Genomic DNA, 139,688 nt, shown 5'->3' with positions numbered 1-139,688 from the left:
AGAACGACCGCCGACTCGACGACTGCCTCCGCTACTGCATCGTCAGCGGCAAGAAGGCGCTCGAGTCCGCCGGGATCGCCCTCGGCTCCAAGCCCATGGAAAAGGTAGCTAGCCCCTGCCCTGGAAACACATCTCGGATTGTCGTTTAAATAAAATGCTGCAGCTTTTCTGGCAAGGAAAGCCGGGAGCTTTTGGCCAGATAAAGTGTCCTGGGGTCTCACACTCTGGATAGATCAGGACACGTTGGTTGGTTGATTGTGTGATGGTAACCGCATTTTACTTCTTTTTTTTAGAATTGAGTTGTTATCTCTGGGGATAGTGAGAGTCATTACCTTGATGGGGTACAGAGAGTTGACTAGTGGTAGGATATGGCATCTTTGCTTGACCAGAGGAGGAACACCTGCTCACTCTAGATTCGCGAGATTAACAATCTCGACGACGCAGGTAGGTTTCAAGTTGCATGAAAGCAAATGTGCCATCCTGAACCATTGATTGTAGTTGGAAGTGGATGTGGGTCTTCTAGTTGCGCTCTTTGATGCAGAACATAGGCTGAAGCTTTTCTTATGGATTGAGCGAGTGAATATTAGTATTGGTTTGCATAGTGTTAGATACTTTAATCAGGTCTTCTGGTCTTGTAGGTCCTAACAGAGAATAACTTCGTTTTGATTGTAAGGGTTGGTTGAATTAAAATGTGCTTGCGACATAGGAACTCCTGAACTCTGTGAGCATTGCTAAATTATAAAACGTGATGGCTATCAAATTTTAGCAGAGTCACTCGTGTCAGAATTTGTGCAACAGTACAAATGTATAGTGTATTCTACATTCTTGGGTTATTAGGGTGTGGGCCATGCTACAGTTTGTTTGTACTGGCTAAATCATAGATCAATTTACATTGCAGCCGTTCTGGATTAGATGCCAAAAGTCTTCAGTTAGAATGGTGTTACATCTGCTTTATCTTTTGGTGTACGCCTGATTAAAAACTTAGTGGGTGTTGGATGACAAAGATAACAAAGGGGCGTGTTGATATTCAGTCAAAACCTATTGTAATGTATTTGGAAGCTCGGCTTGTGGGGGTAATGTGCTTTGGGTTGGGTCTAACTTTCAAGTTTCTATAAATGGAAAGCCACCTACTTTATGAATCATGGCCTGCTATAATGCCTCTTCCCTCCAAACTACATTTAGGCTTAGTTGGGCTCAGGATGATATGTCTGTAACTGGTTGAATTGGACCAATGGAGCACTTAAATTAAAAGAAAGATTTGGCATAACTGTAGTAACATATGAGCATTGCAAATACCTGTTGTTTCATTTGATGATTCCCTTGCATTATTGAGACTTCTCCGAATAAACTAAATTGCCCTTTAGCACATCAAACTAATTTGGTCCGTACAGTATTGATAGTTGTTTCATTAGCTAGTTTTGGTGTTTTTACTAAACCTATAAAAGATTTGATTTGTTTTTGATACTATACTTGGCAAAGAGGAGGATTCTAATTGGTAAAACATTCTCTCTGGCAGATTGACAAGGCCCGGGCTGGTGTGCTTGTGGGCACTGGTATGGGTGGCCTCACGGTGTTTTCTGATGGTGTTCAGAATCTTATTGAGAAGGGATACAGAAAAATAACTCCTTTCTTCATCCCATATGCTATAACAAACATGGGGTCCGCCTTGCTTGGAATGGACATTGGCTTCATGGGTCCAAACTACTCCATCTCCACTGCCTGTGCTACCTCGAACTACTGTTTCTATGCTGCAGCAAACCATATTCGCAGGGGCGAAGCTGATATAATGCTTGCTGGTGGCACTGAAGCTGCAATTATTCCCATCGGTGTTGGTGGCTTTGTTGCATGTAGAGCACTGTCACAGAGGAATGATGACCCTAAAACAGCATCCAGGCCTTGGGACAAGGACCGTGATGGTTTTGTCATGGGTGAAGGAGCTGGAGTGCTGGTATGAACTACATTATCTGATATTTTTGTGCCGCTTATATACTGTAAAATAGTTTATATGACATTTATTTTGTCAAACATCTTCTGCCATGCCCTCGATGTGATAATCTAATTCCTAACTCTTTCAACTTGAACAAGGTCATGGAGAGCCTAGAGCATGCAATGAAACGGGATGCACCGATAATTGCAGAGTATTTAGGAGGTGCTGTGAATTGTGATGCTTACCATATGACTGACCCAAGATCCGATGGCCTTGGTGTTTCATCATGCATTAAGCAAAGTCTCGAAGATGCTGGTGTGGCACCAGAGGAGGTAATACAAGTTTTCTCAGACCTTAACATACACTCCTATTCATATTTGTTCTGTATATGCATAAGCTTTTCTGTATTGCTAGTGTAGCACTTTGTGATCCTTAAATAACTATCCATAGTTGATTTTACTAGTTTTGTATTAGCAGTGCCACCTTTTTAAGTCAGTTATAATTTTTGCTTATTGAGATGGTGTGTAGTTTTTTTTATAAGGAGCTGGTGCGTAGTACACTATAAATGATAATTTCTTATACATTTTGTACTTCACAATTTTAAGGTTGATAAGTTTGTTTCTGTAAGGTATAAAATTAATTCTTTTGTTGTCAGAATTATAATATTTAACAATAAACTAAGATTGTGTTTTTAAATTTGATGTACAATATTTCTGTCTCCTATGTGCTGTTTTTGAGTTTTGACTTGGCAAGTCCTCTGAAGAAGCCCTAATTAAATGGATTATTTACATTATTTGCAGGTCAACTATATCAATGCTCATGCCACATCCACCCTTGCTGGTGATCTGGCGGAGGTGAATGCCATCAAACAAGTCTTTAAGGACCCATCTGGGATCAAAATAAATGCAACCAAGGTACTTCATCTAACTATGTTTTTCTTTTCTTTTTTTTTTACCTCGGATTGATTCATCGCCCATCCTGATTTGATGTTCCATTTGCAGTCCATGATAGGACACTGCCTTGGTGCAGCAGGTGGTTTGGAAGCCATTGCTACTGTTAAAGGCATAACTACTGGATGGGTGCATCCAAGCATAAACCAATTTGTAAGTGTTGGTTTCCCATGTCCATGTGAATTTAGCTGACAAACTAGTAGAATTCACCAGGTAAATAATCACTAGAAAAACTGATCACATTCTCTCTTGATTGCAGAACCCGGAGGAAGCGGTTGAATTTGATACTGTACCTAATGTAAAAAAGCAGCATGAAGTGAATGTTGGTAAGTATCAGTTTCCACGCACATTTCTCCCAACCAACCTCTTTGTGTCTCTCCTCTCCTTATATTTGTTTGTACTGCTATGCAGGTATTTCAAATTCCTTTGGATTCGGAGGTCACAATTCGGTGGTTGTATTTGCGCCATTTAAGCCATAAGGTGTTACTTGCTTCACAAATCTTGGTCAGAACAACGAAGGTCGTTCTAGGAATTTCAGCATTAAATTATCATGCATTTTCTTTGGGGGCAGATTTGTTAGCCGGCAATGTTACAAATGAACTGAGTAATGAGGTACATTACATTTTAGATAACTCCATGTTCATTTAGATTGAGAGCGGCTGTATAACGTTGTTTGAATCATTTGTAAGTTGTACTCTTTTTTCATGTAATGGAAGCTGTACATTGGACCACCTTAGTTCAATACCATACAAATGTATTCGAGGGCAGGTTTCTTGGCAGTTTGTTATGCAGTATCGAGACTGTTTTATGCAATCACAATTCTTCTGCTACCTGAACAGTTTAACAGATCCGTAAATATCATATTCAGATGAAATGCCTATACACTTGAATAATATGTAACTCAAGACATGACGCGCGATTTGAGATGATATATGCTGTACATGCGTAAAGTCGTGAATGGTAGATCCTCAGTGTTCATGGTGTGCTGCAGATTCCATCGAGTTGAAAAATAAAAAATAAGTTTTTTTAGACGAAAGAAGAAATATATTAGACCATAGTTGATTACATCATCAGGTTACAAGCATGCTGGAATACAACCTGATCATCTAAAAGTCTTGTATAGTCTAAATTCTCAACTCCAGACCTATATGACGCTTCGTATAAAAGGCTGCACTGCACAGCCAAACACTCGGCGTGCATAGGGATGGCAATGGGTACCCGAAACCCGAGTACCCGACGGGTTTTACCCGATAAGAAGGCGGGTATGGAATGATTTTTCTACCCGTGGGTACATTATTGGACAAAATCTTATACCCATCGGGTATGGCGGGTACGGGTGCGGGTTTATACTACCCATACCCGCCTACCCGTGGGTAAGAAATACCCGCAGGAAAAACAAATGAGCCTAAGTATCTAACTCATTTTAGCCCATATGACCTATGAATTTAGCTCAAATCCAATTAAACCCTCTTAGTATATATATTGTTGAACCCTCTCTAACTCATGTTAACCCATATGAGCCATTAACTTGTTGAAATGAAGCTTGTAATGATTTATTTTTCATGTGAATGTCTAATATTTATATGTAATACTCGGGTATGATTTCGGGTGTGGGTTACCCGACGGGTAAAAATTACCCGCGCGGGTACGGGTATGGAATCATTTTCTTACCCGTATGCGGGTACGGGTAACCCGACGGGTAAAATTTAATCCTAACGGGTACGGGTATGGGTGGCCACTACCCGACGGGTATATACCCGTTGCCATCCCTAGGCGTGCACAGAAGGCTGCACAGCCAAACACTCGGCGTGCACAGGCAAACACCCGGTAACAAACTCAAGAACAAAAGCCCAACGAATGGCGGCCAACACTCCTGCAGGCGAAGTAGAGAAACTTCTTTCTTGTGTCTTTCGTCTTCTTCTTTCTGCCACTGAAGAAAAAGAAAGACTGATCTGCATATTCTCCCTAGTCCTTCATTGTGGTCAGATCTGACAACAATAAAACAGAGAAGAGACCGGAGAACATTATTCCATGATGGCGGCATCATCTCCACCTTGATGTCACCACCCGGAAACCCAAATCTCCATGTCGTTAAATCGATGAAGTTGTTGACGTCGGTGTCGTCCTCATCTTCAATAGATCCGCCATGGAGAAGACGAATCCACCCTGCCCCTTTGCCGTCACCGGAGAGGAGAAGGAGGAAATAAATCTCCAATACCAAGAGACTTGACAGGAGAGACTCTAATCCTAGAAGACTTTAACTCTAGATGACTCGATCTACTGGAGAAACTAGAAAAAAACTGGATCCCCACTTCCTTCGGCCTCCGGCGAGACACCGAAGGGGAAGGAAGAGGGGCCAAGCGGTGTTGGAGGCGGAAGACACCGGCGGCGGCGCCAGGGCTTCGAGCAAACACCCCAAATAAAAAATTAAGTTTGTGGTGTCTTGCAAACTTCCGATTTTCCGAGGCGTGGCACAAGCTACCGTGATAACTCTATCTTCGTGGGGGGGACTACTTCCAAGTGGAACTTCAAATTTTAAACTAGTAGGTACTCCCTCCGTTTTTCTTTATAAGACGCACACGTATATCGAGATTGAAACTTTGCCTCTGTTTTTCTTTATAAGACACACACGTATATCGAGATTGAAACTTTGCAATCTTTGACCAATAATTTGACTGTTCATTTTTTATTTTTATAATGTAAACTATATATGATTGGATCCGTAATAAAATATACTTTGCTATGATTATAATTTTATAACCATAAGTGATATAATATATGATAAATAAGTGCTTAAAGTGTTATTTGGAGGACCGTACCATGTTAAACTATACCTTATAAAAAAAACGGAGGGAGTAGTAGCCAAGGATTTTGAAAGCTCTTTTGTACACATGACTTTGCGAAAGGTATATACTTTATGTAGTCAAAGACACGAACTCACGGATGCTAGACGTCTTAGGCTGCCCGCAGCGTGTACGCTATCGCGCCCGCGACCTGATCCTGCAGGACGCGATAGCGTACCTAGACGCTGCATTGGGTGCGGTAAAGTCACACGCTAAACAAGCATATGGCCGAACAAGCGTGGGTGGGGGCGGCGTCGAAGGAGGAGATGGAAGCCGCCGCCGCGCACTCTTTGCCGGGGAGCTCGACGCAGGGAGGCGAGGAGCTTGAGCTCACGTAACACGGCGCGAGGGAGGACAGCCGTCGCGCGAGGCGGTCGGCGCGGCTCAGCTCGTCCCCGCCGGCCTCGCGCCCGCGGCCCCAGCTCCACCCGCTCCTTGCCATGGCCGCCGGCCAGGGACTGGAGGGAGACTGGGACCAGATCCGGCCACGCGGCGCTGCAAACTGTGCCTCGCGCGCGCCGTGGAGGTGGGCCGGCAGGCGGAGCAGGAAGGGAGTTGGCGGTGGGCGGAGCAGCCGCTGGAGACAGGGGAGGAGCGGCGCGGGTGGGGTGGAGATGGGAGAGAGAGGAAGGAGGAGAGATAGTGACTGGGGTGTGAGGGCAGAGAACAAAAAAAAATTATGACATGCGGGACCCATAGCTTGGTAGTTGATATAGAGGTAGAGTGTAGAGTATGAATGAGTGCAGGGGAATTGGATGCAGAGGAGAGAATATTGATGACTAGGACATGATATTTTTTTAGACGATGAATTTAGAGTACGACGAGTGCGGATAGCCTTAAAATATCTGATTAAAACTTTCGATCTTTGACGAGCCACTAAGTGTAGAAATACTACATCTGTGGAAGAATTATGACCCTCTTGTTCTAGTACTAGGAACTAGCCTGTTTAGAGTACTGAAATAACAATTAGTTTTTGTTAGTTTACATACTAGACACTCGATCATCTGCAAAGTAGCATCTAGTCTGTTTAGACTGAGTACGATAGACATGTCTAGTTGCATAAACACTATTGTACTATATATAGCAGTCAAAACTGCGAACAAATCATCCATTTTTCAAGTGAGATTTCAGGACTACCTTTTATATTTAGAATGCATCTTCATATCTTTGATTGTGCTTTTAGTTCCTCGAACCAATTATAAAATCATCATTCATCCGCCACAGCCAGAAATTTATAAAGAAATATACAACGACAATAAGCATATAAAATTGATAGCACATGCTCCCAATAATACATCGGTATTCATTATTAAAACTTGCACAAGCACTAGATAGTACAGCAGTTGTGCTACAATACAAAACTAGTCAAGTATCCATAAGTAATGAATTATAACCCACCAATGTATACAAGCTAGTACCATTCAAGCTCAAGTAAATGCATGCGAAGACCTAATAGAAATAAGAACAAAAACAATACAAACGGTGAAAGCTGAGTAAGAACATAAAGAGACGTATTAGGAGGGTTAGCTGCTCTAAAGCTCGATCTGGACCAAGCAGAGACGTCAACAGCATCAAGAGCGCGTGTACATGCTTGTGGCCGGGAACGGGGTGACGGGACGCATGCTCTTGCGTGAAGCTGGCCACTGGAACAGACGCGCCAGAGCATTCCCTCGCTAGCCTGGCCACCGGAGATCAGGAGCGATGGCGTATTGAGCGCTACACGCGAGATGCGGCTGCCTCTCGCTGGCGTCGCCGCGGCAGCCTCCGGTTTCCGGATGTGAACTCGCGTTTTGTGCAATCAAGTTCAAGTGTTCAACATTAACAGTGTTCGTTTGTGTCATAAATATTTGTGTTGGGGGAACGAGGCGAGGAGACGAGTCGATGCCGTTGAATTTTTGTCAAGGATGAAGCTCATATGTATCACACAGTTCGACGCTGTTGAATCTTTGACAATATTTGAATTTTAAAGAATCAAGATGAGATTCATCTTTGACGAAAAATCTCTATTGATGCACCTTTCATATGTATCGCACAGTTCAAATTTTATAAGATGCAGCTCATCTTGATACTTTAAAAATTCAATGAAGTTTGAGTTATTTTCTTCTTCAAAATTTCAAATTTTTTTAGCTTCAACTTGAAAAGTTGTGAAATTGGGTTCTTGGTACTCTCCTCTACCACTATACCAATTTTCATGACTTTTTATCCACGTTTGCTACCTCAGTTGAGTGAAAAAAGATATAAGAAAGAAAAACTATGAAAAATATAAAGTGCTTACGAAATCGCGAGAGGTAAAATAAATAGTTTCCATAGTTTGGGGGAGACTAGATACTCGGCTTTGGAGTTAAGAATGAAAATCAGATTTTTGTGATAGTTGGGGGCGGAGCACAAAATAGATGTGGCCCAGTTCATGCCGACCGTTTCCATACAAGCCCAATACTATAGCCGTCGAGCACACGGCCCACCAACAGAGCATCCGGCCCAGCAGCATCAGCTACGCGCGGCACGCGGCGACCCGAGACGCGCTCGGCGTGTTCCGCCCGGCCCCGGCCGGGCGGCCGGCTCGAGGCCGCCCATGACCGGGTCCAACTCCAAGCACAAAACCGACTCCTCCAAATGCCCCCGTCACGTCGCGCACGTAGCGTAGCCCCGCGCTGCCTCGCGCCTCCGGTCTCATCGACGCGATCGGACGCGGGCGGCGGCGAGGACCATGTCGTCGCGGGCGCCGGCAACCGTCGCCCCGCGCGGAGGCGGCGGCACGGACCACCTGCGGGCGAAGGCGGCCGAGCTGGAGCGCGACTTCGCCGGGTACAAGCGCCGGCTCGCCGAGCGGAGGGCGCAGGCCGCCGCCGAGGTCGCGGCCGGCCGCGCCGACGAGGAGGAGCGCTGCGGCCCCGGGGACGCGGCCGGGCGCGGGAGGCGGTACGACGAGTACGTGAGGAGGAGGGACGAGCGGCTGCGCCAGGACTGGCGCGCGCGCATGGAGCGCAAGGAGGCCGAGGTGCAGGCCCTCTGGGCGCGCCTCGACCGCACCGGCTCGCGCGGCCGGCGCGGCGGCGGCGGCGACGGCGGCGAGCTCGTGGCCGCCAGCCACGCCAGAGGGGTAAACTCCGGGATGCTTTTCTTCCCGGCGCTCTCGCTTCCTTCCTTGCAGTTGCAGCTGACATCGAATTGTTTTCCCATCAGAACCTACCTTGTTCTTGCATTTCTCGTGGCATTTTTTTTCACCAAATGGTCGATCTTCCTTTTTTTTTCCTTTTCATCTTTCTGGTACAGAAAGTTAGAAATGGTACGCTCTAGACAGATTTTTGCTCGACATTATTTGTTCTTGTACACCTTTTCGAAGATGCAACCAACATTTGTCACGTTTCCAAGCTTCGTCTTAATCCTTGAGCTCTAGGCATACTTTGAACTTTTGTGCCTTTCTTGTGATCCGTTATGTTTAGTTGAGCTATCGTATTACACAAGACTTTTAGGTGAGACCCGTGACATGTTACACGCCATGTACTTCTTTTTAGTTCATCTGTGACTATCCAGTGAAAACTTAAGGTGTGATTGTAAGGTAAATCTTTTGGCAAAATTTTACTTGAATTTTATCCATTTTTCAAGAACGACAAATCTTGAAAAGTTACTAGTAATGGTTTATTGTTATGCAGTAATTATCGGACTACTAGTAGCTTACAGAAGTATATTCACTTCATTCAGGATCAGGGTAATCTGCGGCAGAAGCCCTGGAACCTGGAGGTGAAAGTGAAACCGGCCGCCCCTGTCACGCCAAGATGCAGCCCGGCCACGAAGCTCTCGCGTCCGCGGACCAGCGTGCCGCCGTCACCGGCGGCGGTGGCAAGCCCGAGGCTGTCCACCCCTGACCCCAGGCGGCGTCCGCCGCACCTGCAGCGGGAGCAGCCGCAGGCGGAGCCACCCGCCACGCCACGGAAGGAGAACAGGCTGCCGCCAACGCCCACCGCGACGGCGGTGGCATCACCCGGCACGCCGAGGCCGAGGACGATGCTGTCAAGGAGCAGGAGCATGTTCAAGGACCGCGGCTGCTCGTCCGTCGACGTCAGGGAGAGCCCCAGGCCTCCGCGGTTCCAGTCCCCTCGGTCGACCTACGACAGTGACGGCAACCTCAGAGAGCCGGCAATGCCACTCCACGCCGACGCCATTGCCATGATGCGGAGGAGTACTTCCTGTTCCAGTGAGCAGCAGGTCACTGCGCTCACCGATCTCAAGAAGGCTTCTGCCATTGCTTCCGAGCAGTTTCATCCGAGGAGATCAGGCAATGGCGTCGAGCCCGCGTCGCCGCCTCCGGTGATTCGGAAGGACAAACCTGACAGCAGCGAGATTGCTCCGCCCAATGATGGAAATGCTGGCAACGAAAGCAACCACGAACATGCGGATCAATCTTCAGACAAGTTCGGGAGTGTAGAGATCACCGGCGACTCCGACACCGAGCCGAGCTACGTGTACATCAAGAAGGATAGGGACGAGCAAGCTCCGCGGCCGTGTCAGGCATCGGCTGGTCTTGGGACATGTCCAGGGTCCGAACGACCGCGGTCTGACAACAAGGACGGCGACAATGTCGACGACTCCATGGAATCAACCGGCAGCAACGACGTCTCTGGAGAAACCACGGTGACAGACGCAGACGAGGATTCCCGGAGGGAGAGCTCTGAATCTCTGTACTCAAACGTTCAGTCTTCGTTCTCCCCAAGATCAGAGCTCGACGCATCTGCCACCGATTCCCCGCTCCCCAGCGCCACCGAGCAATCGCCGGAGTCCGGCGCTTCACCACGGCCACGGAAGAACCCGGAACTGGAGGATGCCGAGAAGAGCCTACCGATCCCGATCACACCGAGGAGCAGCATTACCGTTTCCATCACCGTTCAGTCACCGATGGACGCCGTGACCGGGCTCAAGCGGTTTCTGACCTTCGGCAAGAAGAACAGCAAGGGAAGTGAGCCCGCCGCCGCCGTTGTCGAGCGCACTCCGCACTCCATGGCCCCTGCCCCTCCGCATGGTGATGGCTGCATGAGTGGAGAGTGGCCAGCAGGTGACTCTGTCAAGGATGCTGCTACGGCAGATGATCTGGACAGCAGTTATGTCATCTCTCCACACGGTAATTCTTGTGGCTTCTGTCTCCTAGTCATAGAAGCACTCTGCAGATCAGATTCAGATGCTGTTGTCTAAACAAGTGAACATCTTTAGATAGTAACTAAACAGTTTTCACGGTTAAACAAAACAGAGTACCTGAAAAATTGACACCATCAAATTTAAGAACTTCTACAGGTTTCTCAAATGTTCCATTCTAGTATCTTTTTTTTTTGCGAGTATCCATTCTAGTATCTGTTAGTAATAGGCATGCTCATCACCATTGCACAGAATGCCAGGCTATCAGTTTTTCAATACCATTTGGTGATCTTCGTTTACAAGAAACAACGAATGCATGCATTGGAATCTGATAGGACGCTCCCGTTTGTCAAAAATTTCTTATTACCAAAAGGCTTATGGATGTCATGTATGCAGTTCGGTCTTTGCAAAGCTTGGTGTCATCTTATCCTGCCAATCCTGAACTGAAGGAACCGGTTCTGCACGCCAAATCACCAAGAGGTTTAGCAAGAATTCAGCATGCATCCATTTCATTGTGCTAGCAAAAGAGTATGCACCTTGATTCATTTCACCGGCTCTCTAATTGTGCCTTCTTTGTTTTTGTGGTTGCAGTACATCGATCGTTTTTCTCATTTTCATCGTTCAAGTCCAGAGCAATTTGATTCCAGATTCGGGGATTTCATGCTGTGCATTTCACATTCCAAAACTTCTTGGATCACCTGATACGGCAATCAGTGATGTTCAGAATTTATTGGTCCTTTATATGAAGCCTGAATATTGTGCCGTGTCTAAAGTCCTATATATGAAGCCTGAATACTGTGGCACGTCTAAATTTACCTGCGTAACAGTCCTTCTAGCAAAACAACATAAGTACCTTTTTCGGTGCCAAGAGCATGACGTTTTGAACGTTGTTTCTGTCAGACTTACGTAATTTGGCCATCAGTACGGTAAAATATTCATTAAAAATACGAAAATCGTAAGCGTAGATTTATGTTTTAACGTAGATTTATAATATCACAACTATATTGTGTTTTACAGGTATGCGTAGATAGAATAGTGAGGAGATTGTGAACACAATTTTCGTGAAGTCTAGATGTTTTTTTTATCACCTTCACACTGTTTGGGAATTCGGTGGAGAAAAGCATGGAGTAGTTCATAGCATGTGAGTACAAGGAATTTGGCTTCATAAGAGCAACTCCAACAGCTTATGTATATCCTAGCCAAATATAGAGTAGAAGGACTCTGTAAAAATAGAAAGCCTCTTTAAAGGTGTGGAGTAAACCAAAATACTAGCTATTTTTTACTCTCCATATTCAAAAGTGGGTCCACGTCGGTTCCTATCCTATTTTTTCCCCGATCGATCGCATTCCCGCATCATCTCGTGACCTGGACTCCGCCTGCGCCGGCGCCGCTCGACCTGGACGCCGCCAGCGCCTCGGCACGCCGCCAACTCCTTGCGCGTGGGAGCTTGGCTGCTTCTCTGGACCTGCTGTGTGTCGCTGAACTTGTATTGGAGTCCATGATACATCTGTTTAAGCATTCAGAGTTTATTTTGCACTTTGTATGAGCTGGGAACTCGTAAATGTATTACTAGTGCTCTTGAGCTATATGTGTTGATTAATTATGCTGTATGTGGATTTGATTAATCTAAGCTCCATGAAGTTCAAGTACTGCTGGTGTTCAGTCTAGGCCTTTTATCAGTGTCTTGAGCTATATGTGTTGATTAACTGTGACAAGGCATTATTCAGATAGGTTTCTAGCAGCTTCTTGTCCATGAGCACTCCACTTCTCTCTGCAAGACAGTAAGGTCCCATTGATATCGTCGTGAACTCCTGATGCGTTGATCTGATTTGACCATATGAGCCTTGGTGTGTTGTCATTCTGATTTCTGAACCTTTGATTACTAGGTGTCATGTTTGATTCTGGCTAGTAATGATCTAAATTCTGAAGCTATGAACTTGTAATTCTCTGATTATCTGAACCTGTACTGCTATTGTGCTCTGAACTTGTCAATGTTGTGTGACAGAACCAGTGAACCTGTTTTCTGTGCTGCAGCCTTGTGCCTTGTGACTGAAAATTGTGCACTTACATATGCTCTTTGCTCTGAAATTAGTACCCTCCATCAACTCGACCAAGAATACAGTAACGGCTAGTGCAGGCATTGCCTCCTCTTGAACAGCATTTTACATGTGTATATTCATGCACAAAACATCTAATAACTCTTCCATTTTTTTTATTTTCATTAGTCGGCCAACTGCTATGACCATGAACCAGGCACAATCATGAGCAAGCAATAAACCAGGATCTCCAGCTGCCATGACCATGAACCAGGCACAATCATGAGCATAACAATAACAAATATTCATTTGAAAAGCATAACAAATCTGAATGGGATACATTCATTTCAAAAGTGTAACAAATATTCATTTCAGTAGCAACACAGTTTCAAGACCGACGAATAATAAAACTGTTTCATGACGCTGATAATAAGATAACAATGCAGTGCTTTTGTACCTCCTATCATAGAAAAAATAATATTACTTTAACAGGGAATCAGCAGCATGATATCTAACTTGCAGAGCAGAAGATAAAACAAGTAGCACAGCAGGTCAACAGCATGTGCAGAAACTTAGTCTTGCTTAAACCTCATAAAGACAACACCCTAAAACAAGGCATGCATGTGACAAAGTATGTACATACATTATATACTCACAGATCAATATATAGATAATGTGGCCCTTCAAATCATAAGTATCAATTATGTCACCCCAAACATCAGATACATATTTCTCTTGGGCAATCTTGTAAATGCTAGTCAAAACAAAAGGATTCATGCCAAAAGCTTCAGAGAAGAAATGCTAGTCAGACAAAGGTGACTGAATACTAAATGTCAGAACTGAGAGTAGCAAACTATTGACAAAACTATTGGCAAGTTAATCACAACGAATGAAGTTAAATCCAATTGGAAGCTGTTCTGTTACTATGCAATGACGGAACATTTAACTGTTACTGTGCATTTGCTGCCTATGCAATAACATTAGCTATAAGTACTATTTCTGTTACTATAAATATTACTAAACATTTAACTGTAACACTGATAGGGATTTCAACTGCAAAGTGACCCTACCACGCAGGATATTACTGAGCTACCCAGCTGCCGGCATCTGCTGCCAACTGAATGCAGGCGATTGGACTAGCTAGTAGTGTAAATTAACTTCCATCTATATATGTTTGGTGTCATCTAAGATTTGGACATGGATTACATATGCTCGTCAGCAAAAGTTATTAGCGAGTATTGACCATAGGAATCAGAGAATCAGACCGGAGCATCAACACGTGTGGAGCGCGGCACATTGTCCTCGACTGTTCCACTCCCATCTACACTGCTAGATCTGTAGTGCTCCACTCCACAATGCAATTGATTTGCTGCACGAGCAGCTTAGCTAATGGAGATGGCACCAAGTTAATAAGCTAGCAACAATCACAAATCAAAAATGTATATCACTCCGATAAGATGATAAGTAGCTGGGATGCACGACTGGGTCACTGCAACATCCAAAAATTCACAGATGTGCTTGAAACGCCAAATAAACCAGACAGAAATCCGACAGCAACAATTTGGCTAAAACCAACTTCGTACCAACAGAATTAATGCCACTCAACAGAATTAATGCCACACAGCAGGTAGAGTAACAAACCAAATTCACTAATACAAGTATAAGCTAGCAAAACTACGTCTCACGAGGACCGCGAGACAGCAAGATAAATAGAATAGCAGTATCAGCAGAGCCAGTAGGACACTTGAGCCCCCATTGCCGATTGTCTGCACCATATTTCCACCAGTTCTGTATTTCCTGCAGCACTGGACACAGCAAACTATCAGCACATAGAATTAGCATAGAAAAGGCAACAGGCATGACATTTGGTTGCAAGAATGACCCACCAGATCCAGTAACATGCTGTGCTTATCGCCTGCTTGTCTTCCCAAGAGTCCGTTTCCCAGAGAACAGATGCTTTGGTTTCAAAGTGGGAATGACACGGTCAGCCTCTCCACGGCGGGCATCCTTGTTCCTCTTCTTCGTGGCATCCTTGGCTTTCTTGATTGCCTTCTTCTTCTGCGCAGAGTCCTTGAATCCTTCACCAGGAACAACCTCCTCAGGAGCCCGTGACCTCGACCTAGATCTAGACCCCAGTCTCAGTTTCTTATTGGATTGCTGTCCGTCAACCTCCATAGCATCTGCATCAGCAGCAGCTCTGCTCAGTGACCTCTCACGCTTGCGGCCTCTGGACCGGCTGCGAGCTATTGCTGCACTGGGATTCAAACCCATGGAGGAAAGCTGCCTTCCCATCCTTTCAGTTGTGAATTTCCTATCTTTGTCAAACTTCCTAGGAACAATAGGACGGCTTTCAGCAGTTCTCTTCTTCATTCTATGCTCTTGGATAAGTAGCGCCTTCTTCTTCCTGATCTGAGACAATATCTCCTTCTGTTCATCAGTTAATTCATGGCCATCAATCTCAAAAGCATCTTGTGCAGCTTGCTCTTCCAGACGAAGCCCCTCCTCTCGTTCCAACTCTTCACACCTTTCCAGGATATCTGGATCCAGAAAATCAGCAACATTATGCCCATCCAATATCTCGGGGAGAATGTCCTCCTTCCATTCATCATTGGCCAATATATAATGCTTCTTAAGGCTGGCGGAATAGACGCCAGCACCTCCATTCTCCTGCTCAAGGTCCTTCTCAAGCTTCTTCTTTTCCTTCGCAGCAGCATTAGCCCTAGCTTCCAGAACAGCCGGAGGGATGCAAACAGGCCTCTCTTTGTTGTCACGAGGCTTTGGAACAGCAACATGGAACCTATTCAGGCAGTCAACCATCTTCTTTGATTTCATCTTCACATCCACCCTCTGCTCAAGAAGCCTCTCGCATGCAGCATTTTTAACAGCCATAACACCATCATCTGTTAATGTGCTCATCGTCAACAAAACACCCTCTTCATTTGGATCACCAGCCTGGGTTATAGTCTTCATAGCCTCTGCTTTCATCTCCATTATAAGCTTCATGTCATCCTCAGGAAGGCCTTCAAGGGGCTGCAAGTCAGTCTTGTTGCACACAATGACCAGAGGTTTATTCATGAACAGAGACTTTATACTGTGGAACAGTGCGGCTTGCTGAGCGATACTGTACCCACAAGATCCAGAAATGTCCAGAAAGAACAGAACAGCAGCCCTCAAGTGTGCCAGAGCAGTGATGCTGCACATCTCTATGATGTTCCTATCCTCAAAAGGCCTATCAAGGATACCAGGTGTGTCAATAACTTGGTAGCGCAGGTACTTGTAATCTGTATGACCAACAAACAGGGATTTTGTTGTAAAGGCATAAGGCTGGACGTCCACATCTGCCCGTGTAACCTTGTTCATGAAAGAACTCTTCCCCACGTTTGGGTAGCCACAAATCAGCACGGTACGGGTGTTTGGGTCTATGGATGGAAGCCTGGCCATGTGCTGCCTGATCTGCTCCAAGTATGCCAAACTAGGACTGATCCTCTTCACAACAGTGCACATGCGACCTAGTGCAGCCACCTTCAGATGCTTGCACCGGTACAGGGAGTCTCCATATTTGAGCAGCCTCAAGTAGTCCTTGGCTATCTTTGCAATGATGTTCCTAGCTGTGTTGATCTGACCCAAGGCAAGTTTGTAGTGATCCTTGTTGTAGAGCACATGGAGGAGATCACCATAGAAAGGGTGGATGTCATCCAGTCGAGGGAACTCATCGATAATTGTGGACAGCTTTTCATAGAAGTTCTGCTGGGTGTACCTAACCTTGCGCATATAAAACTGGCGAATGCGGGAGATAGCATAACCCTTGTGGACAACAGTCGGTGTCTGCCTCTGAGTGCGGGACAGAGTTATGTCGATGAAATCCTTCCCAGGAGGGACAACAGTGATCTTCTTGAAATTGTACTGCACCATCTTGTTGATACAAAGCTCAGCTACCTATTCCTGTAAAACACAAACACATGTGAATGCTTTACTGCATAATAACAAGGAGTAAGATAATTTCTAATATGACATAATAGAGAAACAAGCAAGCAACCATTCGTTTGAAATTATAATCACAAAACATCAATATGCATCTTCATAAGATATTAGATATTACATATTAAGTTGACAGCATGGAACCAGACAACAGAGCCAATTAGATTCTCATATAAAACTAGAACAAGTGAGCAGCTACAGGCTACAGCTTCAGAACACTCCGAGGCAATGAATTGATATGGACCACTTCAGCACCTTGCTATGACGCACAGCAACAATACAATCAGAAAGGAAAATCAAATGATACCAAGTACCAGCAAAACTTTGGCAGGGCATCACAAACCCTAACCTAGGCATTCGAGAACACCTTCAGGCTTCAGCAGTCTGCACGCAAGCTTAAATTTCGGTTTCAAGCTAAGGCAAGAAAAGCAAGATGACAGTAAGAGTCTAAGAGATCATAGGCGTCACTTGCACTACTAGAACAGTTGCCGTGGTCGTGTTTCAAACACCTAAGAATCCAGACGTGGACCTTAATCCCCGCAGGCCACATCAAATCAGCAGCTAATTGTTAGCTACAACATCCATCGTTCAAACAACTCTCGCACTAAACCAAGAATACATACCTAACCAACCGCTACGGATTACAGGGAAAGAACGATATCAGCCCGGGAAGACACCAAAAGATGTCCGATCGATAAACCACGAATAAGCACAGGCACAACCGCGCAAGCAGGGATGACAGGCGTACGAGCACAGAGCGCTGCTCACCTCGTGAGGCGGCCGGAGGATGAGACCCCGATTCGGCGGCGAGAAGAGGTCGCGCCCTCTCCGGCAGCGGTTGGTCGCTGGTGGAGGCGGCGCAGGCGTCCCCGACTCTGGCGGCGGATGGGGAGAAGAGAGAGGGTTAGGGCGGGTTTCTCTCAGGCTCTTATAGCCAGGCTAGTGATGGGCTGGGCTTTCATTGCCCCCGTCTAGATATTTCTGTTAATGGGCCGCACGGCCCATTTCTTGCGGCGGCGGCGGCGGCGGCGTGTGTGAGCTCTCCAGACTCCTCTCCTCCACGCCACGGCGAACGGCGGCTCACGCGGCCCGGCCTCACCCCACTCGTCGTCTTCCCCCTCCTCCTTCCCGCCGTCGTGGAGAGGAGGTCCCCGCGGCTGGCGCCCGTTGCTCCCAGACGGTTCGGCCCTCCAGCTTCCACGTGAGTTCACCTCGGTCTTTGGCGACGCCGAACTGAGCCCTTGCTGCTTTGCTCGCGCAGCGCGAGGTGGTTGTTGCGCTGATTTCGTTGTCTCGAGTGCTGCTCTAGGGTTCGGAGGGAGCAGAGCCGGCTGCCGGTATGTTTGGCAGGATCTCCCGGCTAGGGATGCGGCTGCTGCGCGAGGGTAGGGCCGAGACGAGAGCAGGTTCGTGCCTTCACTTTTCCTCTCGCTCCTTTCCGTACTCTATGCTATGATTATTGCTAGTCAGTGGCGTTTGGGAATTCGCGAATTTTGCCCAGCTCTGTGGTTTGGCGGAATGCTGAATTTCCAGCTGGTAGTCATGTTTCTTGAATTTTGGATTTGGAACCCTCCGGAGTTGCTGCGTGCTAATGTAGCAAAACTGAAGGCTTGGTTGCCTTCTCATTTTGTTGATTGTTGTTCCTTTTTTATGGCAGGAAACTTGCTCAGCAGTCGAGGCAGTTTGTATCAAGGTCATGTCGTCCAGCATTCGAGTCCAGTTGTAATTCCTACTGTACAATCGTCGGTAAGAACCCAAACATTGGTTGCTGGTGAAGACTTTAATTTAGATGAACATGTCCCTCCTCGCTAACGTCTGTTTTTGCAATTACTGCTGATATAACTAGCTATCCATGTACACTGTTTTGTACTTGTACAGTATATTATTTTTCAGTGATTTGGTTTTTATTCTACTTGCCTATCTGTGCATTCTCTGTTCTGATTTTTTTTTGTCAAATTATCAAATGCCTTTTGCACTGCCAGTTAGCTCTTTCTGGAGAATGGCAAGCAACTAGCTTTTCATACCTGCAGAAGTAATGCTCTGTCTCAGTGTATTTGTACTCATTGCCTGTTCAATTTTTTTTCCAGAGGAACGTCCTCTTTTCAACTGCAACAAGTGGTGATAAGGATGAAAGCAATCAGGAGAAGGAGAAGTAAGCGCATTTATCTCTTTAGTTTCATTCTTTTATGTATCTTGAAATTAGAGCACCTAGTCATGTTTATCTCTTGGAATCTAATGCTTAGTGCCTTAGTCCACACCTTTCTTTGAAATTCTTTTGTTAACATTGTCTCTCTTTTTAAAGCTCTGTTCCCTCCACATCTAGAGAGATAGCTGCCATGAAACAATTTCTTGATCCGTTTGGCTGAATGTTAATACTCAACTTTCAGCAATTATTCTGTGTAGGAGATAGTCCTCTGATGAGCAGATTTTCCTCTGAACTGCACAGAATCTCTGTAACATTTGTCAACAAGGATGGCTCAGAAAAGACGATCAGTGTGCCCATTGGAATGTCCATGTTAGAAGCTGCTCATGAAAATGACATAGAGCTTGAAGGTAAAAGTTCATATTTGGAAAATTTGCAATTTCCCTCCGGTGTGATTCCTTTTAGTGCCTGTATTGTAGTAAGTTTATGCTTGCTGTTCTTTATATATTACTTATAATTTTTAAAGGAACTAGTTATACTGAATCTCCTGGTTCTCCATCCATAATTCATTGTTTGCTCCATGATTTTACCATTTTTCATTAATACAGGAGGCATTTTAATCATTGTTGTTATGTTCTATCAATTTTTTCAGCTGTAGTTAATAACCTTGATATTTTTGGCTAATGCAGGAGCATGTGAAGGCTCACTTGCTTGTTCTACTTGCCATGTAATAGTTATGGTATGCTCTATTTATACTTATGCAAACTTAGTACAGATGTAGATATTGGCATATTGTAAGTACCACTGCTGACTATAATTTCCAACCTTATCCAGGATGTAAATGATTATAACAAGTTAGAAGACCCAACAGATGAAGAAAATGATATGCTTGACCTTGCATTTGGGCTCACAGAAACGTAAGTGAAGATCCCCTTATGGAATTTTTTTTTCTCTCGCTTTAAAATATTTTACTTCCACCTACGAGTTGTGCATGCCCAGGGAGGCATTGTCAGAATCTCTTTTATAATTGACAACCTTGGGTGTTGAATTGAGATTGAAAAAGCGACATACCTGGGGGCCTCCAAGTCGAGGGGGGAAGAAAACTGCTAGGGGTTTCAGTCTATTTCATTATAACCTTCAAAGATCTGTGCAGTCTTTATAAATAGCTGCTATCTCAGTGGTAACTAGGCCTCATACTTTTTTTTTACTCCTAGGCCTCATACCTATGTGTATGAAAAACTGAAATTAAGTGAACTTAAACTTATGTTACAAAATAGCTGATTGGGATTTACCCATACAAGTAATTCATTAATGTGCAGATATCATACTTTCTATTTTTACTGTACAGCAGCAAAATGTTGATTCCAGGTTTAATGCATGAATCACAAAAATGAAGATATCCATGCGAATTTCCCAGTATTACTGAAGGTGGATTGCACAAGTTTCATCATTCTAATCTGACTTCCGATTTTGGAACTGTTTTCAGATCGCGGCTAGGCTGCCAAGTGATCGCGAAGCCTGAACTTGATGGCATGCGGCTGGCGTTACCTGCAGCCACGAGGAACTTCGCGGTAGACGGCCATGTACCAAAACCACACTGAAGAGACTGTCTTCTACGGGTGCACGGATTCTTACATCAGTCAATTTTGTAGCCTACAATTTGTAACTTGATGATATTTTTGGACTTTCTTGTTGAGCGAGGGTTCGCTCGTTGACGAGCTCCTCGGTTACTTGATTGCAGAGACCAGTGTTTGATCTGGTCGAATAAACATCTCCGTTCTGTATGAGCGTACTGGAAAATGTGGGCACCGTATTGTTTCCCGATATTTGGTCCTGTGCAGCATTTGCTGCTGCTGTCACAGGAATAGATATGCCGTGTTAGCCAGTTGTTGACTTGTAGTGAAGTTATGGGCTCATGACCGTCGTTCAAATTTCTATTTTCTTGGGTCGACTCAAAACTTATCTAATTGAACTAATCCGGATCACGGGATGCAAATGAACTGAACTGATGACCAAGACCACCCATTACTCCCTCCGTTCCAAATTATAAGTCATTTCAAGAATCTTGGAGAGTCAATCATTTCAAAGTTTGATCAAAATTATAGAGAAAAACACAGATTTATGAACTATAAAAATATAGCTAACAAAGAATCTAATGATACTTAATTGGTATCATAAATATTATTATCTTGTTATATAATTTTGATTAATTTTGAAAAACTTTAACTCTCCAAGATTTTTAGAATGACTTATAATTTGGAACTGGATCGGAGGGAGTAGTTGCCAACTTGCATCTCGTGGCAACGGCGTACCAAAAGGCATCGGTATATGCTTGGACACGACACCGACGGAGGGCCGACCGCAGGCCAGAACACGTACTCCTCCACCGACCACGACTACTCATTTGAAACGCGCGACAGAGAGTGTCGGATTCCGGCGAGGAGTAGCAGCTAGCCGAGTCTACTAGGATCGGACAAGGTGAGCCAAGCCAAGGGAACGAACGGCGCCGCCGATGCCGGTGCGCGGCGTCCACGGAAAATCACGCAAAGATCACGGCCCCGGCGCTTTGGGTGGAATCTCTCGAGCGGGCGTGATGCCTCTCCTCGCGTTCGGACCGGCGGCGTCGATCATCGGCGCGACGGCCGGCGACGAGCTATGGAGACACCCCATGCCAGATGTCTCGTCTCCACCCTGCGCCGCTGGTCCTAGAAGACTCGAGCGGCGAGCGTGCCCAGCCGCACGCAGCCACATACTCACCCCACCGCCAAACTCCGCTGAGAAGAGGCCACCAACTCCATGTTCCTGGACGGCAGGGGCCGAGGCGGCAACCGGACCAAACCACACCCACGTCCGGCCATTTGCGACCGCGCATGAGCGTACGCCGAGATGGGCTCCGACGTCACGGCCATCCTGCGATTCCTGAGAGAGAGAGAGAGGGAGAGAGAGATCGTATTATACTTCGTGCGCATTTGAGACCACGCAATTTTAACTCTCGACGCGACGATAGCGACGCCGCCTTTGATTAACCCCACTATAGTGAAGCTGAGACGGCGACATTTATCAAGGCGCCGGCGGCGACCGACCGACCGGCCGGCCTCCCCCACCACGAGGCGGCGCCCGTATGGGCCGTACAAGAGCCGAGAGCCACACGAAGCTTGAGGCTTGAGCATGCTCGTACGCCCCGGCGGCGGTCGGCCGGCGGCCACATTCTGCATACAGGGAAGCCCGTTTTGGACACGGCTGCAGGGAGCGGCGAATGTTTGTTTGCTGCATCGTCATCTCCAACCGCACAGAGCAGAAGCAATCTGGTCCGACGACGACGTGTCGTCGATCGGCGACGTTCACGTCGTCCGACGGACCAAATTAAGCGTCCTCGTCCGTGTCACGTCATGTCCGCCGAGCACGTATTGGGGCTCTTGGGCTCCCCTCGCCGCACCTCCGTGGCGCTGGAGACCCAACCGAAACCTAGGAGCCAGGAGCGGCGAAGGCACGCGTGCCCAGATGCTACCGTGCCAATGTGGCAGCGTCGTCACGGCCCCAATGTGACAGAACCGCCAAATTAAAACTCTAAATTAAATATAATAACTGTCATTTGAACACATCAGACGCATTTGCTTAATGGTTTAATTTGACGGTCCTTTCTCAACCCACGGCCCGATCGAAACAACACCGGTAGTCCCACGTGAAGGCGGACGCAGATGGTACAAGTATGACAATTACTTGAAAATATAAAGAGGTACACGCGATAGAAACTTTAAGTTTTACAAACCGAGTTCAAATATACAAAAACTTGCATAATTTACATGAATTAAATAATTTACAACTATAACCAAAATTCAGAAGGATAAGAAAAACTATAACTACGTTAACCTCATTGGTTCAGGTTCATTACAACCGGTCAAACCGGTACACCTCACCGGTCAGACCGGTGCTCAACGGCCTACCCCAACCACCGGTCAGACCGGTCCACTGACCGATCAGACCGGTCTGAACAAAACCGAGGGTTGCACACTCTGCCCTCAAATGTGCGACCTGCCATAGCCCTATCCTAAGGATCTCTCTCCACGACCTGCCACCCCTCTGCATTGCGGCAGATGAACTTGGCATAGCAGGGGCAGAAGTCAACGTCCTGGAGTCCTGAAATAATTTGGGTAGCAACAAACCCTGAGCATCTAATACTCAGCAAGACTCACCCGACCAGTGGGTATAACTTAGCCCACATACCTAGACATGCAAGGCTTTCTGGCTGGTGGTTGATTTTGTAGAAAAAGGCGACTAAAGTAACTCCTTACTTTCATTATTTTAGCTCCAGATTCTATGTAAATCAACCATAATCTAAGCATTTGCATAACCTAACTATAGCAGACATGGTAGAGCATTAAATAATAGTGCAATGTACTCATCATCATATATATAATCATCCTGCTATCATAAAACTACGATGTGGCGCAGTTGATCAAGGTGCTCATATCCGAGAGCCACTGACGGCGAATCGATCCGATTTAACCTTGCAAAGTGAACCTAACCAACACGGCACGCGTATGCTCCGTCGGACCACACGCACCAACCATTCCCCTCCCCGCTTCGAACTACAGGAACCAGCCCAACGACATATGATCAGCCGAGCTCAACGTGAGACCACCAAAAGTAAACATATGCATCCCCATTTCTCCGCGACTACTCAACTACCCTAGGAGTTGGGTGCGGGTTCCTGTACTTTCGAAGCAAGACAGTACTCGGCTTACCGGTTTCTACTACCTCCTACTCCCGGCATGCGGTTAGTATAATTCAAACATGATCAGCAGGGCCAACAACGGTACGGTCCTTAACTGACTCAGACGGGACTAAGACAACCAGAAACCGTGTCCTGCTGCCATACCTATATATCATCATCAATTCCCGTCCGGTCTCAAATTTCCATGCATTCTATATCAATTTCAACAGCTCATGTATTGGAATATAAATATATCTCATAACTCGCGAGTAACCGGAAATTACTTGACTTCCAAATATCCTATATCTCGCGAGTGACAAGAAATCACTCGACTTCTACCGAGAACTATTAAGCATAGCATTTCTATCGTCCTATACATACTAGTATAACTCAAAGAAACCTAAGGATCATGCAACTAGGGTTCTAAACAATTTCTAAACATAATGCACAAGTAATAGAGACATATATAGGAGTCATAATTTGAAATAATAGGACATGCACCGGGGCTTGCCTTCTGGCTGCTGCTCAGTACTAGGGTGAACTGGGCCTTGGGCCGGGTGCTCACAAATCTCCTGCTGCGGCGCTTGCTCTTGCGGCTCCCGTGGCTCCGCGATCACCTCATAAACCACCCCCTCCGCTGCGGATGTTACACGTATGCATATGATATAAGCCAATATAAATATGATGTGCAACTTTAAAATAAATAACTATTGAACAAGTATACTACTAATGATTTATATTACTTCAAGCAGTTCTGATAAAAAAACCGGTGGCATCGGATTTCCAAAACCGGTGGCACTGGTTTCGGCACCGGTCAGGCTAAAATCGGTGGCACTGGATTTACCAAACCGGTGGCACCGGTTTCGGCCTGTGGCGCACAACTTGGTGCACATCGCCCAGAACGGAAGAAGGGAGGGCTTGGGAAGGTTGAGGGGGATGCTGTGATGCTTACCATATGTTTAGTTTGCACGGCAAAGGCCGGAGAATGGAGATCGACGCGTGAGGCGAATCTTCAAGCGGCCACGTTGGTGAGGAAGTGGTTTCGGCCGTGGAACGGCTCAAATGAGCTCGGGGATGGGTGGAGGACGAGGCGAGGTAGGTTTGGGTGGGAGGAATCGACGCACGGTGACCGGAGACGGCCGGACGGCGATGGGGGCGGCTCAACCTTGAGCTAGGGCACGGGAGGAGGAGGAGAATGGAGGAGAGAGAGGCACGGCGTCCAAAGAGGATAAGTGAGGCGGGGATAAGACGACGTGGCGCATCCTCGGCGCAGCTCGCCGACGGCGACGCGTGGCACGCCGAGATGCGTGCTCTGCCCCTGACCCGCGGAAAAATCGGTGGCACTGGTTTCCAAAACTGGTACAGAAAAATGCTTAACTAAGGGTTTTGGTCGTGTAAGTTTAACTAATGACTACGATTAATTTAATTCTAGGCGATTAACACCTGAGGTGTTACACCGGACCACATGCGCGGCCGGTAGTCAGGCATGTAGTCACAGGTGTGCGGGCTCAGAGCTCGCCGGACAATCGTCGGCGACCAAGAAGGGACATGTGGCGCTCCGCCGCGCGCAAGCTGCCACGGCGCCGGGAGTAGTTTACTTTAGGCGACGGAATCTTACTAATTTGAAGTACTAAATAATGTTTATTTACAAAACTTTTTACACAGATGAGTTGTAAATCGCGAGACGAATCTAATGATGCTAATTAATCCATGATTAGCGGATGGTTACTATAACATCACTGTTGCAAATTATGGATTAAGTAGTCTCATTAGATTCGTCTCGCGATTTACAGTCTATCCATGTAAAAAATTTTATAAATAGACTTCATTTAGTACTCCATACATGTATCAAAACATTCGATCTAATGTTTTTTTTCGTTTGGAACAGGGCCTTAACCGATCGGTGAGCGAGAGGAAAGGGCCCTTCTGGAAGCCTGCAAAGGTAGGTGAGACCAAGCACGTTGGAGCGCTTGAAAGCGACTCCTGCTCAGGGTTTTAAAATCCGACCGGACCGGCCTAACCGCCGCCCTCCGGTACCGGTTTACCGGACCGGTTAGGCCGGTAACCGGTGGAAACCGGTTGAATTCAAATCCAAATTCAAATAAATTCAAAAACTCCTATGCAACCGGTTCCGACCGGTTTACCGGCCGGTTTGACCGGTTTACCGGCCGGTTTTACCGGTTTACCGGTCGGTTTGACCGGTTTGAAATTCAAAAGCTCCCGTGCAACCGGTTTACCGGCCGGTTTGACCGGTTTACCGACCGGTTTTACCGGTTTACCGGCCGGTTTGACCGGTTTGATCGGTGGGCCTTCATGGGCCGGCCCATTTTTTTTCTTTTTCTTTTTTGATTTAACTTTAAATTCCCGCAAACTATACTAAATGAATGAATTTTTGAGAAAATTTGACACCATTAGATTCATCACACCTTGAAGTATTTTTATGAATTTTTTGGGAATTTTTCATTTTTTGAATTCAAATTTAAAATTTGAATTTGGGCCGGTTGGGTACCGGCCGAAACCGGAACCGGACCGGACCGGTTTGACCGGTAACCGGTCAAACCGAACCGGTTCCCACCGGTTAGGTTAACCATGCTCCTGCTGGAGCCTGTCCCCCTCGCTCGGTGGCTCGGCCATCGAAGAAGCGTCATGCTGACACGCTCCGCGCCCATCACCAGGGAGCGAGCACTTTGATCGAGCCAAGCAGGAAAAAGCCATTAAACATGAGCACTATGTGATGCCATTTCTTGATCTTAAGCTGCCAGAGAGATGAGTCCAATATAATCCGGAACTCATGAACTTTTTCTTTTAAAAAAAACTCATGCATTTTAAGGCGAATGCGGCTCGTATTTACATGTTGGTAGAACAGCTGCAGGATCTTGTTTGGTTTCTTCCCTCTTACCAAAAATGGCGAATTTATTGCTAATCTGCAGGAGTTCAGAAGCCCGGGGCGGTGGCGACGGCCAGGCCCCTCCGGCGCGGGCTCGCCGTCGGCGTCAGCCCGGCCCCCGCGACCTGGTCCCACAGCTGCACCACGCTGCCGCCGCTGAGCGCCGGCGGGCTGCGGTACCGCCCCGGCCCCAGCCCCACCTCCGCCGCCGCCGGGCTGAGGGGCAGCGATCGCAACACCTCCGCCTCCCACACGAAAGGGTCCGTCGTCGTCACCGATAATGGGGTCCGGTACGCGCCGTCGCCGTCGTCGTGCTCCTCCGCGTCATCTTCCCGGTCGTCGTCGTCGTCGTTGTCGTCGTAGCGGTCTAAGTCGCAGCACCCGATGCGGCACGCGTCGCAGTAGTACGCCGTGTACCGCTCCTTGGGCGAGGGCGCCGTCGTCGGCGCCTCGGCCGGCTCCGACCGCCGCTCTGACGCGGCGAGCGGCGCCGTAGGTGCCTCCGGTTTGAGGCACGGATCCAGCCCCAGAGGCTTCGTGGCGGCGGCGGCGACAGCGGAGGCGCGGAGGCGCCAGAGGCCCGCGGCCGCGGCGGCTGCGAGGACCGCGGCGAGGCAGGTCCATGCGGCGGCGCCGGTGGCCGCTGAGGCCTCCGGGAGCGAGTAGAGGCGGAAAGCGACGGCCTCGAGCGGGTGCTCGAGGAGGTCCATCGATCTCGCCGGCGAAGGCTTGCTCCTCCTGGCGTCGCGGACTCGCGGCTGCTGTCAACGCTGCCTTCTCTTGGGTTTGCTGAGCGGGAGTGGAGTAGGAGTAGGATGAAGAGGGAGAGTGACGAGGGGGTGTATTTAATGGCCGAGAGTAGTGGGAGGGGTCGCTGATCAGATCCTGGCCGTTGGATGCTGAGATCAAGAGGGGGATCAAGAGGGGAAGATGCTGGGCATCGGCGGCGACCCTGTGAGGGAGATGCTGAGATGGATACCGGATTTTGCAGTTTTGCTTGCCGTTTTTTGTTTTTATCTTCTTCTTTTTAATTCGGTCTTGGCTTTATAATCTCACACAAGAGAAATATGCTACATGCACCACAGGTCTTCCATGTGCTTGGAGAAAAGAAATTCTCAACGAGAAGTGTAGGAAATCTTTTTTCTTCACGGCCGTGTCTGAGCTTGTATTTCATAAAAAGGGAAGCAAGAGTTTTTTTACAAAGGAAGGGGAGCACCCCAAGACACAAGCACAAAACGATTACATGGTCGTGTTGTCGCGACCAGAAAGACTGCCTAGAGCACTTGATACCTGAAAGAGTTGTATGAACCCGGCCATGGACCAACTGGACACTTCATCGGCTATCCTAGCTAGAACATCATTAATCGTTTGAAAATTTTGTCTATAATTTTCTTCTTCTTCTTATGTGCAAATGTGCAGCTTACTCCCAATCAGATTCCAAACAGAAACGTGAAAAAACTCCCGATCAAGTTTCGAAATACCAATAGAAATGTGAAGACAGTTGGAACGCAGTGTTGAGGAAAATTTAGAAAGCTTCCAAGTCGGTTCGGATGCCGGATGCTGATGGCTTTCGGCAACCCGGCGTGTCCACTTGTGGCGAGGCGAGAGCGTGACTAGCGAGCTGAGGCCGAAACGAGGCCGGCGGCGGCGGCGGCGGCTACCGGCAAGGTGACGGGGCGGCTGGAACACGGGCACGCACGGTTGTTGCTCGGTTGCAGAGCAGGCTTCACCGCCAAGCATGAATGTGCCATGCACGGTTCTGACTGGCTGCTTGCATTGGTTGATGATGATGCTAGCGTTGTGCCATTTTTTCAGGGGGCGTCAAGGTAAAAACAGCAGCCGTAGCGGATGAATTTTTAGACGCGCCTTGTAACCGCATCCCAATCTTTTGTGTAGCGTCTCCGTCAGGGTTTTGCTGGATTCAGACTGTGGTGTTTGATTTCGTCGAGAGAGAAAGACGTCTGATTCACAAGTGCCGTTCGATGTACACACGTTTCAAAACCAACTGCTCTTTCCCCTTCCTGTGACCATAAAAAAAACAACAGCTCTTTTTTTTTTTTTTGCAATGGGGATGAATTGCATTTGCATATACAGAAATGTTGGGGTTCACTGAACTACAACACCTGAAGCTGCCCAAGACAAGCACGAACAGGCTGGTCGACCATCAAATGGGTCGAGTGAGTCTGACAGACTGAATCGCTGGACAAACAATCAGGCTCTTCATTCATCACATACAGTTCCGGTACGTTTACAGCGACGGATGCAGAGCTCAGAGGCCCTGCAGGATCTTGAGGGTCTCGCCGATGTGCTTCTCGGGCTGGAACTGGTTGTTGTAGATGTACTGGACGACGCCGTTCTTGTCCAGCACGTAGGTCTGCCGCCCCGGCAGCGTCCCGAACAGGTCCCCGGGCACGCCCCACTCCTTGCGCACCCGGTTCCCCTCGTCGCTCAGCAGCGTGAACGGCAGCCGGTACTTCTGCGCGAACGCCTTGTGCGACGCCGCGTCGTCGCCGCTGATGCCCAGCACCTCCGCGCCGGCCTTCTTGAACTTCTCGTACGAGTCGCGGAACGCGCACGCCTGCGGCCAGCAACGCCAGGCAGTAGTAGCAGGGTTTCAGAGTTTCAGAAAAGTGTCGGCTGGCATTTGCCCCAAGCTTAAGCTGACCTGTTTGGTGCATCCGGGCGTCTCGTCGGCGGGGTAGAAGTAGACCACCACCGGCTTGCCCTTGAACTTGTTCAGCGACACGGGCCTCCCGTTCTGGTCCTTGAGGGTGAAGTTGGACGGCACGCTGCCCTTGGTCACCTGCAAGCAAAAGCTTAGACACGCGTGTCTTACCAATCGCCACGAATCCACGACCATTCCCGGGCGGGCAGCCGAGCTATCAAGCCACGCGCGTACGTACCTTGCCGCAGACGATGCCCGTAGACGCGGCCGCGCGGCGCCACCGCGGGGCCGCCGCGGCGGCCGCGGGCGCCCGGACGCCGCGGAACGCGGAGGTGGAGACCGCGCCGAGGAGCGCCGCCTGCGCGCGGGGCGACGAGCCGCGCGACGGCGCCCGGGGCGCCGCCAGCAGCGAGGGATTGCAGCAGGCCGTGGCGGGCGTGAATGCCATGGCTGATGGAGCTTCAGGTGAGGCCTGTGTTGCTGCTCCCTCTGGCTATAGCTATGCCCGAGAGCCTTCTCTTCCCTTCTCCCTTCCCGTGCTGCTCGTGATGGTTGGCTGGTAGGGGATATCAGGATGAGATGGGGAGGAGGGGTTCTGCGCCGACGTGGCACGCCTTGCTGCCCTTTGCTGCCGGTGAACTTTTTGGCCTTTTGGGTTTTCCCTTCCTGTGCCATGGCATTGGCATGCAACCCTTCTTTCAAACACAAAAAATTCATACCGGTCGCCAAAAAATATAAAAGCCTGGCATAATGCATATTGGATGTAACACAATATATATTGGTAGTGTGTTTATCTGGTACTATAAATACTAATATTTTTTTAAAAAATTTTGTTAAGTTAGAATATAATTAGAGTGCATCTATTATCTTAATACAATAGTGTTAAAAGAAGCAACCACGTTCGCCGAGAGGGTCTAAAAATTTTCACATTAATCTAAAAAAGAGAAGAACCTATGCCGTTGGATTTTATGAAGATCTAACGGTCAAAACTAACTCAAAGAGTCCATATCTAATACTATCAATAAATACATAAAATTGAAATTAAAAAATAAAAATGTGAGTTGATTTCCATACGAAGTAGGAACCAAAATAGTTCAACGAAAGTATCATATGGATTATAAATATAATAAAAGGAAACATTATCCCATAACCCATAAAAGGAAACATTATCCAGTTATATATTTTTTTCTTAACGTGTTATAATGGCCTATCCATGGCTTTCAAGAGGAAATGTTCGTCCACCAGGACAAACGGAAAAAAAATAGTGTGAGCAGAGGGAGTGCCACGATCGTGATGCTTGAAGAGAGGAGGATCAAATTAATATGAAAACTAGATAGATATAGAAGGGAAAACATTATACCAAAGCAAGACAATGGTGAGATTGATCTGTTGGACCAATCTCCACGCACAAAAGGTCACCATGAACTCCAGCAAGATTGTTCGGCAGGATCAGTTGTAAATTAACTTGGCCATAATGTTAAAAGAAGCCAATGTTCATTGAAAGCGTGTAAAAATTACGATGTTAATTGGAAAAACAAAAGTATATACACCATTTGATTTTATAGAGATATAACGGTTTAGATTAGCCTATTATGTACCAAGTGCAACACTCATCTGTAAGGCTCCTTGTGATGGAACCAGCCCACTCAGGTTCAATTTGACTCGACACTAGAGCTCACATTTTCCTGGATTTATTCCCAAATTTAACCGATGTTATTCTTTTAATGATAGGCAATGTGCCCGTCAATAGCAAGATGTTTGTGGTGACTTCGTCAATATCTCAGAAATCTGCCAGCACTCAGCCTATTGAATATACTCAGGTGTAGGGTAGCGTGTGTGTATACCAAGAAATTAAGTGAATTTGTGAGGGAATCAGAAGATGATTCTGATGAAGATAAAACCAAGAGTCATAGAAGGCAAACTTCCGTAGCAAAGAAGGTCATCATTAATATGTTGAACATGGCGCCTTGAGAACATATTCCCTATGTATTTTTCAAATATTTAAAAATTGAAAACTAAATTAAGTAAAATTGAATATTCACATATAGAGTCCTACCAAATAATAAATTAGGTACATTAGCCATTAGTTTTTACATGGCTTCGGAAGTGAAATAATCAAATATGAGTGTATTTTAAATAGATGTTTGAAATAAAAATAGAAGCGACCATAATTTGTATGTAAACAAAAGTGAAAAAAATCAAGAGGCAAATTAATATTAATCACGTGGTTAGCATGTGGAGGAGCTTGTAAGGATGCAAACTTCAAATTTATGATGAAAAAAATACAGCTAAAAGAAAAAATAGTTATAGTGCTTTCAATAAATACATAAAACCATACTTCTCCACAACTAACCTTCCCTTTATTATGAAAATGAATACACATTCCACGTCATACAGTAGGATGGAGAAAAGAACAGTATCTTGGTATGGGCCACTTCAATTGAACAATGATAATGAAAATAATATAGTTTAATAAAATTATTTCCAAGTAAAATTTGGACATGTTATTATAAAAAACAATCTAGCTACCTGCGCTATTTGCGCGGGCAACCTTGCTAGTTGTACTAATTTGAAACGGGCCGAGTAAGGCATGGTGAAAAGGCCACACCAATTTCTCTAGCGGTCTACCCATTCTGTCTGCTGCTGCCTCACTCTTTCAATCCCCACCAGACCGAATCTGGCCGACTTCGCCCAAAATTGGCCCACGCACTGCCTAGAAACAGTCCTGATGAGTGACTGGCTCCTCTTGGCCACACGGATCTTTTAGCAGCCTCCCTTCATTGCAGACCCCAACTGTCATAAATCCCTTGCTCCGCTCGCCGCCTTCGACTTCGTCTCAACTCGGAAATTAATTCCACGCGCGAGCGCTAGCGAGCGTTGTGGCGCTCGATTTCTGACTGCAGCTTGCCTTCATGTGTTCACGTGGGTGGAGCCTACCAACGGTTTTTTATTTTTTTATTCCCTTTCTTTGCTAGTTCAAGCACCACGTGCATGTCCTTATGCACTCTTCTTCTCTTTCTTCATTTCCGTTCTTCTTTGCCATCTCTTTGTATACCACGGAGAGCGGTGATACTTTTTTTCTATTTTTTAAGTATTTTCCCTTTTCTTCTTTAGTATTAATTGAAAAAGTTATAAATATAACTTAGATAACTCCGTCTTGTAAGAAAAATTTTCTAACCTTTTCTTTTTTGCACAAATTTTTCATCTTTTTGTGTAAGTTATATTAACATTTTTTCAGTGTTGCATTTGCACAACTTTTCCTTCAATTTTATTTGTCATACTTTTTCCTTATAAAATTAATTATACATTTGTTTCTGTATAAGTTATGTATATAAGCTTGCTATATATATGTTGAGTATTCTTATTTTGCATAATTTTTTGTATAAATATTTTTTGGTATAACATATGTACATAGATTTTTATTTATAAACTTATAAATATAAATTATGTATACGATTTGCATAGACATGGTGGTTTGGTGGATCAGTCACATACTCACAGTGGAGCAGTAATGCTCGTTTCGTGGACTGTGCACAGAAAGCCGGAAAAGGAAACAATACTTACGCCTGGAATGACTAAAAAAAGGAAAGATTTACTGCACTGTCCGAAATCGATTGCCAGCTTCCCCGTCTCAACTCCTGCAGAAATAGGGATGAAAACCACAAATACTCGCAGTCACGCGTGCATGTGCAAGTGCGAACCAAAACGGCGCACCGCACACAGTCTCTGCAAGTGGGCCTGAGAGCTCCGGTTCAACCTTCATCCGCGAGCTCGCCACTGGCACGGGCCGTAGCTGGGCCAATCCCACACCTAATGCCATTTAGTGGAGAACATTTGCTAGCTAGGCTAGGCCACTTATGCTATAGTAGCTACAATGTGGAGAAATTGGCCCAACGTCTGGCCATGGTCCCAGTTGCCCTAGCCTTATATTCGCCATTGGCCGCCGGAGTTCGGGGAGGAGGGGGAGGGAGGGCTGCTGGGAATTCATGTGCCCTCCGAGCTTAGAAGAAGAGGGGAGGAGGGCACGGAAGCCCGGTGGTGGCGGCAAGTTGAGGGAGCGGCGCGGCGAGGCGTCGGGAGATGCCGACGGCTGGCGGTTGGTTAGACAACCGGTGGGCCAGGACTAGGGTGAGGGCGTAGGCGTGGTGGCAGCGGGCTGCGCTGGCGGACGGTGGTGGGAGCCACCGGAGACGAAGGAGGTGGCCTATGATGGTTAGCATTCTAGTCGCTTCTATGACAGGGAACAATGCCTGATGAAAACGGTCGGAAATAATAAGCGAAAGGCGTCGGCATGCACTGGTGAACGGGAGAGCAAGTCTCCGAAACCTTCATCCTTGCGATCTTGCACCGAGGGGCGAACAACATGATTTATTTATTTTGAAATTTAATCATGCTGTTACCTAATATTTCATCATCTGCTAATCAATTGTACGTTTAACATTTGCCGAACTCAGTTAAAATATCACCTCGTCTAGCTGCACTCATCCAATCCTTCGTGCAGACAAGCGCCTCCACAATGTCAGGAACTCAGGATCAAGGCGGCTGCGATATGCATCGACGACATGGCCACCAGGCACCAGCACTACACGCAGACTTGCAAGCAACCGTTGAAACGGGCAAAACATATAGCTAGACACCGCGAGATGGTGGGAGCAACCAACTGGGACTGGGTGAGCAGCTGGTCAGGTGGTCCGCCGGTGGCGTTTGGGGACACGGAGTAGAGACTGCGTTGTATGCAGGTCGCGGAGAGGAAATGGAGCCGGAGATCGTGTTAGATATCTAGGCAATTTTTCGGTATATTTTAATTCCAAAATTAAATGTATAAACTAGCAATATTTCTATGACTTTAAGGAGTAAAATAAAACATGTGAACATGTTTATACTTATCACACATATAAGCATAAACAATATAAATAACCAAAGTTTCAGGGAGTACCCTAAAGCGGGGCCGTTGCTGGAGGCATTGGCTGCGCTGTTACCAACTGGAGTAGACATCTACTCGGTTGGCCTCAGTCGAAGTAGTCGAACTAAATCGGTGCAGGAAGAAGTTCGCAGTGCAGTCCCGCGAACGGTCACCAAGATGTAGTCGACGTAGTCGTTCGGCCACCAGAATGTAGTCGACGTAGTCGTTCGGCTCGTCCACCAGGAAGTAGTCGTACAATCGGGCAAAGCCTTAGTATTTTTGAGCAGTCACGCTAAAGCGTTACCCAAAAACCTGATTGCCCGCCTATCCCGTGCAGGATCTCAAGGCGAGCAAGGTTTCGGAGGCCTACTCACGCTAATTCTGTGCGCGCAGAAATTAGCGTTGGGGAACTCAGTTGTTGCAACTGGAGAGGGAGAAGAGAGGAGCCGAGTTGCCTCAGTGCTCTGGTGCAGGATGGATGAGGGGAATGGCACTCCTTATATAGTGACTCAGGTGCTCAGGATCGTTGAACCTGGACACCATCAGAGTCATTTAGGTGATGCGGTTATGGCCATTAATTACAGATTTAATTGCACGTTTAATCGCACGATTAATTGCTGTCAACGGCAAAATAGCCATCACATCGCACCGCGCCGCGCCGCGCCGCCGGCCGCGCACGCGCACCGCCCGGCCGCGCCGCGCCGCGCCTCGGCCACGGCCACGGCCACGGCCCGGCCCGGCCCGGCCCGGCGAGGCGAGCGAGCGCGCGCGCGCGTGTGGTTCACCGTCCTCCTCTTACCGGCTTCACAAGTGGTGTACAAGAAGTCCACCTTTTAAGTCGGTTGAGATCCTCCTCAATTCCCGGTACGGAATTAAACATTGATTCCCTAGCATTAATAGTGGGCTTTAAATTCTTTTAATGCTTTAGAATAAATGGGCCAAGCCCATTACTCCAACAATCCCCACCAAGAAATTCAAGCCACACTAGAAATACCCTCATTCTCTCATTGATATACCAGTATTCGACAGAGACTGTTAAGTTGAACTTCCATTTAGGACAAAGGCTACACTTATTCACAACTGTGCAATGGACTATGCCTTGAATTGCCAGTTTTGTGCAAACAAGTTTGACCAGAGCCCTACACTGGTACTAGGCTGCAAAAACATCCCCGCGGTTTGGAGCTTATAAGTCATACTCCAGGCCCTTCATGAGTTTCTAGAGAATACCCAATTCTCATAGACCATGACCAGTGGTCAAACTCATATAGGTGTGTTCCTTTCAGATGTTCTGTAGGACAACATCTTTGTTTCAAGAAAACAACTCATTTGTTTAAAAGAAACCACCTGGCACACATTAAGGTATAGACCAACCTGCCATACAGATTAGAAGAGAAATGCACCTTATACACGGAATGAGCCCTTTTCACAAAGGTTCTCTTCTCACAGTCAGACTTTAGTTTGTTTCACCATCCTAATTCACGGGATCTCCGATCACATAGGACAGGTTTCCACTATAGAATGACTCACGTGGGTCTCAAGCCCAATTCCATAGATGCATTGTCTATCACATTTTGTGAAAGACCCTTTGTAAACTGATCTGCCAGATTTTTAGCCGTCTGAACATAGTCCAGGGCTATAACTCCGGAGTTTCTCAATTTTCTGACAGATTTCAACCGCCTTTTCACATGTCTAGATGACTTCATGTTATCCTTTGAACTATTCACCTTGACAATTACCGTTTGATTGTCACAGTTCATTAGGATTGCCGGTAACGGTTTTTCAACTATCGGCAAGTCCATAAGGAGCTCACGAAGCCACTCAGCCTCAACAGTGGCGGTATCTAATGCTGTGAGTTCTGCTTCCATAGTTGACCTCGTTAAGATGGTCTGCTTGCAAGACTTCCAGGAAACAGTTCCACCACCAAGTGTAAACACATATCCACTTGTGGCCTTTATCTCATCAGCATCAGAAATCCAATTTGAATCACTATACCCTTCTAGTACCCTTGGGTACCCGGTGTAGTGAATTCCATAGTTCATTGTCCCCTTCAGATAGCGCATTACTCTTTCAAGACCCTTCCAATGATCATCTCCCGGGTTTGAAACAAACCGGCTCAGTTTGCTTACAGCAAATGAGATGTCAGGTCTTGTAGCGCTCGCTAAATACATTAATGAACCAATGATCTGAGAATATCTCAGCTGATCTCGCATTATCCTTTTGTTCTTTCTAAGAATTAAACTGGCATCATATGGTGTTGAGACAGGTTTATAGTCGCTATAACCAAAGCGACTTAACACCTTCTCCACATAGTGAGACTGTGTAAGAATCACCCCACCATTGATCTCTTTTACCAGTTTTATATTAAGGATAACATCAGCTTCTCCCAGATCCTTCATCTCAAAATTTTGAGATAAAAACTCTTTGACTTCCTTAATCACATTAAGGCTAGTGCCAAAGATCAGTATGTCATCCACATACAAGCACAAAATCACTCCTTCAGCCCCACCATAGCGATAGTACACACATCTGTCAGCTTCGTTCACAACAAAGCCGGCAGAGGTCAAAGTTCTATCAAACTTTTCATGCCACTGCTTAGGCGCTTGCTTGAGACCATATAAAGATTTTAACAACTTACAAACCATTCCTTCTTGACCCTTTGATACAAACCCATCCGGCTGATCCATATAGATCTCCTCTTCTAACTCTCCATTGAGGAAAGCCGTCTTAACGTCCATCTGATGAACGAGAAGACCATAAGAGGCTGCCAAGGAAAGTAACACTCGAATTGTGGTCAATCGGGCAACTGGTGAATAAGTGTCAAAGAAATCTTCTCCTTCTTTTTGTGTATAACCCTTGGCCACAAGCCTAGCCTTGTACTTTTCAATAGTACCATCTGGCCTAAGCTTTTTCTTGAACACCCACTTGCATTCAACCGGTTTACATCCATAAGGACGTTCAACGACCTCCCAGGTTCCATTAGACATAATAGAATCCATCTCACTCCTTACTGCTTCCTTCCAATAGTCAGCATCAGGAGATGAATATGCCTCTTCAATGGTTCTGGGTGTATCATCTATGAGGTATACAATGAAATCATCACCAAAAGACTTTACAGTCCTTTGTCTCTTGCTCTTTCTTGGAGCATCATTGTTATCCTCCTCAGGATTTTCTACAAGTGTATGTTCATTGTGTTCTATCGGCTCGACATAGCCATCATCCTTGATGAACTCTTGCCTAGATGAACTTGTTTCATCTCTCATGGGAAAAATGTTTTCAAAAAATGTAGCATCTCTGGACTCCATTATAGTACCAACATGCATGTCAGGTACTCCAGATTTCACTATTAAAAATCTATATCCAACGCTGTGAATAGCATAACCTAGAAAGATACAATCCACAGTTTTAGGTCCAAGCTTACGTTTTTTGGTTATTGGCACACTCACTTTTGCCAAACAACCCCATGTACGTAAGTATGACAGTGTTGGCCTTTTCTTCTCCCATTCCTCGAATGGAGTTATCTCTTTATTCTTTGTAGGAACACGGTTTAGGACATGACATGCAGTCAATATAGCCTCACCCCACCATTCCTTGGAAAGTCCCGCTGTATCTAACATGGCGTTAACCAAATCCGTTAGAGTGCGGTTCTTTCTTTCGGCAACCCCATTTGACTGAGGTGAATAGGGAGGCGTCCTCTCATGAATAATACCATGTTCCTCGCAGAATAAAGTAAATAAATTTGAGAAATACTCGCCACCACGATCTGACCTAACTCTTTTGATCTTTCTCTCAAGTTGGTTTTCTACTTCAGCTTTATAGATTTTAAAGTAGTGTAAAGCTTCATCTTTTGACTTCAACAAATAGATGTAACAAAATCTAGTACTATCATCAATCAAAGTCATGAAATATTTTTTACCACCTTTTGTCAACACTCCATTCATTTCGCACAAATCGGAATGAATTAATTCTAAGGGTGCCAAGCTCCTTGCCTCCGCGGTCTTATGAGGCTTACGAGTTTGTTTTGATTCAACACATACATGACACTTAGAATTTTTGACAAAAGTGAACTTTGGAATTAAGCTCAAATTAGCTAAGCGCATCATACAACCAAAATTAACGTGACAAAGCCTCGAATGCCAAACATTTGTTTCATCAACGTTAATAACATTGTATGCAATTTTATTACAAACATCTGACAAAGAAAGACGGAACAAACCTCCGCTTTCATAACCTTTTCCAATAAAAGTACCAAACTTAGACAAGATACATTTATTGGACTCAAAGACTAATTTGAAACCATCTCTACACAGTAAAGAGCCGCTGACTAAATTCTTCTTGATGGTGGGGACATGCTGCACGTTCTTCAGCTGCACGATCTTCCCCGAAGTAAACTTCAGATTTACCGTACCAACACCAAGAACACGCGCATGTGATCCGTTCCCCATCAGCAAGGAGGAAGTCCCGCCGGTCTGGTAAGAAGAGAACAAAGAAGCATCAGCACAAACATGAATATTAGCACCAGTGTCAACCCACCACTCGGGTGAACCAAAGACTGAAAGAACAGTAGGTAATAAATTACCGTACCCCGAAGTTCCTCCAGGCTCGCTAATAACCATGTTGGCGGAGTCGTTGCCCTTGCGGTTCGGACACTTTGCAGCAAAGTGATCCGTACTAGCGCACACATAGCAAGCTCCCGTCTTCTTCTTCTTCTTAAAAGTGGTTGTCTTCTTAGTCTTTGGTTGGTTCTGCGGTGGCTTTTTCTTGTTCTTATGGGAGTTGTTCTTCTGAACAAGATTGGCACTTGAAGCACCAACAACTCCTTTCTCACGTATGTCCTTTGCTCTCGCCTTCTCCTCAACATCAAGAGTCCCTATGAGTCCATCTATTGTGAACTCCTGTCTCTTATGTTTTAGAGAAGTAGCAAAGTCCCTCCAAGAAGGTGGCAGCTTAGAGATTATACCTCCAGCCACAAACTTATTGGGTAACACACATGGGGACTCTTTGCTGCAATTTTTGAGATCTTTTGCCAGAGTATGTATTTCATGAGCCTGTTCCACTACAGAACGGTCTTCGACCATCCTGTACTCAAGGAACTGCTCCATGATATACAACTCACTCCCGGCGTCAGATACTCCATATTGAGCCACAAGAGCATCCCACAATGCTTTGCCAGTTGGCAGCCGGATATAAGAATCCACCAGGTTATCACCGAGAACACTAATGATCAAGCCTCGAAAGAGGATATCAGCCTCATCGAACGCACTCCCTTCCTCTGGAGAGAATTGTTCAGGCTTACCCTCTTCACATGGATCACTCTCGATAGTGTTAACCACAGTATAAGCCGCTCTTGCCAACGTTTGTAATTTGAACCATCAAAAGGTGATGGTTTGATTGATGCAGCAAAGCTAGATACCGAAACCCTATTAACACATTCAGGTTTTTGGATTGTTAGATATCTAGGCAATTTTCGGTATATTTTAATTCCAAAATTAAATGTATAAACTAGCAATATTTCTATGACTTTAAGGAGTAAAATAAAACATGTGAACATATTTATACTTATCACACATATAAGCATAAACAATATAAATAACCAAAGTTTCAGGGAGTACCCTAAAGCGGGGCCGTTGCCGGAGGCATTGGCTGCGCTGTTACCAACTGGAGTAGACATCTACTCGGTTGGCCTCAGTCGAAGTAGTCGAACTAAATCGGTGCAGGAAGAAGTTCGCAGTGCAGTCCCGCGAACGGTCACCAAGATGTAGTCGACGTAGTCGTTCGGCCACCAGAATATAGTCGACGTAGTCGTTCGGCTCGTCCACCAGGAAGTAGTCGTACAATCGGGCAAAGCCTTAGTATTTTTGAGCAGTCACGCTAAAGCGTTACCCAAAAACCTGATTGCCCGCCTATCCCGTGCAGGATCTCAAGGCGAGCAAGGTTTCGGAGGCCTGCTCACGCTAATTCTGTGCGCGCAGAAATTAGCGTTGGGGAACTCAGTTGTTGCAACTGGAGAGGGAGAAGAGAGGAGCCGAGTTGCCTCAGTGCTCTGGTGCAGGATGGATGAGGGGAATGGCACTCCTTATATAGTGACTCAGGTGCTCAGGATCGTTGAACCTGGACACCATCACCGCACCGCACCGCACGTCACCGCACGTCACGTCACGTCCGGCCGGCCGCGCCGCGCCGCGCCTCGCCTCGCCTCGCCTCGCCTCGGCCACGGCCCGGCGAGGCGAGCGAGCGCGCGCGCGTGTGGTTCACCGTCCTCCTCTTACCGGCTTCACAAGTGGTGTACAAGAAGTCCACCTTTTAAGTCGGTTGAGATCCTCCTCAATTCCCGGTACGGAATTAAACATTGATTCCCTAGCATTAATAGTGGGCTTTAAATTCTTTTAATGCTTTAGAATAAATGGGCCAAGCCCATTACTCCAACAGATCGATCGTCGGGTGGCGCTGCGCTAGGGGCGGGGCGAGGAGCCGAGGACTCCGGATACCGGCGGCCCAGAGCGAGCTCAGCAGAGGACCAAAGCCACGAGAGACGAGGAGAGGACAACACGGTCGGCTAATTTTTCTTTTGGTAAAATAGTCATTTTGATCTCTCAGTTTTATCTCGAGGGTCTCCCTCAATCTTTAAATTGGTCAATATACTCCTTTTTGTTTTGATACCAAATTTATCGTTTTGTTGATATTATGCTCAATAATAATATAAGATAATCGTAAAAAAAATCTTTTTTATCTTTAATTTCTTTCCCTTTTCAATTTAGTGTCACCGTTCACTCAACTCATTTTTTATGGTGGTACATAAGTATGTAAAGTACGTCTCCATAACATATGATGTAAATAAATTCTATGTTTAAAATTAAATTAAACACTTTGCGATGTCCGTCTCCTAAATGATTTTAGAAGGGGAAGGTGCCAAGAGCAAAGAGGATTTTTTTCCACAAATCTTATGCTAATCTAAAAATAAAAGTTGAGGAACTATATTTGAGAGTTAAGAGATGAATTTGATCCTGAAGGACTACTATCAGCCTGTTCGGCTGCCCCGAAGTGACTGGCGCTAGCCCCCATCAGATCAGCCAAACTGGCCCATCCGATCAGCCGTCCGTGCGTGTGCGATAGGGGGCTTCAGGCAGCAGGTTCACCAACCGTTCGGCTGGGCTGCGGCTGAGCTGATCAGCCCAGCCAATCTAGCGCAACCGAACAGGCTGTATATCTATTTTGCCTCTTCTTTTCTGTAGTGTTGTTCTCTCAAAGCTCCAACGACTGACGCGAGCGAGAGAAAAAAATTAGAAATCGAGGGATCAGTGCTCCACTGAGCCTCTCTCTAACTGGGGGCTGAGGCCCGGCCCGTTCATTGCCACAGCGCTGCACCGCCGCCCTGGCTCTGCCGGAACGAGCACTGCATCCCGTCGCCGGCGACGTCGCGGCTCGCGCCGCCGCCCACCTCGCACGTCGTCCAGGGGCAGGGCGCCTGCATCTGCCTCGTCTCGCTCACCTGCAAGCGCGTTGAGCGACAGGACCAGTTAGACAGTACAGGGCTACAGGCTTCAAAGCGTCGCTGTGCAGCTCAACGGCCAACAAGAAAAAGGCAACAGGATCTGCAGACTGCACTGCAGGACAGCAAGCAGGAGGGCAGGGGAGATGCTGCGCGGCGCTATCCTGGTTCCTGAGCAAGCAAGCAGCACGGGGGACATCACAGGACTGCAGCACCAGGAGAACGGGAAGGAAGTCCCGTGGTCCACCGCGGAGAAGACCTGTCCGGAAACTCTCCCCACTTCTCCGTAGGCCGTAGCTGGAAAGAAAAGGCCGAGCCCACTTCTCTTGCTGATCAAGTCCCCACGGCAAGCCCACATCCAAGCCAAATTCAGGCGAGGCGACGTAAAGCGCAGCAGGTTCCTTTCATGCTAGGGAAATACTCCTACTGTTGCAAGTAAAAAAAACATATACAAAGAAACCTCATTTCGTGTGGCCTACGTGGACGGCGAAAAAGGCGCATCTTGGAGGATCTTGCATCTGCAGGTCTGATGATAGTTGTGCCTCGTCGCACGCACACGACTACCTGTGGCGTTCTTGTAGCATTTGGAATAATCAAACTTGTTCGTTTTAGATTGAACTAATTAGCTCATTCCAAACACGATAAACATTGTGTTCGTTTGGTTGTGGCTGTGGCTGGTGCAGATTTGTTAGGAGAGTCAGTCCAAACGAACGAGCGAAAGTGAAAGACATGCCTCTTCAAAAAGAATTAATAACAGAGGAAAGACGTTCGATGCCCATAAATGTTGTCGGTTAAGCAGTAGGCAAAACCGTGGAATGGCTTAAGCTTACCATGAAGCAGAACCCGGACAGGCCCAGGTCGGGTTGCAGGCCGCCGCCTCGGCCGGGCCTCGGCCGCTTCGCCGCCGAGTGCGCCGCCGGCGAGCCGCCGCGCTTGCCGACGCCGCCGAGCCGTGCCGGCGGTGCTTGCGCATTGTTGTTCCTCCCAGGAGGAGGCCGCAGCGGCGGCGGCGGCGAGGAGGTGCTGGGCGGGCTCTGGGAAGAGCGGCTCGGAGGGAGGCCGCCGAAGAGCCCCGGGTCCAGGTCGTCCTGGAACATGTCCACGAACAGCTGCTGCAGCTCCTCGAAGGTCTCCTGCACGTACGGACGGAACGAGCCGGCCGGTCAGCGCACGAGGCACGGTCGGGGGTCTCGATGGCGCGAGAATATTCTGGATGCGAAGCGCAGCTCTGCTTGCTTACCGTTGGCGTGGCCTGGCTCATCATGTCGGCCATCTCTCCGAGGAAGTCGCCCATCCCCGACAGCTGCGGATCATCACAGAGCACAAAAAACCCCGTCAGCAACCGAATTTCCCTCACGGAACGAAACTGAGTTGGGTGTAGGAATTACGTTGGCGGCGTCGTCCTCGCTGTCGTAGACGCCGACGTCGTAGAGGAAGCGCTTGTTGGAGTCGGAGAGCACTGCTCGGGCGGGACATGGAACGTAAGGAATTCATTCGCTTTGTTGGCTAACCTAGCGATCAATGGACGGAGAGGAGGAGCAGGGAGAGGGGGGGGGGGGGGGGTGGATGGGAGTTGGCAATACGGGGTGGGGTGATCACCGACCGGAGTAGGCGCCCTGGATCTCCTGGAACCGCTCCTTGGCTTCCTCGACGCGCGCCGAGCTGTCGGACGCCGAGCACCGGTCCGGGTGCCATCTCTGCACGACGCAACCAGGCCAGGAGTAAATCATCACGCCCAGCGAAAGATCGTCCTCGATCTGGAGCTGCTGGCGAGCCGAGAGAGAGAGAAGACGAGGAGACGAACAGCAATACAGCATTGTCCTCTGCAATTACGGAACGAACGTACCATGGCGAGCCTCCGGTAGGCGCCCCTTAGCTCGGCGTCGGTGCACTCCCTGCTCAGCCCGAGCACGGCGTAGAGGTCGGCGCCGGGCGCGTCCTCCGGCAGGCTGCCGCCCCCGCGCCCGGCGGCCATGTCGGTGGGTCGGAGGCTGCTGCTGCTGCTGTGTTCGTGAGGCGGCCGGTCGGGGGGGGGGGGGGGGGGGGGGGGGGGGGGGGTTGCGGACGAGTGGCGTGCGGCAGGCGACGGGGGGCCCGGGCACGGGCAGAGAAGCCAACAAGCGGGGGGGAGGCGCGCGCAAGTTGCCTGGCCGGCCTGCGGTTCCACGCGACGCGCGAAGGCTCCAGAACCGGGGACCCGACGCCGACGGGTCCGCGCGGTTTTAAAGCCGAAAAGCGTGTGGTCACCGTCGCCTGCTTAGCCGAGATATTTACCAGCAGAGTACAGTAATTAATCTACTGCTGATTCTTTTTCCAAAAAAATTGATGCTGAGTATCAGAAGCATGAACAGATGATCTGAATGGTGTGGTTCAACTTCAACCGATTTTTCAGAGAGAAAAAAGCTGCGGAAGAGAGGAGCGTTGGAGAGACCCGGCTGCATCGAACGGGCGCACCACGTCGGCAGGACAGTAGGACATGGGCACACGCATTTGTGCATCGCCTAACCCAGATCATTAGGGCTAGATTAATTAATTAGCCGACATCAACAGCCGTACGAGTGGACCGGCCCTTTTTCTGGAAGCATCCTTGTTTGGGCAAGTTGTTGGCGTAATTGTGCCCTGCGGAGTGCGGACGGAGACGGCCAGGCCCCGGTCATCCTCGGGCCCCGCCGGAGCCCCACCGCTCGCCGGCCGCCGGGCCCCGCCGCGCAATGCGGCATCTGCCGAGTGCCGACGACGCACACTGTTCTGTGGGAAACAGCTTTCCTGGTCGTGGTCGACGAGGCGGCGGATGGGATGGGGACGGGGAGGCGCCGGCGCCGCGCCCGGGACCATCGCCCGGCGAGATATTTACGGGGGCCCGCCGCGGCCCCGGGCTCTGGAGAGTTCGGCTCCGCGCACGGCCCACTTGCGCCTTGTTTAGTTGTATAATTTAAAATTTTGAAAAAATCGACATTTGTATGGAGATTTAAATCTAGACGAAATAAAAAATATATTGTACGATTTGCCTGTAAATCGCGAGACGAATATAATGAATCTAATTAGACCGTAATTAGACGCTAAATTGCTACAGTAATATTACAGTAAACAACATCTAATGATGAATTAATTAGTCTCATTAGATTCGTCTCGCGATTTACGGACGAGTTTTGTAATTAATTTTTTAATTAGTCTATATTTAGTATTTAAAATACAGAAAAAAATTCAAAAATTTTACACCCTACAACTAAATAAGGCTTTGGATTCCAATTTCCATTGACTCGCACAAGCCGTCTAGAGAAAGGCCGGGTGGCATCTGTACGGCGACGTGGACGTCGTCCGGCACTCATGCCCGGGCCGCCGGCCGGCAGCGGCGCGACGAACGAGCTCAAAAGCGCATGGCCGCCGGAGGGAGGGACCGCCCCGCCCGCCGCAACGCGTCCACGCGAGCGCTCTCGCCCACGGGCACACGGCACGGCACCGCGCCGCCCGGCCGGGCCGGTGCAGGCGTGCAGCCAGGAAAGCTTTCCGTATCCGGCAAAAAAAAATCGCGGGCGCTGCACGGGAAGGATCCAGGCGGAGGCGCACTTCCGTTTCTGGTATAATCCCTCCGTTCCAAAATAAATATAATTCTAAAGTTTAAATTTTGTCCCACAAAAAATACAATTTTGACTTAGTAACCATAAAAAACAAGAGTCTCCGAAAATTTCTCATACAAAAGACAAGCCAATGTCTATTTTTTTCTTAAAAAAAGAAAAGATATTTTGATAATTTCACATCTTTCATTGATTTACATAATTAATCCTAGAATTACATTTATTTTGAGATGGAGGGAGTACATAGGATCCCCGTTTGCCTGCCATTTGTGGAGATGCTAGGAGTACTCTACCATATTGATTGCGGATGGGTGCACGTAACGACGTGGCTTTGTTTACTCGAGCCGCCCCCAGAACATTCGGCGACCCCTTTGTTTTTGTTGGGAATCCGGGGGAGCAGTGACTGACTGTGCTATACTCCGCCCAACATGGCGCGAAAAGACGAAAAGCGTTCGAGAGGGATCCTCGAGCTGGATTGTTTTTTCCCTAGGGAACGGAAGGAAGCTTTGCTCCAATTGCTCGTCTGGTTTACCGCACAAGACGGTCGATCCGATGCTCAAAAAAAAAAGACGGTGGATCCTCACGCCAGTCACAAAAGATTCGTGCGTAGTATCCGCTTTTTATTTTGAAAAAAAAGAAACGTGTGCTGGCGCGTGTTGCCCAGTACTCCCTACGTCTCAAAATAAATGTAATTCTATGGTTCAAAATTTGTCCCACAAAAAATGCAACTTTGAGCTAGCAACTACAAAAGACAGTCTCCGGAAACTTCTCATACAAAAGAGAAGCCAATGTCTAGATTTTTTCTTACAAAAGACAATGAGCAATTTGGAAATTTGCACATAACATTGTTTTATGTGTTCGATCCTAGAATTACATTTATCTTGGGACGGAGGGAGTACTCCGCTCATACAACCGTTCCAACTTTCGAGCGTGTGACTTGTGCTGCCCTGGTCGACACGTGTTCAGCTGAAGCAACGCACGGACAGAAAAAACAGGCATGCACGAAGGCCCTATTTGTTTTTCCCTACCATAGTATAGCACACAATTTTCGAGAAAAGAATCTTACATGCATGGAGCACTAAACGAAGTTTACTTGTAAAACATTTTCACGGATGGGTGTAACTTTTCACGACGAATCTAATGATAGTAATTAATCGATGATTGGCTACAGTGATGCTACAGTACCATTCTCTAATCGTGCGGTCAAAGGCCTCATTAGGTTCGTCTCGCGAAGTAGTACAGGGTTGTGGAGTTAGTTTTGTAAATTACCTTTATTTAGTACTCCTAATTATTGGTCAAAATTTTTATGCTACTTGTGCTACTCTTATCCAAACAGGGCCGAAAGATGAAACCTGCTCTTTGTTTGGTTGCATAATTCAAAATTCCAATTTTTTTCCGACACTTGTATGGAGATTTAAATTTAGACGAAATAAAAAACGCATTACACAGTTTGTCTGTAAATCGCGAGACGCCGAGACGAATCTAATGAATCTAATTATGCCGAAATTAGACTCTAAATTATTACATTAATGCTATAGTAAACAACCTCTAATGATGGATTAATTATGCTCATTAGATTCGTCTCGCGATTTACAGACGAGTTTCGTAATTCATTTTGTGATTACTCTATATTTAATACTTCAAACATAAAAAATTTTCTTTCAAAAATTTTACACCCTGCAACTACCCTGGTGTACCATTGTACCAAGCTGACGTCGGAGGAGGTTGAAGCCAGATTATGACAGGCGGCCCGCGGCGAGAGCCGCGTCAGGAGTGCGCACGCGCCTCCGCCACAGGAGTACGTGGTTGGCGCCTCCTTGCCGTCCGGCACCTCAACGCGCCATGTTTGGATCGCGTCGTGCCTGCATTCTACTACAGCCTTGTTTGCCGCCCGCGCCCAACGGCAACCATCCGCGTCAAGATTCGATCGCGGGCTGTGGAGGTGGAGCGGAGCTCGCCGTCGACGTCGGGGGGACGGGAGTAGCAGCCGCGCCGACGACGGCGGCCGCGGCGGAGGTGGCCACATGGCCGGTCCCAACACCTCGACAGATCCGCGGAGCAATGACGACGTCCCCGCCGCCGCCGCACCTGCCGATCAAGACGGGGACAGGCTTCCGCTGCTGTCGGCGGCGCCGGATCGCGCGGCGGGCGAGCGGCGCCTGCTGCCGCGGGTGATGGCGGTCACGGAGGAACGCGGGCGTGGGGACGACGCGGCGGGGTGCGTGCGCGGCGGCTCACCCGTGACGCCGGCGGGGACCCCCGGCGCGCCGGCGGACGTGCCGCGCGGGTGCTGCCCGGTGTACGTGGGCGCGGAGCGGCGGCGGTTCGTGGTGCCGACGGCGTGCCTGGGCGCGCCGGCGTTCCGGCGGCTGCTGGAGAAGGCGGAGGAGGAGTTCGGGTTCCACCACCACGGCGGCGCGCTCACCATCCCCTGCGACACCGAGGCGTTCAAGTACATCCTCCTCGTCACGGACCGCCAGGTCCTCGCACATCATCCAACGCGCGCGTTTTTTTATATATTTTTCAAAATCATTTTTTACAGAAATATATTTTCGGTTTCATAATTTACATATTTATACCCCTACCGCCCGGCTGCGGGGCGGTCGGCCCCCTACCGCCCTCCTGCCAGGCGGTAGAGACCTTAATATAAATAAATTTTATTTTTAATCGCATTTTGGCTCCTGGGGATGCTGTCGCCCGGCAGGGGGCGGCAGGCTTCCCCCATATAAAAGGCTGAGCTTCCCCCTCCTCTCTCATTTGCTTCCCACGACATCCAGAGAGGGGGAGGGAGAGAGGAGGGGTGAGAGAGGGAGTTGCAGCGGCGAAGCCCTGCCGGATTTTAGATCCGAACCGCATGTAATAAATATTTCTACACCACCAACATGTATGTATGATGAATATGTACCCAAATATATGACTTATAAGACGATGATTAATATATCTTAATTGCTACTGCATAGGAGCCACACAGGATACCTTTGAGGCGAGCTTCGAAGACTGGAGTCGGTTATTTTCTACACCTAACTAGCAGACCGATCCTACCTTCCAAACACCTGTGGCCACCAGATGTCCAGGTAGAGACGTATGGCCTCCAGACCGACACACCTACCCTACAGACCACGTCCACGCACAGCGTAAAAGAGGTCGACATGGCCTGGGTGGTTAGGAGGTGCTTCTAGTTGTTTCTGTATTTTTGTTATAGACATGTCGTCATGTTATACTTATTTCGTTCTCATGCTCACCTATTTCGTTCTTAGTTGCGTATGTGTATGAATTGATAAGTTATACTTTTTATATTCATCTACTTTACTAACGGTTTTTATTTCTATCCAAAATATTTAAAACCACATCTAATGCAGCACTGGCGCACTGACGGTCAAGATTTAAACTGCGGGAGGAGCCTGCCGCCCCCTGCCGGGCGATGGATAGGCCTATCTTTATTTACATTAAGGTCCCTACCGCCCGGCAGGAGGGCGGCAGGGGGCCGGCCGCCCCGCAGCCGGGCGGTAGGGTATAAATCTGTAAATTATGAAACCGAAAATATATTTATGTAAAAAATGATTTTGAAAAATATAAAAATAAAAAACGCTCCAACGCGCACCTCGCTGGCCCGGCCCGCTCGCGTGGAACGCCGTGAGCTGCGTGCTGGGCCGTGAAATGCTGCGGCCTGACCTCGGCCTACAGGCCTGGTTCCGCCACGGCCCATGGATTTAGTTTTTTTATTAGCTCTCTGTTTTTATGTTGCAGAAGGGAGGAACGCCAAGCAAAGAGGAGGACGAAGAGAGCGAGGCGCGTCGTCTCGATGACAAGCCCGCAGCAGACGGCGTTGCCTCCTCCATCACCATGAACCATGGGACGGTAGGAAATTGGGATTAACAAGAGGCTACTGAGACTGTAAGTTTAAGCAAGCGAGTGCTGCTTCAGCTCGTCACAGTGCCATGGCGGATGAGCTCGTCACAGGGGAGTAGTAGGCAGCTCGGTCGGAGCAGTCGTCGCAAGCTGTAACACGGGCGGCGCATCTGCTCCGCCCCCGGACGCGACGCGGCGTCCGACGCCACGGCGCGACGCTCACGAACGTTCCCTCGATCCCTGCCCCTCACTCTTAGGCCTCCTCCAGCAGTCCGAGCCAGACTGGCTCTAACGCGAGGAGAGAGAATGGAGGCACAGTGCACCAGAACAGTGCTGTGAGAGAGGGGGGTGTCTCCGCGCTAGCGTCGAATGTATAGACTGTCTCTCTGTTTTTCAACTGTGCAGCAAATAAAATAGTCCACCTGCTAGCCCTAAGCCACCTCGTTGGAGGAGGCCTTACTATACTGGTAGCTGGTACAGTGGTACTAGTGCTCGATCACCATTCACCAGCGTCCACCGCGTTGAGCTTGAGCCGGAGCGGCAGGTTGATCTCGATCCTTTTCCATCCGCCGCGGCCCCCGGTACTCTTCGCGGGCCCGCCGGACGCCGGTGCAGCCGCCGCGCGTGCCCGTGCGTGCGTGGCCACGGCCTTGCCTTTGCCAGCCGGCAGGTGACAGGTGGGCATAGCCACGTAGGGCACCGGGGTCTCGAGATGTCGGCCCTGTTTGCTTTGCTACGATGAGTAGCGCACACGATTTTCGAGAAAAAAATCTCACATACACGGAGTACTAAACGAATTTTATTTGCAAAATCTTTTCACGGATGGATGTAACTTTTCACGACGAATCTAATGACAGTAATTAATCGATGATTGGTTACAGTGCTGCTATAGTAACCATCCTCTAATCGTGCGGTCAAATGCCTCATTAGGTTCGTCTCGCGAAGTAGCGCAGGGTCGTGGAATTAATTTTGTAAATTGACTTTATTTAGTACTCTGTACTCCTAATTATTGATCAAAATTTTTGTGCTACTTCGAACCAAACAGGGCCGTCACCATCATCTGGGAGGGCCCACCTGCGGCCGGGGGCCGGGCGTACGTGGCGTGCCGGCTAACCACCGGCGACGACAGCAACGGCGGCGTCCGTCGCGCCGGTCGGCCGGCGCGCGGCGCGACTGTACCCAGGACCCGGGGCCACCAACCCTTCTCGTTCTTTGCCGAAAGGTGATCGAGGAAGTGAGCAGAAGGGAATTTCTTTTTTCTTTTTTTTGATGGCAGAGCAGAAGGGAATTTCAGTTTGGAAATTAAAGGAGGCTGCGGGCACGTATCTTGCTTGATCGGCAATAGAGCCGTTGCGTCCAACTCTTGCGTGGGTCATCTCGATGGGCCAGCCAAGCAGCAAATTCGGATTCCGAGGAATCCCACCCCGTGCTGGTAGTGCACGACGCTTCAACCAGTTGTATCCACGCCTTTGCCTGCTGATATATATCGCCGTCGTACTTGAACGCGCATCATCCATCGGAATCAATCTGCCAAGATTTATTCGCACGGATTCAAGCTTTTCTGGCGTTGTGCCCGTTTGCCACTACTATCTCCGTTCCGGTCTCGTGGGCCTAAAATTTGGGAACTAGCAATTGCAAGCAAGCAGTGTGGGGCGAAGGGCCGGGGATCATCAACGCATTGTTCCAATATGCAAGGAACCTTCACTGCCGTGTCGTCATAGCGTCACGATGTGATTGGATCATGCGCTTGGGGCCTCGCTATCTTAGTTTGCTACCTAGCTCTAAACCTGATACATATATAGATGTACAATCACTTCATATCCGACTTCAAATTTAAATTCAGTTATCTAAAACACACTGCGGAGCGCGGACTAGTCTGGACGGACTACAGCAGCAACATCTTACATCACGATCACATCCCAGGCCTGCAGAAGCAAGCACGTCAAGAAATTTGAAGGGCAGGGGCGTCGCCACCACGCACCTTTGACCTCGCCGGCTGGAAAAGGGCTACAGGATACTCGATGGCCAAGGACTCACGGCAACTCGCAGCGGCAGGCGGCGTCGAGATCGACGGAAGACAAATCGTCACGGCGTCCCTTCCCTTGTCTAGTTAATTGGCATCTTAGGTTGCTTGTTTTGGCCTTTTGGGCTTTAGGTTAATAATATTAGCATGTGTATTAGTAGTTACTGGGCCTAATTTTGGTGGCCCTCCGGAATGGGCGGCCCGGTGCTGATGCGCGCCGGCTGCACTGCCCATTCGACGGGCCCGTCCCAGGCACTCGATCGGTTGCTGTCCGACGGACGCTAGCTTACCTGCAGCCTGCATTCTTAAACTTTAAACACCCTCTCTCCCTCTCAAAAATAAAAAACACACCCCTCGCTTTCGCGAGTCGCGGGAAATTGAAGTCACAAGAATAACTTGGCGCGCCCGGCCCATTTATGTGACGACGTGCTCGTGTGCGCTCGCCGGGTCCGTCCACGGCGCGTCGGCTTGGTTTCCGGCCACATCCAGCGCAGCGCACCCCTCTCGGCCTCGGGGGGAATGGACGGCCGTGGTTGCCTCTGCCCGAGGGAGGTGACCGGCCGGGGAGGCCTCGACCGCTCGACGCCGCCGGCCGGGGTGCCCTCGCGCCACGGTCTCTGCGCACACGCATGCGCGGCGCAAGCCTATCCGCGCGCTATCTATCCACGGCCGGGGCTCATCGCGAGTCGCGGCGCGGCTACGGGCAGCACGACGACGGTATGGCTCCCATGTCGTCCCGTTGCTGTCAGTAGAAGGTAGGAGTACCAAAAATCACGGCCATCGTGTGTTAGTTCCGGGGGGACTTTATGGCCGGATTCATGCATGCGTTTTTTTTCTTTTTTTACTTATGTAAATGCTTGCAAAGCTGTGTGTATTTTTCAAATTCACTGTTGGGTCTTCTAGTAGCTATATATACTACTGTTGCAACTTGGTCAATGGTCACTGTGCTAATCCCTTGGGTATAAAAATAAAATACCTGCTGTTTTAGCTTTATCTTCAAAATACTCGTTGACCTACAACTTCTAAACAGCTTTTATATATGTGCCTCTTCTGGTTGTATCAACTAATAACAATATCATTAACTAACTTCTTTTATATGCTTATTTTAGAGAATATTAGTTGAGGCCTTGAGGGTAATTAAGTTGGTTATTTCATCGACCTGCATAATTTTTGTTCTCAGCTGTAAAACCAGGTAAGTACATGTGTTTCTCATTACCTTTTTCATATTGTTACGTTGTTTGTGTTTAAAAAAAATAAATTTACTCCTCTATCAATACATGGACAGACAGCTATGTGCCATCTTATTCTCTTTTTTTTTAAAAAAAAATAATGCCTCTACGCTACTTCAACGACTTCAACGCGGTAAGCCTCATTCAAAACATAACTCGACAAACCACAAGTCTACCGCTTGCTTGTAGTAGATGGGTTTCCTTTAAATCCTAGTAATAATTTAGGCTCAATTTCTCAGGCCTTTCTAGTTCTTTGGTTACCACATGGCTCTACTCAAAGCGCATGGTTCGCGTCGCGTGCATTATATATACGGATGTCGCATGTTCTCATATCATCTCATGCTCTATATCCGGTGCTTGTGTGGTGGACACAAACCCCATCACCTCATCATATATTGATCATGAAAGAAGGCGTAAACAATGCCGGAACATGGACCACGTTGGGAGAAAGAATAAAAGCGTGAAACATTCAAAGCGCTCCCTGGTCTCCTCCCCTAGGAATATCAGAATATGTCTTGGGTGCTATACCATCTAACAATTGCATTATTTCACATGCCAATAGTGCCTCACTGAACAAGTCCTGCGTTGAGAAACGGGATGGAGCTGACTAGATGGCTGATGATGCCAACAATTCCTTTTTCTACCTGTGATTACCGTTTCTAACCCCCGTCCATCATTGTTCATTGAGAACTTTACAATATGGGAGCCGCCGTCGCGCGTACCTTACCTATAGATGACATCTGCATGATACCCCTGCCGCCAGTGTTTCTTTTGCCACCTCCTAGGGCTAGCTAGGGATTGATCCGTTGTAACACCCCTGTGTTAATCCTAGCGCTAATCACATATTTAATCGCTAACTATGGTTAAGTAATGTCATTAGCTTCCTAATGACTGTTGTTATTACTTAAACCTCGCAGGAATTTGAGCATATTTTTCTCCCTAATTCAAGCTCCAAATCAACTTTCACCCAAAATAAAAGTTGTAGATCTTCTCTTCCTCTACAACTTCTATTTTGGCCAAATTTCAAGTTCCTATATGAAAAATTGAGGTATGGACGGTCAAATTTGGGTCAAAATTCATTTGAAGCTTCACTGTTCCTCTTCCTGTTCTCCACTGTGAACGCCCATACCGCGACCGGCGAAGCGCCGGCGACTCCACGCGTCAGCCGTAGCGGCGATCCTCGTCCTACGTGCGCGCCGCTCTTACCCATTCCCCGCGACGTCCCTATCCATTCCCCGCTCTTCTCCTACCTCGAGCTCGAGCTGAATCGAGCCCGAGCAGCCCCGCCGCGGAGCGCCCCTGCTCCGGCCACCCCTCGTCGCCCCCGCTCGATCCCTCGCGCCACGACCTCCCTTGCCTTGCCCTCCACCTCCTCTGCCCCATCCCGTGCCCATTCGAGCCAATCCCTAGCCGAATCAGCCCCTGTGCCGCCGCGGCCGCCGAAGCTCCGCCCCGCCGTCGATCCTCGTCCTCCAACCATCCTCCGCCCAAATCGAGCCCGCGGTGAGCTCGGACGCGACGCCCTCATCCTCCCCAACCCCTTTCCCTTTGGGTTCTTGCGCTACAGGCGCCAGAATGCCGTCGCGCCGCCGTTGGCCCGCCCTGCTCCCGCCGCCGCACGCCGCGAGCAGTGCTCGCGCAGCACCGGGCCGCGCCACCGCGCGCGCTGGCACCACCCGCCCGTGCTGGTGCTCGCCCTGCCCCACAGCGCCGCCGCCTGGCCCTGCGCTGGCCGGAGTGGCCGCGCCACCGCCATGCCAGCCGTCGCCCCGCCCTACGCGCCGCCGCCACCGCCGCCTCCTTGCCGGGCTGTCGCTGCTGGGTGGGCCCCACACCTCCCGACCCCCTCCTCCGGCTTGCCTCCACCCCGCGGTCTCTGTGTGCGCGCGTGGGGAGAGAGAGAAGAGAATAGGGGGTTAAGTGAAAGATTCAGGGACCCAGTTGTGAGAAAGTTTTAGATCTAAGGGCCTATATGCAATATGACCTCATTTTCCTTTATTTCTTTCTAGTTTAATTTGCTGAAACTTTGAAAATTTGTAGAAAAATGGTAAAAATGCAAACTAAATTTTATTAGTTTGCTTGAATCAAGATCTTCATAGAAAAAATACTCATGCTTGTTAAATATCAGTTTTGCCCCTACTAAAATTTTGGTTTGTGCTTAAGCTGGTTTATTTTGTATCGATTGTTCTATTGCTCTAAAAATCATGAAATTTAGGCAGTAGTTCATTCCTTGTATGTGTAATCCACCGTAAAAATTTCATGTGCTGGTGCTGTACACTGTTGAGTACATCTGTTTATGTTTAGTTTACCTTGCTAGAGCTAAAATAAATACTTTCTATCATCAATAAATATTGGAAAAATTGTGTGGCATGCTTTATCAAAATCATGTTATTTTGATAAATTCTTGTTTCTGGATGGCATCTGTAAGTTAGGTCCTTGTTTTTAATTTGTTCCTAGCTATACTCTTTTCTTTTATAGGTGTTGCTAGTTAATTCCTTCATGCATGTGAGCTCCTGTTTTAGTCATTCTAATCTTGTAGGCCCAGGTTGATGCTTGTTGTAGGTACCTTGCCTAGGGTTGCTTGATAGTAATTTCTTTTAGGTCCAGAATTTAATCCATATTGCTTTAGGGCTGTGTTTAATCATCCGAAGCAAGTTTAGTAACTGTTGTTTGGAGGAAACACTTCAGGCTAAAATAAATTGAATGAACTCTCGTATTGTAGCACCAACCCGTTTTTTGCCTTTTGAGCTTGTTTGTCGTGTTTACTCGATAAATGATTGCCCAGTCAGGTCTTTCTTGTAATTGCATTGCATCATGAGCACTAATGCATCATGTGTTGTTTTCTTTATGTTCATGCACTCACCTCGTTGCATATCATTTAGGTACGCTAGACGTACAACGTGCGGGCGTGGAGCACGTGCTGACGAAACCGAACCACAAGACGGTGTTGGCTGGACGCATCCTGAAGAAAGAAGGACCCGCTGGACCAACCGAAGACCCGGCTCAAAGTCGGAAGAGTCCAAGGCCTTGTTAGTACTAACACTAGCTTAGTGTTACTCCCAGGCAAGCCCCGGTGCATAACCTACCATTTTAAATTATGAATTATTATATAATTATAATTTGTGCATTACGTTTTTAGGAATTGTTTGGAGCCTTAGTTGCATTATCTCCAGGTTCCTTTCGTCTTATACTAGTATATATATATAGGTTGTTAGTACTGCCATGCTTAAATAGGACTCGGTAGAAGTCGAGTGATTTCCTGTCACTCGCAAGATATAGGATCACTGAGATTTTTGATGGCAAAGTTATTGGAGAAAGGATTGATGAGGAAAGAGAAATGGAGACCGGGCGGAGATGAATATGATTATGGATATGAAATGGATGAAGAGTATGCCTCCGCCTGTGTCGATTAAGGCCCGTACCGTTGTCTGGCCCTGCTGATCGAGTTTGAACAGTACTAACCGCATGCCGGGAGTAGGAGGTAGTCGAAACCGGTAAGCTCAGTACCATATGTGCACCGGTAGGCGGACTTGATACTGTCTTCACCAGTGGAGCTTGTATAAAAACTCATGGCCGACCCTTCGTTGGTATCGGTGCGGCTAGCAGTCCCGGGTCGCAGGGCAGTTTGGCTATTTGGTGTGTATATGTGTAGGGTTGCCACGTATGGTCCAACGGGGCCTATATGTGACGTGTGTGTTAGGTCCACCTTGCAAGGTTAAATCGGATCGATTCGCCGTCAGTCGCTCTCGGATATGAGCACCTTGATCGCAGCACCGCATCGTAGTAATGAAATGGAATATGAAAGATATTTGGAAATGATTATTCTGAATTAATATTCAATATTTACCATGTTTGCTTTAGCTATGCAAATCTTAGCTGATAATTTATCTATATAAAATCTTGAGCTAAAATATTGAAAGTAAGGATCTACCCTTAGATGCTTTTCTGCAAAACCAACCCAGTAGCCCAAAAGCCTTGCATATCTAGATAATGAGCTAAGTATACCCATAGTCGAGTAAGCCTTGCTGAGTATTATTATACTCAGAGTTTGTTGTTATCCTGTTTTCATGTGTTTGTTGCTGGTTAGAGCTAACCAGAATTCACACCGGTGGGCTCGATGTGACATCCTCACGTTTTCTTAGTATCGTGGTTGTTGAATCAAACTTCTTTTTAGATTCCGCTGCAGGTTGAACTCAAATAACTTTCATTCAAATTTATTTGTAAAACTCTTCATGTTAGTCTTAAATTTGAGAACTTTTGTCTGCTTGTAATTATTTGTGCTCGTCTTCGTGCGAGACTTCCAGTGTTTTTCGATCCTTAACCCGACAGACGACCGGATTACACCGTTTTAAGTGCACAGTAACTTAATTAACTATTAAAATAATAATAGTTAGCGCATTTAAGCTGGTTTAATTTGTGCAGTTCGATTACATCCGCGGCCTGCCCCGGAACGTGGCCCTGTGCACACACGTCGTTGTTGAACAGTGCGTCGTCACACTAGCACACCTGTTGCTACGCTTGGCAGGCAACTCCACGATGCCACTAGTAGGATACACCAACGCCGATCCGCCGCCGCCGCCGAATCAATGCACATGCGGCAAGCTTGACTCCGCGCCGGATAATCACAGGAAAAAGAGAACCCGGTCGAAAAGACGATGGCTGTGTTCACTTCTTCCAAATTCTTCCAAACTTTTCATCACATCGAAACATTAAATATAACAAATGATCCATGCATAGAGTACTAAATGTAGGTAAATAAAAAAACTTATTGTATAGTTTTGATATACGTTGCGAGACGAATCTTTTGAGCCTAGTTAGCCTATAATAGGACAATATTTATCACAAACAAACGAAAAGTATTACAATATACTACAATGTCCGATGTGACATTTTCTACCAGATTTTCGCGTATCTAAATACACCCAATGTTAATGTTGCTGTACTTGCACAGATGCTGATTCAGCTCTGCAAGACTGCAACTCCCGCTGACAAAAAGAAGGGAGCAGCAGCAGTGATCGGAGTCCGAACCGAGCAGACGAAAGAAAGTGTAGCGGGCCAGGGCATTTCCGTCCGAGCAGTCCGTGCCGGTTCTTGGACGTGGCGGCGACGCCGACGCCCGGATGGCTCCGAAAGACCACGTCGCCAGGGCCTGGCCTTGCCCGCCCGGCGCCACCCGCCAGGCGCTGGCCGTTGCCGAGACCCGGGAAGAAAAAAGAGCGCGCGCGGGTGGCGTGGCGCGCCGCCGCGCATCGGGAGGCGGCAGATCCCTCCCTACCCCTTTTCCGCCCCTGTCCCCCAATCATTGAGGCGCCCGGGGGGCGGGGCCTGCTCGGGCCGCCAGTCCCGCCGCTCCACGTTGCCTGCTCCTCGACCCCCCGCCTCCTCCCGCAGTCAACTCGCGCCACCTGCCGCGCCTCCGGAGCTGAGCAAACCGACCCGTTTGGCGCGCACCGCCCCGCGCCTTTTCCTCGAGATCGCGCCCCTCCCCTCGGCACCACGCCACCAGCAGAAACCGCCTCGGAGGCTCGGACCCCAACCCAACCCGTCTCCGCCCGCGGCGCGCGGACCGGTCGCCGCCGGCCGGCGCGTGCTCGCTCGCTGGCACTGCCCGTGCGCCGCGGCGGCCTCGAGCGCCAAGTCCACGCGCACGCCGGCCGCCAGGCGCCGTGGCGTGCGAACAAGCGCTACCGGCGGACAGATCCGCCCGCTTATTCGGTCATTGGCCAACCCTGCACGCCCCGTCTTGTGCGTGGCTTCACGGCTCGGAGAAAGGAACCTGGCTGGTCGCCGGAGCCGCCGCCGCCGTCGTGCCGCGCGGTGCGGACGGGAGGCAGTTGCAGCGTTGCCAGGTAGGGTTGAAAATGGGACGGGAAAATCTCGTCCCGACCGGCTCCGTTTACCATTTAAACCGACCGTAAACTGTTTCCGCGAAAAAAATAGGAAAATGGGAAAACAAAATGGGAAAACGGGCGGGAACGGGAACGGGAATGGTTGGGGTGTTTTCCCGACCGTTTTCACGATTCCCGTTTTCAGCCGGGAAAATTCCCGCGAGAATTCCCGTATTTGTCGTAGTCGGCTGTGTTACCTGTGTTGGAAATGTGAATTGTTGTTTGCATGTGTTCCAACGTGAATTGTGAATTCGTGATTCACTTTACCTGTGTTTCTTAGTTATACGAGTCTTGTTTCCATGTTATTTATGCATAGTTGTAATTATTTTATCGAGTTAAATGTTTGAAGTGGTTGTATGTATTTTCCCGTTTTGAGTTATCGATTCCCGATCGTAATCGGCATGCTCCCGACTGATTGATTCCGTTCCCGATATCCCGTAATACCGATTTCGTTTTCCCGTCCGATTTTCCCGTTCCCGTTTCCGTTCCCGACCAAAAAATACAGTTGCGAGAACGGTTGAGCGATTTTCCCGACCGTTCCCGACTGTTTTCATCCCTATTGCCAGGCAGGTTTTCCGCCACCGGACGCCCACCAGGATTCTAGAATTAGAATATGCTCGGCACCACCAGCACCTGGAGCTAATAATGCAGGGAGCTCAGCGAAGCACCATTATTTTTTGCTGTTTCTTAAGAAGACCGCGGAATGTGTGACAACTAATTTCAGCACTTGTTTTATTTTTTATCAGACTGTCTCGCCAGAAGGCATTAGTTTAGCCTAAAATAATCGTGTGTGAGGAATATGACATATTTAGGAAAACACGTCGAAATGGCGTGAAGTTATAATAAACGCAGGAAGAGGGTACTTATACCCTCTCATTTTTAGAGGATGATTGCTATAGTGATCAATTGTCGCCCGGTTTCCATCATTCATTTTTCCATCATTTTGGAGCTCCTCATCAAGCATGATTATTACATCTCCTTTTAACGAAATACGTGATTAGACACGGTCGTGAAAAAACATGATTATTACAAGAAAAATGAGAAAAAACTCACAGGAGGAAAATGTTGGACGCGACAGTACTGATGGCGCAGGAGCGCTATACAAGTGGAAATTCAAACAAAAAACAGACAGAAATACCTCCAAGAGCACAAACGCAAATAGAAATCACAGAGAAAAGACATTAAAAAAAATAAACACAACACATCCCAATATATTCCCTCTCACTGAGGCCAGCTCGCCCTCCTCCCTCCTGACCTCCTCTTCCTCCAGGGCATCCTCCACGCCACGCCCGCCTCACGGATTCCGCAGGGACTCCGGAGGGGAAAAAAAGAAAGCGAAATCAACCAATCTCCTCATCATTCACGGCCTCGCCTCCTCCCCCAGAAATTTCCCCATTTCCGCCGCTCGCGATCGGCGCGGAGCTCCCCGGAATCCCGGGTCCGGATTCGCGACCGCGAGCCTCGGGGGGCCGCCGCCGGCCTGTGCTCGGATTCGCGGGCGCCGCGGCCGTGGTCCGCGCGGGGAATGCTCTACCTCAAGCAGCCGGGCGGCGCGGATTTAGGGTTCCGGCGGGCGGCTGCGGGGCTGTGATCTGCCGCCGCGGCGGATGCGAGATTGAGCCGGCCTGCGCCGGGGGATTCGGCCGGCCATGGCGGCGGCGGAGGCGGACGGCTGCCTCCGGAGCTTCGAGCTCTACGAGGCCGAGTCGGTGAGCTCCTAGCCCCCCGGAGCACAATGCGCCGCCGCGTCGTGCGGGTGTTGCTGTTGTTCATGTCGCTGCGTGGTGGGATTATGCTATTCACGGCGCAGCTCCTGCTGGTGCTTTGTGATTCCGCAAAGGTTGTACAGCTAAGGATGATGTGGTTGAGGCGTCGAGCTTCTCGCGTCGCTTTAGCTCGGGACAAGAACTGGGGTCAGCGACTCTGCATGCCTGGATCATGCCATGCAACGCCACGATTATGAATTATGATGATCCTTATTCATTTGTTGTGCCTGGATCATGATATTGTCGCAATTGATTGTCAGGAGCTCTTAGCTGCTTATATTGTTCCGTTCTATGTAGGAGATACGGGAATTCTGCCTTCTTTTGTCAGCTGTGATGCAGTTCTCTAGTTTTTCTTTTTGTTAGGAAAAAGAGCAGCTATGTGTGTTGCAGTGCTGTTAACGTTCGTTTATTGGAATTTTGGTTAAAAAAAAGGGACCTTTGCGTGTTCCTTGCAGTTATCAGTTATAACTAGGATGCAGAATCATTGAATTTTCCTTTTTCTGAGTCCAATTTCTAGCCTGTGGTTCATGCCCCTACTGTTTGAATTCTTGGTTGCAAAGTGTTTGTTTTTTTTTGTGGTATATTTCTTGGTTTTGATAGTAATTGGTGAAGTTCTCAATCTGGATGCATTCTGTTACACGGAAGTCTTTGTAGAAAAATGTGTTTGCGAACTCTTGTGCAAAGGTTGAACCTTACTATTTCTCATCCCTTGCTTAGTGTTTGCGGGAGGCCTGCTACCTTGAGCTCGCTGCCCTGTCACGCTCCATGTTCTCCCATCCCAACCCAAAATTTTCATCATAATTAAATAATGGATTTTTATTTTTGCAGAAATTTTATATTCTTGGAACTAACACTGACAAGACGTTATGGAGATTACTCACGATTGATAGAATGGAACCATCCGAGCTCAATGTAGATGAGGATTCCACTGTGCACTCACAAAGTGACTATCTTGATCTGCTAAAAATTCTAGATGAAGACCATAGGTCATCTGGTGGAGTTAAATTTGTCACCAACTGTTTTGGAATCATCGGTAAACTATCCCATCTTTCTCTGATCATAATTTGTTGCAAAGTTAGCAACTTTTTCCTTGCAAATGCACATCAACAATGTATTTTCTTTGTAGGTTTCATTAAGTTCCTTGGGCCCTATTACATGTTAATTATTACTGAGCAGAGAAAGATCGGGGAAATATTTGGCCATCCGGTATACCAAGTTACCAAGACTGCAATGATTGAGTTATCAAATTCTAAGACAAGGCCAAAGTTAACTAATTCAAAGGATGAGAACAGGTGTGCTGCATGATTGCATCCCACATTCCCATTATATTGTTGACATCTTATCCTTCACATTATCATACATTTGTAATTAGATTGGATATTTTCTAACTGTTCAATAAAATATTGTTTCTTTTTTCTTAAAATTGAAATATTCAGGAGCATAGCATAGTTACATGGTATGCCGAAGTAGTTCCATTGTATGTTCATCATATGCCAACCTCAAATCATGCAGGTACAAGAAGCTCTTGCAGACAATTGATCTTAGAAAAGACTTCTTTTTTAGTCACTCGTATCATATAATGAGAAGCCTCCAGAAGAACTTTAGTGATCCACAAGAAGGGTGGGAATTATATGACACAATGTTTGTATGGAATGAGTTCCTAACTCGAGGGATACGTAACATTCTGAAAACTACACTCTGGACTGTTGCATTAGTCTATGGTTTTTTTAAGCAGGTACCTATGAAACTTATATCTTTTTATCCTGTTATGTGTCGTTTAATAGGATTAATGAAATATCATAGATTGCATCCAACAAGATGTATCCAATATCCTACGTTCCTACTCCTTTCTTTTCTTTTCTTTTCTGCATGTTCATTATCTTCGCCTGCTCTCTTTACTGAGCTAAATTTGTGTTTTTTATTTGCTTGTACTAGACAAGTAAGAATCCTATTTTTCCTTTTCTTTTTGTTGGAGGAATAGTTGTGTTTTCAGTCTATAATTTGTAAAATCGTGATGGAAAAATTATAAATACAATAGGCCATTAAATATTAATGCATTTAATTAATTCTGTTTATTAATACAATCATTTAGAATAATATTCTTGTTTCATTTATATCAAGGATAAACTTGCAATATGCGGGAAGGATATTATGTTGACGCTCATTGCTAGACGCTCGCGGCATTATGCTGGCACCAGGTTCAAACTTACCAAACACTTAGTAATATATACTCTTTTCTATCAATAATTGGTGTTGCTGGGATTCATATGCTGCTTTTTTTCTTTTTTTGGTACCGTCTTATAGGTATCTAAAGAGGGGCGTGAATGATGAGGGCAGAGTAGCGAATGATGTTGAGACTGAGCAAATAGTTTATGAAGTCTTGCCTGGACCAAGGCAAATAAGCTCTGTTGTGCAGAATAGGGGTTCAATTCCACTGTTCTGGTCCCAGGAGACATCAAAGCTGAATCTAAAGCCTGATATCATATGTAAGCATTGAAACCCTTATTTTATATGTAAACTGTAAAATAATGTTCAATCAGTTGATCTTTTCCCCCGTGCAGTGCATGAAAAGGACAAGAATTATGAGGCTACCAGACTTCATTTTGAAAATCTTAGGAAAAGATACGGAAATCCTATCATCATCTTAAACTTAATTAAGGTGAGCGCACTGTTATGATGCTGCCACTTCTGATGGATCTTTTGCATATAAGTCATACTTAATAATCACACACTTGCAATTTATTTTCTGTTGTTATTTTTGGAAGACACGTGAGAAGAGACCACGTGAAATTATACTCCGCCGGGAATTTGACAGAGCAATAAAAATTATAAATAGTGGTCTGCCATTGGAAGATCATTTGAGATTTTTACATTGGGATCTTCATAAGAACTCTCAAAGGTATTAATTCTTTTGTTATGCATCTCACACTTATGTTCTGTTTGATGCATTTGGTGTACATACTGAAGAAAAATTGTATTTCAGCAAAAGTACAAATGCTCTTCAAGTGCTTCTGAAAGTGGCATTTGAAGCTCTGAACTTGACAGAGTTCTTTTATTATCAAGTTTCTCCAGATCAAAGAACAGAGAGTTTCCTTAATTTAAGCGCTACATTGTAAGTTCTTTGTTATTTATTATACTTGTTTTCTTTGCTTTTTAATTAGAATTCCTACTTGGCTTGATGCTTCCTTAATTTTTTGTTTCATGCTTTATAGGAAGAATGGTTTTGGTCCTCACGTGTGTGATGACAACAACAATCATGGCACTGCAGACTATGTTGATCTTGATGACATCTCCCAAGACGATACTTGTGGCAGTTCTGATCCTGACAATGGAATTGCAGAATATAATTCTGAGGTCAATGGATCTACCCAAATAAAGCCTCCAAAATTTCAAAAGGGTGTCTTACGTACAAACTGCATAGATTGTTTGGACCGCACAAATGTCGCTCAATATGCCTATGGATTAGCTGCTCTAGGACACCAGTTGCATGCACTTGGCTCTTTAGAATCTCCAGAAGTTCATATAGACGCCCCTTTGTCTCGACATTTGATGCATTTTTATGAACGAATGGGTGATACACTTGCTTTACAGTATGGTGGTTCGGCTGCTCACAATAAGGTACTCCATTAAATCTTGCTATTTCAATTCTTCAATCTACCTTTTATTTCAGTCTGTCAGAAAAACTTAGGTTCTTTATTCCTTCCACAGTATGCTTAGTTGTTGAAATAAGGAATAAGTATACTGACATGCTATTATAATATTTCAGAATCCGTCCAAGTTTGCTCAATTAGCTTTGCATCTAATCTATATTAAGTATTTGTATTTCCATGTTAAACCAAACTGATTATGTCAGGCTAAGTGGCATACAGACCTGTACTTATTCTGAAAACACAAATAAAACAATGAAGCTGATTGGAGTAATCAATGTAAAATTTGATAACCACTCCCTCTGATCCAAAATGTAATCAGGAAATCGACTCCACCTCCAACATTGCACTTTCACCAACAATATCTATAAGAATATGCTATTTTAAATATAAATAGTTATACATGAAAGTATGTACCATGATGAACGCAGGAACATCAACCTCATGCTATGAATAACTTTTTAGTTATTGATGGTCAAAGCTAAAAAAAAGTTTGACGTAGGTCAAATCTAGATGAACTTATACTTGGGATTGGAGGGAGTATTTGGCACTTGAAAAATGCTGCTTAATTTGGGCATGGAACTGCAGTCAATGATATGAGAACTAAAAAAAAATCTATCTTCAATCGAGTTATGCTGATTAATGGCCCTATAAATGTCCAAAATGTATTTCATATAGGCTCATTAGCATATGTTTCGTGAGACTAAGGCCAGTTATTTTAGTAGCTAGTGTAACAGCTAATCACACGATATGAAGTATGATTGAATTACTTTCTTTTCATTTGTATTTAATCAGAACATACCAATTACTACACTATTTTCTTTTCTTAATATTTTACCCGACAGGTTGGTGCCTCCGTATATGCAGCTGCTTTTGTCCATAATTACTTTTCCTACCATCTCGTCTGTATAATATATTTACTAAGTTGAAAGTATTGAACTTGCATTCTTTATCCTTATACTTGGCGTTATCGATATGTTGGTGTATTTTATCATCCTATGCACTGGCTGCTGATTAATTTATTTAGATGGGGCTTCTAAACTGTTATTTTTCTCTAATCTTAATTTACAAAGAAAAAAAAGAATCCGTTCGTAGTGTGATCTGCCATCTGTCAGTAAAGGAAATAGTGTGATGTTGCTCTGTCTAAATATGAGTAACAGGATGCCATCTGAGCCTAGAATGATCCGCCAAATAATATAAAAAGAATTGTTGCTCGCAATTGTAATACAGTGGACTGAAGTAGCAGGGTCAGTTTCCACTTCAATTATGAAGTGAAAACGAAACTAACGTGTTCCTGTTATATGGATTCTACATTACTTGCTGATCAAGGGAGCTTAATAATGTCTAACTACTGTGCAGAGTGGACCATGGAAGTGAAACTAACTTAATTGTAACCTTACATTAAGATGATCAATCGGACTAAAATTTTATTTAACTGCTGAGTTCTCCATTCATTTATACTGATAAGGTGGTGGCTAGCTAATCCAATTATTTATTGGCATTTTGGCATGTCAAATATTCTCCATGGCATTCTTTTCATGTTGAAATTTTCTTGCGCACTTCTCTGATGAGCTTGTGATGTGTAGATATTCTCTGCAAAGAGAGGGCACTTGAAGTTTGCTATTCAATCTCAAGAGTTCTTTAGGACATTACAACGGTACTACAGCAATGCCTATATGGATGCATACAAACAGGCAGCGATAAACTTGTATGTCTGATTAAAATCATTGTTCAGCAGTGATCTTGTATCTTTTGAAGTTTCAGTAGGGAAATACTATGAATATGGACTAAGTTGTTTTTCTCCTTAATGAATTTACAGATTTTTAGGGTACTTCGAACCCCAGGTGGGAAAACCTGCACTTTGGGAGCCAGAATCTGGTGATGAGCATGTACTTGATGACGATACTAGGTAAGTTAGTAATATATGGCTATGTTTGAACTTACATGGTTAAGCATGTAGGCATGACAACACGTTCTTAAGAATAATATATCCTTCTCTATGAATTGAAGCAATAAAAGAATAATAACAAGAGGTGACCTAACTATGAATTACCTACATTTATTGTCTTTCCTCTGTTGATAACACATTGAATTCACACAAAATAAGTGATACTGGAACCAACAATTGGCAACCGGTTTTTATGTGAGCACCTGAAGGAATTGCGCGAACAATATCCAATTCACTTTGTCTGGTTTAACCAGTGCTTTGAAAGTTTAGGTGGAGAAAGTTATGTCATACTGTCGTTTACCTCTTTACCTTCTTCATAGCGCCAGCAAGGACCATTGAGTTATTTGTTCTTATCTTTTACTTCTTAGGTAGCAAGGTTTTGTAGTGTTTTCTGACCACTTCATTTTAAGAATTAGGTATCCAGATTTTATTCATACATTTATTTTTTTGCAAATCAACACCAATCCATCTTTTCACTTATCTAAGCTATACATCTTTTTCAGTAAATTGATGAAGAGGGCAAGGTCAGATGGCAGCATTCTTAATAACAGCAAACCATCAATGTCCAGCAAAGGACCAAATGGAATGTTAAACTCAGCATTTACCGGTTCAAAAAAAGAAGGGCAATATACAAACTGGAGTTCTGATTCCATGCATGGAATGTCTTCAACCTCTGACAATTCAGTGTCGAAGTTAAGGTTGGTTTGTGTTTTCCGTGTTCTGAAACTTAACCCTCTTTGTTCTTCTGTTAGAAGCAGAGTGATTTTCTAAGTATATGTTTGAAAAATCAGTATCCGACACTGGCACGAGTTATTGATTCCCGATTTCTGTTGAAAATCCTGCAGGTATACTTCATCAGCGTCTCACGTTAAGCATATAAGCTGTGAACTGGACTATTGCAATGGTTCTGGTGATTCAAATTTCCTGGATCTTGACTGGCTTTCAGCTTCAGACAACGAAAGGTTCATACAGTGCTTCTCTCTTTGGACTATCTTGTATCTTTAGTTCTCTTTGTTGCATATGGTATACACAGAAATTGGCAACCAGAAGTCATTAGCTTGACATTTTTTATTAATTCCTTGACATATTTTTTCAGAAAATAAAAACTCTGCACATAGCTTGTGTTAGTGGTTTATTTGAAGATCTTTCTCAAATATGCAGGAGACCTGAGCATCATTTGCATTAAGAAGAGTTCAACTCAATCCAAAACACACATACACCCACACTAAATAGTCACGCAACTGCACGTGGACACAGACACACTGGATTCACTGGTTACCCATCCTGCCACAGGCAGGATTATAATGACTAGAAAACTCCATGCACTAGAGAACGTTCACTGCAAGGTGTGAAAGCCTAGTAGCCCCCACTCATACCAGAGCCAAGCCTCTTCCCTGGCCTGTCGCAGAACCTTTTGAACGCTTGGTATTACACCATTGACCATGCAATCAATGCGACGCTTCCAATTCAATCAAGCTAAGGATCTCTAGAGAGTTGAACCTTGAAACCTCTCCTCAACTGTTTATTTGAAGATGATCCTGGTATTTCTGTAACAGACTTGCACCATTATCCACGTTGAGAGGAGTGGTAATGGGCCATGGCCCTAATGCTCTCTTCACAATCCAACTTGGCCCTTAATTTTTTTAGCTCAAAATTGTGTGTCCTTTTAGAGCCCGGCCAAGTGCTTGGATAGGAGTGCTTGGAAAGCCGCGATTCACGTGCCAGAACCATGAATAATGGTCTTTGTTGTGTTTCAACTCTAGCCTACCCCAACTTGGTTGGGATTAAAAGGCTTTGTTGATGTTTAGAGCCCGGCCCTTAGATTATCTAGGCTAAAAATTAAGGCCCTTTACCACCCCAACTGACATCACACAATCTAGTGATGTGTCCATGCAACTGCTGGCTGACATCACACATTTATAATTGAGATGTAGGTGAATATTTCTAACCTTATTTTTGTGTGTTGTGCATTATGCTTAAACAGATCAAAAGCCATAAGCACTCCTGACGTGAATATTTCAACTGATAATGCTATTGGTGATGTAAGCTCTGGGACAATGGTTAGTGCAATCAACAATCCTACTTTTTGCTACCACTTCACTTCATGTCCTTTTTCTTGCGTGCTTTAATCGTGGTTTAAAAACCCTTTTGACCTAACTTTATGGACACAAGCCAAAAAACAACCACTGTATTTGGGTTCTTTTGTGACCTGCCATTTTGTCTGTTATATTTCGTGACATTCATGCCCATTCGTTTTTACTGCAATTATCGTTTAGAAATCTCTTTTGGCCTGATTTCCTGAATAAGCTTGAAGTATCAACTGCCAGGTTCTGCTTTCCTTCTGGTATGCTATTTTTTTATATATAACTTTTATGAACTTGTCTCTATAGCATTAATAGGTTGCTAAAATCAGCTTGAATCTTCATTCTGGGTCGCACGGTTGAGAACTATTTTGTATTTTTTTTTCTCTCGAAATAGACAGTTTTATCTTGAAGAGTGTGATTATCACTGGATGACTAAAATTGGTGACCCTTAATATGTGATTCACCCAACAAATAAAATCAATCATTTCATTTGAATCTTTCAGGATGATCAAACTACTAAGATCCAGGCTCATGAGTTATCTAAGGATTTTGTGCAGTGGGTTAATCAAGGAGAGGCATTTTGGTACTGATGTTGCAAGATACAAAATACAAGCTACGTGATGGTAGCAGTTGCGAAAAGGAAAAAATAGAGAGGCTAAACGATGGTTGCCCGGACTTCATTCCAAAGCCTCTTATAACCCTTAAAGACCATCGCAACGAGGCATACCATCGTGCTTGAGACCATTTATCAACCACCAGCATCCTCCTTGCGGTGTATGAATATGATGGGCTGAGAATCTCAGACACCCCCATCAAAAAGAGTTGTGTAGAGAAGTGTACCATTCTGTTCATTTGTTGAAGCTTGCTCACCAGGCGGGTAGATAGGGCATTGTTGTTATTTTTCTTGAAAGGAAAGAAAGAAGGTAGTTAGTAGTACATTATTCTTTCGAAGCTGTACCATTGTCCAGGCATCACTCCCCATCTCCATCGTGTAAATATATATGTCGCAAGTGTTCGCCCCTTTTCCCTTCCCATGAGAGTTGAGGTGGGCATGAAAGCACCATTTTTCCCTCAACCTTTTTTTGGATGGGACCTTTGGACACACTCTGTACATGTATTTTCCGTCGCAACAGGAGAGACAACCATTGTGTAATCCCCATTGTACCAAACCCCTGTCCCAATAGTCATCTCTGATACTGTTTGTTGAATCACAGATTGCTGCAACACCTGTCAAAATCTCGCACAGAATATTTTACCTTCAACACTAGCCTTTTATATTTGTTTTTTGGAAGAAATTTAACCTTTCATGTTTCTCAATGTGAAAGCTGTATCAGTTCTGCAGTCAGAGGAAAAGCACTTGCATGGCTTGTTTGAGGTGCCGGCCAGCCACCATCTCAAGAGACAAGGGACACGTCCGTACTGGCCGGCGGGCAAGCAAATCCGGACACGCTGCCCAAGAGACCGCCACCATGTGCTTGCGGTGGTGTGGTCAGTCCCGGTTGGGCCATGGTCCACGTCGTTGGCTGCCGGCTCCGTGTTTGGTTTGGCCGAAAAAAAATTTGCGAAAACTTTTTGCATTTTTGACAAAAAATTTAGAGTAGTAAACGAAGTCTGATTACAAAACTACCTCCACAATTCCCGTGCAAATCGCGAGACGAACCTAATGAGGCTTTTGACCGGGTGATTAGAGGATGGTACTGTAGCATCACTGTAGTAAATCATCAATTAATTACTGTCATTAGATTTGTCTCGAAAAATTACACTAATTCCTAAAAAATTTTGTAAATAGACTTCATTTAATACTCCATGCATACGAGATTCTTTTTTCGGGAAAATGTGCGCGAAAAAACACTGTACAAACCAAACGCTGCCCTCGTCGGCCATGTGATCGATCAGGCCACGAGAGACGCTGCCTCCACCTGGTTTGGACCATCCCATTACCGTCTACTGATCTCTCTTGTTTCAGAAAGGCAGCCGTCGGCTTACCCCAGATCAGCCAGGCAGCGACCTTCCCAGCTAGCTGATGCACGCTGAATCCATTGAGAATTCGGCACGATCTCGCCGATTTGGTTTCCTTGATGTTTCTTTATCTCCATTGAGCAACAAGTTGATGAAATCTTTCACCTCATCCTAAATGGGTATTTTTTTTATAGATATTGAGGTCCATCCTAGGAAACCCTTTTTTTTTAAGAAGAAGGAATAGCTCCTTTACCCAACGGATTGAAGAGAGATCCTGGTGGTTTGTGGCTTGCATTCGCTCATTCTAACGCTAGCAAGCGACTTTTCAAAGAAATATCTATTCTAATTTCTAACAGTGGAGTAATCTTGGTGGGTCACTCGTATAATTGGCGACGTCACACCCACCCCCGATAGTTTATTTATTCATCAGTGATAGGACCACGGCAAGAGGATAAGGATTAGGAGCAGGGTTGAGTGCTGCTTAATCAACTATAGCAGTAGTTGACGGGTTAGATTAGATAGCTTTTGTGCCACCTAGATAGAACACTCGCCTTAATTGAACCAAATAGGAGCTTTTGGTCATTGAGCAAACTGATAGCTGCTCTACATATTTGTGTGCCAAATGTGGTCTTCTATTATCGGCGAACCGGCTGTGTAAACGCACAAGTGGATCATTTCCGAAGATCTGCTATATTCATTATCTTAAATTTACCATGATAATGGTGTAATAAAAAGCGGAAACATAAATTTTTATTCAGAGTTATGGCGTTTAACATTTGGATACCGTTATAGGGAGTATTTTTAAGTTTCTTTAATGTTTTATTCATTATAAAAAGAGAGGACGAAAAGAGAAATGGCATGAGGTTTGAAAGCGTGCAGATTTTAAATGCCTCCGCTTAAACTGTTACAGCTTACAGCAGGTTGCTCAAACTCTAGTGTTAATTGTAAAGATGCATGTTCCTTGTTTTTGTTTTTGTTTTGTTTTTGCAATGGCACCTTTTATTTGACTCGTCTTTCATAAGCCAGGCGTTGATGCTTACAAATGTCAACCGCTTAGAATAACAGAAGCAAAGGGCAAAACGAATACGAATTGCTGCCTGCAGGCTGCAGTGCCATCCTGTTCCCCAATTTTCCGCGTAAGAATCGAATTCCACCAAAAGTACACGCGTCTAGATGCTACTCCTGTTGAATTCATGGTCGCTTCAAATCCGCGACTCCTTGTTAGGATATAGATGCGCACACATGGGAAAAAAAAGTCTTTATTTATGTTCTTTTTCTTTGGACAGAATTAAACAACTAAGGCCCTGTTCAGTTTGCAAAAAACTTCCTACAGTACCCGTTACATCGAATCTTCGGACACATGCATGTAGCATTAAATGTAGTTAAAAAAATGACTAATTATACAGTTTAACTGATTACGACGAGACGGATCTTTTAAACCTAATTAGACCATGATTGGACATTAATTATCAAATAACAACAAAATTGCTACAGTGCCAAAATCCAAACTTTTTCACCAACTAAACACAACCTAATTTGACTGAACTAAAATGACAACACATAATGACATTTTTTTTGCTAAAATATAAGTAGGATAATCTCCAAAGTATACAGCCTCAAGTAGAAACTTTTGTTGTCTCCTACATTGATAGCTCAAGTTTTGTTGTGTTCGCTTGGCTTGTCAGCCAACCAGCCAGCAGTACTGTTCTCTCATATTAAATCAGTACTAACCATCAGCCATAGCCAAGCGAACACAGCGAATCCATGATAAAAGCACATGAGAAGCACAAGCATGAATGAAGAAAACAGTCATTTTGGGATCTTGAAGTTAGAGCCAAAAAAATGTTCATTTGGATTCTCTGCTCGTTGGTTTCTAATGCTGTTTTACAATATAAAAAATTGCTTTTGATGTTGACCTTTTTTTAGAGAAATTTCTATGTCGACCTGAATTCCAGTTTTTCTTAGTTGATGCGTACGTGTCCACCCTTGGGTATTCCTTTTCAGGAAACACCATACCATAGGGTATTTTGGCTTCTAGATAGAATTCTAAATTTTACGTTAGCAGAAGAAATTTGACTCCTAAATCGATCACTGTCATCTAGAGAGTCTTCTTTTCTATTTCCCAACCATGACTTTGACATTTTTTCTGGAGAATTTGAAATGGTTTGCATTTTTTCGTACATGGTAAGTCATTTTGGCTTATCAATCCTGGATGGATGTATACGGTACAAAAGAAGAATTTTATTCATTCACCACTTAAAATCTCGACATTTTTCCGCTATGATGAGTCATTGGCACATGAATCCTAGTCTCCTAGATGCACTAGTCCCCGGGCCTGTTTGTTTTCACTTTACATGGTGGATTTTAGTTCTAAAAGCTACAAACAATATGCTTTTCAAAAGCAGATTGTTAGAGTCCACCAGTTTACACCACAATCCTCCAATCCACAAGCTACCATCCCACACTAGGTTACTACGCTTTTACACGCAACTTTAACATCCCACACTCTACGGCTAGCTTTCAAGGATCCAAAGCTAAAACAAACAGGACAAAATGTGACATCAAACACTCAAACCTAGTAGAACATGTCTACAGCATGGATGGTGTTATTCGAATGTGTGCGCCTTTTTCTTGTACTTGTACTCCTCAAAACGAAAGAAAGAATGTGCACGCATGGTATCCCGTTTCGTACGCCAAAAGCCTAAAACAAACTTCACATCATGTAGCAATCCGACCCGCTTAGCTACAAAAGCACCTCGAGAAAAAAAGAGCTCCCTTTCAGGAACATCCAGTCATTCACAGCACAATGAGCTTCCTTTTTCTCCACCCCGGCGACTGATGATGGACCCTTGCCCAACCTAACCTCTCTACCATGTCGTGATCCAAATAAACCACGCCCATTTGCAAGTTCTTTTTAAAAAAAAGATGCAGCAATGGCAACGTGATCGTGCGAAACCAGTAGCAAATCGCCTGATACCGGCGACGGAATTGGAAACCGGCCGGCGGCGGCCGGAGCAGCAAATGGAAGAACATGCCGGCGAGATGCCATCTCATTCTCGCTCACCTCCCTTTCCTTTTTCTTCCTGCCGTGGGTCACCATGGCACATTGAATTCGGAAAGGAAACCAAACCAGAAGCGGCCGTGGCTTGTTTCACAAGCATACGAAAGACTTATTGGCTTCGGCTCTCTCCCTGACACTATAAATTGCCCGTCACGAGCACCCCCAACCTCTGCACTGCGTTCTCTGCATCTGATCCGTTCAGTCCTGTGTTCTGTAGACGCCATTCTTGGGCTCCCGTCTCTGTGCTCTGCAGAGGTATGTGCATCTTGTCATTGCTGCTGTCTGTACGTTGCAATGCCGGCTACTGCGTTACTTGGCTTCTGCTTGCTTTGGTAGGGGTGATCTGTTGTTGGGGGAAAATTAGAAATTATGGTTGGTGTCTCTGGTTTCACGGTTGCAGTATGTAGTACTAGTTTAGGTAGACAGGGACGGACTATACATGGTCCACCGGGCATGTAGACATCATAGACGATTAATTAAGGGCAAGACAATCAGTACTTAGTTCTTTTACCCGAATTGAAAGGGAGCAAGTCTCGAGAGTTGGTGAGGGAAAGGGTCTGATGTTATAAACCTAGGGCACATTCACATTGGATGATCTGTATTGTCTTTCTTTTAATAAAGGATAAATCGGTCTTAATATCCACCGGGGGATATATACAGCCTAGAGTTTCTAGTCTTAGACTCTAAAACCCAAATAAGAATCTCAAAACACAAGAAACATTTTTTTTAAAAAAATCTGTGAAAGAGAATAAGCCGAAGTAAGCCGAAAGCTCGAACAGAGCGAATCTTTTGTATCCTACTTAGGAATAATTGCCTAAAACTTTGTCATAATATTTACTTTGTGACTTGGCGATTTAGATGAGTGACCACAGGTGGTTGCGATGTGACCCTACTTTCTTGGATCTTTGATTTTCTTAGCGTGAGAGCCAAGCATCTAATCTCATGTGACAGTGTGACACGAGTGCTCCTTTTTCCTGTTCTTTTTTTTTTCGAAAAAAAATCCTGTTCTTTATGGTTCGCCAAAAGTATTTCTTTTCCCTTAGCAGTTTTTGGCATCGTCTTCCTTAATTTTCCATGTCAGCACTGCATAGGCTGCTGGTCTGTTCTTGTTTGGAACCTAGCCTCCTCGTGGCGCGCCCGATGCAAGCGCCCAGCTGCGTTTTTCGCAAGAAGCGATGCTTTCTGTTCTTGAAACAAGATCTGCGCAACTTTCTTGTTGCCGCTTGTCCCTTGTGCTGCTGACTGGATGCAGCTCTGGAGAAATTTGGATGCACTTTCAGAGACGGTTATGCTTGATTTCGTAAAGAATTTGCCACTTGGGGGAAGGGGTTCTTGGTGTTTCCCCCATGGTTTCTGCACAAGAGCTTTCTGCTTTCTGAGAGACCCATGCTTTAGAGGTCAAGCTTCTAGAAAGGATTAGGAAAGAAAAAGGGTCAGTTGGATCCATGCCACTCCAATTTTTTGAAATTGGATCTCATGTTGAAAATCATGCCATTGAGTGGCATGATTTTGAACGTGACACCCAATTTCACGGAGTTGTGGTGGCATGAATCGAATTTTCCCAAAGAAAAATGCCCCACTGATCCAATAGGCATTAGGAAGGGGCAAAATATCTTGGTGCTTTTTTTATCCGGACAATCTCATTGCGCTGTTGATGATTGCAATGTTGAGCCGATCTTGGGCGTCCAATCACTAGCTTTTTGTTCTCACCAAATCACATGCGAATTTTTCGGTGGTGAAATTGGGAAAATAAAAATAAAAGGGAACTTTTTTTTCTTTTGTTCCTTTCGTTTCGTGCTCGCCTTTCTCTCCCGGCCAGTGCTTGCGTTCACTGCACCTGCTCTGCACTGTAGTCTAGTATTCTGCTGCAAAAAGGTCTAAGCTTTTTCGGAGCAAGCCATTGGTCTGGTAGGGCTTTTTCGGAGCAAGCCATTGGTCTGGTAGGCCAGCATATGCTAATTGGATGTTTTTTGCCGCACCATGACACAATTGGTGACACAATTAGGATTAGTAAAACGTTTTATTATAGTAAATTGGCATTATCCATTGCTTGATTCCCAGCTTTGTCAGCTCGAGGGTGGCCCTACCATTACAGCACAGCCGCTTGTTGGGTTTATGCAGCAGCTGCCCTCTATTTATTGGCCCCTCTTCAGTTCCGGAGAAACCCTCCTCCATTGGACTGCTCCCTGTTTGACCATTGGGTATGTTACTATGTTTGCCGCTGTCTGTTCTTCTCCGTGCTCATCCTGGCCTAATCTCCGTGCTAATCCTGGGAGTGGGAGGTGTTTTCCTTGGGTTTTGAGCTAATCTGGCCGCGGTAGAAAGATCTTTGCTTTAGCAGTGGACGGTGTCGCCTTGTTCGTTGCCATCCTCCGCCATTTCGTCGGGTTGTTTCGGTTCTCGCGATTCTTTGGGTGCGTCATCGGATGAAATCTTGGGCGGGGTTTTGCTGACATACTGTTTGTGGAGTTCCCTGATCTAAGTCGTTACAAGTTGCGTACAGAAATTTTTGCCATCCTTTTCTGAGTATATTATTATCGGCGGTAATCCCCCCCCCCCCCCCCCCCCCCCCCCAAAAAAAATTAACTTGAACTTGGGATCACATGTCTACAGTAAAATTCTTGGCTCTGGTGTTTTGCCTGGGATCTTGCTTTGATTGCGTGCTCTGCTCACCTCTTTTGCTTTCCGAGGAATGTATTGGTCCCTTTTGGTGGATTATTAGCGCGAAAAAAAAGCTTTTTTAGGTTTTATTTTACTACGAAAAGTCATCTCCTTGGATTCATCCATGAAGTTACGATCTTGCCTGATCTGCACTCTAGGTATTCGTGATATTGATACTTGCGTTTGGCTGTGCTTATTCGGAAGCCAAATCCTCTTATTTTCTTAGGATTTTGGCTGCTTCTTGGTGGGTTTTAGAATCTGAATGGCATCGAAAATTATATTTTTGCGAGGCCCGCAAATTAATTTAATCAAGCTGGTTCCATTTGTCCCTTCAAAAGATTATCAGAGAACGACGTGCCTGTGCAGAATCAGTACTTTCTTTTGTTTGGTGGAGGATCGGCACTTTGTTTGGTGGAGGATAAGTGCCTGCTTTATCATGTATTTATTTTGCTGTTAGGATTCTGTATCTTGTTAATTGTTTCAGTTGAGACAAAACAAATAGCATACTGCGCCCTACTTTTATTTTAAAATTTAATACTTGTTTGTGGTGCGATTTGTGGTGCTTTAGCATGACCTGCTTGCTCAGAAAGTCCTGTAATGCTTAGTGGTACCTACTGATTTCTTCTTCTAAGTAGCTGTTTAAGTGTTAACTGTGTACCTCGCATTGTAGTAATTGAGTACCATTGAGCCATGGCTGCCAAGCTGACTCGCCTCCACAGTCTTCGCGAACGACTTGGTGCCACCTTCTCCTCTCATCCCAATGAGCTGATTGCACTCTTTTCCAGGTGAGGATGCCAAAATATGTTAACTTATGTTTTGATTCTGGTACTGAAGTGTGCTAATTTGGTATTTTCTACATCCTTGTCTTTAATTTAGCACATCCAGCTGTAAATACGAGAATATTTCATACATATTTACTCTTTTTTTTTTGCTGGCAGTCATGCATGCTAAGGGTGTTACATGCTTGACCTCAGAATCATAGTGAGCATGCATAATGCTTTTTATGATCGGCTTATGAAGTAGAATGAGTTGCTGTTACTAAGTTTTTGTAGACTGACTTTCTGTTTGTTCTTGAAGTAGAATCAGTGCAATCTAGTTTATAGGACAATATACTTTTACTAACATCATTTGGCACATTTTGTGTCGTACTAAGATCAGTTCCAGAAATGAGAAAGTTCCAGTTTCCATCTATCGATAAAAGGAAAAATAGGGAACAGAATATGAGTGTAACATCGGTTTTGTTTCTGATATACCATTCTTTACAGGTATGTTAACCAGGGCAAGGGAATGCTTCAGCGCCATCAACTGCTTGCTGAGTTTGATGCGCTGTTTGATAGTGACAAGGAGAAGTATGCACCCTTTGAAGACATTCTTCGTGCTGCTCAGGTGACACTGCTGATACACCTGCTTGAATGCTTGGCAATTGAAAATCAGCGAGTCATTCTAATTTCCTTTCTTGTCTGCATCTAGGAAGCGATTGTGCTTCCCCCCTGGGTTGCACTTGCTATCAGGCCAAGGCCTGGTGTCTGGGACTACATTCGGGTGAATGTAAGTGAGTTGGCTGTTGAGGAGCTGAGTGTTTCTGAGTACTTGGCATTCAAGGAACAGCTGGTGGATGGAAAGTAAGTTCTAAGATGAATTCTTAGTAATTTTAGGCTAATTTCCACATTCTATTTCTGAAAACTTGCCATATGCTAATTCATTACCTCCTTTTTTACACCAGCAACAACAGCAACTTTGTGCTTGAGCTTGACTTTGAGCCCTTCAATGCCTCGTTCCCTCGTCCTTCCATGTCAAAGTCCATTGGAAATGGAGTACAATTCCTTAACAGGCACCTGTCTTCCAAGTTGTTTCAGGACAAGGAGAGCCTGTACCCCCTGCTTAACTTTCTCAAAGCCCATAACTACAAGGGCACGGTAAGCTTCCAAAAATCCGGAATCTGCCAAACGCACACTTCCGAATGGATGACATCATTAACCCTATTATTACCTAGGAACCTGATGTTACCTGAAAATGTCATTAAATGATGTGATCCAACTCACTCGTTCATACCATATTGGAGAGAGAATTATTGCTCTATTCTTCCAAACCCTAGATGGGTGGGTATATATAGACCTATACATGGGCCTCTAGATGAGCCTCTATACACACGGGCTCAATATACTCCAACAATAAGTGCTATTTTCTGTTGCAGACAATGATGTTGAATGACAGAATTCAGAGTCTTCGTGGGCTCCAGTCATCCCTCAGAAAGGCAGAGGAGTACCTACTGAGCATCCCTCAAGACACTCCATACTCAGAGTTCAACCACAGGTGATCTCTCAATAAATTGTCCTTACCCTTTAACTATTGTTGAAATATGGCTAATGGATTTGACTGCTTATAATATCACCATGATCTGCGTTAGGTTCCAAGAGCTCGGCTTGGAGAAAGGTTGGGGTGACACCGCAAAGCGTGTCCTTGACACACTCCACTTGCTTCTTGACATTCTTGAGGCTCCTGATCCTGCCAACTTGGAGAATTTCCTTGGAACTATTCCTATGATGTTTAATGTTGTTATCCTGTCTCCACATGGCTACTTTGCCCAATCCAACGTGCTTGGATACCCTGATACGGGTGGTCAGGTACAGAAGCTAAATGATTATTTTTCTTTTAACTAGGATCACTTGTTGGTTTTCTTGTTTCTGATTTGCAGTAGCATTGCTTCGCAGGTTGTGTACATTTTGGACCAAGTCCGTGCTTTGGAGAACGAGATGCTTCTCAGGATTAAGCAGCAAGGCCTTGATATCACCCCTAAGATCCTCATCGTATGTTTCAGATCATGTTTGAACTTCTGAGCACTTCCATTGTATAGTCTACTGAGTAAATGTGCCTACATGCTTTTATTTGTTGCAGGTTACCAGGCTGTTGCCTGATGCTGTTGGTACTACTTGTGGCCAGCGGCTAGAGAAGGTCATTGGAACTGAGCACACAGACATTATTCGTGTTCCATTCAGAAATGCGAATGGTATTCTCCGCAAGTGGATCTCTCGTTTTGATGTCTGGCCATACCTGGAGACATACACTGAGGTATACAGACTAAATTTGTTTTACTGGATGTTGCACAGAATCTAGCTTTTTTTATATTAATACTGAAGTCATGAATTCTATGCTACAGGATGTTGCCAGTGAAATCATGAAAGAAATGCAGGCCAAGCCTGACCTTATCATTGGCAACTACAGTGATGGCAATCTAGTTGCCACTCTGCTTGCGCACAAGCTGGGAGTTACTCAGGTCTGTTTGATTGTACATAAGTATCTTGAAATTCCAAGTTTTCCCAATGCTTATGGTTTCGTTTTGTACATTCTTGCAGTGTACCATTGCCCACGCATTGGAGAAAACCAAATACCCCAACTCAGACATATACTTGGACAAATTCGACAGTCAGTATCATTTCTCATGCCAGTTCACAGCTGACCTTATTGCTATGAATCATACCGATTTCATCATCACAAGTACATTCCAAGAAATCGCTGGAAGGTGAATTCTGTGTATTTTAATAACAGTAGGTCATCACTGTGGCAGCAACTAAACAAGTATCTGATGCTTGCTGTGTTGTTTTTGCAGCAAGGACACTGTTGGGCAATATGAGTCCCACATTGCATTTACCCTTCCTGGGCTCTACCGTGTTGTCCATGGCATTGATGTTTTTGATCCCAAGTTCAATATCGTCTCTCCTGGAGCAGACATGAGTGTGTACTACCCATACACTGAAACTGACAAGAGACTCACTGCCTTCCACCCTGAGATTGAGGAGCTCATTTACAGCGATGTTGAGAACTCGGAGCACAAGTGAGTACTGAACTTACCTATCTCATTGTAATGTTTTAAGATTCATCTTCATGTCTGGTCTAGGTCTTTCTATTTATTGAGATACGCTGGGCAATTCTCATTTACAATAATTACCTGACATTTGGGTGCACCTTTCGTTGCTTTACAGGTTTGTCTTGAAGGACAAGAACAAACCGATCATTTTCTCAATGGCTCGTCTTGACCGTGTGAAGAACATGACAGGCTTGGTTGAGATGTATGGTAAGAATGCGCGCCTGAGGGAATTGGCGAACCTTGTGATTGTTGCTGGTGACCATGGCAAGGAGTCCAAGGACAGGGAGGAGCAGGCAGAGTTCAAGAAGATGTACAGTCTCATTGACCAGTACAACTTGAAGGGCCATATCCGGTGGATCTCGGCTCAGATGAACCGTGTCCGCAATGGGGAGTTGTACCGCTACATTTGTGACACAAAGGGAGCATTTGTGCAGGTATGTATACACACTTGATCGAATATGTGACATCTGAGTTCCAACAATAGTGATATCTACTGTTCTTTTCGATAATGGTAGCTTTATTTAGTTCAAGATCATTAGATCGGGTTGATAGAAGGATAGTGCTGTCTACTTTCAGATGACAACCATAGAGATTGTGCAGGACTGAATTCTTGTATCATTTTTTTTTGTAGCCTGCATTCTATGAAGCGTTTGGCCTGACTGTCATTGAGTCCATGACATGTGGTTTGCCAACAATTGCGACCTGCCATGGTGGCCCTGCTGAAATCATTGTGGACGGGGTGTCTGGTTTGCACATTGACCCTTACCACAGTGACAAAGCTGCAGATATCTTGGTCAACTTCTTTGATAAGTGCAAGGAGGATCCAAGCTACTGGGACAAAATTTCAGCAGGAGGCCTGCAGAGAATTTATGATAAGTATGTGATTTTCTCTCCTGCTATCTACAATACATTTATAAATGGACTTACACAAGCGCTTTGTCTAGTGAGACATTATGGACTAACATATGCTTGTTCAATGATGCAACCAATCAATTGTCTAGTGTTAATATTAAGATATTACAGGGTAATACGTGCTTGTTCAATTTTGCGACCAATCAAGCATTCGATGATGCCATCATCTCAGATATTTGCGTTTTTCTCTACGTGAAAATTCTTACACTAGAATCTTTGGATTGCTTAGATACACCTGGAAGCTGTACTCCGAGAGGCTGATGACCCTGACTGGTGTGTACGGATTCTGGAAGTATGTGAGCAACCTGGAGAGGCGTGAGACTCGTCGCTACCTTGAGATGTTCTATGCTCTCAAATACCGTAGCCTGGTAAGTTGTTTGATGACCGTTAAATAGCATATGCATATCAATGTGTGTTCATTTCAGCAGTCTTAAGCAAGCGGATTAACTGATGCATATTTTCTTGAATCCAGGCAAGTGCTGTTCCATTGTCCTTCGATTAGTGCGTGAAAGAACATCAAGCTGGAGAGCCATCAGCTGCATTACAATTTTTACCACAATTCGCATTGTTAGTCATGTGTTTGAGTAATGTGTACTTGATTCCAAGCACTTGGTACTTTTTCGCGAGGTTTTGGGCGGCGCTGGCTGGTTCCTGCTCTAGGATACTAGCTGCACCTTTTCGCTTCCAATAAACACCTGCTCATGTCACCTGTCCTTCAGAATCCAATGCAATGTTTTGTTGCCCAAGTCTTTGCTCTGAACGATCTGTGATGTTCTGCTATGTTAATTGTCTATTCCATTGCCCAGTGCTTGTTTCGTATTTCCAAAGTTTGCTGAGGTGAAAAATTCATGATAAATGAAGGTGGGCTAACTTTGCGCCGTCCATCAGTGGACCATGTGGCCCGGTTAATTGCAGTTGCAGGCCTGCACTCCCGCCCTGTATTCCAGTAACATGGTTGGACAGGATCACTTGGCAGTAACTAGTGTACAACACTAGCAGCAAATTGAATTGATGCCATATGCTTGGCCCCCTCTTCTTATATAAAGTGGCCAAGGGGCAAGGGAGTGGAGGTGCTTGAGATTTCCAAAAAAACCAGCTTACTCACACATGTTAACGGAGAAGATGACTACTTGCACATCTTGTTGCGCAAATGGAAGCAGCTGGGCATTGTGTAGTGAGGTACGGGCATTGTGTAGTGAGGTCAATGTTCTAAATAGCCGACTATAGATAGTCTTTGGGAGCCGACTATATATAGTCTTTGGGAGAGAGAAAGCTAGGACATCCGTCTCTTAGCTCTAAAAGGCTAAATCGGCTAATAGTGGGCTATATCCCGCTATAGCCACTAAATTAAGGGTTATTTAGCTAGCTAAATCATATACTTAGTCTTTATTTATTGTTAGTTTAGTATTAAACTTTGTCATTTACAAAATTTAGTATTTTGTCAACAATGTAACGAGGGAATGAAGCCTAACACGTACTTCAGTACATGAATTTTTTTTGATTTCATATTTATATGTAAAATTACTCAGAGATTTATGCATGATGTTGAAGTATAGATGCATAATTATCAGAAACTCCTAGAAGATTAGAGAGTATGCATGAATCATGGTCATCATGCTTCTTTGTGAAATATGGAATACCCTAGAAATTAGATATTTGTATGATTAGATAAGTATGAAGAAAATTCTAGAGTTAATATTTGTAAAGTGTGCGGAAGATGGACACATGAAAAAATCATATGAGACATGGAGTTCTATAAATAAGGGTACTCTCCTACCATAGCATAAGAGGTCTCAAGGTGTTGTACTAAGTTATGGTGAATAAAAAGTTGAGTTTCCACATAAAGTTGGTCTCTCATGTTAGTGTTTAGGTGAAGGCCTTCTTGGTGTAATGTGGGTATAGGGTCCACTGAAGAAGTGGTTTCAAACTACTTAGGCACAACTTCTCAGAAGTCGGTGTTAAGGTTAGGGGCACCGATTTTTCAACACATGATAGTTACAGAACTGCTAAATGTGTTAGTTAGGCTATAGGCCGCTATAGCTTTTCTTAGCCTCTACAAACATAAAACGCTAAATGTCTTAACCCGCTATTTTAAACACTGAGTGAGGTACACCGCGGCTGTAGGGTTGGAAGGTTTCAGGAAATGATGCAAGGGGCATTCCAAAAGCATGAGATAGCTCTTCTCCTATCAGTGCCTCGTCATCTCATTAACATGTTGGCTGTTCACAAGAGCAAGGGGGCTGGGTTCCTTGCTGAGTTGAGTTAGCATGGCAGGGTTGTCATTCTTGGGGAAAGAAGAGAGACTGCCCAGGGCGCTCCGTGGTTCTCTACTAATCAATACGGTGGAAGAGTTGAACAACAACAATTCGAGATCATAGGCTTGGAAGACTGAGACAACTGATTGATACTGATCCGAAGCTAGTGAGTTTGATGACTGCTTTGGAGCTGTGGAAAGTTCTATGCAATGAGAACCTTGCTAGAGATGACGCTACGAGCCAATGCGCTTTTGGATGAAGAATCAGCTATTGAAGCACAATTGCTTGAGACATTAAATATTCTCAGTGAACAGCAGTCATGCTTTGAGAGCATTCGAGAGAAACTGCAGAGGTCCAAGGATGGCGAAATCATAGAGAAGATCAAGAGGTTGAAGGAAAAGTACGAGTGACAGTTTTCCCCGAATCTTGAATTGTAGGTGAATTTTGTGCAGCATCTCTAGATCTCCACTCTAGTTTGCGCACAATTGTGATCTGCCATTGCTCGCTTGGTCAAAGCTTGTGTTGATGTGTCACTGCGTACCAGGTTGTGCTTTGAAACTAAATAGTAGGCAGACGCATTTGAGTGGTCATTTTATTAGTCGAGAACTGATGGAAGATTTTTGTCTTTCCATTTTCATTCGATGTAGGAAGCATTCGTTTCTTACGTGCAGCCAAATTCCACTTGTTTAGGCGTATGTTTTAGCACTTGACAAAACAGTAGTACTATTAATCTTGGTTCGCATTATCGAGGAGAAAATTACCAAATTCTGGTTCTAGACACAAATAAACTAGTTCGTGTTGTATCTGTATTAGGTGCAAACCAATCTTTTTGTGCAACAATGCAAACTTCTAATCCGGATCATAGGATCAACATTTAAGGGAGTGCGCAGGGGGAGGGGGGGGATTTTGCAAAAGTGTGATTAGAGATAGACAGTTAAGTGTAAAATTATCCAATCCCCCATGATCTTCTGTAATTAGTTTTACAATTAGATTTCATTTAATATTTCTAAATATCAAAATTATTTTTGATGTGACATAGTCTAAAATTTAGCTCCTAGACCCAAACGCAACCCGCCGCGTACAACCTAACTCGGAGCGTACAACCTGACTCGGAGGGTGGATGAAAGCATCTAGGCCCCTAATTCGAGTTTTGGTAATTAATGACAATGGTTTTTGGATTAACGATTTCATTTGAGATAATGAGTATAGGTTGATCCACGAATGAAAGAGATTTGGTTGTGAACGTATGGAGTTTTGGAGATGATGAGCAAAGCTCGGGCTCAAGGCAAAGGTATAAAATAGGGCTTTTGCATTTTACCGGTCACAAGGCGTTTAGTGGATGAAAAGTGACCGAATTTGTTGGATAGATAGCCGCACTATCAAGAGGGGTTGTGTACTCATGCTTGACGGGTCTTTAGTGCCATTTTGCTCAAAATGTCTAGTTGCATGCATGAGGGCTAACGGCGTTTTGAAAAGATTTGAAAAAGACTAAGTTTGAGAGCTGACTGAGTAACGGCGGACAGTCCGCACCCGAGGGGCGGACAGTCCGCGACTGTTCCAGAGAGATTGCAAAGTCCCTGATGGGCTGGCGGACAGTCCGGCCCAGGTGGGCGGACGGTCCGCCACTGTGTTTCAAATTTGTACCAGAAAAGGTGTCTGTCTGGTGTGGGCTTCAAAGTTGAACGGCGGACAGTCCGCCTATGGTGCGCGGACGGTTCGCCGGCTAATCTCAGTTTTGTACCAGAGAGGTTGTTTCTCTGGTTTGGGCTGAAAAGTTAACTGCGGACGGTCCGCTCCTGAGGCACGGACGGTCCGCTCCTGAGGCACGGACGGTCCTTAGGCTAATCTCAAAGTTGTTCCAGAGACGATGTTAGTCTCTGGTGGTGTGGAACTCTTAACTGCGGACGGTCCGCCACTAGGGCGCGGACGGTCCGCCAAGGCTTAACGGCTAGTTCTGACACGCATTAAATGCACTCTGACTCACTGGTTAATAACGGCGGACAGTCCGGTTTTTGAACCGCGGACGGTCTGCGATTTCGCAGAAAAGAGTGTAATGGCTAGTTTTTGGAGGGATGTCTATATATACCCATTGCCCGGCCTTTGGAGGGCTCTCTTGGCCATTTGGACAACATTCTTGACACATTAGAGCTAAGGCATCCCTCTCTCACACACACTTGCTTAGAGATTGCATTCTTGAGAGTGTGAGAGCTTCCTAGTGCATTGCATCAAGAGTTTGAGCTTTGTGGCATTAGGGAAACGTCAAGCAAGCGTCATCAACTTGTTACTCTTGGGAGTTGCCGCTCCCTAGACGGCTTGGAGAAGAGGATTTCGTGGAGCACCTCCAAGGAGATTGTTGAGGAGCCCCGATTTCGGTTGTGAAAGGTTTTGTGCTCACCTCACCGGAGTGGTGAAGAGCAACTCTAGTGGAATCGAGGTGTGGAGCGATTTCTTGATTCAAGCCGGCTCAAGATCAAGAGGTTCTTGATAGAGGAGCGGTTGATTCTTGGAATCCACCTCAACGTGGATTAGGGGTGACCGGCAAGTCATCGACACCACGGGATAAACTCTTGTGTCAAGCTTGGTTACTTCTCTTGCTCACTTTAATTGTTGTTTTACTTTGAGCAATTTACTTTACTAGAGCTTGATTTGTATCTTGTCACCCTAGGTTGCAAACCCATCTAGAGATAGTAGTAGCATGACATAGGGCTTTCCTTTATTACTAATTAAATTTCTCTAGTGTTATTGGTTTTAGATTTTAAACCGCCTATTCACCCCCCTCTAGTCGGTGTTCTTGATCCTACAAGTGGTACCAGAGCTAAGTACTCCATTAATTGCGGATTTAACCATCTTGGAGTAGAACAATGACTAGTGATCATGGGATTCATGTTGGGAAGCCACCGTTCTTTGATGGGAACAATTATGATTATTGGAAGACTAGGATGTCGGCTCATCTCAAAGCCATGAGTAGAAAGCTATGGAGAGTAGTAAATGATGGATATGTCATTTTGGACCCAAAGAGTTTGGCACCTTTAGATGAGGAAAATGAGACACTAAATGATCAAGGGGTTAATGTGCTCTTTAGTGCTCTTGATGTAAATGAATTTAATAGAGTCAAGAGCCTCACAAATGCAAATGACATATGGAAGAAGCTCATGGAAATTCATGAGGGTACATCAACTGTGAAGGAGGCCAAGTTATATTTGCTTAAAGGGAATTTTAGTGAATTTACCATGAAGAAGGATGAGAGTATAGCTGAGATGTTCAACCGGCTAAATGACATTGTGAATGACCTCAAGGGACTTGGATTTGAGGTACCGGATGGGGATTTCAACCACAAGTTTCTTAGATGTCTTCCGGAAAGATATGACACAATTGTGACCTTACTTGTAAGGTCAAATGTGAAGACCGCAACTCCTACACAAATATTGAGAGAAATCCTCACCCATGACATGTTCAAGAAATCTCAAGATGAAGCTCATGGGGGAGAAATTGATATGAAAAAGAAAAGTGTGGCATTCAAAGCTCAAGATAGCAAAAATGAAGAAGAAAGTGGATGCCAAGAAGAAGAATCGGATGAGGAAATGACTCTCTTTGTCAAGAGATTCAATAGAATGATGAGCAAGAAGAACTTTGGCAAGAGAGGTCAATCATCAAGAAAAAATCCTTTTGTGGACAAGACTTGATTCAATTGTGGTGAAGTAGGTTATATCATTGTCAATTGTCCAAACAAGAAAAAGGACAAGAAAAATGATGAAAAGAAGAAGAAGAAGTTCATCAAGAAGAAGAAGAATGGCCAAGCTTATTTTGTTGAATGGGATTCCGATGCAAGCTCCGATGATGATGATGATGATGATGACAAGCCATCCAAGGGAGTTGCCGGGATCGCCAGGAGGCTCCATCACTCTTCTCTATACCACATTGTCTTATGGAAAAGGGTGGTGCAAAGGTGAATTACAAGTCCGGACGAAGACATTGGGTGCTTGATAGTGGATGCACTCAACACATGACCGGAGATCCAATGATGTTTTCCTCTCTAGATGAGAATGTGGGTGGCTATAGTGACATCATCTTTGGTGACAATAGCCGGGGCAAAGTCAAAGGAGTTGGTACAATTCCTATCTCAAGCGATCATTCTCTTTCAAAAGTATTGTTGGTTGATTCTCTCAAGTTTAATCTCTTAGCGGTCACTCAACTTTGTGATTGTGGATATAAGTGTAGCTTCAATAAAGATGATGTGGTAGTGACTAGCTTGGATGGAAAAGATCACATCTTTACGGGATTTAGACATGAGGATATATATCTTGTGGATTTTGCTACTAAAGAGGCAAATTTGTCCACTTGCTTGTTCACTCAATCATCTATGGGTTGGTTATGGCATAGAAGGCTTGGTCATGTTGGCATGAAGTAACTCAACCGACTTTTGAAGCATGATTTAGTAGTTGGGTTGAAAAATGTGAAGTTTGAAAAAGATAAGTTATGTAGTGCATGTCAAGCCGGAAAGCAAGTTGCAAATACTCATCCCACTAAGAGTGTCATGTCAACCGAGAGACCATTGGAATTATTGCATATGGATTTATTTGGTCCTACAACATATAGAAGTATTGGTGGAAATTGCTATTGTCTTGTGGTAGTAGATGATTACTCAAGATATACATGGGTTTTCTTTCTTCATGATAAGGCCGATACATATGACACATTCAAGAAATTCTTTACAAGGGCCGAAAATGAATTTGAGCTCAAGGTGAAGAAAGTGAGGAGTGACAATGGAAGTGAGTTTAGAAACACAAGAGTTGAGGAATGGTGTGATGAGAAAGGAATCAAGCATGAATTCTCAACTAAGTACACTCCGGAACAAAATGGTCTTGTTGAGAGGAAAAATAGAACCTTAATTGATATGGCAAGATCAATGCTCTCCGAATACAATGTTTCGGATAGCTTTTGGGCCGAAGCAATCAACACGGCTTGTCATGCCTCTAATAGATTGTATTGCCATAGATTTCATAACAAGACCCCATATGAGTTGCTCATTGGAAGGAAGCCAAATATATCATACTTTAGAGTGTTTGGTTGCAAATGTTATATTCTCAAGAAGGGAACTCGGTTATCAAAGTTTCAAAGCAAATGTGATGAGGGTTTTCTTCTTGGATATTCATCTAGTAGCAAGGCTTATCGGGTCTACAACAAAACACATGGCATTGTTGAAGAAGCATTTAATGTTGAGTTTGATGAAACCAATGGGTCTCACAATGAACAAGAAAATCTTGATGATGTGAGAAGTGATGGTTTGAGAAATGCAAAGAAAAACATGTCAATTGGTGATGTTAGGTCAAGAGAAGAAGATGAAGATGAAGATGATCCTTCTATCTCTATTAGAGTTAATCCTTCAACTTCTATCTCAAATGATCAAGCACAACAAATTGTACAAGATTCAAGTAATGATGATTCTCAAGTACAAGATCAAGTTGGTTCATCTAGTGCACCTTCTTCATCAACTCAAGAACCCATTGTTCCTCAAAGAATTCATCATGTTCTTGCAAAGGATCATCCGGTGGATCAAATCATGGGTGATATTAGTAAGGGTGTCCAAACTCGATCCCGCATTGCTTCATTTTGTGAACATTATTCTTTTGTATCTTTTCTTGAACCTAACCGTGTAGATGAAGCATTGAGAGATCCGGATTGGGTGAATGCTATGCATGAAGAATTAAATAATTTCACCCGGAATCAAGTTTGGGATCTAGTTGAGAGGCCCAAGAATTATAATGTTATTGGCACTAAATGGATCTTTTGAAACAAGCAAAATGAAAATGGAATGGTTGTGAGAAACAAGGCAAGATTGGTAGCTCAAGGCTTCACTCAAGTCGAAGGTTTGGATTTCAGTGAAACTTTTGCTCCCGTTGCTAGATTAGAAGCTATTAGAATTTTATTAGCTTATGCTTGCTCTCACAACATAAAACTTTTTCAAATGGATGTGAAAAGTGCTTTCTTGAATGGCAAGATTAGTGAACTTGTTTTTGTTGAGCAACCTCCCAGTTTTGAAGATCCAAAGAAGCCAAATCATGTATACAAGCTCTCTAAAGCTCTTTATGGTCTTAAGCAAGCTCCAAGAGCTTGGTATGAAAGATTGAGAGACTTTCTTATCTCTAAAGGCTTCAAAATTGGTAAGGTTGATACTACTTTGTTCACTAAAGATATTGGTAAAGATTTGTTTGTTTGTCAAATTTTTGTTGATGATATTATCTTTGGTTCAACTAACCCAAGCTTTTGTGAGGAATTTGGTGATATGATGTCTAGGGAATTTGAGATATCCATGATTGGTGAATTGAGTTTCTTTCTTGGACTTCAAATCAAGCAACTCAAGGAAGGCACCTTTGTGTGCCAATCAAAATATGTGAAGGATATCTTGAAGAAATTTGGTATGGAAGATGCAAAACCAATCAAGACTCCTATGGTCACAAATGGGCATCTCGACCTAGATGAGGGAGGTAACCCGGTTGACTAAAAGTTTTACCGTTCTATGATTGGTAGTTTGCTTTATTTGACCGCATCTAGGCCCGACATCATGTTTAGTGTTTGCATGTGTGCACGATTTCAAGCCGCACCTAGAGAATGTCATTTGACCGCCGTCAAAAGGATCTTGAGATACTTGAAATATTCTCCTAATATTGGTTTGTGGTATCCCAAGGGTGCTCATTTTGATTTGGTTGGATTCTCGGATTCGGATTATGCGGGGTGCAAGGTTGATAGGAAAAGCACCTCTGGTGGTTGTTAATTTCTTGGAAGATCTCTTGTATCATGGTCATCAAAGAAGCAAAATTCCGTGGCTCTTTCAACCGCCGAAGCGAAATATATCTCGGCCGGAAGTTGTTGTGCACAATTGTTATGGATGAAGCAAACTCATCTTGACTATGGTGTGAAATTTGATGAAATTCTCTTGTTGTGTGATATTGAAAGTGCCTTGAAGATTGCCTCTAATCCGGTTCAACATTCAAGAACCAAGCATATTGATATCCGCCATCATTTTCTTAGAGATCATGTGAACAAGGGTGATATCAAGATTGATGGTATTGGCACGGATGATCAATTAGCCGATATATTTACCAAGCCTTTGGATGAATCTCGGTTTTGCAAGTTGAGAAATGATTTAAATATCATTGACTTCTCAAATGTGGCTTGAAAACTAGCACATGTGGCATATGGTTCTTTCATGCACTAGTTGTTTCATTTTTCCGAATTTTTGAGGTATTTTTGAGCCATTTATGAGTTTTCATGATTTTACTCGATTTATTTTTGAATTCTTGTTGAAACTTGCTCATATGAGTCTTTTGAAGGTTTTCATGCAATATTTGAGATTTTTGGATTTTTATATGAGCAATGAACCCAAATTGGAGTTGGAATTGAGAAAATTGGCAAATTTCTGGGCTGACTGAAATTTGGTACTGCGGACAGTCTGCGGATAAGGGGTGGACAGTCCGCCGTTCATGAGAATTGTCCACCAGAGCCTCTGCAGAGAAGTTGTCAACCGCAAAAATACACTGCGGACAGTCCGCCAAAGGACCGCGGACGGTCCGCCAGAGGCTGTGCAGAATTTGCCAGAGGCAGTGTCAGTCGGGCTGTAGTGTAAAAAAAATTCAAAGGCGGACGGTCCGCCTGGATATCGCGGACAGTCCGCGAATGGACAGAAAGGTAGGGTCGGCCAGACTTGATTTATAAAGGGTGTCCCTCTCACATCTCTCCACCAAACCGCACACATAGTCAAAAAGCTCTCTCTCTTTCTCTCTCGAGCACGTGGGGGAGACGACAAGGTCAAGGCTTTTTGGTGTGGTTCCCGGACGGTCCGAGAACATCCCCGGACTCTTCTCAAGATTGTGCATCATGTCCTCTCGGTATTTTGACGAATCCCTAACTCTTGTTCTTGGATTTCTTTATTGGAAAGAGTTAGGGTTAGATGCTCCGATCTATTTTTTGACCATGGATTCTTAAAAATACTTGGGGGATCTTGTTCCTAGTGATGAGGAGATGCTATGGTTAAAATTTGGTTGGTAGATTTGAATCGAAACTCAATATATGGATGAATCAAAGATGAGGGCGATTTTGTGTTCCTGCGCAGAACAGATGGGTCGCGGACAGTCCGCCTGCTGGACGCGGACGGTCCGCCGTGGTATTCAAGAACCGCGGACGGTCCGCGTTCAGAAGTGCGGACGGTCCGCGTTCAGAAGTGCGGACGGTCCGCCAGTGTCAGATTTTTCAGATGAATGCTGAATTGACTTATATCATTATGGATTGATCCTATTGCTTTAGTAATTGTTCTTATGGTTAAATCTTGATCTCAGGCCACCCCGGAAGATCATCAAGGCCACTGCTTCTAAAATCAAGAAGGCAATGACTTCCAAAGGCAAAGAGACAGTGATGACTCCGATGATGTGGACTATGCTCCAAATGTCAGTGAGATGGCTGCAGCTTCTTCAGTAGGAGATGCCGGTGATGAGTCTTCAGAGGAAGATACTGAGGGGGTTGATAATGATGTTACAGATTTGATGGGGCTAGATCTACCTAGTCGACAGTGGACTGCAGAAAGCTATGCAAATGCAAGAGCAGTGGATCAGTTCAGCTTGCCTCGTGACACCAACATTCTCTTCTTCAAAACCGAGGTACAAAAAGATGTTTACTTTGGTCATCTAGTTAAGAAAAATGTATTCAAACATCAGACCATTGACCTAGGCTATATGAGACAACAACAAGTCATGACTGATCTAGTAGATAGATTTCAACAAATGGGGTTAGCAAATTTTTTGCAGCATAGGTGTGATTGGAATGAAACAGTGATACGCCAGTTCTATGCCACTCTAGAGATCAACATGGTTGAGGAAACATTTATGTGGACAACTGGCAAAAGAACCTATGGGGCTACATTTGCACAGTTTGCTGAGGCCAATCAATTGGATTATAATTTCATCAATAGTGAGCAAAGTATGAATGTTGTATTAGAAAACCCTCTAGATGAGAATGACTACCCCATGTTCTATGAGCCTGCACATCTTGGAATTGCTAGAAGCTTTGGGGGCACTCAGGGTCTGAGGCATCATCCTGCAGTGATCAATAAGATTGTTAGAGTCACATTCATGCCTAAGAGTGGCAATAAGGACAAGATTAGAGGGCACTATTGGAATGTGATATCTCATATCATGAATGGAAATAGAATCAATGCCATTGCTCTTATCATGGATCAGCTTGCAGATTTGAGGCTTAACATGGAGATGAACTTGTATTTTGCTCCATACATTATGTCCATCATTAAGGTTAAGACTAGCTTCAGAGGGTTATGTGAAAGCAAGCACACTCCTTTCAGGCTATTCAAGAATGACAATGCTTTTCTTTTGAGGCCTCTGACTCCTTTCCCTGGAGATGATATGGATGCTGAAGCACAGGGGCAAGATGATAGTGATGATGATGCTCATATGGGAGCAGCTGCAGCTCAGCATGCCATGCCACCACCGCATCCTCTAGTACAACAACAGTGGGCCCCTCCAGCTGGCTACTTTGACCCATACTTTGCATCCATGCAGGAGAGCATGTCCTCTCAGATTGCGGGGTTGGCTAGTCAGATGCAAAATCAAATGAACCTTAACTTTCAGAACATGCAGCAGCAGATGCTCCAGCCCATGATGGCTCAGATGCAGGGGTTTCAGGAGAGTTTACACTCAGATATAGCAGCTCTTGACTCACGTTTTGAGGATTTGCCCTCTTCTGAGCAGTTTGAGCAGCTTGAGCAGAGGCAGGAGCAGCTAGAGCAGCGATTTGATTCTTTCAGCACAGCCTTCACCGGATTTTCTGACCACTTCTACTCGGTATTTCCGGCTCCAGTGCCGCCTCCAGAGTTCTACCCGCACCAGCCGTTCTACCCACCGCCACCTCCTCCACCGCCGATGGGTTGACTTTCTGGGCAATTGATGCCAAAGGGGGAGAAGGAGCTTTGGAGTGCTTGGATCTAGGGGGAGCTCATGGACTTTTCATGGAGATCATTCGCTTTCGTCTTCCGCTTGCCACTCATAGTTATTTGTGTTGAACTATTGCTTTACATGTCTTTGATTTGTGTCTTGCATGAACTTGGTTTGAGACTTGTGTTTGGATTTGAACATTTGGTTTGTAATGTGTGATGAACTATGTTGGTTGGTGCTACTCTTATCTTTTATGTTCATCCTGTGGTTGAGAGGTTGTGCTAACCATGCTAAAATTCATATCATATATATATTGTATCTTGTATGCCTCGATTTCCACTTGTAGGGAAAACTCCGTCAAAAGTTTCAAATATATATATGTGTACTTGGTATTCATGAAAATTTATATGCACATATCAAGGGGGAGTTCTCTCTACTCATCGAACTTGGTGAATTTATTCATACAATATTCTGAAATTTTCAAGAAAATGAGTAAGTTCTTCCAAAGTTCAATTCCAAGTCCACCTTATGCCTAGTGTATAAAGTTGACTTGAACACTTCTATCACTCCAAAATTTAGTGTTGTCATCAAATACCAAAAAGGGGGAGATTGAAAGCATCTAGGCCCCTAATTCGAGTTTTGGTAATTAATGACAACGGTTTGTGGATTAACGATTTCATTTGAGATAATGAGTATAGGTTGATCCACGAATGAAAGAGATTTGGTTGTGAACGTATGGAGTTTTGGAGATGATGAGCAAAGCTCGGGCTCAAGGCAAAGGTATAAAATAGGGCTTTTGCATTTTACCGGTCACAAGGCGTTTAGTGGATGAAAAGTGACCGGATTTGTTGGATAGATAGCCGTACTATCAAGAGGGGTTGTGTACTCATGCTTGACGGGTCTTTAGTGCCATTTTGCTCAAAATGTCTAGTTGCATGCATGAGGGCTAACGGCGTTTTGAAAAGATTTGAAAAAGACTAAGTTTGAGAGCTGACTGAGTAACAGCGGACAGTCCGCGACCGTTCCAGAGAGATTGCAAAGTCCCTGGTGGGCTGGCGGACAGTCCGGCCCAGGTGGGCGGACGGTCCGCCACTGTGTTTCAAATTTGTACCAGAAATGGTGTCTGTCTGGTGTGGGCTTCAAAGTTGAACGGCGGACAGTCCGCCCATGGTGCGCGGACGGTTCGCCGGCTAATCTCAGTTTTGTACCAGAGAGGTTGTTTCTCTGGTTTGGGCTGAAAAGTTAACTGCGGACGGTCCGCTCCTGAGGCACGGACGGTCCGCAGGCTAATCTCAAAGTTGTTCCAGAGACGATGTTAGTCTCTGGTGGTGTGGAACTCTTAACTGCGGACGGTCCGCCACTAGGGCGCGGACGGTCCGCCAAGGCTTAACGGCTAGTTCTGATACGCATTAAATGCACTCTGACTCACTGGTTAATAATGGCAGACAGTCCGGTTTTTGAACCGCGGACGGTCTGCGATTTCGCAGAAAAGAGTGTAACGGTTAGTTTTTGGAGGGATGTCTATATATACCCATTGCCCGGCCTTTGGAGGGCTCTCTTGGCCATTTGGACAGCATTCTTGACACATTAGAGCTAAGGCATCCCTCTCTCACACACACTTGCTTAGAGATTGCATTCTTGAGAGTGTGAGAGCTTCCTAGTGCATTGCATCAAGAGTTTGAGATTTGTGGCATTAGGGAAACTTCAAGCAAGCGTCATCAACTTGTTACTCTTGGGAGTTGCCGCTCCCTAGACGGCTTGGAGAAGAGGATTTCGTGAAGCACCTCCAAGGAGATTGTTGAGGAGCCCCGATTTCGGTTGTGAAAGGTTTTGTGCTCACCTCACCGGAGTGGTGAAGAGCAACTCTAGTGGAATCGAGGTGTGGAGCGATTTCTTGATTCAAGCCGGCTCAAGATCAAGAGGTTCTTGATAGAGGAGCGGTTGATTCTTGGAATCCACCTCAACGTGGATTAGGGGTGACCGGCAAGTCATCGACACCACGGGATAAACTCTTGTGTCAAGCTTGGTTACTTCTCTTGCTCACTTTAATTGTTGTTTTACTTTGAGCAATTTACTTTACTAGAGCTTGATTTGTATCTTGTCACCCTAGGTTGCAAACCCATCTAGAGATAGTAGTAGCATGACATAGGGCTTTCCTTTGTTACTAATTAAATTTCTCTAGTGTTATTGGTTTTAGATTTTAAACCGCCTATTCACCCCCCTCTAGTCGGTGTTCTTGATCCTACAGTGGAGCCAGTGACGAATTCAGAGCAAACTGGAAGGGGTTTGCTTGCCCCGTGGGTGCATAAGGTTGAGTCATAGAGGATGCAAATATAGTTAAAATTTAAGCATAACTACTTTCATTTTTTTAACAAATAATCACTTTCATTTTTTTAGAATGACAACGTAGCTTCGCCCCTAGATAGCAGACAACCAAAGTGACAGATCCTCGGTGTGCCTGGTTCAATCCCGTGCAGGAACCAAAGTTCCTGCTCCCTCCGTTTCAAAATAAATACAATTCTATGGTTCAAAATTTATCCAACAAAGAATGCAATTTTGACCTACCAATCACAAAAGACAAAAGTCTCCAGAAACTTCTCCTATAAAAGACAAGGTAATGTCTAGATTTTTCTTACGAAAGACAAGAGCCAATTTGGTAATTTGCATCTAACATTGACTTACGTGTTTAGTCCTAGAATTATATTTATTTTGGAACAGAGAGAGCATGATTTTCGCATCAGCTCAAATCAATGAGACATCAGGCTCCTTAAATGTTGAAGAGTAAAGGGAATTCCTGAAGCATCATAAATGCAAAAAGCTCGGTCATCGATGTAAATAGGTAGATATCAAGTGCCATATCATTTGTGAAAGCTACTCAAACTTGTTAGAAGGGTCCAGAGCCACCACATGGTTGCGGGCTTGCAGCCGTATAGCTATCTTTAAAATTAGGAAAAAGCATACTCCCTCCGTCCCAAATTAAATATAATTTTAGGACCGGATACAGAAATCAAAGCTAAGTGTAAATTACCAAATTGTTCATTGTCTTTTGTAAGAAAAATCTAGACATTGATTTGTCTTTTGTATGAGAAGTTTCCGGAGACTCTTGTTTTTTGTGGTTGCTAGGTCAAAGTTGTATTTTTTGTGGGTCAAATTTTGAACCATAAAATTATATTTATTTTGAGACGGAAGGAGTATGTACTTTCGAATAATTACTGAAATCAACTTAGCGAACTTTTCTGTTATATAGGGAGGAAAAGTGCTGTGAGGACTGAGATCTAATTTTGATGGGCCGGCCCACCGGAGGGAACGTGACCCGGTTGGTTCTCCCCCGCAGCGGCCGTGCCCAGGCCCAACACGGCCACACGGCGCCCGCCCGTCCGCGCCGCCGCGCGCGTTCCGCCACTCTGCAGCTCGCTCGCCCGTTCTCCATCTCCGGTCCGGGCGGCGCCACCTGAGCTCGACGCTACTCCCCACGACGGCCGAGTCCTAGCACTCTCGACACCGGCACTGCGGCACTAGAGCCATCCCCGAACGGCAAATCCCCTCACGGCAACAGGTGACTTGTGTGACTCCATCTCAATCCCGCTTTCGAATGGCAAATTGCAAGTGTAGATTCACCGACTCAGTGATTAATTGGCGTGTCCGTAGTCCATCGGCATGTGATTCAGTTGTTAGAGATTACTTAGCTTAGGCTGAAAATTGCACTTGTGGTTTTTAGTCCCGTTTTGAAATTGTACTCTACACCATCTCGATCCCGCTTTCGAATTGCAAGTTGCAAGTGTAGGTTCACTGATTCCGTGATTATTATACTTTTGGTTAATTTATACTTCTGTACTGAATTGCTGGAGAATTTTGTAGTCAGGTTACCGTATTATTTATTGGATTATACAGTATTTCATATCGGAAATTTTTGCTAGGCATACCCTAGGTCCATGGTGGTTACACTTGGCACGGTGGGGGCGGCAGAGGGCAGCCACTATGACGTGGATTCGGACCACATGAGTGCTCTGAAAGGTGTTGGCTGTGTTCTGGGTCGCCTGGCCGGAGCACTCGCCGCAGCAGGGGGTGTTTTTGGCACAGTTGGCAGCTCCCGTTGCAGTGCCTCCGGCAATCTCAGTGGGATAGCTGAGATTATCGGCGACGACGTCGGCGGCGCTGCAGGTCTCTGTCTCGCCGGCGATACTCTTGAACACAGTGGCAGAGTTTTGGTCCGAGTCGGCGATGGCCGTCCAGTTAGGTCTGTATCTCGCAACTGTCATCTTGTTTATTTGAATTTCAAATGATTAGTTGTTAGCTTCGGTAGATCTGGCTGGCAATCTCATCCTAGCAAAGTATAGGTGGGGTAGGAAGTCAAATGGTACTGTATTTGCACGATTCCAAGGCTTGTTTGCTTAGGTTGCCCTTTTTTCATCTTAAAGCTGCAACCTTTTATCATAAATTTTGTGTTTTTGAATATAAAAAGTGTGTTTGTTTTGACTTCTGTGGTGAATTTGTTGACCAAAGGGGTTGCAGTAGTGTTTCTAATATCTGAACAGGCTATATAATACTGCAGGAGTAGAGATGAAATGATCAGACGAGACATCATTGGATCTGTGAGGGCTCACTCTTTTATTGTATTTGACTGATTTTGTGCTGTCTTTCTTAGGATGCCTTCTCCCTAAAGCTGTATTCTTTGAACAGGAATTCAAGATTTGGGCTTTTCTGAAAAAAATAAACGGTGGTTATGTCTATTTCAATAGTGAATCTTTACTCGTTTTCAAAAGAAGAAGAAGAAGAAGTGAATCTTTACCAAATGGTGATCCAGCAGTGTTTTGATATATCTAAATAGGCAATTTCATCCTTGCTGAGTAAAGATAGTGAGACAATCAGAGGATAGCTGAAGCTCTCATCTTCATTGTTGTTGCTTGTTTTTTTCTGGCTTGCTTCGTTAGGGCACTTTGTCTTAGAGCTGTAATATTTTATCAAAATTTGGATTTCTTTGACAATATAAAGGAAGGTTATTTCAACTAGAGTTGTGTATTTGTTTAGCAAATGGTTTTCAGGAAAACCCTCAGACAGTGTTAGATGCATCAAGTACCAAACAAAATGGCACTCCTATGCTTCCGAGACCTGATAGCAGGGGATCCAGGTTCATGGACAGCTGGTCAGCTGCTCTATTTTTATCCTGAAGGAACACTATCCATACGAAAATTGCTTTTACTAAAGAAGTGCAGAGCGATTTTTTCACTAAAATAATGGAACTATTTCTGGTAACAGATCTACTCCAAAAGAAACTGTAATAATAGATGATCACATTATAAGAATCTGACTACATATGCTCTAAACAACATGTGTTTAGTAATGGAGAGAATATTCACTTCCAGGGCTTCAATGTGAACATGTAGGCCCTATCAAGGTCAATCAAAACTTGTCATATGTCCTGAGGTGATGAAGAACAAGAGATTTTTCAGGGTTCAACCAGGGATAGTTACTACAATTTTTTCAGAGTTTTAACATATTTTTGGTATAGCTCACCGTGCTATAGTTTAATTTCTACTATCCATCAGTCCTCCTGGCTCACTGGCTGTGCACCTATCTTATTGTGATGTCATAAAATTTATTTGAAGACTTGGCATTTTCTTTTGCAGCATAGGAAAAGGAAACAACCTTGTGTGCAGAAGTGTGGGATCAAGTCATTGGGCTAAAAAACCAATCTACCGACCAAATATTCAACTTGATGACCTCCCAGAGGTATGCTGAAACTTCTTGTATAAAGCTGTTATTAGGAGTAAATTAAATTTCCAAACTTTGGGAGAGTGGGGAGAGCGACGAGGATACATCATTTCTTTGCTGCAGGATGTGCTGCGCAGGGTATTTTCAAAATTGCAGCTTAATGAGGTTGTTAGGACCAGTGTTCTGTCAAGTAATTGGAGGCATATGTGGACAGTTTCTTCCAAATTAAGTCTTGATTGTGTTGCAATATGTGGTGGGTGTCGATATTTCTGTAGCAAACAGAAATATACCCAGAAATTCATAGATCATGTTAATACTGTGTTGCGACAGCTTCATGGCAAGGTGTTTGAAGATCTTGAGATCAAAGTTGAATTCAATAGCTTACTAGTTGATCATCTTGTTGGTGCTAGTATGCTGGAGGTAGATAACACGGCGGCAGGGGATAAACCCTAGTTCGCCCTCCCTTGGAGGCTCTGAACTCTTGAGGTTTATTATCTGCTTAATTGTCCAATGTGCCGACTCTTCCTTTAAATAGAGCCGGCCCTAACAAACCATCTAACAAACTCTAATCTCTAAGATGACATGAATTACAGAAAATAAAGCATGAATTATCCTAGCCACTAGTAGAAGCTGCCTTCTTGTTGCGGCGCTGGAACTTGTGACCAAAGAACCGGTCCACAACACATCTAAACAATTGGATTAGTTTTTCTGTGTCATCACTTATCAAGAATCTAGCACTGGATTTAGCTCCAGGTGAATTTGTGGCTGTTAACATTCGAGATAAAAGATTTGTCGATACTAAGGATAGGTACACGTTTCCCATTGAACTTTTCAACAGTGCAAGCATATCCCGAATACGACATATTCAGCTTAGCTGTGTATCCTTTAGACCGCCTTCCCCATTTAGGGGTTTCCCAAACTTGAGGAAACTTGATCTGGATTTATTTGATGCATCTGAAATGGATCTTAATGAGATGCTGTCAGGTTGTTCTAATCTTGAGTGGCTGAGCTTCAATAGATGCGATGTGAATGATGAATTAAAGGTGAAACAGCCATTGTCCCGGTTGCTGTACTTGTGTATCGCGCATTGCAACATTAGAAAGGTAGTGTTATGTGCAGAAAATCTCAAGACTTTTGTATACTATGGAGGGAGGCTACCTATTGACCTTGGTCAAGTTAAGCAACTTGAAACAGCAGAACTTCGCCTATATTGTATCACTTTTGAATATGTCCTCACTGAGCTTCCAGATGTTCTTCGGGGTGTGCAAAATTTGACTTTGCGGACTAGTTATCTACCATTAGAGGTATGTTTTTGCAGCATATTACGAGTCTTATCTCGTTAAGTCATTATCCACTTTATCTGACAGTTTTCTGTCTTTCAGAAACCCTTATTGCTGGAAAACATTGGCAGCTTTCCGCAGCTGAGATTTTTACGGTTGACATTCCTTGTAAGATATCATGTAGTGACAATATTCTCTCATTGGCATCCTTCCTTAGGGCTGCCCCTTTGATTGAGGAGCTTGAGATGCATGTAAGTACTCTATCTGGGTAGCACTCTGCTAGAAGGATTGCTTGCATCTGCAGTTCTGCATAACTCATATTTGTTTGTTATAATTTTAGTTTTGTTTTGGAGATTTGTTTTTCCCAATTTTACTTTTCTATTTGAACTCTTTGCAAATTCACCAAATATTTTATTTTTAATAATTCAAATGTTTAGTTTGAAGACTTTCAATAAGAAGGAAATGAGGTACTATCCAGATGCCCACCACAGCAGCGTGCCTATGCAATGAATGTTCTACTTGCGACTTGCGCGCAAATAGGTCCAATCAGACATTGTAGTATGCTATTTGCTTGTCAGTTTGTCTGCTTAACGCTTAGGGTTGTTGATCATATATATATATATATATATATATATATATATATATATATACTTCATGATGATACAAACATCTCTGCCATTAATGCTATTTACTGGTGCTTTTTCCACCTTTCCACTAGCTGGATGGGTAGATGAGTGTAAATAAATACTTCCGTTAACTTAAGTCGAGAGTAGATGAAGTTTTGCCATTAAATTTCCATGAGCAGAAATGTAATTTTGACAAAGCTAACTGTAAATACACTGACCAATGCTGTTCTTTCTTTGTTTGCAGTTTGATGCACATTTTGCCGGCATGGGATGTGGAATTTTCCAGAGTCTTCCACCGTGTCCATATAATTATCTAAGGAAAGTGCATTTCACAGGATTTAATGGGATTAAGGGGCAACGTGAATTCCTATTACATATAGTGGAAAATGCCCCTGCACTGAAGGTTTTAACTATAGATCCAAAGAAGTTGTGTCCTTGTAACTATAAGCCTTCAGATTCCTTAGCCTGTAGAGCTCTTTGTAACTGTAAGCCTTCAGATTTCTTAGCCCGTAGAGCTAAAGGCCCTGTTTGGGACCGCGACATGCAGAATCGCGATGCGTTTAAACGAAACGCGGCCCTTCCCTCGCTTCTCGCAGTGCGCAGTTCATTTTCCCGCTTTTTCAGCCGCACGCGACCATCGAACGCCCGTTGGCCGCAACCCGTTTGGCGGGATTTTTCTGCGTTTTTCGCTCAAAAGCATCGCCGACGCGGTCCCAAACAGGGCCAAAGTTAGAAGTGAGCTTAAGGGAAAACTCTCACCTGGCACAGAAGTCAACATTCTTTAGGAATTCGTTTAGATGCAAGAAGCCAAATGATGTGTAGTGTAGGTGCAGGCGCAACCTACCATGACAGCTGTGCGTTTCTATCGTCCAGGCCTATGTTTGAAGAAATTAATTTATGTAAAATATTTAGTTTATCTTTGTAAAATTGTGTAAGGCATGTGCAATATTTATATTACTAATACTATATTTTGATGTTAAAAAACTGCACATTAGTTTATAAATTCCTATACACAAATACATGCCAGGCATTCGTTTTGCCCCCTTTCTTGATGCTGGCTTCGGTCTCTGCCATGTCGCCATCCAGTTGATGGAGACTTTGGATAACGAACTGGACATACTAGTACAACAACAACATAGCCTTTTTTCCCGAGCAAGTTGGGGTAGGCTAGAGATGAAACCCGAAAGAAATAAGTTCAAGGTTCAGGCACATTGATAGCTAGTCTCCAAGCGCTCCTATCCAAAGCTATCTCTTTAGAGATGTTCCAATCCTTAAGGTCTCTCTTAACCGACTCATCCCACGTCAGTTTAGGTCTACCTCTACCCCTCTTTACATTATCGACTAGCTCAAGGATCCCATTACGCACCGGCGCCTCAGGAGGCCTTCGTTGGACATGTCCAAACCATCTCAGCCGATGCTGAGTAAGTTTCTCCTCAATTGGTGCCACCCCGACCCTATCCCGAATAACTTCGTTCCGGACTCTATCCCTCCGTGTGTGCCCGCAAAACCACCGCAACATCCGCATCTCTGCTACACTCAGTTGCTGCACATGTCGTCTTTTTGTAGGCCAACATTCAGCACCGTATAATGAACTGGACATACTAGTGCTATAGTAAAAGATGAGCATCGCCATCCCTCTTATACAGTAAAAATCCTTTTTTAACCTTGTTTAATTTATGCAAGTACATATTTTGCCATTGACCATTGTTCTACCTAATCTGCCGTATGCTAAGCTATTGCCGGTAACTTTTCCTTTGGTTGGAAGACCGATGGATCATTCCAGGGAAGTGAATCACAGAGCGCGGTCAGTTTTGTCAGGCTTGTAACCTTCGGCAGAATCCAAAGAGGGAATCTTTCCGAAATCCAATAATTCATGGACTTGGTCCCAGTGCGTGCTACCTTCAGTGCAAACGTGAATGTGACGAGAAAGGCTCGAGCCGGCGAGGGGCGCCGCTCCATGGTGCGCGAGGTGTTCCGGGTCGCCCTGGGATACGGCGGGATCAATTCGCCGATGAGGCGGACGCCGTCGCGGTCCGACGCCGACCGCAAGGTCTGGCCGGCGCACGCTGGTGGACCTGCTTGCATTGCCTGGACGGAGTTGGACAGCACAGAGCAAAACGTGCGGGTGATCATGGTCTGCGACCATCCGGCCGGGTGGGCGCTGCTGAACACGCGCGCGGCGGAACAGGTTCGCGTTCCAGGCGTGCTCTGCGAGATCGGCATGGCAGCACGGCACAACACGGGACGAACCCGCCCAGCCCCAGATCGCCGCGGCGTGCTCTAAGGCGGCACGACACGTGGACGGGACACAACGTTGCGAGGTCGCCGCAGCGTGTTCTGAGGCGGCACGGTACGTGGACCGGACGAACACGGCGAGGTCGCCGCGGCGGCCGGCATGCGGCGATCCGACGAGCGAGGAAGAAGGGAAGGGGTCCTTTTTGAGATTATTCTCGTAAATCTTGGCCGGTCAAGTTCGATCTGACGGTACATATGGCACTAGGGGTGGCCGGTATTTCTTTTACCGATCGACCGCGCTTGGGGTCGGTCCGCCCGCTTGCCATCGCCCATACGCCTGGCCGCCATAATCGTCGACGGCAACCACGCCGGCACGCAGTCGCAAGCTCCGCCGTGATAACGCGCCGAGCTGAGGCAGGAGGTCCCCGTGCTTCTTCTGGGGAATCTGGAGCAGGCTCGTGCCACTCATTGTGATCTCCCCCCTCCACTCCTCCAGCCCGGCATCGGAAGACCATGCCCGCCGGGGCGGCCTCGCACCACACCTCGGCGGCACGCATTCGTGCCAAGCTGGCCGCGCGCAGCTCAAAAACATACCTCGGAGATGGGCACAGGACGGCGCATGACGTGTTCCAATCTTCATCTACGGCGTCGCAATTGCGCGGTTCGACGCCTACCGCGAGCTAAGCTACCGCGCGTGCTGGCCACCTGCTCGCCTGGACGGCGTTCCAAGGAAAAGCGATCAACGTGGGCGTGATCATGTCTGCCGCGACTAACTGACTCGCTAACCTGGTGTGGAAGTGTGGTGTCAGAAACCTCGAACTCCCAGTCTCCCACAAGAGTTGGAGAAAGCATGGAGAGAAAATTCAGAGGGAAAAACGCAGCACTGTCCTGCTATATGTTATGGCTGATCTGGCAGGAAGGATTCAGACATTCAGTGTTAGCTGGGACCGCCAGAATTGCTCTTGCTACTTTCAAACACTGGGTGGAGAAGAAAATTGCTTTTCAGTAGTCGGTGTTATATACTCTGGATCGATCAGATCCTAATGGATCACATGTAGATGCTTGAATCAAGGTATAGGCATACCTTCTTTAGATGTAGAAGCCATCTAGAGGTATAGATGGTGTATGTAGTTCTTCCTAGTGCTTGCAATAGATAGAACTTGATCAGAAAGTAAGTTGGGGAGAGGATAGAGACTTATATGTTTATCATGTCTCTCTCCCTATTTATACTATTGTGCACTAGGGGAATCCGCACCAAAACAATTGGCCATTGCCCACTGATCATAGGCAAAACCATTTGAGGCTTAATGGTTTAGATCCTAGCCATTCATTTATGTTTTAACAGCTGAGATCAATTCCAACAGTAAGTACTCATGATAGTCATGAACCTGTTAACTCTTCATTTTTAATTGTTAGTTTAGCAGCCAGGTACTACAAACACTGAAATCAAATTAACCGACATATTTCTATTGCGGTAAACACGGCCTGGTGTAGCATAAGAAAGTTCTAAATTTAGTTTGAGAATGCACATGGCAACAAAAAACTGAGTTGTGTGCCAAGTGGCTACTGTCTACTGCATCCAAGCGCAAGCAGTTCGTCAGTATTTGCGATTTTTTTTGAGAGGTCACCAGGGGGGACGAAAAATCCCCACCTGAATTCCATTAAACCACGGATGCCGGACTAGCCGGTGATGGTTTGATACAAGTACCTTACAAGTAGGGACTGCCACACAGTCAGATGAGCAAAGAACTATAGAAGAACTCGAACAACTGGATACAACACCAAGAACAACATATAGGAGAGACACAACTCACAAACTGTTTAAAGACAAGGCACGACACGGCTGTGAGATAACCGCCGATCGCCGATTAGCGCCCCCACCGAACAACATACTCGCCGGTTTCGTCATGGCTGATGCACCCTGCACCACCCCTCGTAGCTACGCCGCTCCGCTGTCGCCCTCCATCTGAGGGACCACCCAACGGAATGGGGACTAAAGGCAGCGAAGGGTGCACAAGCCACAGCTCACCGGATACGACGACCTCCCTTGAAGCTGATGGTGACACCGACAGCTCTTCCAGGCTCCACATACCACCATCCAACGCCATCCAAGGGGAGGAATCCTTGAAGGAGAATGGCGGAAGCGGTGGAAACACCACCCGGCATATGATTTACTGGCACCATCAACAAGGAGAGCATCGATGGAGCAGAGGTGCAGGAAGAGTGCACTCGCCGAACCACGACACCACCTGACAAAACCAGTGCCGGCCTCGCCCTGAAGAGCAGGGAGGAAGAAGGCACAAACATGCACACAACCAGCAAGAAGGAACAGATCATGCACATAGCTAGCAGAGACCTCTGTGGCGACGCCTGCAGGCAGGGTACGACATCATTGCCGCCGCCGCCGCCATTCTGGGAGAACCAGAACCGGGTTTTCACCTTGAGAGACTCGGTGGTTGCAGGGCAAAGAGAGCCAAGAAGGACGACGCCTCCAAGAAGGTGAGCGACGCCCAAAGGCGCCACCGTCGTCAGCGCCGACAAGTCGACGGGCGTGGCTTTCGCCAAAGGCTCCCTCAACCCCCGACCACAGACTGAATCCGCTTGTCCGAAAGCCGTAGCGGCCGATGCACACCATGAGAGTGCTGTGGTCGCCACTCCGGCAAGAAGCGTGCTCCCCAATTGGATCTACCAATCCCGGAGCAGATCAGAGAGGCTCCGGCCAAGATAGGCAGATCCGGCAGGGGGCACACCGGGGTTGCCCGGATGGAGAGCTCCGCGCGGGATGGAGCAGGGGGCGACCAGTAGCACCACGGCCAGCAACGGCCAAGGCTCGTGGAGTCCGGACCCACCGGCCAGCAGCTCAGCACAGGGGGGCCCCAACGGAGGAGGCACCCTAGCGGCCAAGCTCGAGCAGATCCATGCGCAGGAAGTGCAGATCCACCAATGGAAGCTTCGACCTGGTGCCCAAGCTGGGGGAAGGATGAGTATGGAGGAGGGGAAGAGCATGGGTGGCAGTGGGGAGGGAGGAGGAAATTGCGGAGGCCGTGGCTTGGGGTCGCCGCCGGCCGCCACCGCCGCTGCCGTTGCCGGCCAGGGCGGCGGCAGCGGCCGCCCGGGGGATGCGGAGGGAGGGGGTGGCCCGGCGGCGCGCCTGGGCTCCCTCGCGTCGCCTCGCGGGGGAGACGACCGAGGGTCCTCTTGCGGGGCTTCGTATTTGCGAAATTTAAAGATGCATGGGACGTGTGTTGATATTGACCATGCATTTTGGTCGCTGAAATGGCGGTTGAAACTGCTACGATCTGATCTGATTCTATTTTACTGTACTTGTAGGAAAATGGAAATGGGCCTCCAGATTAGTGTCAGTGTCAGCTTCAGTTTCAGTGTTAGCAGCTGTGACTGTGATGAAGGTGTTCATATGTGGTGGTATATTTGGTCTCCAGATATGAATAAGATGGAGAGCCTCTTCATACACGGAGTTTCTGATAGTGATAGTCATCTACCTGTTCAATCAAAAAAGACAGTCATCTATACAACACATGACATTCAGGAAGATACACTGCACACTTAGAATAACCATACGCTTACAGCTCTGCACATATATGAGCAACATCAAATCTGAAAGACATACTGCACATCAAGGATAACCACATCATGGTTAACTGCATCAGATTTCGCGAGCAGGCTGTTCCAGGTGAAAGTCTGAGGTCGATCGGCGAGGAGCGCACGACGGCGCGCGACATGTTCCGGCTCGCCCTGGGACATGGAGGAGTCGACTCATCGACGAGGTTGACGCCGTCGCGGTGGCGCGGCCCGACGCCGACCGCAAGGTGCAAGGCGTGCTGTGCCGGTACGGTAGACCTTCAAAGAGCGAAACTGCGCGTGATCATGGACTCATGGTTGGCGATCGACCGGGCGGATGTGCTGGACGCGACGCCGCTGCAGACGGTGGCGGCCGGATGCACCGGACGAACCCGCCTGGATCGCCGCCGCGGCGTGCTCTGAGCCGGCCGGCATGCGGCGACCGGGGCGTGGTGACCCGCGCGAACTCTAACGAGTGAGGAAGACGGAAGAGAACCTTTTGTGATTCCATGCTCGTCGATCCCAGCCGGTAAACCTTGATCCAACGGTTAGTATAGCACCCAAGGGTGGACGGTATTTCATTTACCGTCCACCACAGTCCACGGACGGTATTTGATTTACCGACCACCCCTGGATTCCGTCCGCCATGGCGCCATCATCGTCGACGGCGGACCACGCCGGCAAGCCGTCACGAGCTCCGCCGCGTTATGACGCACGGAGGCAGGAGGTTCTCGAGGCCGCCGAGCTGCCTCCGGGTCCGCCTCGTGCCCATCCTTACCGTCCCTCCCCTGCCTCCCGCTCGGCGCTGGGGGAGGGGGACCATGCCGCCACCGCGCCAGGGCGTTCGCGCACCACACCTCGGCGGCACTCGTTCGTGTCAGCTGCGGGGAGCTCGATAAGAAGCACCTCGGAGATGGGCACGGGATGGCGCATGACGTGTTCCGGGCGGCGGCGCCGGCTGTGCGCGGGGCCACCGGTCCGCGCGCGGTTTCCCGCTGGGACTTCGACGAGCGATCCAACGCCGGAGACACACCCAGGGGGTGGTCGGTATTTGATTTACCGTCCAACCCTTGGGTCTCACTCACCTCCGGCGACCTCGCTGGGCTCGTCATCGTTGAGAAACACAGAGTAGACGACATGCTTTCGTGTCCGCGTGTTGGCAACTTGGCATTGGCAAGGCGATGTCAGGTGTGCGTCGTCTCCGTCGTGTCCCTTGTCGCACTGACATCCGACGATGCCAGTTGCTTAATTCTTAAGCGTACGTACAAGTACAACACTGTTTGCTCGCAGATCCACTTCCTAAACAACGAATGAAACAAGTATCGTTGGTTCACTAACGCGTACTGTAATTTTGTGTTGATCTAACAAGTTTGTGCTGATACACAGATGCGTGCGTCAAACATCTGCTGTTGTTTTCACAACATTGCCATCTCGAGCTGCGGATATTTCAAGATAAGCATGAACAACAGCACAACTGCAGCGTTCAGCAGCCCACAGGTTTGATCAGGAAACCAACGCACATCAAATTCCAGACACATGAACCTATTTGCTTTGGAAAATATAAAGCATTATTGTTAGACAGTCAGAGGTAAAATGTCAAGCTGACAAGAGAAATTGCAAGAGAGAGAACTGTAGCTGAAAATTCAAACACCAGTGTACCACAAACTAATACAGAGAGCCCAGATAAACTGCAAACACTTTTCACCAATCACCAATCATAGTCCACGCTCCATAGCATCACTGGGTACATAGAGACAAATTTTGCAACTAGTGCTGTGACAAGTGACAACATCACACAGCTTACCTTTGATAATAGATAGATTATAGGTAGATGGAGCCCATCCCCTACAACAACAGAAGACTAATACAAAAGACTTCCGCGTTGCAGAGAAATATAAGCTAGATTACTAATAGCAAACCAAGCACAATGTTGGCTGCAAACTTACAATGTTTAGAGCCATTTAAAGTAAAGACTGGAAAAAGACGGATAGGTTGTCCCAGACACATACGGTTACATAGTAAGGTGCATGTCCAGTGCCAACGAGTACTTCAGAAAATAACTGAACATCTAAGATATACTAAATTTGCTACTGAGCGCCTACAGTGGCCAGTCGCCTGACATGAGTGCTTCATCATCTTTGGAATATTATTATCCCTGAAACACAGCTGAAAACAAAGAGTCAAAGGTATGAAAATTGCAAGTATCAGAAAGAGACGAGCAGATGCTTACCAAAGCCCTATGTGCAAGCACCAGTCGCTGGGCCTAACCTCAGTAGAAACCACCAGGCATGGGCATGTCATCAAAGTTCCAAAGCTCCACGTTGATATACCCATCTTGGGATTCGTCAGAGCCCAAAAAGGTGTTGGTTGAGTAATCTGAACTGTCCATCTGGAAATTCATAGGCTCGAACTCTGAGAGATCAAAATTAGCATTCCCTGTCATAGGAGGAATGCAAACTCATCAACCAATGTCAAGGTGGGAACAGGTGCAAGAACTGATGTTGAGCAAATAAAGGAGTTCCTACCTTGGTCAGATGACAGGTTCACCAAAGGTTCCTGAATGAAGGCGACAGAATTCACCAAAGGAGCAGATGGAATGTTTTGAGTCTGGATGAATGGCTCAGGTATGGTGTGGTCCACAACAGGGTAGTAATCTGCATTTGAGTTGGTCATGTTGTTTGTAATCAGCTTCTCCTCAGTGTCCATCTTGGCCACTGGGACCTCATCTGGGAAGTTGAGCCTGGCCTTCTTGCCACGAATCCTGCGTGCCGCAGCATCATAAGCTCTTGCAGCTTCTTCAGGAGAGTTGTAAGTACCGAGCCAGACACGAGCACCTTTGCTAGGATCTCTGGTTTCAGCTGCCCATTTACCCGATGAGCGCTGGCGGATACCCCTGAACTGGTTCATTCTCTTCTTCCCATCAGAGCCATCAACACCAGCTGCAATTGTGTTTAATTCATCTGACGGAAGGAAGGAGACCAACATAAGGCATATCAGCCATTCCAAGAAAAGTTGAAAGTACGTTACTATACCATAGCACAGACTTAGAACTGAAGCATTAATGATGTGGTAGAGCATGTGAACTCTACTAGACCGCCACAAAAATTCAGATTGTGTTTATAAAAGAAGATCTTCAGAACAAAATCCATCTACGTACGTCCCTATCTTCATTCAGAAATATCAAAGCTAAATCTAAACTTGAACGGGTAATTTTAACAGGTAAATCTAATGCAATCTGGACAAATTCCAGAAGAACACAATACATATGCATGGGTGAGTGGGGATGGAAATAAATCTGGGACTAAGCTGAAATCCACAAGATTCATGATGAACAACGGGTAAAGGGAGGAGCCAAATCAAATAGGTGATAATTTTTTTGCCAACCTAAGTATCGTATATTCGTAGCACCAATCATTCATGAAAACAAGGTATCACTGCACTAACCAAGATTATTGCATGTTTAAACCGATCGAAGTCCTACCAAAAAAATGAAAAAAAAAGCAATACTACAACTTCTTGAAGCCACCGGAGGGAAACTGTTGCAAGCTGTGTGACTTCAGTTTCTCACTTCTCCAAGATTCAAGCAACAACATCCCCCTGTACAGGATGCAAATCTACTCCCGGGATACTGGATACCAAACATGCTCAAGCAATCGTACGACCCAAAAATCACATCGATCAAACGACAGAGTAGCTAAGAAACCGCACGTGTTTCTCGCCCTCCTAGCTAGCCATACGACACAGGTAAATCGACGCCAAGTGTCAAGTCATGCAGTACCTCTCGCCATCACGCTCCCGGGAGCGGCGAGGAGCTTGGCCGGACAGCGGTGGCAAGCCGTTGGCGGCGCGTGGTCGGGGACGACGACGGTGCCGCCACACATTGCCGGCCGACCGATGGTACTCGCTGACCAGTGGGGCCGCGGGCGGGACGGTGCACGAGGGGGAATCTCCTGAAGCTGTGGCAACGGTTGGGACGGGTTGGTCGCTTTGCTTGTTTCCGGATGTGGAGTGCTTGAGTGTGGAATGGCCAGGGGCGCGGGCAAGGCTTATATAGGCGGTGGGAGGAGTGGCCGGAGGCCGTGCGATACCGAGTCATTTATTGCATCCTGCGGTTGGATTCCAATTCTTTGGTGGAGGATATGCATTTCTTCGTTTGGATGTGCATGCATTTCTTCATTTGAGCTTTGAATGCAGTGCCTTGTCATCAAGAATTTATTTCTATGGCATCCTGCCATCACAAAATGTGCATCCATTCAAGTGACAGAGAATTGATGAACTAGTTTAAAGTTATATGCTTATGGTCGGACAATCATATAGAGCCTGCATGCGTTGCTAACATGTTGCAAAGCTCGAGTCTGTCAAAGTGAAGATGAAAATGAGTGAAAACAGTATCACTAAATGGAAAACGAAAGCAGTCAGTTCAGGATTTCCCCCATATCTATGAGATGAACAAATGCAAAAACAACAAAAAAATAAGGATGAAATTAGATGAAAATTTCCTGTTCCTATCTTCACCCCTACCGGTGATTAGGGTTTCGTGGATTTGGGTTAGGGTCGGGGAGGGTTTTTTATCCCGTGGGCCACTAGGGTGGGATATGTGGGTAGTGAGAGTATCGCTCATGGTGATTGATACTGCGGTAGTGTTTGGGTGGTGCAGGAGGAAGGCGGCGGGGTAGGGTAGGCGGGTCGTGGGGGCAGTGACAAGGGAAGCAATGGTGCTGCGGAGCTTTGAGGAGGAGGTAGGAATGATGAAAGGGGAAAATTGAAAGGTCGAAGAAGAAGAATTACCTGTGTAGGCTAGAGAGATATCTTGGGGAGGCTAACAATGAGATGAGGAAGGTGTCGCTCATCACGATGTGTGGTCGAAGATATCCGCCGGATGGTGGAGATGGTAGGTGGATGCTGATGGTCGAGGGCGCCGCCGGCATCGGAGTTGGGCGAGATCTAGTGGCAAGAGGGGCGCTCAGACAGAGGGGCATTTGGTTAGAGGGTGCGACGAGAGGGTATCACAAACGATATATATATAGTGCGCGAGGAAGAGGGTGCGGCGGTAGCGGCACAGGCGGATATGGTTTCCATTATTGTTTCTTTTTTCATGAATATAGTGCGCGAGCAAGAGGGTGCGGCGGTAGCGGCACAGGCGGATAGAGTTTCCATTATTATTTCTTTTTTTTATGAGATAGTTAGGTGGCAGGGTGATAAGATGAGGCGGCTCTTGACCGAACATATCAAGAGAGCCCTATCCCTTAGTGGCTCCGTAAAAATAATGGGAAATAGAACTACAAACAACAATATGATAATAGTTTTCCAAGGTTGTTTGGAATATGAAGATTTCAGGGTGAGCTATCCCATTCTCGGAAGAAAAAGGTATGCAATTATCTAGTAGGGTGTTCGATTCCTGATCTTAGCTTGGTTCGTTAGGTTCCTTACGGTGGAACTTATGTACCCGAATTTGAGTCCTTAACTCAGCATGACTACATGTATTTTTAATTTCTAGATTTGTTCCTTAAGTTGCTATTCTTTAATTGATTAGTGATGTGCCATAGATAGCGGGTAGGATGTGCATGCCTACGTTCGTATGTGTTGAGTGGGCATTTATGTTTGTATGGTGCTTCACAAAAAAAAATCTAGGGTGGTCAATATAATTTTTACTAAACTAACATGGGAAGTTGAAGGAAAAAAGTTTAAAAGGAAGATTTAGTCTAAAGAAAACTTGAAATGTAATTGAGATGATATCTCCTCTATATTTGGTTATTAATATATCTGAGTCAATTAATGCATGTCAATCCTCAACGCTCTTACTGCCCCCATTCTCAAATACAAGGCATCCAAACATTTTAATTTATCCTCAAATATAAGATGTTTTTAGACACATTTAAGCATTTCTTCATTTCATTCTCCTTAAAATTGGCAAGATTTCAGGGAATGATTGATGGACTAGTTCGATTGGTCTTGTTATTATCCATAACAGTAATTAAAATAATCAAATAAATACAACTTCTCACATCATAACTTAAGGGTACATGCGTCTTTTCCTAGTCCACCTAATCTGTCATGAAGTCTCTAGGATGCCTTGTACTTCAGGACGAAGGGAGTAGGTGGGTATAAGGCCACTATAAATGTTGGAGATATTTGTAAAAAAAACATTTGTCAAATCTGAGATATAATTGCTAGAGACATAATTTAGGTGACACAATATCCAACTATATTTGGTCACTAGTATTTGGTAGCTATATTAATGCTTCTCAATCTTTGTATACATCTGGTTCTAAGGCAATAAATAATACATCTCTAATTGTGAATGAGATAGCCGGTTGTTTTGGGTCTGTCAACTTTTATGTTATTTATAAGTAGTGTACCATGTTTTATTGTAATTTTCCACCTACTACTATAATTGTTTGAGATATTCTTAGAAAAGATTGTTCCGAATTGAGATATTTCTAGAGCCACAATTAAGGTGATATGTACACACATTTGGTTATTTAATATTTGGGAGATCACTTAATGCTTTTGAAACTATGATTGCACTTGGTGGGTCTAAGGCAATAAATAATGTATTGGATTGTGTGAAAATATAGACTGTGGGTGTATTAATTTTATGGTACGTACAAATAATGTAGTATGCTTTATAGCTATATTATATTGTTGGTAATGTTATTAGAAAAGATTGGTCAAAACTAAAATATTATTAGTAGAGATATAACTAAGGTGATATCTCTTTTTATTGAAAATCAAATATCCTTTGGTTTGTGTGCTCCTTTCCCTTTGTGATATGTTGAAAACATTGGAACAACATGACTATGTGGGGAATATGTGGCCATTTTTATATTTGTTAGGTCAATTAATGCTTCTGAATCTCAAAGAAATGATTGGTCAATATTGACATGAGAGGTTTTTCTAGGAATGAAAAACCTTTGGAGGGATTTAAGAATGGATGATCATCTCTTATATTAGCAGCATGTGTTGAACACAATCGATGCCTCTCTGCATGGCAAGTGGTCCAAAGTGGAGCGCAACGCTGCAATGGGGTCGAACAAAGCAGTCACTACTACAGAACAGGCCTTTGTTCTAGGCCATTTGTCCCGGCAGCCTTTGGGCCCGGAACAATAGGTGGTTTTTGTCCCGGGTCCAACGGCTAGCCGGGCCAGGGGGGGGGCTTTTGTCCCGGTTGGAGCCACCAACCGGGATAAAAGGCCCCCTTTTTGTCCCGGTTGGTGTCTCTAACCGGGACAAAACTCCTTGGCCCCCTTATCCCCTTTCCTCTCCCCCCACCCGAGCCATTCAGCTCACTTGTTCTTGCTGTTCTTGGCTTGGGAGAGGGGAGTTCTTGCTCATTTCTTCACCACATTTGTGAAGATCTTTGATTCCCCCGTCCATCCATCTGGGCTAAAGGTTTGGGGCTTATTTTTCTCTTCTTTTTTGACTTATATAGCTCATTTCATACTTTAGAAATAGAGAAAATGTGTAGCTAGCTCATTTTTTGGACATTTAGATTGCATATGTAGGTGTGATTTTCTTTTAGATTTAGATGAGTATGTGGATAGTAGAAATTTTTAGAATGAGTGTAGACACTTCATGTGATGTACTTGTATATATGACCATATTGTGGATAGTTGATTTTTTTATTCTTGAATGAATTAATGAAATGAGTATATTAGAATTTTTTGTATTATGAATGGATTATTTTGACACTCCAGTGATGTATTCGTTCATGATCACACTGGAACCATCTAGAAGCTTAAAAAATCTTTATTTCGAAACAAGTATACGGCGTTAATCTTTAGTATTTTTTATATGATTTCATTGTTATTTGCGAGAGTTATTAATCTGATCATTGTAATTGTAATAATAAATAATATTTGCATTGTAATGGTAAGAATTTATAATTTTGTGAAAAATAAAGGTATTTTCCAGTAAAATATGGCTTCAGCAGCTGAAGGGAGTGGCGCCGGTGGGGGTGATCGTTGTCCTTCTGGAGAGAAAGGCACAACTCGAGTAGGTCGTCGGTCCAAGAAACCTAGTACTTTTCATAGGGCAGCGCTCCATTATTTGGAAAAAGAATATAGAGAATGCGTGGCAAGGGGTGAGGAACCTCTGTTTGATCTTGAGGATTTATTGCGGCGTTGCGGTTCGTCACCACCAAACTCGGAGGTTTCAGCTCCGCCATCTTCTTCTGCGCCAGCAAGAAATCTGTTAGAGCATTCTGCGTTCCCACGCAAGGATGGTTGAAAACCTATGTGTTGTTGTCCGAATTTTTAAGTTTCATGTTGAGTACTCCTTTGTTAAGTTCTGTAATGGATTAAGTACTCCTTTTAATTAATCAAGATGTATGATGGATATTTTAGATCTTTTAATTATTCATATTATGTTATATTTAATTTAATTTAGGTTTGATATATTTTATTTATTCGATACGTGTAAAGAATTCAAATCGATTTCTTTAAAATGCAGATGGACCGGCAATGGATGTACAATGCTGACCGACGTTCGAAAGAATTCATTGATGGCCTGCATTATTTTTTGTCTGTGGCTGAGGCAAACAAGCAGAATGGTTTTATGTGATGCCCGTGTGTTCAGTGCAACAATAACAAGGATTACTCATCTTCAAGAATCCTACACAGCCATATTTTCGCAAATGGTTTCATGGAGAAGTATGTTTGTTGGACGAAGCACGGAGAACAGGGGGTTATCATGGAAGACAATGAAGAAGAAGATTTTGACGACCACTTTCTCGGGAATGCTGGGATCGGTGCATTCGATGACGATATTCCCATGGAAGAGCCCGAAGTAGAATTAGCAGAAAATGATCCCAGCGACGATCTGGGGCAGGCATTGCACAATGTACAGGCAGACTGTGAGAGTGAAACAGAGAGGTTGAAGTTCCAGAAGTTGTTAGAGGACCACCGTGAGTTGTTGTACCCAGATTGTCAAAATGGATTGAAGAAACTTGGCACCACCTTGGAGTTGCTGCAATGGAAGGCGACAAATGGTGTATCCGACAATGGATTTGGTGAATTACTCAAACTTGTTAAAAAAATGCTTCCTAAGGACAACGAATTGCCTACCACAACGTATGAATCCAAACAACTTATTTGCCCTTTAATTAGGATTGGAAGTGCAAAAGATACATGCATGCCCCAACGACTGCATCCTCTACCGAGGCGAGTACGAGAATTTGGATGCATGTCCCGTATGCAGTGCATTGTGTTACAAGATTAGAAAAGATGATCCTGGTGATGTCGAGGGGGAGCCTCCCCGGAAGAGAGTTCCTGCGAAGGTCATGTGGTATTCGCCTATAATACCACGTTTGAAGTGTCTGTTTAGAAATAAAGATAATGCTAAGTTAATGCGATGGCACAAAGAGGAACGCAAGAAAGACTCGATGTTGAGATACCCCGCTGATGGGTCGCAGTGGAGAAAAATAGATAGAACGTACCCTGAATTTGATTTGTATGCGAGAAACATAAGGTTCGGTTTGAGTACGGATGGCATGAATCCTTTTGGTGAGATGAGCAGTGGTCATAGCACTTGGCCTGTGACTCTTTGTATGTACAATCTTCCACCATGGCTCTGCATGAAATGAAAGTTCATCATGATGCCAGTGCTTATCTCGGGCCCAAAGCAGCCCGGAAATGACATTGATGTGTACCTAAGACCATTGTTCGAAGAACTCTTATTGCTCTGAGGCGATGAAGGTGTACGGATGTGGGATGAATACAAACAGGAAAACTTCAACCTACGAGCATTGCTGTTCGTAACGATCAATGACTAGCCTGCTCTTAGTAACTTGTCAGGACATTTGAACAAGGGATATAAAGCATGCACACACTGTTTAGACGATATCGATAATATATGGTTGACTCACTATAAGAAGGTTGTATACTTGGGTCATCGTCGGTTTCTTCCCATCAGGCATGCGGTACGAAAGAAGGGCAAGCATTTCAAAGACCAAGCGGACCACCGAACAAAACCGATGCACCGTAGTGGTAAATACGTCTTCAACATGGTAAAAGATCTAGAAGTTATTTTTGGAAAGGGACCTAGAAGCCAACCTGTTCCGAACGAAAACGGAATGGCGCCCATGTGGATGAAGAAATCTATATTTTGGGAGCTACCGTATTGGGAAGTCTTAGATGTTCGTCATGCAATTGATGTGATGCACCTCACGAAGAATCTTTGCATCAACCTGATAGCATTCTTGGGAGTTTACAGAAAGACAAAAGATATAGTAGAAGCACGTCAAGAATTGCAACGTATGGAAGAACGAGATGCCTTACATCCACAACATCGAGATAATGGACGAGAATACTTAATTCCTGCCGGCTATACTCTTAGCAAGGAAGAGAAGGAAATCATGTTTGACTGCTTGAGCAGTATAAAAGTACCATCTGGATACTCATCCAATATAAAAAGTATCTTAAATTTGGTAGAGAAGAAATTTACAAATCTCAACTCCCATGACTGCCACGTCTTTATGACCGAACTTCTTCCAGTTGTGCTGCGGGAGATTCTGCCTGATAACGTCTGGTTAACCATCGTGAAGCTATGTGTCTTCTTCAACGTAGTTTCTCAGAAGGTAATTAACTCGGACAATTTGATAAAGCTGCAAAATGATGTGGTGCAATGTCTTGTTGGCTTTGAGCTGATATTTCCACCATCTTTCTTCAACACCATGATACATCTTCTAGTGCACCTTGTGAAAGAGATTGATATCCTCGGACTAGTATTTCTACACAACATGTTCCCATTTGAAAGGTTCATGGGGGTACTCAAGAAATGTGTTCGTAATCGAGCTCGTGCAGAAGGAAGCATCGCCAGTGCCTACGGAACTGAGGAGGTCATTGACTTTTGTTGTGACTTTATTGATGACCTTAAACCGATTGGGGTCCCTGAATCACGATATGAGGGGAGACTAACTGGAAAGGGTACATTAGGAAATAAATCTTACGTCTGCACAGATGATTTCTCATTCAAGAAAGCGCATTATGTGGTTCTTCAACAATCATTCTTGGTTGACCCGTATATCGAGGAACACAAGAAAATTCTGCTCTCCAAATTCCCGGAAAAGTCTGAGGCATGGATTACACGTGAGCACATGAACACTTTCGGCAGCTGGTTGCGGAAGCATCTAATGCATAACATGGATATAAGTGAACAACTGTTCTTATTGGCTAGGGGACCATCTTGGAATATCTTAACATACCAAGGGTATGAGATAAATGGAAACATATTTTATACGATAGCCCAAGATAAAAAGAGTACCAACCAAAACAGCGGTGTTCGTATGGATGCCACGGACAATAATGAAAAAAGGACACATATTACGGCTACATTGAAGAGATATGGGAGCTGGATTACGGTTCCAATTTCAAGGTGCCTCTATTTCGTTGCCAATGGGTTAAGCTATCTGGAGGAGGGGTAACAAAAGATGAGTATGGGATGACAATAGTTGATCTCAACAATCTTGGGTATAGAGACGAGCCGTTTGTCCTAGCTCAGGATGTCGCTCAGGTTTTCTACATTAAAGACATGTCCAGCAAGCCAAAGAAGGGGATAAACAAGCAAAAGGATCATGAGCCTAAGCGATATATTGTTCTATCAGGGAAGAGAAACATTGTTGGAGTGGAGGACAAGACAGACTTGTCAGAAGAATATAATAACTTTGTTGCCATTCCACCTTTCGAATTAAATACTCATCCATGCATCCTGCTAGCCAATGATGATGCTCCATACTTGCGCCGTGATCATAATCAAGGGATATTTGTCAAGAGAAAGTCTGTTACCGCTAATTTTTCATGTACTTGAATCAGTTTATATTATTATATACAAAAGTAATGACAATTCGAATACTTTTATTATATATGTACTGTACCATTATCCTTTATGTATTATATATATATATCATTTTTTATAATTTTCACTTAATTATCAGACTCAAGTATAATTTTCATACAATAATATGGATTACTCAACTAATTTTATTTATTTCATGAAATTACATTCACATTAACACACTATACTCTCTCACTAACACACACAATCTCACTAACACACACTATCTCACAAACTTACACAATAGTCATTAATATCATGAAATTGCTTAATTTTTAGTAAAATTTACTTTTTAAACGTTAATATCGTGATAGAATCCACGTTCTGTCGAAAAGCAACAGTTTGAAAAAATTTATTCACCTAATATATTTTTGCATGGTCAAAATAACAAATATAATTTCAAAAAAGTTAGATATTTCGTTGACCCAATCACTTGAATGAAAATTAATCATTTTTTTTGCTTTATCAAGTTTATATAGAGATAAGAACTTTTGTTCCATAATTTTTGGAATCATAATTTTTTAACTGAATTAACAAATGAAAGCCTATTTTAAAAGAGAAGTAAAAAAACAAAAATAAACATAAGATTTGGCGGGAACGAGGGAAAACGGGCCCCTTTTGTCCCGGGTGGTATATCCACCAGGGACTAAAGGTGGGCCGCGGGCTGGGAATTTTCCCGGCCCGCCCAAAATCACCTTTTGTCCCGGGTGAAGCCACCACCCGGGTCAAAAGGGCCTTTTGTCCCGGGTGGTGGCTTCACCCGGGACAAAAGGCCCCCACCCTATATATCTCTCTTTCCTCCGCCTTCCTCCAACACTTGGTCAGTTCTCGACCTCCGCCTCGCCCGTGCGCCGCCCCGAGCTCACCGTCCCGACCTCGCCCCGAGCTGCATTAGGTGAAAACAGCGCCGACCGTGGGCCGCCGCCGCCCCGGCCCCCAAACCCTGAATTTTGTGCAAATTTTAGTGAATTAGTTGTTAATTTTATTTATTATATATTAAGTAGAATTCAATTATTACAATTAGGTGCAAATTTTGTGCAAATATTATTAGAATTCAATTTTGGATATATTATTAGAATTCAATTATAGATATATTAGTAGAAGTCAATTGTGAAAATATTATTAGAATTCAATTTTGGATATATTATTAGAATTCAATTATGGAAATATTATTAGAATTCAATTTTGGATATATTATTAGAATTAAATTATAGAAATATTATTAGAATTCAATTTTGGATATATTATTAGAATTCAATTTTGGATATGTTATTAGAATTCAATTTTGGATATATTATTAGAATTCAATTTTAATGTATCATGTATTTATTATTTAATGTATCATGTATTTATTATTTAATTTATCATGTACTTATTATTTAATTATGTCATTTATATTACTTCTCGAGCTCGCAAACTCGCACTAACACACAAACGTTTCCGATAGTTTCTGATCGTTACCGATCCCGACCGAATCATTTCCGATCGTTACCGATACCGACCGAATCGTTTCCGATCATTTCAGATAGTTTTCGATCGTTACCGATCTAAATATGTGGATTATTTAGAGAATTTTCTTAAGGGTTTTATTTGTATTCATATTTTAGTTACGATGGACCCGCGACACACAGACGCAGAAGACGAACAGTTCCTGTTGAATATGATTGCCGAAGGTCAAGGAGATGCCCCTGAACAAGCTGATGATGGCAACAATACTGACATATATTTGAATATGTCCGGTGATGGAAATGAGGCACCATCTTTTCAGGATGACGCTGCTGGTGAACAAAGTGCTAATGTACATATCACAACTATACTTACTTGTATTGAAAATTATATTTTAATCTGAATCTATATGAATACTATGAATGTTTTTTTATAGCCGTCTGGATCATCGTCGCAGCAGAAAAAGACGAAGTGAGGCCCGACAAAAAAACTGGAAGGGCGGTTCATTATAACGGAAGTTGGTTCAGATGGCGAACCGATCGCTCCAGAAGCTGCCGCCAAAAAATACATAAGACAATCCGGATGTTTTGTCAGGGACCAAATCCTGATCAGCTTCAGGCTATGGAAAGCTTCCAATCCAAGCGAGGAACGGGATGCGGTACCCGAAAGAGAAAAAGAATGGTGCTGGCGGGAGCTTAAGAAAAACTTTACGGTTCCAGCTGAATCCGAAGAGATATGCAAGCACTGGACCCTGAGCAAGATGGCTGAACAGCTGCAATCATTCAAGAAAACTTTGACGAAGAAATATATCAAGACCGGGACCATGCCCGTGTTTACCGGCGAGCTCGAAAAGCTCAGGGGTCACTGGGATGCATTTGTGCAATACAAGTCTTTAGAGCTTGGGCTTCAGAAGGTGCAGAAGGCCAAAGACAACGCCTCGAAGAAAGTGTACCATCACACTCTAGGCCAAGGAGGCTACAAGCTTGCAATACCCAAATGGGAGAAGATGAAGCAAGATCTGCTTGACGGAGGCATCCAACCTGGTACCATGAACTGGTCTGAAAGGTCAAGGACCTGATTTTATGGTCACGGGGGAAGCTTGGACCCATTGACTGGGGCCTGCATCTATGGGCCAAACATCCAGCTAGCAGCCCAGAGACTACAGGAGGCCATACAAGCAGCGGCCGAGGGAACATTCCAGCCAGATAGAGAGAGGGACGAGCTGACTTACGCCCTTGGGAATCCATAGCATTCGGGCCGCACAAGAGGCAAAGCGTGGTTCCGTGGAAGTATGGGTTTAGGGATTACATTGAATCATATAGATGTCGGCAAAGAAGAAAGAATGATGAGCGGGAGCACTTGCGAAGGCTAGAGGAACGACTCATGTCCCACGATCAAAGACTGGAGGAAGAGGTTCAACGCCAAGTGGCCATAGCAATGTGCCAGCAATAGCAAGCGCAACCGGTGCCTCCAAAGCCTAATGTCGCAGCCGATTATCTGTCTCAGCGGAAAAGCAGCTGCGCTTCCACAGACGTTGCTGTCGAGCCAATGGGGATCCAGGCCGCAGTTGAAGCGACGGCCCCGCAGTGATTTCTAGTGGATGAGATCACCCAGCAGACACCTTGTGATCTGTAGATTGCCATTAAGAACTTAATGTTCACTGTTGCGTACAGTACCGCCATGCCAACCCAACCAGGCGACGTGTACCACGGGCATCAAATTCCGGCAGGATATACAAGAGTTGGCGTGGAGCAGGTGTGCCAAGATTGGGAGACGCTCGAGCTTGATATTCCTGGAGGCGATGGGGAGATGACACTAGCAGAAGCCATTCATGGCTACATCCTATGGGATAAGCGCTACATTGTCCTAAAGTCGGATGATCGAACACCAAGACCGACATCTCAGCATGCCTCTCTAAGGCCGTCATCTCCGCAAAACCCCCCAAGGGCAACACTGTCTCGTCAAGGTTCACCGGCACATTCTCCATCACCATCATCTCATGCGCTGATGAACACTCAAGCGTCACCGTCGCCTCCATGGTCACCCCCTCCGCCGCCGGCAAAGAAGCATAAACAGCCGCCGGCAAAGAAGGTAGCTGCGCCGGCTAAGGAGCCTCCAAAGAAGAAAGAAAAGAAGAAGAAAACCAAGGAGACTCCTATTAAACCCTGGGACATGAGCCTTGAAGAATGCGATCGGATAACTCAAGAAAAAGTTAAAGAGCACTTCAAGCAGAAGCCGAAGCCGGAGCCTGAGAAAGTGATAAATCCGGGACATTTGAAATTTTTAAGGGAATGTGCAAAGCAAATAAGAGAAAATTCATTCCGAGAGATCCCCTTTCAGACTACGACCGCACAATTATCAAAACTACTGAGAAAAAGAAGAGACAATCAAAGTCGTCATCATCCGACGTTCCACAGCTCGGAGCCCAAAAGAAACAATCAATAGAGCCTCTCGTAGTGGGACAGACGATGGAACAACAAGACTTTGTTACATTTTTGAAAGAATCAAACCTGACGGCGGCTCAGATTACAGGGGGTGAAGATATTCCAAAGGCCGATGTGGTCGTCAAATGGACGTATGAGCTGGGCAAATCTCTTGTACCCCCCCCCCCAAAGTAGTGTCCGTGCTTCCAACGCAAATGTATAAGCTGCACCAGCACAACATGCGTGCGATGGCCGATTGCATCTTCATGCACGGCGCAAAGATTAAAGATGACGATTTCTTATGGGGGGAGGCCATTATATGGATAAACTGGGAAAAAGTTTACCAACTATTTCATCAGGAGGACCTCGATATCTCTATGGTCGGCTTGTGGGTTCTGTAAGTATTTTACTCTCCTTACGTATTATTTTGTATGATCTCAACATACTGATCCCTTGATTTATTCGGTATCATGTAGAATGGAGATACAAACTTGCAGGAGAAAGGGATACTCTCACCTCGGCTTCATCGACCCAATTACTTATAATTGGAGGCTTCTACGCGACAATTCCGATGAGATATTCCAAAACTTGTTCAAGTACATAAGCGTTCATCACAACAAGTAAATGATATTATTTCCTTACAACTTTGCGTGAGTGATTCCTTACGTCTAACTCTTTCTATTCTGTAATCAAATTGTTTAAACCTTAACTACCAAGAATTGCCTCTGTATAATCTTGCAGTGAGCATTGGGTCCTAATTGTCATAATTCCAGAGAAGAGCCTACTCGTGGTTATGGACTCATTGAGGAGAAATCCAGAACAATACAAAGATCTTCTTAACATGATGAAAAAGTAATTCTATCACTACTCCGTCGATGACCGATAACTTGAATCACTTTGTTAATTGACTATAATTGTTCTAATCTTGCACAGGGTTTGGAAAGAAGTCGCTAAAAATCATCCAGCCAAATTGGACAAGGAATTGAAGATCAAGACAGATTTTGCGGTACGCACTTGGATGATTCGTTACATGTTTCATTAGTTTTATTATATATTCATGTAAATATCTGATAATTTCTTCTCCCTTAAAGTGTATGAGGCAGGAACAATGCACTAATTTATGCACATACTATGTATGCGAGAACATCTATGGTTTGGTAGGTCCTCCAAGGGCCTGGACAGATTGGGAGGAGGAAGTAAGTAAAAAACTTGTTAATGTTTGAACTCGTATTTTAATTAGTTGAAATTAATTATCCCCTTTTTCCATAGGTCGAGGAGATGCGCGATAAATTTATACCGGAGGAAAAGATTATGGCGATTCAAGAACAATTGTCCGGATTTATTGTTGAGCAAATCCTCGATCCAAAAGGCGAATTCTACTATGATGGACAATCTAACATTGACAATCACAACAAATATGATAATATACGCGTATATATGTAATTAAGAACGAATATACCTATGTAAATATATATGTGTGTATGTATTATATTTCTATTTATGAGTATGTATGTATTATATATATAAGCACTCCAATAATATATATGTGTATATATATTTATATAATATTGGTCCTAGACATTTTCATATGTAAATGAATTCACAAGTATAGATATGTGTATACATATATATAAGTGAATTAATTTATATATGAAAACTATCTAGGACAAATATTATATAAGTAACTATATATATATATGTATATATATATATATATATATATATATATATATATATATATATATATATATTAGTGGAGATCATACACACTAAATTCCAATACATAAGTTTAATTGAAATGCAAAAGTATAAATGAAATAGAAAAAGAATTGAGAAAAAGAAAACAGGAAAAAAAGGGACTTTTGTCCCGGTTGGTAACACTAACCAGGACAAAAGGGTGCGCCAGCCACGTGGCGCTGGCAACATCTTTTGTCCCGGTTGCCAGACCCGGGACAAAAGGGCCCCCCCTTTTGTCCCGGCCTGGCGTTCCCGGTTGGGAAACCGGGACAACAAGGGTTTCCCAACCGGGACAAATTAGCATTTCTGTAGTAGTGAGTGCTTGGGCATGGGTATGGTTGAAAGCTTAGATCTTTGGAATTTGGAACTTGACCCCTTGACGTACAAATAAGACACATGACAAAACCTAGATATACCTTGTAGCATTTTGACCTAATATACCTTGTGCATGACAACACTTTGATCTGAAATAAAATACTTTGAGAAATTCACTCTTCAAGGACGCCAAAAGGTCCTAGATTTCTACTCCCCATCTTCTGTGTATATGTGAGTGTGAGTGTGTCCAAAAATTTCCAAAATCTTCTCTCTTCTTTTTTTGAAAAGCAGGTACAGTTGGAGAATGGAAAGTACTTTGTATATTCCTTGATGCAAAAATAATGCACACTGTTCTAAAAGCTTCTCCACCTTGCACATTCCCTTTCTACAGTTATTACCTACTACATTCTATGAATATACTATACAATGAGGTCATTAAGAAAGAGGTATACAATTCTCCAATTCGGCTTTCTCTTCATTGGTCACGCTTCCATCATGATTCTAGATCGAAACCTTTGGTCATATGCTCATGCCTTCCTCATGATCCCTGATCAGCATCTTCAGCCCTGAACGTTCAAATCCAGCTACCTTAGCTGAATTCCACTGCAATGTTGAAGGTTATCCTTCTTCTCCACTTCGACTTCAACACCCTTTAGCACCTTTGAGCCTTGCCTTCATTTTATCACATGCACACAATAAAATGACTAGTGCTAGCGGACTCGGAACACTAGTCTCCTAAGGTTAAGAAACCTTATAGTCGGGGGTAGCAATTGTAAATAGTATGGGCCCTCAAACCTACTCACAACCTTCGATTGTTACCTTGGAACACTAGGGGGTTACAGCTCTAACATTTAGCTACACCTAAAAAAAACTAGCCTGGCATCTTCCAAAATATGTCAAATGGGGAAAGTGTTGCAGCCATATATATCGATCAAACTTTGGTGCAACTTAGCTTTAGTTTTCTCCTACATTAGACGAGCATTGTTAAAGTTGGTTGTGTGACCAGTACCACCCAAAATTTCTACAGTTATGACTTGTGGCTCAATGCTAGCTCAAATCTCCACACTCTAGAGAGCTAATAGAATCTGGAAATTGTTTGACGACTCCAACATGGATTAACCTCATGAATCTGAAGGTTCGCCGCATCTGATCATGATGATCTATCAATTGAAATTGTTGTGCTAACTCCATCCACAAAATGAGATCAAATTGAGGCATCATGATGGGGGGGATCCCATCACGACTCATGCACGGTTAGCTAGCCAATGACAATCCATACTGCCGGTGGTGCTAGCAACGTGCCAAAAATGGGAAGATATGATGTTTGGAACATGAAGATTGAGGTGACCTATCCCATTCTTGCAAGAAAAAGGTATGCAATTATATATTATGGTATTCGATTCCTGATCTTAGCTCAGTTCGTTAGGTTCCTTATGGTGGAACTTGCCTACCTGAATTTGAGTCTTAACTCAGCATGACTAATTGTGTTTTAAATTTCTTGATTTGTTCTTTGTGTTGCTATTCTTTAATTAACTAGTGATGTGCCATACATAGTGGGTTGGATGTGCACGCCTACGTTCATATGTGTTGAGCATAAAGATGGCAACGGGTGAAATCCGTGCGGATATCAACTTCATAAACCTGTACCAGCGTGCTAAAATCCATGTCCGCACCCACGCCCGCAACCTGTCAGACCCGGGGCAGCGGGACTGCTTATAGACATAGAATATTCTAGAGTAAGGGATAGCACATGGATGTACCTTACCCCTCATGTAACTACCCGAATAGGCGTAGAACTAGCTGCAGTACAAAGGAAACTACCCGACTGTGTTGTAGTAGGACTCCAACTATACTCGGCTGTAACATCCCGTATTTTTACGGAATGTTATATAGTGCAAAAATGTGAAATTTGAAAAACTTTTTTTGTGTGCATGTGAAAATAGCTAGAATAGTATAAGGTTGTTCTCTTTTTCTTTCTCAAGTTCCTAGTAAATTAAAACTAGAACAAATATAACGATATAAATGTTAGAGTGCTATATTTGGAGTTGGAGTTTATTCGTATCTACCTTGTTTAAATTTGGCTTTGAATATTTTTGTTTGAATTTAGGTGGCATTTGATTTGAATTGAGCCATTCAAATCAAATGCAAATACTAACTAAAACCCCTAACCTGCCTTGGACTGAAACCCTGCTAACAAACCCACCTGACCAACCCAGCCCAGCACCACCTCTTCCTCTCCCTCCGGCCTGCTCGGCCCGAACCGCACGCCGACGCACGGCCCAGTTCGGCCCAAGCCACACACCGCTGTCCCTTCCCTTGCCTTGAGCTGCTGACAAGCGGGCCAGCCCTGTCAGCCGGCGCTGTGTGCCTTTCTCCTCCGCTCCGCCTCTGCTTTTCGAGGATGCCGCCGCTCGCCCCGCGCTCACCCCAACCGCTCCCACGTGTGGACGCGCCGCCGCTCCGCGACAAGGAGGCAAAGCCCGCCTGCCGCCTTTTTCCTTTACGACCTTGACTGCCCGCGCCGCGAGCCCCCGACGCCGAGCCGCTTGATCCCGCCGAGTGTCCGTGGCACGGACACCGAAGATCACCGCTGTTCCTGTGCCCCCAGCCTCTCCAAACCCTAGCACCGGCTCTATATAACCCCCCCAATCGGATGCTGCAAACCCTAGACGCCTCCCTCTTCTCCCCAATCGGCACCGCCGCCGCCACCATCGAGAAACAGAGGAGGCGCTCAAAGCCAAGGAAGAGGGGGAGAAGCCAGGAGGAGAAGCAAGGAAGGGAAGGAGGAGCTTGACGCCGCCGTCATGCCAAGCAAGGAGGATCCGGCACCACACACACGAAGAAGAGGAAGGAGCTCAACCGCCGCCGTGCCAAGGGAGAAGTCGAGGAGGAGGAGCGCCACGACGCCGCGCTGTCGCCACGGACCTCCACCACGCCGGCAGCCCCGTACGACTCTGTCGGTGAAGCAGCGCTGCACGGCACTGCTTCGACTCGTCGCGGCCGCATCTCGCCACGGCACCGAGCCCTTCCTCTACGAGCCGCCGGTGAACCATCGTCACGCTGCCCTTTCTCCGCCTCTGTTCTACTATCCGGCCGCTGTACGCCGCCGATGAGCCTCCGTAGTAGCCCAGGTGCCCCGTCCCACCTTCTTCTGTAGGAGCTGAGCGCCGCCGTCAAAACCCCGAGCTCGCCTCGCCCCCGTTCCTTTGGACCACGCCGGGGCATGGTGATCCGCCGCACCGTGGGCATGCCTCGACGTGCACGGGCGCTGCACAAGCCACAAGGCCGCCCCTTTTCCTTGCCTGGCACAAACCTGAACCCAAGCCGGCCGCAAGGCCAAGGCGTTGGCCTCGCCTTTCGCCGCCGCTGTGATGAATCCTGCCGCCGTTGCCCTACCTCATCGCCAGCGCGTCGTGGCCATGCCACTGCCTGCCACTGTCATGCCAGGCCTGACCATCGCAGCCACAGATCCAGAACACCGGTTCCTGAGCGCGCGCGTCACGTGCACAGCTTCGCCGTCCAAAACCGCGCGGCTCCGCCGCCTCACCGCCGCACCTTCACCACGCCGGCGCCACGCCGTGCCGCTGCGGGCGCACGCGCACGAGCCGCGCTGGCCACAAGGCCGCGTCTTGAACCTTTCCCGTGTTGAACCCAAACCTCATAGTGGCAGTGGTCGTGTACACCACGATGCCTCTACCCTGACCTGCTCGGCCTTGCCCGAAGCCACCACCTTGCCGTGCACCAGGCCCTGTCACGCCGCGGTCTTGGCAAGCCAAGCGCCCGCGCGCGTGTCGCCGCTCGCCGCCTTGCAACCTCCGCCGCTCGCCGTCGAGGCCGAAAGGACACAAGCCTAGCCTCGCCTCCATGAGCCTGTACCCGGCCTTGCCTCGCCGTCACCTCGCCAAGCCCTCGCCGCGCGCGGACACTGCGGCCAACACTGCGACGTCGCGTGCGCGACACACCCCAGCCTCCCTCAGCTGGCCTCGAACACACACACGGCCACACAGCCCTGCAGCTGCACCGGGTCCAGTCCTGCCACACTGGATCCGCCGCCTATCAGTGGGTAATTATGATTTTATGCAAGGTCCTTTCTGCAGTTATATTTGAATATGTTGTGAAATTATAGCTTTTGTGGAGGGTGTTTTTGCAAAATGTAATATAATCATTACATGGCAGGAAACTTTTCAAATCAGCCTAAGTTTAAAGTGAATTTGCATTGAAAAAGACAAAATTCCTGGAATTCAAAATCCCTCCTATGTTTTCAAAACTAGCTCTTGAATCTTTGATCAAATAAATTTTTGCACAACATCAAAGTTGTAGATCTTGAAAAGTTGAACAACTTTCATGTTGGGTACTTTTTCATTTGAGCCCAATTTTAAAAGTTATCACTGTTTTACAGTTAGATCCCTGATATTTTGGAAATTGTGTTTAGGTCCTTATCCCCTTCCTCTAGCCTGCTTCCTCTGTTTTCAGCGCCGCCGTTGTGCAGTGCTGCCGCCGGTGCCATGGAGAGCTAGGCCGGCCACGTCCTGCTTCGCGCTGGCGCCCACGCGTCGCCCTGCTCCCTCTCCCCTGCCCGTTGCCTAGCGCTGGAGCTTCCCCTGCCGTGCCCAGCGAGCCCAGCCTGTAAGAGAGAGAGTGAGAGGGAGCCGATGGGCCGTGGCACGATCCAGCAAACCGAGCTGGCCCGACGAGCCATGGATCAAGCCGGTCCGAGAAGCTGAGCCGAGCTTCTTGGGCCAACCCGAGCCGGCCTTTTCCGCTTTCAGCCCTGTAAACCAAGCCACCTTCTTTTTCTTTTTCCTTTTTGCCCAGCTGACATGCGGGTCCCACGTGTCAGCCTCAGTGTGAGGATGACAGGTGGGGCCACTGACTGGTGGACCCGCTGACCTGGACGTTGACCGTTGACCGTGTGTTTTCTCTTCTGAAAATCATTTGTTAATTTTAGAAATAGATTTAGGCTTCAAAAATTAATAATTAATTAACCGGAGCTCTGAAAATTATGAAACCAGTTTCATAATTTTTCTAAAATCATGATCTACCCGTTAGAGTAGGTTTTGGTGTGATTTGGATCTTATTTGGATACTTTTGTGCACTTTTGCACTTTGGCCCCTTAGTAATTCGTAATTACGAATAGGCCCTTAGCGAGGAGGAGCTGATCGACGCCCCGGACGCCCAGAGGACCCAGGAGGACGTCCCGGACAACGAGAAGACTCTGAAGACCTAGGACGACTAAGAGAAGTCTCAGGTTCATGCCCATCTATGATTTGATTACCTATTAGACATTGCTTGTTAGAACTGCTATCGCTTTATTACTGTTATGAGATGAACCTGCATAGCCAATTGTGTGCCCTTATTCCTTGAACTCCTAATATAAGCCATGTTTGAATGGTTGATATGCTTGCATGTGTATGTGTGGGATTTCCTCGTGATATGATAGTCTTGGCATGAGTGGAGATCCACCATATCAGGAGATGGTGATTAGGGCTTTCAGCAGGGGGCGAGCAAGTTGACTTTGCTGGGGGTGTGTGTTGGGCACACCCTGCGAGCACCTGTTGCGGGTGCATGTATGTAACACCCTAATTTTAAATTTCAGAATTTACTAATAAATTAATTGGCTTTAGTTAAATTTTCTAAGGTTTATTGTGTTCAGTTGGCATTTAATCTAATTTCTTGTTCCTTAATGATTAAAATTTATCATAGGTTTAAATTTTTGTTGCATTCATGCTGGTGCATAATTTTATTTGAGTGTGGTTTGAATTCAAATTCAAATTTGAATTCAAACTTTGGTTGAATTAGATTTAGAAAGGAGAAGAATAGGAAAAAAAAAACAAAACCCAAAACCCAAACCCATAGCAACCCAAACCCTCAACCCAGCCCAAACCCAAACCCACAACCAAAACCCAACCCAACAGCAACCCAGGCCCGGCCCAGCGTGGCCCAGGTCTCCTCCTCTCCCTCCTCTCCTGCTGCGGCCCGTTCCTCTCCTTCTTCTCCCGTTTCAGCCCAGCCCGCTCCCAGCTCCTCCCCGCGCTCAGCGCCGCTCCGCAGCACGCGCCACCCGGCCCACACCGCGGCCTGCCTCCGCCCGCCCGACCTGCCGGTCCCACCCGTCAGCCGCAGCCCGCGTCGCCCGCACGCGTTCCCCGCCCCCGTCTCACTGCGCCCCCGGGCCCGCCTGACAGATCCGTCTCCCCCGCGCAGCGCAACTCCCGGCCGGGAATCTCGCCGTGATTCCCCGCCCGGGCGCGCACGCCAAGGCCGCCGCCGCCCTATAAGAAGGGTCCCCAGCCTCTTCCATACCCCTCACCCTCACCTCCGCCGCCAGTAAACCCTAGCGCGCCGCCCCCGTGCTGCTCCGCCGCGCCGCTCCTCTGCATCGCCGCGGTCTCGCCGCCCTGCCGCAGCACAGCCCGCCACGACCCCCCGAGATAGTTCCGCCGTGTGCCCAGGACCCACCCCAAGCCCACTGTCCCCGATCCCGGACCCCGCCATCGACGGAATTGCGTGGATCTTAAGTCCGGTAAGGTCGCTCGCGCCGCCACGATTTCACCCTGCCGGTGCAGTTCGTCCCGAATTGACTCCAGCTCTTGCTTCGTAGGTGCACCCCTCGTCGACCAGTGCAGCTCTGGAGCCCTGGGGAGCCTAGCGTCGTCGGGACCACGCGTGTCGCCTCAGCACCGCCTCCTGACCCCGCCGTGAGAGCTCCTGCGATCCAGTTCTGGCCGACCCAAGGCTTCAGTAAGCACCCCTAGATCCCTTTGGTACCTTTTCGCCTGATAACTCAGCTTGTAGACCCCTTCGGGGCTTAGAACGCCGCTCGCCGGCGAGCTAGAGCCGCCCGGCGCCATGGCGAACCCCGCAAAACCCCCAACGAACCCAGCTAGCCACCCAGGTGGTTTACGCGTTCTCTGGTGAATCTCCACGTCCAAACCGCAGTCCAAACCGAGCACCGTAGCCCCGGAATCGACCTTCTCCGGCGACCCTCTTCCAGCGCCGCCGCTCGCCGTGGCGTCTGCGCCGCCGCCCGCGTGCCCGAGCCCTCTGAGCCGCCCATTTAGAAACCAACGGCCGGGATTAGATCCGATCCAGATCTAATCTGGACCGTCAGATCCAAAACCGACAGCCCCGATTCGAAGATACCCCTTCGGCGGCCACTTTTTTCTAAAGAGCCCTCAGTCTTCTGGGTATTTAACCCGCAGTCCACCTCTGTTGGAAACTATTTACAGTCAGGCCCATAATTTAACACTTTAGCCCCTGAGCTTTGTAGATTTCGAACCCGCCGTCCAGCCATGTCCTTTTTGCGAGTTAGACCCTAGAGTTAATGTCTAATTACGTTTCAGTCCTCAGTTTTTGCAGAAAACCCCCTGGAACTCTGTTTTTCTTACAAATAAGCCCCTGAACCTTGTTTTTAGCCTAGATTACGCGTTTTAGCTCCGATTTTAGCGTTCTTTATATCCACGCGATCGTTGTAACGCGTAGAACAGTATTAGACTAGTTTAGTGTGCTGTTTTTATGTATTGATGTACTGTTTCTTAGTTTTTGTTAATGTTTGCTTGTATGCTTATTATTGTGCATTGTTTTGGCCATGTGTTCGTGAGTAGACGTTGATCCATCTGAGGAGCCTCAGTACCAGTACCCGGAGCAGCCGTCTTCGGATCAGTTTGAGCAGCAGCAGGAGCAGTACGAGGAAGGCAAGTATAACATGAACAACCTATCACTTTTAATTACAATTTCATACTGCATTTTAATACTGTATGCCGTTAAGGATTTCCTAGCCAGTTTATATCCTTTAAATATACCCTTGGGTTGCATTTTGGTTAGTTGTGCTAGGTTGCTGCGCTATAACACACTCTGGTCCTTTTTAATTAATTTGACTAATGGTTTACTTGAACTTAATTCTGAGAGTGGCACTCTGTGTGGCTTGAGTGGCTCACGTCTCGTTAAAATTGGCTTTTGTTAGAAACATGGTTTAGGGGGCCAGCACGGTGCTTAGTGCTTGGTTGGCCACTCTCCATAAGGACCAGTTCATAGAGCGACAACCTGGGACAACAGCGCTACCACAAGACTGGAATGGGACGGTCTTGGCTTACTAATTAGGCCATTTTGGTTCGGGAGTAACTTACCGACGGGGCATGGGGGGTGGTGAGCTTCAATGGTGGCCAGGCTACGAGGCTGGTCTGTGTGTCTTGTACCCCCTCGAGGTGGTTACCATCGTTGCGGAGCCTGATTCCTTAGCGGTTACACCTTGCCAATGTGTCCTTTGTAACGGCCTCGTAGTGAGTCGCTGGCCATCTCACCTAAGGAAGTGTGATGAACAACTGGCGTAGCTCACGACTTGTGAGTAAAGATGTGCAACCTCTGCAGAGTGTAAAACTGGTATACTAGCCGTGCTCACGGTTATGAGCGGCCCAGATCCTCCTTTTGATTAGTGAAGTTATCTCCTTCCGACGAGGGAGGTGCTTCTCGGGGTTACCTTGGTGGCTTGGTTTTGGGTATGGTTCTCAGTAGTAGTATAATTAATTCTGATTAATTACTATGCAACTGGGTTAATGGTAATTCATCAACTCGTAGTAAATAGTTTAAATAAAAATTTGCCAACACTTAAAAGCTAATGCAGTTGAGTCAGCCAGCCTAGAGCCTCATAGTTTGTGTTATACTTGTTGAGTACAAGTTGTGTACTCACCCTTGCCTCTTCTCTACTTTTTCCTCTTGGCTACGCTACTGCTGCTCAGTTCCTGCCGACGCGAGGGAGTTCGCTCAGCGCTACCAGGACTACGAGGACTTCTAGGTGCTTCGTCTCCCAGTCGACGTCCCTGTGGCGCCCTGCTTCGGCTTCGGAGAGCTTTATTCGTATTTTGTACTTCGCTTCCGCTGTATCAGACATTTTTGTCATTATTGTAATAAATAACATTCGTATTCGCTTTATTATGACTTTTTACGTGATATGTGCTATGATATACTGTTCATTCTGTTGTATATACGTGTGACTTGATCCTGGCACGTATATGATTGCTCGGTTTATGTTCTTTTATAAACCGGGTGTCACAGAGTGGTATCAAAGCTTACTCTATTCATCCGGGCAGCACCAAGATGTATTATGATCTGAAGGAACGTTTCTGGTGGTATGGGATGAAGCGTTCAGTGGCAGAGTACGTGGCTATTTGTGACACCTGTCAGCGTGTCAAGGCTGAGCATCAGAGGCCAGCAGGTCTATTGCAGCCTTTGAAGATTCCAGAGTGGAAATGGGAAGAAATCACTATGGACTTCATTGTTGGATTGCCTCGTACTCAGAAAGGGTACAACTCTATTTGGGTAGTAGTGGATCGTCTGACGAAGGTTGCTCACTTCATTCCAGTGAACACTACTTACTCCGGTGCTAGACTTGCAGAGTTGTACATCTCTCGGATTGTCTGCTTGCATGGTGTGCCCAAGAAGATTATATCTGACAGAGGGTCTCAGTTCACTTCTCGTTTCTGGGAGCAGCTCCATGATTCGTTGGATACGAAGCTGCGTTTCAGTACGGCTTATCACCCTCAGACAGATGGGCAGACAGAGAGAACCAACCAAGTGTTGGAGGATATGCTGAGAGCTTGTGCCATTCAGTACGGCACTAGTTGGGATAAGTGCCTGTCTTATGCTGAGTTTTCATATAACAACAGCTACCAGGCCAGTCTAAAGAAGTCACCCTTCGAGGCATTGTATGGCAGAAAGTGCAGGACTCCTCTCTATTGGGATCAGATTGGTGAGAAGCAGCTCTTCGGTCCTGAGATCATAGATGATGCAGAGCAGATGGTTCAGGCTGTGCGAGAAAATCTGAGGATTGCACAGAGCAGACAAAAGAGCTATGCAGATGGCAAGCGGAGAGACCTGACTTTCAGTATCGGTGATTATGTGTATCTGAAGGTGTCTCCGATGAGAGGAATTCGCAGATTCAATGTCAAGGGAAAGTTAGCACCTCGTTATGTGGGGCCATTCAAGGTGCTAGAGCGGAAAGGCGAAGTTGCTTATCGCCTGGAGTTACCTCTCAGCCTCTCAGGAGTTCATGATGTCTTCCATATATCTCAGCTGAAGAGATGTCTGCGAGTACCCGAGGAGCAGGCACCCCTGGATGGAGTCGATGTGCAGGAGGATCTGACTTATACTGAGCATCCGGTAAAGATTCTGGAGACATCAGAGAGGGTTACTCGGAACAAGCGCATCAAGATGTGCAGAGTTCAGTGGAGTCATCACAGTGAAGCTGAGGCTACATGGGAGCGAGAAGATGAGTTGAAGAAGACATATCCAGATCTCTTTGCTAGCCAGCCCAGCTAAATCTCGGGGACGAGATTTCTTTAAGGGGGTAGGGTATGTAACACCCTAATTTTAAATTTCAGAATTTACTAATAAATTAATTGGCTTTAGTTAAATTTTCTAAGGTTTATTGTGTTCAGTTGGCATTTAATCTAATTTCTTGTTCCTTAATGATTAAAATTTATCATAGGTTTAAATTTTTGTTGCATTCATGCTGGTGCATAATTTTATTTGAGTGTGGTTTGAATTCAAATTCAAATTTGAATTCAAACTTTGGTTGAATTAGATTTAGAAAGGAGAAGAATAGGAAAAAAAAAACAAAACCCAAAACCCAAACCCATAGCAACCCAAACCCTCAACCCAGCCCAAACCCAAACCCACAACCAAAACCCAACCCAACAGCAACCCAGGCCCGGCCCAGCGCGGCCCAGGTCTCCTCCTCTCCCTCCTCTCCTGCTGCGGCCCGTTCCTCTCCTTCTTCTCCCGTTTCGGCCCAGCCCGCTCCCAGCTCCTCCCCGCGCTCAGCGCCGCTCCGCAGCACGCGCCACCCGGCCCACACCGCGGCCTGCCTCCGCCCGCCCGACCTGCCGGTCCCACCCGTCAGCCGCAGCCCGCGTCGCCCGCACGCGTTCCCCGCCCCCGTCTCACTGCGCCCCCGGGCCCGCCTGACAGATCCGTCTCCCCCGCGCAGCGCAACTCCCGGCCGGGAATCTCGCCGTGATTCCCCGCCCGGGCGCGCACGCCAAGGCCGCCGCCGCCCTATAAGAAGGGTCCCCAGCCTCTTCCATACCCCTCACCCTCACCTCCGCCGCCAGTAAACCCTAGCGCGCCGCCCCCGTGCTGCTCCGCCGCGCCGCTCCTCTGCATCGCCGCGGTCTCGCCGCCCTGCCGCAGCACAGCCCGCCACGACCCCCCGAGATAGTTCCGCCGTGTGCCCAGGACCCACCCCAAGCCCACTGTCCCCGATCCCGGACCCCGCCATCGACGGAATTGCGTGGATCTTAAGTCCGGTAAGGTCGCTCGCGCCGCCACGATTTCACCCTGCCGGTGCAGTTCGTCCCGAATTGACTCCAGCTCTTGCTTCGTAGGTGCACCCCTCGTCGACCAGTGCAGCTCTGGAGCCCTGGGGAGCCTAGCGTCGTCGGGACCACGCGTGTCGCCTCAGCACCGCCTCCTGACCCCGCCGTGAGAGCTCCTGCGATCCAGTTCTGGCCGACCCAAGGCTTCAGTAAGCACCCCTAGATCCCTTTGGTACCTTTTCGCCTGATAACTCAGCTTGTAGACCCCTTCGGGGCTTAGAACGCCGCTCACCGGCGAGCTAGAGCCGCCCGGCGCCATGGCGAACCCCGCAAAACCCCCAACGAACCCAGCTAGCCACCCAGGTGGTTTACGCGTTCTCTGGTGAATCTCCACGTCCAAACCGCAGTCCAAACCGAGCACCGTAGCCCCGGAATCGACCTTCTCCGGCGACCCTCTTCCAGCGCCGCCGCTCGCCGTGGCGTCTGCGCCGCCGCCCGCGTGCCCGAGCCCTCTGAGCCGCCCATTTAGAAACCAACGGCCGGGATTAGATCCGATCCAGATCTAATCTGGACCGTCAGATCCAAAACCGACAGCCCCGATTCGAAGATACCCCTTCGGCGGCCACTTTTTTCTAAAGAGCCCTCAGTCTTCTGGGTATTTAACCCGCAGTCCACCTCTGTTGGAAACTATTTACAGTCAGGCCCATAATTTAACACTTTAGCCCCTGAGCTTTGTAGATTTCGAACCCGCCGTCCAGCCCTGTCCTTTTTGCGAGTTAGACCCTAGAGTTAATGTCTAATTACGTTTCAGTCCTCAGTTTTTGCAGAAAACCCCCTGGAACTCTGTTTTTCTTACAAATAAGCCCCTGAACCTTGTTTTTAGCCTAGATTACGCGTTTTAGCTCCGATTTTAGCGTTCTTTATATCCACGCGATCGTTGTAACGCGTAGAACAGTATTAGACTAGTTTAATGTGCTGTTTTTATGTATTGATGTACTGTTTCTTAGTTTTTGTTAATGTTTGCTTGTATGCTTATTATTGTGCATTGTTTTGGCCATGTGTTCGTGAGTAGACGTTGATCCATCTGAGGAGCCTCAGTACCAGTACCCGGAGCAGCCGTCTTCGGATCAGTTTGAGTAGCAGCAGGAGCAGTACGAGGAAGGCAAGTATAACATGAACAACCTATCACTTTTAATTACAATTTCATACTGCATTTTAATACTGTATGCCGTTAAGGATTTCCTAGCCAGTTTATATCCTTTAAATATACCCTTGGGTTGCATTTTGGTTAGTTGTGCTAGGTTGCTGCGCTATAACACACTCTGGTCCTTTTTAATTAATTTGACTAATGGTTTACTTGAACTTAATTCTGAGAGTGGCACTCTGTGTGGCTTGAGTGGCTCACGTCTCGTTAAAATTGGCTTTTGTTAGAAACATGGTTTAGGGGGCCAGCACGGTGCTTAGTGCTTGGTTGGCCACTCTCCATAAGGACCGGTTCATAGAGCGACAACTTGGGACAACAGCGCTACCACAAGACTGGAATGGGACGGTCTTGGCTTACTAATTAGGCCATTTTGGTTCGGGAGTAACTTACCGACGGGGCATGGGGGGTGGTGAGCTTCAATGGTGGCCAGGCTACGAGGCTGGTCTGTGTGTCTTGTACCCCCTCGAGGTGGTTACCATCGTTGCGGAGCCTGATTCCTTAGCGGTTACACCTTGCCAATGTGTCCTTTGTAACGGCCTCGTAGTGAGTCGCTGGCCATCTCACCTAAGGAAGTGTGATGAACAACTGGCGTAGCTCACGACTTGTGGGTAAAGATGTGCAACCTCTGCAGAGTGTAAAACTGGTATACTAGCCGTGCTCACGGTTATGAGCGGCCCAGATCCTCCTTTTGATTAGTGAAGTTATCTCCTTCCGACGAGGGAGGTGCTTCTCGGGGTTACCTTGGTGGCTTGGTTTTGGGTATGGTTCTCAGTAGTAGTATAATTAATTCTGATTAATTACTATGCAACTGGGTTAATGGTAATTCATCAACTCGTAGTAAATAGTTTAAATAAAAATTTGCCAACACTTAAAAGCTAATGCAGTTGAGTCAGCCAGCCTAGAGCCTCATAGTTTGTGTTATACTTGTTGAGTACAAGTTGTGTACTCACCCTTGCCTCTTCTCTACTTTTTCCTCTTGGCTACGCTACTGCTGCTCAGTTCCTGCCGACGCGAGGGAGTTCGCTCAGCGCTACCAGGACTACGAGGACTTCTAGGTGCTTCGTCTCCCAGTCGACGTCCCTGTGGCGCCCTGCTTCGGCTTCGGAGAGCTTTATTCGTATTTTGTACTTCGCTTCCGCTGTATCAGACATTTTTGTCATTATTGTAATAAATAACATTCGTATTCGCTTTATTATGACTTTTTACGTGATATGTGCTATGATATACTGTTCATTCTGTTGTATATACGTGTGACTTGATCCTGGCACGTATATGATTGCTCGGTTTATGTTCTTTTATAAACCGGGTGTCACAATGTAGGTGTCGTTGGACACGTTGGACTTTTGAGGTGTTTTGTGGGCCTTACCTGTAATGGGTGCCAGTCGCGGACCGCTGTGGCGGATACGCATGAGGATGGAGATGCTCGCCCCGGAATATAAGGAACCGGTTGGTGTAACTATGATTAGTGGGACTTTGTGAGCGTGCACACCACTTATCCGCTATGCGGGTGGATCCAGTCCAAGGCTAGTAAGCGTGGTGCCAAGCCTGTAGGCGGATGTAGTATCGGTGCAGGGCGAGCTGGTGTGGACCTGACGTTCCCCGATTCGCGGGATTCATGGGAATCCTATTCTAGATGGCTTCACAGTCCCGGGGCGACCTCTTGCGAGAGAACGCGCCCAAACCCGGGAAAGCAGGATGGTGCCATGGCTGCTAGTTCTTGTTCTCAGTAGACCGGTGTCTCGATGTCAGTCGGCTAGCCTCCGGCTGGCAGTGATTCGAGTGGGTACAGGTGTACAACCCCTGCAGGGTGAAAACTATATGTATAGCCGCGTACTCGGTCATGTACATTTCTACTCTTCTATTACTTCCATTAGTTAGTGTGACTTGATACTTTTCTACCTCCCTCTAGTTTACTTTCCTGCTTGGATAGCAGCTGAGGTGCGAGGAGAGGGAGTTCTCGCACCGACTTGGTTATCGGGGACTTGGGTGAGTCTCGGAGGTGTGAGTTGACCGGGAGTTCGGGATGCCGAAATTGACTTGGTTATCCGTATGCTGGAATGGCCCACGTCAGGTGACTTGGCAGATGCTATACTTTGTTGATGCTACGCATAGGAAACCCTAGCCTTGTCCGTTGACTATTTCTTATACCATAATGCATCCACTTAAAGCTTGCATACGGATGGTGACGTGAACCTATCCCGTCCTTGGGGATAGTTTGGTAGATGCAGGATCCGACTCGAAGATCGACGATGACTTTGAAGGAAGGACTTAGGACGACTCGTGCTTCGCTCAAGTTTGCCTGTGGATGAAAGAAGACGTCAAGATGAAGGATGCCCCAGAAGTCTAGTTACCGCTTCTGTTTTCTGGTTGTTCCCTTTTAGCCCAATGGGCTTGTACCAGATGATCTCGTACCTCAATCCGCTGGATTATGTAATAATTAAACCTTTGTTGTGTTTTATTGCGAAGTATGACTGTGATATGTAATTGAATTGAGTTCTGTATGTGATAGCTATTGATCCAGGGACTATCACGACGATACAGGGAGTCGGGTTGTCCGTTCGACAACCCGGTTCGTTTCAGTTGGTATTAGAGCCATACTTGACTGTAGCACGAGCCATAGTAATGGTCGTTAGCTTTAGGACTCTCTAAACACTTCTGTCTACTTTATATACCCCCCTTGAACTATAAATCCTATCTTTTTTTATTCTTTTCCTCACTTCCGACTCATTCTCTTACCTGTGCTTATCGAACTTCTCACGAAGCCCTTAGGATGAGATCGAGACGATCTCGTTGACAGACAATTGACCCTGAGTTCCTTAAAGTAGAGACTACCCTTTCAAAGAAGTCCGTGCACTAATAGCTGTGCGAAATAGTCTTCATAGGATGTTTGATTGCTTGAGTGCCTGATTCTTGATTGGATTTTGTCTGTTTCTATGGTTCTTACTACTGAGTGTAGGTTTTAGAATGTGTGCTCTTTCTGGTGAGTGACGTACGTTAAACAGTACATCCTTTCGTCAATCCTTCGCAGAAGATGTCAGATCAGAGAATCAGCCGCTTGATGGCACGTTTCGAGGAAACCGCTCAAGAGGAAGCTACCGCCGCAGCACCCAGACGTTCTCAGGTACCTATTCCACCCCCGGAGCAAAGCAGGGGCACAGACCTATCTACTGGAGCTCCTAACAGTCCTAATGAACAGGTGGACGAAAGAGAAGACGATGAAGAAATCAACAGAGAAGACGATGATGAAGTCAACATGGAGATCAACGCAGATCCACCACCGGAACCGAACATCACTGAGAGCATAGTTGCACAGACTCAGTTACTTCGGCGCCTGACCGAGGCGACCGAGCAGCAGATCAATGTGGATCATCACCCAGACCTACAAGCAGAGAGGCTACCTCGCAAGATCAAGATGTTTATGCGTCTGAAGCCACCGACCTTCAGTTACTCTCAGGATCCTATGGATGCCGACGATTGGCTAAGAGTGATTGAGTCCAAGCTGGATTTGACCGACTGCACCGACAAGGAGTGCATTGCACTCGCAATACACCAACTCGAAGGAACCGCTAGATCTTGGTGGGACAGTTATTGTAACTCTCACGCCAACCCAATGAGCATCACGTGGGAGGAGTTTGCCAGGGCGTTTCGTGACCATCACGTGCCCCGAC

The 139,688-nt window shown here is 45.9% G+C and overlaps 10 protein-coding genes, 1 long non-coding RNA gene and 1 pseudogene across 26 annotated transcripts in view; 7 read left to right on the top strand and 5 right to left on the bottom strand.

Annotated features, from left to right (window-relative positions):
- LOC120670173 (3-oxoacyl-[acyl-carrier-protein] synthase I, chloroplastic-like) overlaps positions 1-3,656 on the top strand; it is a 4,096-nt gene extending 440 nt beyond the window's left edge. Inside the window, exons 1-7 of the mRNA XM_039950241.1 lie at positions 1-104; positions 1,517-1,948; positions 2,086-2,259; positions 2,728-2,841; positions 2,929-3,030; positions 3,137-3,203; positions 3,289-3,656. The exon at positions 1-104 is cut by the window's left edge and continues 440 nt beyond it. Of these exons, the coding sequence (XP_039806175.1) occupies positions 1-104; positions 1,517-1,948; positions 2,086-2,259; positions 2,728-2,841; positions 2,929-3,030; positions 3,137-3,203; positions 3,289-3,356 (1,061 nt within the window). The 3' untranslated portion in view covers positions 3,357-3,656. The remainder of the gene's footprint in view (positions 105-1,516; positions 1,949-2,085; positions 2,260-2,727; positions 2,842-2,928; positions 3,031-3,136; positions 3,204-3,288) is intronic.
- A 4,709-nt stretch (positions 3,657-8,365) lies between these two features.
- On the top strand, positions 8,366-12,493 carry LOC120669067 (proteoglycan 4-like). The gene is made up of 4 exons (XM_039948886.1): positions 8,366-9,115; positions 9,346-10,836; positions 11,244-11,327; positions 11,439-12,493. The coding sequence occupies exons 1-4, from the start codon at positions 8,428-8,430 to the stop codon at positions 11,486-11,488; spliced, it is 2,313 nt and encodes a 770-aa protein (XP_039804820.1). The 5' UTR covers positions 8,366-8,427; the 3' UTR covers positions 11,489-12,493.
- A 1,880-nt stretch (positions 12,494-14,373) lies between these two features.
- Positions 14,374-17,792, bottom strand: LOC120671384 (nucleolar GTP-binding protein 1-like). The gene is made up of 3 exons (XM_039951685.1): positions 17,630-17,792; positions 14,770-16,825; positions 14,374-14,688 (listed from the first exon to the last, which is right to left on the bottom strand). The coding sequence occupies exon 2, from the start codon at positions 16,793-16,795 to the stop codon at positions 14,792-14,794; it is 2,004 nt and encodes a 667-aa protein (XP_039807619.1). The 5' UTR covers positions 16,796-16,825; positions 17,630-17,792; the 3' UTR covers positions 14,374-14,688; positions 14,770-14,791.
- An 81-nt stretch (positions 17,793-17,873) lies between these two features.
- Positions 17,874-20,897, top strand: LOC120671385 (2Fe-2S ferredoxin-like). Of its 2 annotated transcripts, none has more exons than XM_039951686.1 (8): positions 17,874-18,062; positions 18,171-18,267; positions 18,519-18,607; positions 18,949-19,013; positions 19,308-19,414; positions 19,694-19,743; positions 19,839-19,921; positions 20,491-20,897. In XM_039951686.1, the coding sequence occupies exons 2-8, from the start codon at positions 18,201-18,203 to the stop codon at positions 20,603-20,605; spliced, it is 576 nt and encodes a 191-aa protein (XP_039807620.1). In that variant the 5' UTR covers positions 17,874-18,062; positions 18,171-18,200; the 3' UTR covers positions 20,606-20,897. The 2 variants fall into 2 exon arrangements, with proteins under 2 accessions (XP_039807620.1, XP_039807621.1); XM_039951687.1 differs by having other exon boundaries at positions 17,881-18,041; positions 18,123-18,267.
- A 5,542-nt stretch (positions 20,898-26,439) lies between these two features.
- Positions 26,440-27,405, bottom strand: LOC120670232. Its single transcript, XM_039950298.1, has one exon. The coding sequence runs from the start codon at positions 27,313-27,315 to the stop codon at positions 26,653-26,655; it is 663 nt and encodes a 220-aa protein (XP_039806232.1). The 5' UTR covers positions 27,316-27,405; the 3' UTR covers positions 26,440-26,652.
- A 1,224-nt stretch (positions 27,406-28,629) lies between these two features.
- LOC120670181 (peroxiredoxin Q, chloroplastic-like) lies at positions 28,630-29,861 on the bottom strand. Its single transcript, XM_039950245.1, has 3 exons — positions 29,509-29,861; positions 29,271-29,408; positions 28,630-29,183 (listed from the first exon to the last, which is right to left on the bottom strand). Exons 1-3 carry the CDS (start codon positions 29,716-29,718, stop codon positions 28,875-28,877), a joined length of 657 nt encoding a protein of 218 aa, XP_039806179.1. The 5' UTR covers positions 29,719-29,861; the 3' UTR covers positions 28,630-28,874.
- An 11,105-nt stretch (positions 29,862-40,966) lies between these two features.
- LOC120670832 (chaperone protein DnaJ-like) lies at positions 40,967-43,687 on the bottom strand. 4 transcript variants are annotated; one of them, XR_005673398.1, is made up of 7 exons: positions 43,506-43,687; positions 43,263-43,356; positions 43,048-43,118; positions 42,900-42,962; positions 42,490-42,792; positions 41,426-41,659; positions 40,967-41,361 (listed from the first exon to the last, which is right to left on the bottom strand). XR_005673398.1 is itself a non-coding variant. In XM_039951004.1 (6 exons), the coding sequence occupies exons 1-6, from the start codon at positions 43,632-43,634 to the stop codon at positions 41,819-41,821; spliced, it is 672 nt and encodes a 223-aa protein (XP_039806938.1). In that variant the 5' UTR covers positions 43,635-43,687; the 3' UTR covers positions 40,967-41,818. The 4 variants fall into 4 exon arrangements, 3 of the variants coding, with proteins under 3 accessions (XP_039806938.1, XP_039806936.1, XP_039806937.1); XM_039951004.1 differs by having other exon boundaries at positions 40,967-41,830; XM_039951002.1 differs by having other exon boundaries at positions 40,967-41,659.
- Positions 43,688-59,460: 15,773 nt separating this feature from the next.
- LOC120669800 (phosphoinositide phosphatase SAC2-like) lies at positions 59,461-68,892 on the top strand. The gene is made up of 16 exons (XM_039949639.1): positions 59,461-59,932; positions 60,818-61,022; positions 61,116-61,281; positions 61,502-61,724; positions 62,111-62,187; positions 62,294-62,475; positions 62,551-62,648; positions 62,755-62,888; positions 62,973-63,101; positions 63,202-63,607; positions 65,223-65,344; positions 65,456-65,545; positions 66,088-66,282; positions 66,430-66,546; positions 67,569-67,644; positions 68,172-68,892. The coding sequence occupies exons 1-16, from the start codon at positions 59,873-59,875 to the stop codon at positions 68,256-68,258; spliced, it is 2,367 nt and encodes a 788-aa protein (XP_039805573.1). The 5' UTR covers positions 59,461-59,872; the 3' UTR covers positions 68,259-68,892.
- Positions 68,893-72,821: 3,929 nt separating this feature from the next.
- On the top strand, positions 72,822-80,886 carry LOC120669798 (sucrose synthase 1-like). 5 transcript variants are annotated; one of them, XM_039949637.1, is made up of 16 exons: positions 72,828-72,943; positions 76,020-76,134; positions 76,615-76,735; positions 76,820-76,971; positions 77,073-77,265; positions 77,544-77,662; positions 77,757-77,973; positions 78,061-78,156; positions 78,245-78,418; positions 78,507-78,623; positions 78,703-78,869; positions 78,957-79,181; positions 79,330-79,648; positions 79,846-80,090; positions 80,356-80,494; positions 80,599-80,886. In XM_039949637.1, the coding sequence occupies exons 2-16, from the start codon at positions 76,040-76,042 to the stop codon at positions 80,626-80,628; spliced, it is 2,409 nt and encodes an 802-aa protein (XP_039805571.1). In that variant the 5' UTR covers positions 72,828-72,943; positions 76,020-76,039; the 3' UTR covers positions 80,629-80,886. The 5 variants fall into 5 exon arrangements, with proteins under 5 accessions (XP_039805569.1, XP_039805571.1, XP_039805568.1 ...); XM_039949636.1 differs by lacking the exon at positions 72,828-72,943 and adding an exon at positions 74,749-74,889; XM_039949638.1 differs by lacking the exon at positions 72,828-72,943 and adding an exon at positions 74,892-75,102.
- A 1,246-nt stretch (positions 80,887-82,132) lies between these two features.
- Positions 82,133-95,231, top strand: LOC120669801. The gene is made up of 3 exons (XR_005672820.1): positions 82,133-82,814; positions 94,717-94,933; positions 95,010-95,231. It is a non-coding gene; the product is annotated as an uncharacterized LOC120669801 (long non-coding RNA).
- Positions 95,232-95,589: 358 nt separating this feature from the next.
- Positions 95,590-100,560, top strand: LOC120670148. Of its 8 annotated transcripts, XR_005673071.1 has the most exons (7): positions 95,607-95,875; positions 96,237-96,556; positions 96,855-96,911; positions 97,000-97,114; positions 97,947-98,049; positions 99,016-99,335; positions 99,414-99,561. XR_005673071.1 is itself a non-coding variant. In XM_039950200.1 (5 exons), the coding sequence occupies exons 2-5, from the start codon at positions 96,252-96,254 to the stop codon at positions 97,949-97,951; spliced, it is 465 nt and encodes a 154-aa protein (XP_039806134.1). In that variant the 5' UTR covers positions 95,590-95,875; positions 96,237-96,251; the 3' UTR covers positions 97,952-98,426. The 8 variants fall into 8 exon arrangements, 1 of the variants encoding a protein (XP_039806134.1); XR_005673073.1 differs by lacking the exon at positions 97,000-97,114 and having other exon boundaries at positions 95,617-95,875; XR_005673072.1 differs by lacking the exon at positions 97,000-97,114 and having other exon boundaries at positions 95,619-95,875; positions 96,872-96,911.
- A 7,460-nt stretch (positions 100,561-108,020) lies between these two features.
- On the bottom strand, positions 108,021-109,632 carry LOC120669066 (annotated as a pseudogene).
- Positions 109,633-139,688: the final 30,056 nt, after the last annotated feature.

The sequence above is a fragment of the Panicum virgatum genome, chromosome 4N (genome assembly GCF_016808335.1).
Source record: "Panicum virgatum strain AP13 chromosome 4N, P.virgatum_v5, whole genome shotgun sequence".
NCBI lineage: Eukaryota > Viridiplantae > Streptophyta > Magnoliopsida > Poales > Poaceae > Panicum > Panicum virgatum.
The sequence above is the reverse complement of the archived record's forward strand: the minus strand, read 5'-3'. Positions and strand labels throughout refer to the sequence as shown.

What these genes read in the sequence shown, in the direction of transcription:
- LOC120669798 (XM_039949635.1), top strand. Translation starts at nt 76,040, where the DNA reads ATGGCTGCCAAGCTGACTCGCCTCCACAGTCTTCGCGAACGACTTGGT. An exon ending in ACAAGCTGGGAGTTACTCAG is followed by an intron (nt 78,624 to 78,702) that starts GTCTGTTTGATT and finishes ACATTCTTGCAG; the next exon opens with TGTACCATTGCCCACGCATT. An exon ending in GTTGAGAACTCGGAGCACAA is followed by an intron (nt 79,182 to 79,329) that starts GTGAGTACTGAA and finishes GTTGCTTTACAG; the next exon opens with GTTTGTCTTGAAGGACAAGA.
- LOC120669067 (XM_039948886.1), top strand. Translation starts at nt 8,428, where the DNA reads ATGTCGTCGCGGGCGCCGGCAACCGTCGCCCCGCGCGGAGGCGGCGGC. An exon ending in CGTCTTAATCCTTGAGCTCT is followed by an intron (nt 9,116 to 9,345) that starts AGGCATACTTTG and finishes AATCTTGAAAAG; the next exon opens with TTACTAGTAATGGTTTATTG. An exon ending in TTATGTCATCTCTCCACACG is followed by an intron (nt 10,837 to 11,243) that starts GTAATTCTTGTG and finishes TCATGTATGCAG; the next exon opens with TTCGGTCTTTGCAAAGCTTG.
- LOC120670148 (XM_039950200.1), top strand. Translation starts at nt 96,252, where the DNA reads ATGGTGGTTACACTTGGCACGGTGGGGGCGGCAGAGGGCAGCCACTAT. An exon ending in GGCGATGGCCGTCCAGTTAG is followed by an intron (nt 96,557 to 96,871) that starts GTCTGTATCTCG and finishes ATAATACTGCAG; the next exon opens with GAGTAGAGATGAAATGATCA. An exon ending in GACGAGACATCATTGGATCT is followed by an intron (nt 96,912 to 96,999) that starts GTGAGGGCTCAC and finishes TTCTTTGAACAG; the next exon opens with GAATTCAAGATTTGGGCTTT.
- LOC120670181 (XM_039950245.1), bottom strand. Translation starts at nt 29,718, where the DNA reads ATGGCATTCACGCCCGCCACGGCCTGCTGCAATCCCTCGCTGCTGGCG. An exon ending in CGGGCATCGTCTGCGGCAAG is followed by an intron (nt 29,409 to 29,508) that starts GTACGTACGCGC and finishes TTTTGCTTGCAG; the next exon opens with GTGACCAAGGGCAGCGTGCC. An exon ending in CGCCCGGATGCACCAAACAG is followed by an intron (nt 29,184 to 29,270) that starts GTCAGCTTAAGC and finishes TGCTGGCCGCAG; the next exon opens with GCGTGCGCGTTCCGCGACTC.
- LOC120671385 (XM_039951686.1), top strand. Translation starts at nt 18,201, where the DNA reads ATGTTTGGCAGGATCTCCCGGCTAGGGATGCGGCTGCTGCGCGAGGGT. An exon ending in TTCCTACTGTACAATCGTCG is followed by an intron (nt 18,608 to 18,948) that starts GTAAGAACCCAA and finishes TTTTTTTTCCAG; the next exon opens with AGGAACGTCCTCTTTTCAAC. An exon ending in CTTGCCATGTAATAGTTATG is followed by an intron (nt 19,744 to 19,838) that starts GTATGCTCTATT and finishes AACCTTATCCAG; the next exon opens with GATGTAAATGATTATAACAA.
- LOC120671384 (XM_039951685.1), bottom strand. Translation starts at nt 16,795, where the DNA reads ATGGTGCAGTACAATTTCAAGAAGATCACTGTTGTCCCTCCTGGGAAG.
- LOC120670232 (XM_039950298.1), bottom strand. Translation starts at nt 27,315, where the DNA reads ATGGACCTCCTCGAGCACCCGCTCGAGGCCGTCGCTTTCCGCCTCTAC.
- LOC120670832 (XM_039951002.1), bottom strand. Translation starts at nt 43,634, where the DNA reads ATGGCCGCCGGGCGCGGGGGCGGCAGCCTGCCGGAGGACGCGCCCGGC. An exon ending in GATCCAGGGCGCCTACTCCG is followed by an intron (nt 43,119 to 43,262) that starts GTCGGTGATCAC and finishes CCGCCCGAGCAG; the next exon opens with TGCTCTCCGACTCCAACAAG. An exon ending in TGTCCGGGTTCTGCTTCATG is followed by an intron (nt 41,660 to 42,489) that starts GTAAGCTTAAGC and finishes ACGCGCTTGCAG; the next exon opens with GTGAGCGAGACGAGGCAGAT.
- LOC120669800 (XM_039949639.1), top strand. Translation starts at nt 59,873, where the DNA reads ATGGCGGCGGCGGAGGCGGACGGCTGCCTCCGGAGCTTCGAGCTCTAC. An exon ending in CGGCATTATGCTGGCACCAG is followed by an intron (nt 62,188 to 62,293) that starts GTTCAAACTTAC and finishes ACCGTCTTATAG; the next exon opens with GTATCTAAAGAGGGGCGTGA. An exon ending in AATTCAGTGTCGAAGTTAAG is followed by an intron (nt 66,283 to 66,429) that starts GTTGGTTTGTGT and finishes AAAATCCTGCAG; the next exon opens with GTATACTTCATCAGCGTCTC.